Raw genomic sequence first — 142,722 nt, forward strand, 5'->3', positions numbered from 1 at the left:
ATTTGCCTTTATAAGTGATGACACTCTGGTTGTGTAGAAAAATTTGGCTCTTTTACTACTATTAACAGTAGTAGATAGCACTTTTGAAATCAGTACTTGGCATTTTTAGCAAATCACTACAGATCTGTTTTCTCAATCCTGGTCCTGGGGTACCACCATGCTGCACTTTTCTTTTCGCTGCTCCAAATTACTCGATTCAACTCATCAGCTGAATAAATATGAACTAGATTAAACACTGAAATGTGCACGGTGGTGGTACTTCAGGACAAGGATGAGAAACTCTGCTCTTGATTTTAGACAGTAGTTGTAAAGAAATGTACTTATGGCAGGCAGTGGGCACCATCTTCAGAGGGAATGTAGAACTGTTAATGAATAGTGTATTTTCTCCTGCAAAATGTTGAAAGAGTAGAATGAACAAAACAAAAGAAGCTATATAAGAATGAAACCTGGATATGTTTATCAGTGTACAGTTCTGCTCCTGAAATCTGAGACTTAAACCAGTAGGGGATTGTCGAGCGCTGCGACACCTGCAGCAACGCCTCCGTCGGCATGTACATCGTCCTGAGCAGGTGGCCCACACACTCGTTCATCAACACCTCTGTTCCTCTCCTGTATGACAGTTCGATAGGTTAGTGGGATTTCTTGTCTGGCAGTAATGAAAGCCAGTTTTTTCATGATCTATAAGGATCTAAGATCACTTTGATTGACTCTTTGCTTATGGGGGATGTTTTTCCCTTCTCTCAAACATTATTAACAATGTAGCAGCACAGCAAGCATCTTTTTCTGAGAAAATTGTCTTGCATGATTGTTCTGAGTGAAAGCAGCAGATTCCTTTTTTCTTCAGTGTACCTAACATAGGCTTCAAAAACACCCAATTCACTGAGGCACATCTTCAGCCTCAGGTAAACACATACATTTCTGCACCTCAGAATAAATCCCACTCATGGCACTCACCCCATCATACCCTTGGCCTCTGCAGTTTTTATATGGTAGTCCCTTACTTTGTATCAAAAAGTCAACTGAAGCATTGCATCCCCAGCAAGCCCCATAAATGGGTACGAGGTATACATGCTTTGTGACTCAAAAGGCATTGCATACAACTTTGAGTTCCACACAGGCAGGACACTACCAGTCAGTGGAATGTCTGACCTGGGAGCCAGTAGCAACATAGTTCTACAACTGGCATCCATCATACCCCCACATCAGATTTTCAAGCTGTACCATGACAATTGGTTCACAAGCATAATCCTTGAAGTTAAAATGGCAAAGAGAGGGATCTACTGCCTTGGCACAGTGAGAACCAACAGGTTAAAAGGGTGCATGGAACTGACAAGGAAATGAAACTGACAAGGAAATGAAAAGGGCTGGATGAGGCACTTATGATGAGAAGGTAGCCATGTGTGAGGATGTGGAAATAATCGCAAGACAACCGCACTGTCACCCGTCTGAGCACATTCACTGGGGCCTACCCAGCTTCCACTGTGCAATGCTGGGACAGGAGGACAAATCAGATCATCAATGTGAAATGTCCATCCTCTGTGATGATGTATAATAAAAAAAAAGGGAGGTGTTGATCTGATGGACTCCTTGCTTGCATTGTACTGAACAAAGATTCGGTCACGGAAATGGTACATTCATATTTTCTTTCATATCCTGGATGTGACGATGATCCCTGTCCTAAACAAAGCGAGGAACTCAGCCTAAGAGAGTTCAAAAGAGCAGTTGCAGATGTCCTCTGTAGAGAAGACACAGGCAAAGTGAAACATGGCTGACCCAGGTCTGGAGTCTTAGTGTCAAAGAAGAAGCAAAGGGAGAACCCATAACACATACAGAGGTCTGGAAAGATGGCATTGCCCATTGGCTTCACTATGTTGACAAGCAGGGACGCAGCAAAAATGGTGACTGCACCGGTCAAACTCGAGTTATGTGTGGAAAGTGTGGGGTACACCTGTGTTTCACACCCAAAAAGAATTGTCTTGTTGATTTTCATGTGAGGGAAAATGAAATCATTTATTGTAGCACAACATAAAACAGAACTAGAATAGAGTACTATTTTTAAAACTCTAAAACATTGTTACACTACTGTTTTTATTCACTAAGATATTTTTTACATTACTTTCCAGAGAGTGAAATTGCATTTGAATTTTTCTCAAGTTTCAGACAATTTTACATGAGTTCCAACACAGTTATAGTAGCGTAAGATAAAATGAATCGTGAATAAATGGGTTTTGTTTTTTGTGTTTGTTTTTTTTAATGTTTCTGAAACACGAAGAGACTGGCTAATTTCTTTCTAGACCGTGAAAATGCATTCGAATGTGTGACATTTCAGATAACTTAGCAAAAATTATTTACCCAAATGGGACAAAGTCAGTTATAAATGACAATATGCTTAAAAAAAAAAAAAAAAAGGTTAAATGTAGAAAACAAGTTTTGGAAATTGATTTTAGCCTTAATACACTAAAATTATAAGGTAATTAATTTTTTTTAGCTGTGATTTCATGATTAGTTCCATAGAATATTTTTAACGTGCAGGGATCAATCAGCATCTGTTCTTCACAACTCATGTTTGTGGAAGTTTATCATGGCACGAACAAAGGACATTTCTGAAAAAGAGTTGATGCTCATCAGGCTGGAAAATGGTACAAAACCATCTCTAAAGAGTTTGGACTCCACCAATTCACAGTCAGACAGACTGTGTACAAAAGGAGGAAATACAAGACCATTGTTACACTCCCCAGGAGGTGGACCAACTAAGATCACTGCAAGAGTAAGACGTGTAATAGTTTGCCAGGTCACAAGGAACCCAGGGTAACTTCTAAACAAATAAAGGCCTCTCTCACCTTGGCTAATGTTACTGTTTTAATTGATGTTTGATGGTGATACCTCAAAATAATACACCATTTATTTTTGACAGCTTAAACTTAACATCTACTTTCATAATGTTTCTAAATGGTCTCAGTTTTACTAATTATGAGTGTTTTGCAGCTTGTGCATTGTAAAAATGGGTCATATAAACTATATGGCCAAAAGTATGTGAACACTTGCCAATCACACCCACATGTGCTTCTCATTCCAGATTTTGTCCCCCTTTTGCTGTTATAATAACCTTCACTCTTTTGGAAACGCTTTCCACTAGCTGTTGGAATGTGGCTGTAGGGATTTTCTCATTCAGCCACAGGAGCATTAATGAGGTCAGGCAAGGAGGACTGGTACAGTCAGCATTTGAATTCATCCCAAAGGTGTTCAGTGGGGTTGAAATCAGGGTTCTGTGCAGGACAATTGAGTTCTTTCACACCAAAATTGGCACACCATGTCTTTATGGACATTTGTCCACAGGGGCATTGTAATGCTAGAACAGGTTTGAGTCCCTCAGTTCCAGTGAAGGGAAATATGAATGAATGAACAAACAAGATAGATAGATCGATCGATCGATCTTTATTGTCATTGCACAGTACAGGAACTTAGCAACGAAATGCAGTTTAGCATCTACCAGAAATGCAAATAGTAGCATTGTGCTGGTTGGGAATAAAAAATATATATATTGTGCTGTGAATTTCTTGAATTCTTCTGTTTTTGTATATATCTCATACCAAATAGTTTCAGATCTTCAAACGAAATGAAACATAAAACAAAGGCAACCTGAGTAAAGGAACAATAGTGTTTTTTTTTTGTTTGTTTGTTTTTTCTTAATGAAGCTAAAAAAAGTTATCCAAAACCTATCACCATTGTGAAAAACTTAATTGCCCCCTTAAACTTCTTTTTAAAAATCTTTTTGTGACACCTTTAGCAGCAATAACTGCAACCAATGCTTCCAATAACTGGAGATCAGTCTTTCACTTACTTCTAGGACTAGGATTTAATCATATGCTTTGCATTATTGTCTTGCTGAATAATCCAGTTGTGGTTGAGTTTCAGTTTACGGACTGAAGACCGGATATTCTCCTTTAGGATTTTCTGGTAGAGAGAAGAATTCATGTTTCCCTCGATTATTGCAAGTTGCTCAGGCCCTGAAGCAGCAAAGCCTCCCCACACCATCATATTTCCACCACCATGCTTGACTATAGGTATGATGTTTTTTTGTGGAATTCTGTGTTTGCTTTACACCAGATGTAATCATCAAGGTGTGTTTTGGGAAAATTCAGATGAGACCTAATGCTCTTCTGGTAAGCAACTTGCCACTCTTCCATGGATATTATTTTTGCCCAGTGTCTTTCTGATAGAGGAGTCATGAACATTGACCTTTATTGATGGAGGAGAGGCCTGTAGGTCCTTTGATGTTGTCTTGTGCTCCTTTGTGACTTGCTGGATGAGACTGATGTATTTCAATCACTGTCTCTTCCTCATCATTTCTGGAATTTTATTTGCAGTTTTGGCATAGTGTGTTACTGGGTAAGACCTTTTAACCAACTTCATGCTGTTGAAAAAGTTCTATTTAAGTGTTGATTTGATTGAACAGGGTTTGCAGTAATCAGGCCTGCTTATGTCTAATCCAGCGGAACCCCATTATGAATGCAGTTTCATAGATTTGGGGAATTAGTAACTATGGGGGCAAATTAGGGCTGCAACTAACGATTATTTTGCTAATCAATTAATCTGTCGTATTTCTTCGATTGATCGATTAGGTGGATTGAAAGGCCAACTTTTATTTTCTGAATCTCAAAAAAACGTGTTATTTCACATTCTGCCCAATGTTGTCCTTCAAACTGAAGGTTATGGAAAAAGGTATTAAATGTATCCATGTGGGCTATGCTATACAGTGTGCAAAACATGAAGTTGTGGCATATTGTACAAATTTGCATGTGTATATACAACTGTACATAGAACACAACACCAGGCCTATCTTCAGGGTGGGCCAAGGCCAAAATAATAAACAAAAGACCTCTTGGTTTAGAGAGATAGTTTACCTAAAAGAAAAACAAAAATACAAATGAACTTCCCTAATTCCCTAATCCAAAAACAGAGACAAAAGGACCCCACTCCCAACAGAAATGGCAGCTACACCCCTACTGCCAGTAAACTGAGTGAAACATATATACAGTGGTGAACATATGCACATAAACAGGTACAGGGATAACCAAACTCACAGTCCAAACCAGACAAAAGTCAGAACCAGAACAGCAGTCAGAACAAATAATACTATAGCCACAAGGGCAAGCAACATAAACCAAACAAATCTCCTAACACCAAATCACACGTAACTACCTCCAACATCCTCTCCTTGCTCTGCTCCTCTTCCTCTTTAAATATGGTCGCCATTCAGTAATGTCATCATGGGAGGTGGGAGCAAGGCAGGCTAGGGCCGGCTGGAAACTCTGGGAAGGAAGTTCAGACCTGCACACAAAACATGGCACAATACACACAAAAAAAGGCTTCCCATCCCAAAGATTAGCGGGTTGTAACAAGGGAATTCCTCAAGAACATCATCAATAGTAGCAGGGCACCTCTTATGGTGGTGATGTTTTGCAGTACAACACAAGCCACTGTGATGTCACATACCCTCTCTGGGCTGACCCTGAGCCCATGCAGGCACTGAAAAATGGCCTTCAGGATTCCAATAGTTATCTCTATCTTGGCCTGTGTTCTACAATTGGCCAGGTTAAATGGGTCTGTGGGCCAGGCTCAGGGTAGGGTGTGAACAGAGAGGACAGACAGGAGTACCCTCTGTCCCCCAACAAGTAACTATTGATGTTTCCTGTAATGTTGGTTAACACCTATACATTTTTTTTAATGCATTGTGTAAGGCAATACATACCCTGTTCAAATTTATGGCACAACAACGTCTCCTGACATATTCTTGCATTGTGTACAGACCCTGGTTGTTTTGCCTCAATGTTGGTGGTGAGGCGGTATGCATCACATATTACCTACTTAGTGGATACCAGGTGAGAATGGCATTTAATTGCTTAAACTTTAGATTGTTTTACCAATATACTGTTACATGCACATTGATGCTATGGAATGACTTAATATCAACATAGTCTCCTTCACTGACAGAAGGTGCTTTAATAGGAATGTGGGTTCCATCAATGCATCCAATGACATTTGGGAAACCTGAAATTGAAAGATAACATTTAAAGTTATTATTGCTGTGTACATATGTATGGATAGATTAAGTATATGCTATATGCAAATAAAAAGGTCTAATAGAATATCATGGAACAGATGAACCCGCCTCTCTGTGAATTTCCTCTTTAATGAGTCCCAGAGGTTTATGGCCAGGGAACTGCACAAAAGTATGTAGGAACCGTTACAGTGCAAGGCATACTGTACACCGGTGGCCCTACACCGTTGCCTTTCCCACATGCTCTGCATTGCCCATGTTATACAGAAAACTCCCAGTGGCAGAAAAATGAAGGGCAATACATAAAATGTGCTCCCTGTTAAGTGCTGATCCACGATGTGTCACATGCAAATATTCTTCCAGATATAAACCTGTTCTTAATCTGCTTAACCTGTTTTTATGTTCAGCAAGTTGCTATGGCAACTAACATACCCCGAAAGTTAACTCCATTTTTGGAACCAAAAGTTGAGGATATCCTCAACTTTATCCTCAGTTTTTGGAACCAAAAGTTGAGTTTATTCAACTCTGTGTAAACTTACCCAGGTAAGTCACATAACCTGCTTTCTGGAATACCCTCCTGCTTTGTGGAATAACCCCCTGCAGTGCTTGGCACCTAATTATAAGAAGAAGAACCGGAACGAAAATAATAGGTTCCTACACACCTATGGTGCTTGGCCCCTAACAATAAGAAAATCAGTAAAAATACGATACAAAAACACTTTGTGCTTGGACCTCTAATATATTTAGCCACAAGCAGTGATCATCAGGGTCCAAGCAGTATGGCAAAGTGGGGAAAATATCTAAAACATTCCAATTTGAAAGAAATATTTGTGTTGTGTATAGAGCATGAAATTACTTGCTGGGATAAAGTTAGCATGTAGAATAGGCTACAATGAATAAGTTTAAAAGGATATGCTTGGGGGGGGGGGGGTCTGTTTTTTTTTATTGTTAATAATTAGAATCATTATATTAATTACATACAGGTATTTTCATCGTTGTTGTTATGAACCCATGTGTTGGGATCTTTATTGATCATAGCACATGCAGGTGTGTAATAGCAAACGTGGAAGATAACAGCAGAATATGACAGCTATGGATGATAGTAACAATGGTAGACAATTGATGAGTACAAACACAGGTAAGTACACTAAATTGGAGGAGACAATAATCCATGAGGAGGATGAGAAAGGACCACTACAGAAGGGTAGTGCAGTCTGAGCAGTCCTTGTTGAGGCTAAACAAAGACATGAGTGTGAGGTGATTATTTTTGGAGTCCTTGATTAACAGGATAATTGATGGCAGGTTTGCATATTTAGTAGTCCAGAGAGCAGGAGTGGAAAGTGGGAGGAAGCTGAGAGTCTGGTGGAGGTGTGACTAGACTTATATGGGTTATATGAGAATGGTCTCTCTGGTCTCTCTTCCAGCCGTTTCCATGCAGCATGCTCAAAAGTCTCCAAGGAGGCCTCTGGACAGTCCAGGGAGGTGTGGCATGGTGTCAGGGGACACAATTGGAGATGTGGTGGACTGCAGCAGCTTCTGGAGTGCCTGTTAGCTCCTGGCTGCTCCTGCACGAGGGCTTCAAAGCACAACTGCAGCTCATTGCACAGATCAAGAAGCACTTGGTGGATTCGATGGGTGGTGAAGGACTTTATGATCTTGCTGAGTGGGGAGGCTTCCATGGTGGCATCTGAGTCTTCCAGCATCGAGGGTTTCGACACCACTGTAGAACCCCAGTATGAGTAAAAATTTTAGCAGAACTCTTGGATCACTAACTAGGTTCACACACTATGGCATGACTGCATGTGTGTTTGTGCGTGCACACTGCAGGCTTTGTCAAACCAACATACTAGTAAGTTGATTGAAAGAAAAGAATGTTGGCATTGTTGGATAACAGTCATGACAAATTATGCAGGCAATCAGTGTGTTGCTTCCATACACTAAATTAAAATAATAGAAATCAGGTGAAAATAGTTTTGCATTGCTTGATATCTTACTGGGGTGGCCAGAGTGGTGGCCATGCTTCATGATAGGTTGACACCCCTTAGCTACACACCTGATCCTATGGTGTCTCACAGCCACATTCAGCTCTAATGCAAGTTTATAGTCAAAACACATCTGCTCTAAGAAAACATTTTTGATTGTTACAGTTGTTATGGCAAAACCTAACTACACAAACAATACTGGTTTTTCACAAATCCATAGCTATTAACATTAATGAGACGTTGTATGGCAGTGTCGATAGATGCTGTGATGAATACAAGCTAGCCAACTAAAATAACTCTTAACTGACACCGAGTGCTTTGTGTGAGACCCCAACCCATGTCCCTAACCTGATCCACAACGTCCATGTGCAACATTTTTGCGCGTGCATACATTTGATTCTGATTACATTTGATTTGAAATGCACTTGTATGGAATTTCACAACATTAGTATACGTTTCAATTTCAAAACAAATACCATAATTTTGCATGTCAGAATGTATTAGAAAGATGAAAGTTGCAAAAAATATCTTGCAGAGGGAGAGTTTGTCCCATAATGCTGTAACAAGAGTATATGGAGAGACACCTGATACCTGTCTGTGCTTGTCACTGTATATTAACAAGCTTGCGTTAATATTATGGTGCGCTCCTTGTGTTATAAAATTCTTGCAAATTTTATGTCCACTGGAGTTCCTTCCACTCACTGTCTGTGGCAAATTTATGTTTCTCTAACTGTTCATTCTCATTCAGATCACAGCACTGAAGGATATACACTTCTTGAAAATCTATTTTATTTTATTCTAATTTTGATCTATACAAGGTTCCCACTCCAAGTCATATGTTAAATTCCATGACTTTTCCCTGACTTTCCCTGACAAAAATCTTGAATTTCCATGACCCACTGTACGAAGAATGGTACAATGTATTGCCTGGGTACTGAGCAGAAAAAATGACTCATGACTAGTCTTTCCGCCTCATAAACAAAATGGTGCTAACAAAATATATTTTTTTAATGGAAATAAAATCAATTCATTTACAAGGTGCTGTAAGCCATTTTAAGTACATTTTTAACCCATAACACCGTGTCACGTTCAGCAAATGAGCAAACTGTAACTAAAAAAAAAAAATACGATAAGACATTTCTGGTGCTTATTCAGTCTAGTACTTGTGGGGAAACAGAAAGGCTTATCACAGAAGAATAAATTTTGCCTCTACAGAACATCACAACTGAGTATGGGAGAAGGCAGAAATCGAGAATTACATAATTTTTCAAAGAAGCTATAGAAAATGACAAGTTCTTCAGGCTGTCCCAGCTTGTAACTTCTAACCCTTTCTGGAGTTCAGTCCATTGTAATCTATTGGCGATGGAGGGGCTTTTTGCTAATGTATATAGCTCATGGGATGTAATGAGTGACAATCGATTACAATTGACTTAATGTCATTACGAAAGGAGCTACAAGCTGGGACAACCTGATGAAATGGTCATTTTCTACCGCTTCTTTACAGTTATTGAGGTAAATATATTGTCCTTTTTTACGATGCATCTTGGCCCTGTAGAATGCATTTTGTAGCTGTTTTGCCTCGCTGTTGTTTTGCATTTACTCAATACAGGAGACATTTTGATGGTATTTGTTCGAAATTAAATGTTGGATGCTCTAAGATGGAAAAATAGGGCCCAGGTTGAAAAATACTGAAGTTTTCATTTAAGCATAATGATTTTAGAGGTTAAATGATCTGAAGGATTTTCTCCACCCATCCATCCATCTTCCACCGCTTACGCATTTTCAGGGTCACTGGGAACCTGGACCCTATCCCAGGGAGCATCGGGCACAAGGCGGGGTACACCCTGGACAGGGTGCCAGTCCATCACAGGGCACAATCACTCACTCACACACACACACACACACACACACACACACACACACACACACACACACACACACACACACACACACACACACACACACACACACACACACACACACACACACACCCCCCCCATTCATACACTACGGACACTTTAGACACGCCAATCAGCCTACCATGCATGTCTTTGGACTGGGGGAGGAAACCGGACTGAAGGATTTTCTGTTTTTCATCAAGTTCCTTGTTTAGTCTTTTAATTTCTTCACATTTATTTTTTGCAGACTGTCTTAGTCTGTTTGACTTGGCAATGAATCTAAGATTCCCTACATGTTCTGCCTTTAGTACAAATTCACCTGCAGATTGCTCCATGGATGAAGCATCTCTTTGAAGCCACACTCTCTTCTTCTTTAAGTCATCAATCTCATCACAAAGAGGCTTCCTTTTCATGTTTAGTTTTTCTGCCCCTTTCTATGTTCCTCAAGATGAGAGAGGTATTGCTGTCTTGCCGAGGATGCAGACATAAATAAGCACTAGTTAGTACAAAGTTGTCAATGCCCCCTATGGACCTTAAATGGTCACAGACAAGACACTGTGCACTGTATGCGTGTTCCCTCATGTTTTCCACCTCAATTTGTCTATTGACTGAAAAGCCTCTTTCCACAGATGCATTTCCATGTGAGAGCAGTATGAGAAGCGCCAAGGTATTCCGCATATTTTCATAGGCTTTCTCTCCTGCCATCATTTTGTAGAAAAGGGTATCTACCCGTCCTGTGGCAGGATCAAAGTTGATGAAATCAGCCCTTCTCTTTGCTATTAATAATCATCCTGTACTGTTTCAGAATCTCATCAGTCATTCTCATCAACTTGTTTGGTCTCAGTCAGACGTTTGATAATTCTTTTCAATTTTTTAAGGCACAGGTCTGCATTTCCAGCTGCCATACTTCTAGGATCTAAGGATTAAAGGGTGTTTTTAAAACACAAACAAGTAGGCTAACCACAACCACTTTGACAATGTTGCATGGAAACACACGCGCACACACACAAACTTTATATATATATATATATATATATATATATATATCACATTTTAGCTAATACATTTGAAAAATTTACAAACAAAATTCCCTGATAGTCCCTTACTTCAACCCCAAAATGATCAAATTCCCTGACTTTCCATGACTGGAATAGACTTTATTAAAAATTCCATGACATTCCAGAAATTCCATGACCTGTGGGAACCCTGCCTATAGTGACAGAACAAATGTCTTTATTCAGATTTGTTTAGTCAATTAACAAACATACCTTGGTGTTGGTAGCAGTGCGAATATAATTTACAAAGCAAACAGGACCTTTAATTTTATAACAAATAGCATGAAATGGATATCCAGCATGAAAGACTATATACACAGTGGATCTCAAGAAAACAATGATTACAAGCAATGCAGTATTCAATGACATTTGAAGAAAAATATTACATACCAAAACTTTTCTTTTGTTCATGAGCTAAAGCAAATTGGACAGATTAAGTATTTGATGTTCAGTGCTCAAATGGACTTTTGTTTTAAAAATGCATGATTGGTTGATGATGGTTGATGATGAAAAATCATTTCTTATATCTTTGTAAAAATTATTTAATTGAAATAAAACATCTATATACAATAAAATGTTATTTTAGAAAACAATAAAGATATCATTTAGCAGAAGGAGAAGTAGAAGCAACATAGACCTTCCAAAATAATAATGTATGCATTGTCAAAACAGACGGGATTTTCTATTATCCAACACAACCATAAAAAGAGCAAATAGTACTCATGTTAGGATCCCTCTTCTTCAGATGCAACTTGACTGGGTCAAACTGAGGAATAAATTTACAGCTTAAACGTAAACTAAAATAGTGATGTCACTTTGGACTGACTCTGAATATGGCAGATTTGCTGAACAGCACAAAAGTAACAGACATTTCACGGTCAATATCTTTGCTGTATAAATGCAAAGTTCAAGTTCAATTACATTTATAAATTAGATTTACAATCGCAGTGGATTAAGAACTGAGCTCTCAGATCTTTATTTTTTCAGTTTTGACTGTGGAAAGAATTTATTATAATTTTACACATAACATGCGTTTCTTACTTCAAATTGATGTATGAAGTCAGCTTCTCTGAAGGCACAGATTAAAATTTTTCATTTAGTAAACCATTGCTTCAGTCCATTGTAGAGTTATTTTCACTGGATTGTGAACCCACTATTTAATTTCATTAATGAGAAACTATCAATAAGATCTTGTACTTCCAGCCAATTGCCTCAGAGGTATATGAAGTAGGATAAACATGTACAGTAAACTCATTCTTTGTTGTTCAACAAAAGAAAACATTTCAAAGGTAAATAGAACAAATCACAAGCATGTGTTTATTTTATTTGTGACTTTATTTTTCCTTAGTCAAAATGTCTGGACATACAGAAGACATGATAATGATACATTATAATGAGCCAAACAAAATGACTATCGATTATTAACACACAATATTGGACAAGTACTCTCTATGAGAGAAAACAAACATCAAAACCACCTGCTATTTATTCATTTTTTCCTGAATAACACACATTCAGTTGTTGTGATGAAGGAATTATGTTACGAGGATTACATAACTTGGAGTAAGGATTTAATGGGCTCATAGAAAATGGCTTTAAGCACTTGTATCCTTAATACAAGTGCAGCCTACACTTATTTTGTAAATAACTGGAGTACGGTTGTAGCGGTTATTCTGTTGGTAAACACAGGTTTCAATAAATATAGGTACAGCTCTGGCATTCACACTAAGTCTTGAGCATCCCATGCTATCACACTTGGCCTCATAGATGGATTCTTGATTATTTCTACAATGGAAAAATATAATTCAGTAAGACAGAATCTTGGATAGAATCTTACCAAGCCACATGGTAAAAGAGTGAATTCTACTTACTCATATGTCCAAGGAGAAAGAGATAATTTGCCCAAATTACGGTTTAATCTTTTGTATCTGTCCAAGATTTCATTCATTTTGGTTTTGTTGTCAACTTCTATGTGACAGGAGAAGCCATAGGCAGCCACAATCAAAAGCATAACCTAAATAATAAAAAAGATAAATCAAGGACTAAAATACTCCACATTCAATAATTAAAATAAATACAATACTCACTTTTGCTACTACTGTGCAATTTTGTAAAAAATAAATACAAATAAAAAAGTATAGCTCTCATTAACAATATATAATCAGATATCTGTAATAATTTCAATTATGGTTCCAATATAAAACTGTTAAATTTATTTTTAAAAAATAAAATTAAAGGAATAATAGATTTGTTCCATACATAATTTCAAATTAACATGTTTTGGACTTACCAGTATAGCCTGCATGTTTCTCTGGAGTAGCTCTTTCTGTTGTTAAATGTATAGTAGGATACAGTAGCTCTTTCAAATCAAGGCTCAGATATGAAGAATTTTGCTCCCTCTTTTATATATGAGTAAAAGTGTATTTTGATGACACATTGACGTAAGCCACCAACATCTTTCCTAAACAATTTTGCATGCAACAAAGTGCTTGCAGGTAGAATATCTGCTCTGTTTATTTCCATAATGGAACCCAAAGGTAACAAATGAATATTCAATGGCTCTTGACTGCCTTCATCAAGCCACCCCTCTGCTCCAGTGTGACCTTTGCACATTATCAGCAAAAAAAAAAAAAAAAAAAGAAAACAAACACTGTGTACAGCTGTTGTCATGATCCTATGACAAGACCATATTAACACATGGTAGGAAAGTGTGAATACATCAACATTCAAGACCTTTTCGTAAAAAATTACTCTAATTGTTCTGCCTAGCTTATTCGTTTTTTCTTAATTAAAAAATGCTAAAAGAATATTTGTAGGCCACCATTCTTGTAAGCTAAAAGACATAGCAATGAAGAATGAGAAAAGAAACAGGTCACCACTTCTAATCCAAGAGACAGGGGCAAAACTTTCACACTTCACTACCCCTACCATCTCTACCCAAATGTGTGTGTGTGTAAGTATGTATGTGTATATATATATATATATATATATATATATATATATAATATTATATATATATATAATATATATATATATATATATATATAATATTATATATATATATATATATATAATATTATATATATATATAATATATATATATATATAATATTATATATATATATATATAATATATATATATAATATATATATATATATATAATATATATATATATATAATATATATATATATAATATATATATATATAATATATATATATATATAATATATATATATATAAAATATATATATATAATATATATATATATATATATATAAAATATTATATAATATTATATATATATAATATATATATATATATATATATAAAATATTATATAATATTATATATTATATATATATATATATTATATTTTATATATATATATATATATAATATAATATATATATATATATAATATTATATAATATTATATAATATTATATATATATATATATATATATATAATATTATATAATATTATATAATATTATATATATATATATATATATATATATAATATTATATAATATTATATAATATTATATATATATATATATATATATATATATATATATATATATATATATATATAAAATCCCCTCTGAAACCATCGGAGTGGCCAATTCCTTTTTTGTGCTATACACCAAAGACATTTGGGTTTGAGATCGAAAGATGGATATGAGACAGGAGTTTAGGATTTCAGCTTTTATTTCCTGGTATTTATATCTATATTTGTTAATCAACATAAACCATAGCACCTTTTGTATCAAACCACCCAAATTGTGTGCGAGCCAAAATATTGGAACATGTGACTGACAGGTGTTTTGTTACCCAGATGTGTCCTGTTAAATTGATTGTTTAAACAATAAATAGCTCTAAACATGTAATCTTTTTTTATCCCTCAGTTTCACCTGTGAAGACTGCATTTGTTATTAAAAAGCCAACATGAAGATCAGCAAGCTGTCTATGGGAGAAAAGCAAGTCATTTTGAAGCTGAGAAAAGAGGGAAAAATCAATGACACAAACATTGGGCATAGCCAGTACAACAATTTGGAATGTCCTGAAAAAGAAAGAAACAACTGGTGTACTAAGCAACAAAAAACAAATGGGTCAGCCAAGGAAAACAATAGCTATGAGAGCTGTGAAGAAAAACCCAAAAACAACAGTCAGTGACTGCAAACTCCACAGGGCAGGGATGTAGCACAATCTACCATTTGAAGAAGACTTCAAGAGCAGAAATATAGGGGCCATACAACAAGATGCAAACCACTCATCAGCAGTAAGATTCTGAAAGCCTTTCATGGAAGGGTGGCTCTGGAAATGTCCCTTCTCTCCAAAAAGAATATAATAGCATGAATTGGGTTTGCAAAATTGCATCTGAACAAACCACAGAAGTTATAGATCAATATCCTTTGGACAGATGAGACCAAAGTGGAGAACTTTGCTTATCATGAACAGCACCATGTTAGGCAAAACCAAACAACACATCGCCACAAATCCCTCATACCAACTGTCAAGCATGGTGGTGGAGGTTTGATGATTTGGGTTTGTTTTGAATCCACAGCACCTGGGAAACTTGCAGTCACTGAGACAACAATGAACACTTTTACCAGAATATTCTTGAGAGAAATGTGAGGCCATCTGTCCAGCAGCTTACGCTGGACCAAAATTGACTCATGCAACTGGACAGTGATCCAAGCATACTAGCAAATCGACATCTTAATGTCTAAAAAATCAAAGTCTTGGCCAAGTCAAAGACCAGACCGCAACCCCATTGAGATGCTGCGGTTGTGCATAAACTTATGCCCTCAAACATCAAGGAACTGAAGCGATATTGTTAAAAAGAAATAAAGTGTGCCAAAATTTCTGCAAAAAAAATGTGAGGAATGGTAAACTCTCAGTAAACTACAGAGTAGGTTTACTATTTATCATTGGTAAAGGTGGTTCTACATGATGCTGAATGATAGGGTATTTCTGAATGTTGGTTTACTTTCTGGGTAAATTCTTTCTTTCCCATGACTGTATGAATATTTTGAAATTTTCTGATATATCTCAAAACAAAAAAACAAAACAAAAAAACCCAGCATGGTCATTTTGATGCTAATAAAGTTATCAGTTATCATCTCTGTTACTAATAAAGTTTACTATTATTATCTCTGACAGAAAGGTTCCATCACATTTGTTTGAGTGTAGGAGAAAATCCTCTGTGTGAACGGAAATGTTTTATTGCTAGGATCTCCCAACAGCAGGGAATCCCAAGGATGAGTCATTTCTCTTTGCTCTGTTCATCATGGTCTTAACTGTGAGGTATACCAGCACGCAGACAAGCAGCATTTACTTTGTATGGCTTTCCTGAAAAACAATAAACAAAACAGTCTGCAAATAGCCTACAGTAATTTGCCTATCATTACCATTACCACAATATGTATGGTAAGTCACCCATCAATTTTACAATTCGCAACAGAGTCATCACCTTGTATATTGTGGTCTCACAATATGTTTTATTAAAAATAATCTTCATTTCTGAAAGAATATTATGCAAAAACAAAAAACAAAACCCTGTTTCTTAGATTCAGTGCTGTGAAAAAGTATTTAACCTCCCCATGACTCTAGATAGAGGAACTGCTTATTATTACCATTTCAGCACACCCTTTTTTAATACAACAGCAGAAGTGTACATACGTACGTTTAAAAAAAATTTTTTTTATTAATTTGTTATTGTGAGCTATCAACCCATCACAACCTAAATTAACCGTTAATTATATTCTACTTAAGGGGATTACAAACTAACAGTACTTTTAAAATTTGAAAATACTATAGTCAACATAATGTCTCTCATCTCTCACAAACAAAAAACTAGCTACAGTATCTCACAAAAGTGAGTACACCCCTCACATTTTTGTAAATATTTGATATCTTTTCATGTGACAACACTGAAGAAATGACACTTTGCTACAATGTAAAGTAGTGAGTGTACAGCTTGTGTAACAGTGTAAATTTGCTGTCTCCTCAAAATAACTCAAAACATAGCCATTAATGTCTAAACCGCTGGCAACAAAAGTGAGTACACCCCTAAGTGAAAATGTCCTAATTGGGCCCAAAGTGTAAATATTTTGTGTGGCCACCATTATTTTCCAGCATTGCCTTAACCCTCTTGGGCATGGAGTTTACCAGAGCTTCACAGGTTGCCACTGGAGTCCTCTTCCACTCCTCCATGACGACATCACGGAGCTGGTGGATGTTAGATACCTTGTGCTCCTCCACCTTCCGTTTGAGGATGCCCCACAGATGCTCAATAGGGTTTAGGTCTGGAGACATGCTTGGCCAGACCATCACCTTCACCCTCAGCTTCTTTAGCAAGGCAGTGGTCGTCTTGGAGGTGTGTTTGGGGTCGTTATTATGCTGCAGTACATGATGGGATCATGCTCTGCTTTAGTATGTCACAGTACATATTGGCATTCATGGTTCCCTCAATGAACTGTAGCTCCCCAGTGCCAGCAGCACTCATGCAGCCCCAGAGCATGACACTCCCACCACCATGCTTCACTGTAGGCAAGACACACTTGTCTTTGTACTCCTCACCTGGTTGCCGCCACACACGCTTGACACCATCTGAACCAAATAAGTTTATCTCGGTCTCATCAAACCACAGGACATGGTTCCAGTAATCCATGTCCTTAGTCTGCTTGTCTTCAGCAAATTGTTTGCGGGATTTCTTGTGCATCATCTTTAGAAGAGGCTTCCTTCTGCCATGCAGACCAATTTGATGCAGTGTGCGGCGTATGGTCTGAGCACTGACAGGCTGACCCCCCACCCCTTCAACCTCTGCAGCAATGCTGGCAGCACTCATACGTCTATTTACCAAAGACAACCTCTGGATATGACGCTGAGCACGTGCACTCAACTTCTTTGGTCGACCATGTCGAGGCCTGTTCTGAGTTGAACCTGTCCTGTTAAACCGCTGTATGCTCTTGGCCATCGTGCTGCAGCTCAGTGTCAGGGTCTTGGCAATCTTCTTATAGCCTAGGCCATCTTCATGTAGAGCAACAATTCTTTTTTTTTTTTCAGATCTTCAGAGAGTTCTTTGCCATGAGGTGCCATGGTGAACTTCCAGTGACCAGTATGTGGGAGTGTGTGAGCGATGACACAAAATTTAACACACCTACTCCCCATTCGCACATGAGACCTTGTAACACTAACAAGTCACATAACACCGGGGAGGGAAAATGGCTAATTGGGCCCAATTTGGACATTTTCACGTAAGGGTGTACTCACTTTTGTTGCCAGCGGTTTAGACATTAATGGCTGTGTGTTGAGTTATTTTGAAGGGACAGCAAATTTACACTGTTACACAAGCTGTACACTCACTACTTTACATTGTAGCAAAGTGTCATAGCTGTAGCTACCTCTCTGTGTGCGTTAAGTGAATGTAAACAGTTGGGAAAAAATCGGTGGTGTGTCACAATACAGTATATTGCATCTTTGCATTAGGTCTTAAAGTCACTGCAGGCTAATAAACCTGCTGCTGTCTGTGTCAGTAATGTTAATCAAACAACAAAAGACAAAGAGAAAATCACTCACTCATTTAACTGAATAAATTCAGCAAATTTAATAAGAATCACTGTATATGTCATACACTGAAGTCTATTTAATATGACATTTAATTGCTTTATTCAATTTCCCTAGTATTTCTTAATTGAATACTACTGATGGACCTACTTGAGAAAACATATCATTATCATGAAATAAGATTGTAGTCATATCACCCGCCCCTAAATATTAGCATTTGGTAATTCCAGTCTTGAATTTCACGTAAAATGTGAAATGTACTTCTTAATGTAGTAAATATCATAAACCCTGTTAGGGATTTTTAAAATTTATTTTAGGAATTAAAATGAAAAAAGTTATAAGAACAGAGCTGTGTTCAGTAATGAGTTTGTTGACATTCATAGACATTAAAAGCAGTGATAAAGCATGAAGCTTGTTGTTATGACATGCTGCTAAATGTAACTCTACTCTCTCTCTCTCAGCCTATATAACTGTGGGGGAGAAGCATCAAATAATTGAAATGTCAACTCAAACTGGAGGACACCATACAGTGTGATACAATAACAAAACAGGTTAATTTGTATTTTCATACACTTGTAATATAATAAAAGTTCTACATATACCTCTATATTCCTTTTTATCTTTGAAAACATTTTTTGATAGGAAACTAGTTGAGGTGCTGATAACATGAAATAAAAATATTAAATGGCAATGGCAAGATGTAATGGTGGTATTTTTTATTACATTTATATTGCCATTGGTTTGTGAAGGTTAAAATATAAATTTAACAGCTCACTGTTGAGTTTACAATTGCAATTTGAAATCTTTGTTCAATTACCTTCTAGACTCGGCCGGACTCAACTAAGACTCGGCACACACAATTGCTTAAAAACTTGGTCTCGACTTGAACTCGACAAAGGTGGACTCAGACCCAACACTAGGTGAGAGAGTTTGCATATGCAAGATGCAAATGAGAGGGTAAATTCGGAATCTTTAGTATTATATGCCTGTTTAAGACTGTATATCTGTTTGTAACCGAAGATCTAGTGAAAATAGAAGGTAAATATTCAACATTTTGTAGGGTTCATGGGGGGAAATAAACAATCAATATAAAACCTTCAAAGGAAATGCCTCTGATTTTATTGTAATAGGATGTAGTGTTTAAACCTCACAGAATGCAGCTTTAATCTTCCATCAGTTTTTCTACAATATTGCATTAAGCACATCCTTTATCACTTGTTTTAGCATAACAATAATCAGAACCTGTATTTTACTTCAGTTGTTTTTACTATCGTTAGTTAAAATGAATCCAAATCTAAAATGAGAATGAACTTGAAATCTGTTCCTACACATTTTCTCTCTCCAAATAGGTTTTCCCTATGAACTTGTCAGAAGGTATGTCAGAATCTATATTTGTGTACTATTGCCAGGCAGGAGATAAACTAATGAGCTTATTTTTTGCATTTTAAGTTGGTCATGTCCTGCACAATCTGACTGCTTATTTGTGTTTCTGTCTGTCTCCTCACTTTTAGTGTCAGTGTGTCTGTCTGTCAGGCCTAAAAGGGTGTCAATAATTGTTGCACACCTATATTTAACCATTAATTTTTTTTTATATATATAAACCTGTGTTGTGTTTGCAGTTGTTTGATATCCATGAGAGCAGAGTATTTTTGTGAATTTGTTTAACAAAAGATCAAATGGTTAAACAATAGAAACAATTTTTCACAACCTTCTTTGCTCATATTTGGTGCCAATTTAGTGGAGGGCACTGTACTTATTGGAAACATTTTTGTAAAGGGTCTGAATTTGTGAACAGCACTGGTATGAGCAGAGCATAAAACATGATTGCATGGGTGTATATGCAGCTTATGTTTCACAGCTCTATGAATATGAACGTAATGTGATTAAATGACATCCATATAAATCATATAAGGTCAGAAGGACCCGCATTTGTGTATTTGTATTAAATTACATCATCCTTTTCTTTTTTACATCTTTTTTTTCCACTGCACCAAATCACTTGATTCAACTCATAAGCTAATTAAGTATGAGCTAGGCTAAACACTGAAATGTGCAGGGTGGTGGTAGGATAATTTTAGACAATAGTTGAATAGAAATAAACTTATGGCAGGCAGTATTTCGGTTCAGAATGTCTTCCCAGAGTGAGCACCAGCTTCAAAGGGTTATAAGTGTTAATCTTAGGCCTCAGTGAATCTAGTATATTTTCTCCTGCTGAGTGCTGAAAGAGGAATGGACATAAAATAGTATATAGCTATATAGGAATGAAACCTGGATATGTTTATCAGTGTACAGTTCTGCTCCTGAAATGTTGAGACTTAAATCAGTAGGGGATTGTCGAGTGCTGCGACACCTGCAGCAACGCCTCCATCGGCATGTTCTGCGTTCTTCGTCCTGAGCAGGTGGCCCACACACTCATTCATCAACACCTCTGTTCCTCTCCTGTATGAAAGTGAAATAGGTTAGTGGGATTTCTTGTCTGGGAGTAATGAAAGGCAACTGTATTTGTTGAGGTTTCCTCATCCAGTTTTACATCAGGATCTAAGGTCAGTTTAATTCTCTTTTCTTTGTCGATTCTTTCAAAGGTCAGTTTCTCTTGTCTTTTTTTGCCTTCTAGCAAACCACGAAATATTAATTATTAACAATGTAATGTAGCAGCACAACAATCATTAGACAATCTCTTTTTCTGAGAAAATTATTTTGCATGACTGTTTGGACTGAAAGCAGAAGATTCCTCATTTCCTCAGTGTACCTAACGTATGCTCCAAAAACACCCAGTTCACAGAGGCACATCTTCAGTCTCACTGGATCCCCCTTTCGGCAAAGGTAGTTATATGTGGGTCGTGGCTGGATTTTGTCCATCAGGATGTAGGCGCTTCTCTCAGTGCTGTTCAAGCTCTCCAGCACACAGCAGATCTCATTCCCATAAATGTTGTTGCCTGCGAGAAGAGATGTGCAAGGCAAACAGTGTTTGGGTATAAATAAAAACAGTAGTCTAATTATAGAAACCAGGCTTATTCTTATCTTTATGTTTTGGATCTCTTCAATAATAGATTATTAACACTTCAAGAGTGATATAACTATTCTAAAACGTTTTTTTTTTTTTTTTCATTTTTAAAGAAGTGAGCTTTCCTAACTGATCATAACATTTTTGATAAGATAAATTATTCATAGTGCCTCATCAATATTCCTCCATAGACCAGAAATTAGTCATGCTTATCAATAGCAGTGTTATCGTACAGTGTCAATTACCTGTGCATCTGGAAAAATGTAACTTGAATGTAATAGGTTGTGTATCTGAATATATGTAACTTAATATGTAAATAGGGAATGCATAGGGCCAAATCTGTGTGAATTGTTTGACAAACATGATGGATCACTTTAACACAGACTGTGCTGCAACCTCACCATACCCAAATCCCACAGTGAACGTATGCGATTTAGAATAGCAGGTGAAACAGCAGACTGACCATGGAATAATTGGTATCAATGATCTTGGCATGATCCAAGGAGTCTATAAAGCTCAGTCTCATGACAATAGACAAAAATAGTAAAAAGATATTAGCATTTTTAAAATTGTATTATAATTTGAAATTAAATAGCAGTATAATTTCAGAATTATGTTCATAAAAATGTTCAGTGCAAATTCAAGGCTTTGATGCTCACATACAAGACCTTGTCTGGATCAGCACCCCCCTACCTCAACACTCTCCTGGCTTACGTTCCCTCACACAATCGGCAATCGATTAATGACCAGTGCTTAGTCGTGCCTACTCAGCGTGGCTCAAGGTCCCTTTCCAGAACCTTCACACTAACTGTTCCTCAGTGGTGGAATGAACTTCCAACCTCAAACAAAAAACAGCTAAAGACTCAGCTCTTCTGTGAGCATGTAACTAACCCCTAAAACGCCAACCCCACATTACCCTACATTTTTTAAATTATAATTAATTAATTAATTGTTTTTGTTTAAAAACAACTTTACTCTGGCTCTTACACCTCTACTCCATGCACTTTGCTTTTCCAGAACTCAAGTAAAAAATCTTGTATAGTAGCACTACTTGTATTGTTCTCTGCTTGATATATCGCTTTGCTTGTATTTTCTCATTTCTAAGTCGCTTTGGATAAAAGCAGCTGCTAAATAAATATAATGTAAATGTATGTACCCTCAGGTCATGGTTGTGATCACATGTACTAAGATTGGTCTGAATAGGCTAATGGGTTATGGAGCTATAGCCTCACGTCCATTTTGGCATGATTGCCAATGAATTCGTTCAACTGGACACCTTGTATTCATTGATTCATCATATGAAAGAGTGTTTGAAGACAATTTGAGGCCATCTGTCAGAAAGTTGAAGTTGAACTGAAAGTGGACCTTTCAACAGGATAATGAGCCTAAGCACATTAGAAAAGGAATGGCTCAAAAAGAAGAAATGGAGGGTCATAGAATGGCCCGGATTTGAATCCCATTGAAATGTGAAATGAAACAGATAGTACATGCAAGAAATCCCTCAAACACCTTGCAACTGAAAGCATATTGCATGGAAGAGTGGTCAAAAATTCCAGCAGGGCAATGTCAGAGACTGGTGGATAATTATGCAAAACGCCTACAAGATGTTATTTCTGCTAAAAGTGGAAATACTAGCTTCTGAGATCAAGGGTTGTACTTAAGTTTTTCCACAGAAGAATATAACATCTATTGACATTTCTGTTGAATAAATGATTGAAAATTCTTCCTTGTGGTTTTGGTCAAGTATATCAGCTTTATTAATAGGCACTGTTTCAAAGATGATCAAATGTTTGCTTGTCCAAATATATCAAAAAAGCCAACAATTTCCATGGGGTGTACTTATTTTCACATGATGGTATGATGCATCAATAAATATATTAATACAGGTTTGTTTATGTAATATACAGTACATCTGTGTCACCATCTTGGAAGCTCTCTCTATAGTTAATTATGATGCACTGTAGAGTCATTTCAGCATATTGCTATAGATCACTATAGATGAAGTAATGAAGTCCACATGGTGGAATATGGTGTCATATGTACAGCTAAGCCTCACCTCCTCCTTCTCTCTGCGGTTTCAATACATACTGGTCTGGTTTGGCCAAAGCCATAGCCACGTTCTGGTCGCCTTCCTCTCCCTTAAAATGGGGGAAAAGTTGTTTCTATAAGTATTTCAGAAAGCACAGTAATGTACTATAAATGTGTGAATTGGTACTCTACCATGTCTAACGTGTACAAGCCAGCAAAAGTGGCACGAATCTGAGTCACAGTTTCAGGCTCATCAGGAAAGAAGCTCTCAAGGACGCCTGGCCGAGCCAACTCCTGCTGGACCTTCTTAGTGCCAACCAGGTGGGTGCTGATGTCTGGACATTTCACAGCACATGAGCGCTCCATCATCAAGCGAGCCTCCCAGCTCTGTAATACATCACACATATCTTGTATATGTTGATATATGTTATATTGCATATCCTTACAATGCATAAGCTGAAAAGAAAAAAAACCTCTTCTGATTAATAAAACCTGGAAACATTATGAAAGCAAAACTAAAGTCTAAGCTGTTAAAAATAAGTGGTGTACTTGTTCCAATTTGTAATTTTGAGGCATGTATCCATTGCGGAAATAAACAACAGCAATCTCTTGTCCATCTCTGAAAGCAGACAAATGTTTTCAGACAGATTTGTTAAATCAGATAAGAGTTCAGAAGCATTTACTCATTAAGGGAAATAATCCAAACACTCACACAAACAGTCTCTTGTTTTGGTCCAGATATCCACTTCTACTCACATCTTCAAATTGCCTTCTTATTACACGAATATTTCTGTGAATACACAACATAATGTTGTACATTAAGATTTTTCCCCCCGCTAAGCTATCTACAGCTAATTTGTTCATTTGTTTAGAGAAGGCAAAGTTATACTTTAACACTAATACATCAGAAATCTTTGGAAGGTTTTATCAAGCAATTATGAGATTTTAAGATACTGAGCCACATGTTTTGACACTCAAGAGGCCATAGATAATATTTTGCTGTAAAACCTCTTACAAATATTTTGTGACATGTGAACAAAATATTTAAGCAATATTGCACTCGCAAAAGTGCTGTTATACTGCATATTGGCACAGCTGTGATTAGGCTGGTGGCATGAAGCCACAGGTAATCACAGCCATGCCAATATTCAGTATAACAGCACAACTGCAAGTGCGATATTATAACTGTTTTATAAATAAGCAATTAATATCGAGTAACTTATATTTTAGACACAATATGGCCAAATAAGTTGGCTAGCTGGCTAGTTATGATATGAACATTCCTGTTAAAGGTGCATCCTGTGAAATTCTCTGGCCTTCTTCCTTTTCAACTTCATCTGACTGTTGGTAGCTTTGGAGTTTTATTTGGCGAACACAGACAAGCAGAGAGATAAAATGAGACATTTATTCAACATTTATGGAAGGAGTCTCTAGTGTCTGCGATTAGTAACAGTACGTTTTCCAACATGGGAAAGCCTTCAGAACTTTTCATCTTCTGCTTTGTCACAGACAAAGCTATGTTTTTCCGTTTTAAAATCAAGAGAGAAAAAAAGAGCCTGGTGAGGGAATGACGTTTATAGCTGCTATAACAAGTGATGACAGGAACTACCTTGCTTTGCAGACGTTTCACAACATTAAATGTAACTATAAGTGGTTAAAAAGCAAAAACATATTTTATGAATAGAATTTTAAAAAATATATAAATCACTGGCAAATTGCTGTGGTATACAAGGAATAAAACTCTCAGAGAAATGGCATGCTGTTCTTGGAAAACAATCCACTTTGGGGTGTCATGTTTTATTCCTTGCTCAACTTACTTTTGCCAAAAAAGTTCAGACAGACCCTTCTAATTCCAGTGTTTTAAGTTTCTGGCCAAGTCAAGCATGCTGTGGTCAACAACAGAGTTCACCTCAAGTGAGCTCCAGACCAAAGTCAACACATCAAATAAGATTAAACATTAAATAATAAGCCTTACAGACTGTGTTTGTGATGAGACAGAGCATCTTACCTTGCCCAAAGCTCATTCTCCACGTATCGATGGTCATAAATATTCCTCTGGATGTCCTCAACTAGGAACATCACAACTGCCCTGTGATAAGTAAACTATTAAATTTACTATTAAAGTAGACAAGAGAAACATTTATCTTTTATGATCCTTAAGAAAGTTTTGCTGTATCAAATGTTTGTAAGTCATACTATATTTGTCATTCATAGGTTAACAATTAGTATAGGTGAAGCTCTATAGTAATTTAAGGGTCTTAAATGTTAAACTAACCTCTCAGATCCATAAAGCTCCCAGGCCATTGCCAAGCCTTTTGCCAGACCTGCTGCTGGATTGTTATCTAAGATCAGTTTGCTTTCCTCCAACCGGTCTGCAACCTTCAGAACGTGCCTAGGATAAGAACATGTGAAAAACAGAGCTTCCATTCACGTTTAGCCACAGTTAGCATTCTGGCTAGAGCATGGATCTAAATTGTATGCTACTAAACAATCAAGTGAGTGCATACACTCACCGATGAACATTTGGTGTGCGTGAGGAAAGACCCCCAAAACTGGCCGCAATAGTATTCATTTCAATCTGTTTTAAGGCCTCTTTTCCATCAACATGGTTGATCATGTAATCTGAGCGATTCAAGCCCAGCACTATTGCCTTAAATGACAAACAGCACAAGAGCAAATTCAATCCAAAAGTCTGCATACACTTAGGACAGAATAAAGTAGAAATTAGATTCATAGCAAGAGGATATTTAGTGTGTTAGGTCTCATACATTCCCCTATTATCACAAGCAACAAAAATGGTCAAATTTTGTAAATTAATAACAACAAATAAGATTTCAAAGTAAAGAAAAAATCTAAATACTCTCTTTAAAAGTTAAGAGAACACTAGCCAACTAGCCACAAGTCAATGCGCTTGTTTCACATAAACGCTACTATCCAGAGAAGGTGAGGGCTCACGTTTCTATGCAACTGGCATCTTTCTTCAAACTGCTGCTCATGTTACATCACAGGACAGGTGAATACTCAGAGGAAATCACTAAACATTCCTTCTGCATACATTAGCTCATAGACACCCATGATTGTTGTCGCCCTGATTGACAAGGAAGAGTTTACATCCCTCTCATGCAGAAAGCAAGACTAGTTTTGCTCTCTTGGACTAGCCACAGATGTCAAACTTGCAGTCACTCAAAGACAGAGCAACTCCTTCCTGTTGCAGTAGTCAAGAGCCCTTATGAAAGTGATATTTTTTCTAATAATTTATATGCTCACCTATTGCCGTTATAACTGCCTCCAAACTGTTTCATATCCTGTGAACAGCATTTAGTGTTTAGAAGTTGTGAAATTTCACTCCATCATGCACACTTCCCCAGAACCCTTCCATACACATTCTTCCTGACATCTCTGGTCTAACTGCTAGATTGCTTGGCAGATCGTTGTGTACTCGTCTTTACATATCTCGGGTAAATATCCATTCAAAAATGTATGTTTTCCTGTTAATTTAATCTTTTTTTTTGTGGTATGATGTTATCTTGTGTCTTTTTTAAAGCCAACAATTTCCATGGGCTGTACTTATTTTTTTTCACATGACTGTATACTACAATTTGAAATGTCCTGAAAAAGAAAGACCACCACAGCAGCAGCTAATGACAAACATTGTGAGAGCTGTAAATAAAAACCCACTAAACATAAGTCAGTGACGACATCAACAACCTCCACAAGTGCAGAAATATAGAGGACATACCACAAGATGCAAAACACTCTTGGTTTTCTCCTATACACAGCTCTCTGGTGTTCATGTTGGTTTATCCTTTTTAACAACAAATGCAGTATTCACAGGTAAAACCCAGGGCTCAAATCCAGAGTAGACATTCAGTTATTAATTGTTTTTATTTTTTATGTTAAATCTATCTAACAGGGTACATCTGGGCAACAAGAAACACCTGTCAGTCACATGTTCCAATATTTTTGATCACTTTACAAATGGATTGCTTCAAACAAAAACTGCCATGTGCGAAGTTGTTTAAAGGGTCATGAAACCCCCGTCTTTCATCTCAAGTCCACCTCACAATATTTTTGAAAAATGCAACTGGGCGTGGATAGCTGTGAGAAGAAGGGAGGGGAGAGTGTGCGTGGCAAGGCAAGGTAGGGGAGGAAGAAGGGGGCAAGTATGCCGACTCTCACTAAAATTCAGGGGTAAACTGTGAGGAATTGTAAGATTTTTATAGCTGGCAATGTCCAATGAAATACATTGACTACCGTCTGCTTTTTTGCTTTAAAAGTAACTGAATGCCCTGTTGCATATATTAGATAAAACGTAATTTCGTATAATTGTATACATATAAAATGTACATATACAATTATTGTTATTATAAATGTATAAAAATATATATGTTTATATACACACACTATAAATGATGTTTTAAAATGTTTCACGATGGGGGTATACTTCGGGAGTAGCAGTAAGGATAGGTGATCAGATTGACCGAGGTGTGATGACTTTATAAGCTTCAGTCATTAGTGAAGACATGATCCAAAGTATTGTCACCTCTTGTGGGACAGGAGACATTTTGGTAAAAATCTGGTAAGTGCAATCCTTAGGTTGGCATGATTGAAATCGCCAACAGTAATAAAGGCACAATTAACCAGTTTTCGTTAACAGATGCTAACGTTGTCTTTTATGATGTGTGACATGAACACTTCTGTTAAAATCTCAGAAAATGTTTAGCGTTTCCTGGCGCTTTAACAACTTGAGAGTTGACCTGCAGATTAAATCAACTAATTGTATGAAATTATGTTTTGTATCAATTGAAATGATGTATATTATGAAACATAAATGTATTCACTAAAATTCTCTACAAGTAGTTTGCACATACATTAAATAATCCTAGTTATCATCATGTTATATTACCATGTCCTGAGGATCCTGCTGAACTTGTCTGTAAATATTGAAGAGTTTTGCTGTGAAACTGTCGACCTTGATGGTGCTGTTAAGATACACATCACAGTTAATGACCTTCTGAGCATGAACACAGAAAATTTCCCAAACGCACACTCTACATTCACATTCTCCTAAAATTAACTGCAAGGAAAGATAAATGAAAATGACATTTAGGGGAAATCAGAAAACCTTATTTTGTTTAAAAATATATATATTTCTAAAAACGATTGTTACCACGTGAGTAGTACCTTGCAAGAGCCTCTTCAAGGAACCGTGGACTCTGACTGACTCTGTCTATCAGCCGATTAAAATGGGTTGAGATTTCAAGGGCCTGGTGAAAGATTACTGAAGGCACCGGGGAAGGGAAGAGTGTGAATGGTGCATAACTGACCACCTACAAACACACACACACACAGAGCTTGCACATAGCATTTTCACACATAATTTAGTGAATGATCAGTGTCTGGTCATGATGTACTGGGCCGTAATTAACTTTTCAAATGCTGCCATGAGAGAGACTAGATTGCAGATATAACTCTATATTAATCCTGCTTCTGTGAGTCAGTGTTGAGGTTTGAGTTCAGATTTGTTCAGGTTTATGTAATTTAACAAGTGAGACTGTAACAAAAAAAAAGTTAAAATGGTTTACTTCTGAAGAGTTTGGTGATTCTTTAGTGCGCATTAATACACCATGCAACAGTGCAGAATCTTTAGCGACTGCCTCCAGTTCTTTTATTAACTCCTCATTTCTTAAGAGCTCATCTGGAATCCCGTGAGTAGCCATTGACATCAACCTGGAATGAAGAAAGAATATTATGTACAGAACAAAACAACAGGGTGTTTTTTTATTTTATTTTTTATTAAAGAGTAAAAAGTTTATTAAAGTCATACTTTTATGTATTTACATTTAACATTGTGGAATGGCCACAAAATAAGTTAGTTACTGTTGTCACTTGTTACATTTAAGCAATAGTGCATGAGCAGGAGTGCTGTTGTACTGAATATCAGAATGACTGTTACAACCCTAGGCATAGGGCCACAGGTCAAAGGCACGCTTGAGGCCAAAAGTATGTGGACACCTGATCATCCATCCATCCATCTTCAACCGCTTACTTCAGGGTTGCGGGGGAACCAGGAAGCATCGGGCACAAGGCGGGGTTCACCCTGGACAGGGTACCAGTCGATCACAGGGCACAATCACATACACACTCACACAGACCCATTCATACACTACAGACACTTTAGACACACCAATCAGCCAAACATGCATGTCATTGGACTGGGGGAGGAAACCGGATGCAAACATGCAAACTCCGCACACACATGACCCTGGTGGGAATCGAACCCCAGACCCTGGAGGTGTGAGGCAAACGTGCTAACCACTAAGTGGATGCAGGTTTTCATCCCGACCAAGCAGGCGCCACACCTGATTCCACCTGTTTAATCAGTTGATCTTGGCTTTCAATAGACTCAGGTGTGGATTCTGCTTGGTTGGAATGAAAACCTGCACCCACACAGGCTCTTTCCGGATAAGATTGGATACCCCTGGTCTAGAATGTCTTTTGCTACATTTATAACCAAGTCGGAACTGAAAAACAGCTCTCTAACTTGTAATTCCTATTCTGAAAGTCTGAGTTTTCGAAGAGCTCGGACTTCTCAGAGTTGCGATTCTGTAACATCACATTAACATGGCAGCACAATTTTTAAGCACTGTCTTAGTTTCTTTTATATATAGTCCCCCTGAAAGTATTGAAACAGCACGGACATTTTTTTGTTTTTGCTATACACTGAAGACATATGTTTTGAGATCAATTCAATTTAGTTTAGTTTTATTTGTTTAGTGCTTTTAACAATGGACATTGTCCCAAAGCAGCTTTACAGAAATATATCATGTGGATAAGATGACAGACACCAGCTTAATAAAGTTGAGGAATGTTTAAAGGACATTAGACACTCGATGCTTATTAACTTCCTCTTACTTAATTCTGATAAGACAGAAGTACTTGTACTAGGACCACATGCAGCTAGAAGTAAGCTTTCTGATTACATAACTCTGGATGGACTTTCTGTTTCATCATGTGCAGCAGTAAAAGACCTTGGTGTGATTATTGACTCCAGTCTTTCATTTGACGCTTGTGTAGATAATATTACTAGGATAGCCTTCTTTCATCTCAGAAACATTGCTAAGATCAGAAATATGTCAATACATGCAGAAAAATTAGTTCATGCTTTCGTCACCTAGATTATTGTAATGCCTTACTGTCTGGATGTTCCTGTACGTACATAAACAAACTCAAGTTAGTCCAGAATGCAGCTACAAGAGTCCTTACTAGAATCAGATTATGATCACATCGAATGGCATACGTACTGTCACAGTGTGTCAAAATAAAAACTGCACTCCTCAGTAACCACAAGTGACACGCTGATCAGTGAACGTTATCTGTCTTGAAAAGTAGTTAATTTACCCAAAAAGTGAAGATCGCTTATCTAATGAAGGCTGCTTACCGTTCTCAGATTCTAGTGATTTTATGAGTGCAGGTAAGAGTACAACCAGGTGTTTGTGGCAGCTTGGAAGTCAGGAAATGTATTAAACATGCCAGACTAACCCCCTGAAGGTACGTGAAAACAGAAATGATGCAACATTGTTCATTCTACGGGATGATTTCAAAATAAGAGCCTCGTTTTATTCTATGCTACTGCTACTGAAACTGTAGTACATACTGAAACTGGTTAATACAATTGTGGAGAGTAACCCTATTATTACTATTATTTTTTGTCATATAATCAGGACCTAAGCATATATTTTTGAATTTAGTAATTTGGGTTATTATCCACAACTGTGTTCACCCATTTCAAAATGTCTATGCCAGGCGGCAGAGAGGGTGACAGCCCTACTGATAAAACCAGCTAAAGGCAGGTTAGGTTATATACCGTTGCTCCTCTTTTACATTCATATCCTTCCTGTTAAATGCAAATATGCCCTTCCGCCTAGCCAATAATTAACCCATTGTCTCTGTTGTGTCAAGCATGATATATACTCTGCCTGTCTTTGAATAAATCAGAGATCTTGCCATTTGAATTTTGTGTGTCTATGTGGCAACTCTCCCAAAGCCTTGGTATGAGAAGTCCTTATGTGGTGGTTAATGTTGTCTTCTCTGGTGTGAGCATCTTGGCATTCCATAGTCACATGAAGTTAAAATTATTCTTTCAAATATTGGATTTCCCTGTGTTGGGTGAATAAAACCCTGAATTTTGTTATATCACAAACCACTGCCTGCTTCTTTCAGTCATCTACCACACCCCTGGATACTTTGTATGCCCCTTGTGGCCCATGGCTTCATCAACATTAAAAGTAACAGTCAGTATCTGGTGTGGCCACCAGCTGCTTTAAGTACTACAATGCAGCTCATCCTCATGGACTGTACCAGATTTGTCAGTTCTTGCTGTGAGATGTTACACCACTTTTCCACCAAGGCATTTGCAAGTTCTCAATCACGTCTGGGGGACACATGATTACACGTGGTTTGCCACTGCAAGGACAATTAGCTGTACTTCCCATCTCCCTGTAGCACTGTCTTAGGCGTCTTACATTACAGACATTGCAGTTTATTGCTCTGGCCACATCTGCACTATTCATGCCTCCCTGCAGCAGGCCTATGGCATGTTCATGCAGGTGAGCAGGCACCCTAGGCATCTAATAAATTATGCATTGTTTATTAATTCATTGTTGAGTAACACAGACATTTCACATACTATCAGTGCATTTGCTTTATTAAGAATATTATTAACCAAGCTCCAACATCACAGCAGATCCCTAAAGCACAGTGAAGTAATCCAGCTGATCAGTTATCATAAATTGACATTGCTTTGAAATGATGCTTGAGAGCGAGAGGATATTCCATTTTACTTACTTCAATTCTTCTCTCCTCCCATCTCATCCTTGCATCCTAAGGGGATGGACTTAAGACGTGATGAAAGGAAACAAGGATGCACAAATAAGAAATTAAGAAGCACCCTAAGAGTCTATCAGCGTGGCACATCTTGACTTGCCAATATTTTCCTCCTCTTTCTTGCAAAAGCATTTTAGATCCATCAAATTGTACGGGCATTGGTTGTGCACAGCCTGCTTCAAGTCCAAAGATTTTTAGTAAGATTGAGGTCTAGGCTAGGCCATTCAAAAACATTAATCTTCTTTTGGTTAAGCCATTCCTTTGTTGACTTGGATGCATGCTTTAGGTCATTGTCATGCTGAAAGTTTACAAAACTTTTCATCTTACTAGCATTCACCTGAAGGTTTTGCACTAAAATCAGCTGTTATCTGTAGCCACTCATGATTCCCTTCACCTTGATAAAAGCCCCAGTTCAGAGTGAAGAAAATAAGCCCTAAAGCATGAAGCTGCCACCACCATGCTTCAACATGGGTAACATGTTCTTTTGGTGATGTGCTTTTTAAATTTTTTATTTTTACACCAAACAAACCTTTTGGTATTATGGAATTATAACTTTTGTATTTGGTCTAATCAGACCATAACACATTTTGCCACTTCATTTGGGGTAATTTAGTTGAGCATGGATGTTTTTTGTGAGAAACTTTCTATCTAAGCCACCCTACCCCATAACCATGTGAAGAATGAGAGATTGTGACAACATGCATATAGAATATTTACTTGTCAGATATTCCTGCAGCTCCTTTAATGGTGCCAAAGGTGTCTTGGCAGCATCCATGGCAAGCTGTTGTCATCTTCTTTTAATACATTTTGGAGGGGAACCCTGTTTTTTGGTGATGTCACTGTGGTGCTCCATTTTCTTTACTTGTTGTCGATGGCCTTCACAGTGTTCCATTCAGCAGTCAGATGAAAGCAAGATGTGAAGAAAATCCTACAGAAACAGCTAATCTTTGGGGTTAATCAGAATTACTTCATTGATGACAACTGTATGAATTACTTTTGAACAAGAAACTATGTGATTGGTTCTTTCGGAACACGGCCACATCCCCAGTTATGAAAGGGTGTGCACAATCAGTTTGTTCATGTTTCCCTAAAATGCAATTTTAAATTAAAAACAGGTCATGAAACCCCCCTTTCAGCTCAAGTCTACCTCAATCTTTTTGAAAAAAAAAAAAAAAATGCAACTTAAATGGGCATGGATGGCAGCAAGAAGAAGGGAGGGGAGTGGGCGAGGCAGGGGAGGAAGAGCAGGGCGAGCATGCCGCCTCTCACTAAAAATCAGGCTGAACTGTGAGGAATTGTAAGATTTGTATAGCTGGCAAAGTTAAAGTAAAATGAAATACATTGACTAAACTGTTTTTCCCTTTTAAATGTAACTGAATGCCCTGTTACATGTATTACATTAATCATGATTTCATATAATTGTATACATACAAATGTACCTATACAATTATTATAATAAATGTATAAATACATGTTTCTATACACACTGAATGCATGTGAAAATACGTGCAAAAAAAAACAAAACACTTCAGTACGTACATCAACATACCATCGAGTCATCGAAGTACTATAGTACATTGCCATGTCGCTGCCCGTGACATTGACACAAATTACATTTTAAAACACGGATGACAAAAGCAACAAATTAACCAGTTTTCTCCTGCAATTTAAATTTATGGATGCTAACATTGCCTTTTATGATGTGTAACAAACACCTGTTAAAATATCAGAAAATGTAGTTTACTGATTCATGACTGATTTTTTATATGTTGTAATTTCATATTGAGGGTGGAAAAAGTTCTGACATGATTTAGTTTTTTTTTTTTAAAATTTAATGACAAAAATTTGCCATTTTAACAGGGGTGAGACTTTTTATATCCACTGTATAATCATTCAGCGATCCCATAAACAGTAGCAACAAGAGATGCTTCACATAAAGCATAGGTTCAGATTACTCAAATGTATCCAACTAACGTGATGCATCCACTGCTGCAACACCATACACGTGAGGAGACTTAAAAAAATATATAAATAAATAAATAAATAAAAACACAACAAACCAAAACTTTCATTTTTTTCCCCATTTTATTTTACAAAGAAATGGCAGGTGTCCTTTCTTAAACTTATATGTTCCTGCAACAACAACAACAAAAAAGAATGTAATTAGAAACCATGACAATCTCAAGAAGAATTTCATCCCCACTTTCAGTCATTCAAAGAGTTTGGAAGAATAATCAGTGATTATTTTACTAAACAAGTTGAGCAGCCATCTTTGGTGTTAGAGATGAAAGACTGAACTCAATTCCAAGTGAATGAATAGGTGCTTATTCCATTTCACCAATGCTTAAAGTCAAAGTTGAATAAACATTTCTTTACTATAAATACATGCTAACCAATATTCAAAATTTAAGGGAAAAAGTCTGAGATACAAGAACAATTTTATTTGAACTAAATGAATAGAAAACAAAAGAGAGTACACATTTATTTTCAAACTGCTTCCCAAATCTTTTTGGAAACTTTCCCAAAGGAAAGTACTCCAAGTAATACATATGGACATTTACACAAAGTGGTTACTTACTTTGACACAATGGAGTCGTTCTTTGCCAGTCTCAGGAGAGAGTCATCAGCCTCCCCCTGGGAATACATGATAGTTTTAAAATCATGTTTTTGTTACATTTTTCCTGAAACCTGTTGAGAGTGTAAACCACCTTGTGGTTCAAAGCAAACAGCTAAATATTGCCTAATATATGTGCAAGTCTCAAGGGAAAGGTTTCAGGCATATAAGAAATTATAAACTTTCAAGGCATCTAAAAATCTACATTTCAGCCTGGGAGAGTTTGTGATGTCTTATGAGAAAAATTATTATTTTGTGATTCTAAGGCACCGAAAGCTTTTAGTTCATCACCATGAGACAAAAGCATGCACAGTGGAAAACGCCATTAGACAAAAACTTTACTTTATTCATTCTGATTGCGTTCATGTACATGACTTGATGACTAAATGTACACCTTACCATTCTGCGAATAGCACCACAGATGGCATAGGTCTTGAACTGGCCATTGAACCTGCCTGTTACCTTGTCAACCTGAGGAAGTTGGAAGAGAATGAAAAAGAACTGACAGGTCAGCTATGGTCATACAAATGAACTGCAACAGATAGCATCTTTATCTGAATTGAACAGTATTGCCACATTCCATTAGCAGATTTTACTTTTTTTTTTTTAAAGCTGGTGTGTATCCTTTATTTAATTGAGATTAATAAAATACATGTTTTATAACTGTATGAAGCGTATCTTAGTGACAATACACAAGAACACAAGCCAGAAAAGTTCAAAGAATAATGCTGCAATCTACTTGGCTGAGACCAAGGCTGTGTCCGATATCGTGTAATACCCTACTACAAAGTAGGCGAAAAGTAGTACGCCAGAGGGGTACTAGCTCCAAATTCTAAGTAGGCGAGAAATACCCGGATGGCATACTGCTTCCAGTGGTTTGTTTAGGTTACTTACAGAGTTTTTTGCAAAATGCAGGTGGAGGGCAGGAAGTTATTTTCCACAAAGGAAGCACCATCACAAACTCCAAATGCCTACGTTTTGCGTCGTTTATAGTTGCTCAAATCGATCAAACCAGGAAAACACAAGGCGCTTATATTGTATACCAAAAGTCATTGTTCATATGGGTGAAAAATGTAAGAAATTGAATGAGACAGGAAAAAGTGGCTTGTAAACCCGCATCTGCGGTCCGGAGGAGCAGTCGGATAATGCTTGTGTGTGCAGTGGCCATTTTGTCAAAGGCAAGTTAATACTAGGGATGAAGCTGTCACTGGTTTCCCGATAAAATTCCCGATGGTTAGTATTACAGTGTCACATTTGTTATTAAAACCGTGCATGAATATCACAATTTGTAGAACTCGCGAAAAATGCTGTCCACACACACCCAGCATGAGTCTGACATAGATACAGTATGCAACATTGTTTTTTGAGCATGAAAATGGACGCTACAATTAAAAAAATGAACTTGTCTGCCAAATGAGTCAGAGTTGCAGCACAGAGCAGCACAAGTCTGATTTATCACGTGACGAGAGTGAGGCGGAATGGCGGAAGATTTGGTTTAATATAAGTGAGTACATCGTTGTACTGTTTTGTTGTGTTTTTCAATAAGAATAATAATGAACCCACCATTTAAGCTATTATTTGCAACAGAATTCAAAATTAAGAATTGCAACTAATTCAAAAGCGAAAGGGAAATGCGCACAGCAATTCATAAACGATTTAAAAGCGAGAGGAAAAACGAGGCAAAAGCACCCTTTCACAGTAACTTTCTTCTGGCAAGCTCTGCAGACAGAAACTTATATTAAGTTTCCCTCAGCATTTTTGTAAAATCCAAAATATGACCACACATTGAATTTAGTCCTCTTGAAAGGTTGGAAAATTTCCTGGGTGCCGTCGCTGCCTTCTGCCATGTTCTGAACTGAACTAAATGATCATAGCAAGCCTAGTGACAACCATCAATCACTTTATAGTGAAATATAATACCTATTTAAACAATTTCGGTACAATACTTTTTGTACATTTTCAGCACATTTTAACAATACTGTGATAATACTGAATCGTTTTAGTCAGGATAATGATATGAAATTGTCATACTGTTACTTTTCTAGTTAATACAACTTACAGATGTTTATGTAACGTTAGCTGTTTCCATACTTCATAAAGTTAAAGTAATTGTTTTGTGATGATCAATGCCTTTTAGAGGCATTTCGGCAGACCTTTCAGAGTGGTTAACCTAATAATGTAAACAACCGTAACGCTAACATCGAGAAGCACAGCACTGTTGAATGTTTGTTGCTAGGTTAATCCACAGGGGGTAAAAATAAATAAATAAATAATATAAAAAAAAAAATAAGTGCCACTCACCCCGACAAAAACCAAACAATAATCATTGTGGAGCACCTTGGTATGGAGGGTGTTGACCCAACCACTAACAAAAAAGTTGTATGCCTCCACACTTTTGTATGCTTTCATTTGCTTTTTGGAGTAGAAGGATGTCTAGAGGACAAGGTAGTTGCTTATATCTCCTGCCTCAAAGGCAGGCAAGTATTTTAATTCAGTAGAAAAATCACTCCCCTTCATAACACAAGGATCACGTCCAACATGTTATTTTCTGTTTCTACCTCTCTCTTGTAATAGTGTCTAAACCAGGACAGTACGGACTTTCCTCCATCTAGTCCAGTTTGCTTTTCAGTTCCTGCCCTCCATCTGAATTTCACACGTCATCAGAATCACATGACTGCAAAGAAGCTACAGGATAAAAACAGATGTCATATCGGGTGTGATTTTACCTATTTTTTGTGTATGTATGTATGTATGTATGTATGTATGTGTGTATATATATATATATATATATATATATATATATATATATACATATATACATATATATACACACACATACACACACATACACATATACAAACCCTTCATAACTCATACATATCAAAATTTTCACATCGTTATATATGGTACCATGATATCGTTACACCCCTGCCACCCACATTAAATTGTTCATTCAGTTAACTTTCCTGATGCAATTTTGCCATTAATCTAGTGGTCCCTTTAATATCATATGTTTATGACGATGTCACATGACAATACCAACATGGTAGTTGTAATATGTATATAGTATTCATACTACAAACACATACTGATTAGTATGTACTGTTTCAACAGCCATGCAGTAGGTAGTGCATCAACTTTAAAGAGGGTTCATGTGGGGTTGGTGAAGGGGGTTTTATTACTGGGAGGAAAAACTGATTCATGCTGAAAGTTAAGGGTGCTGATTTATAACTAACAATATATTATAACAATATATTTATAACTAACAACAAAAACCATCTCTGGAATAGGAGAATTCACTTACAGCAAAATAAGCAGATAGAAAAAGCAGGTGATAAACTCAAGGGGTGCACATGTGTGTATAACAAATCAGTGCATTTGGTGAAATTTACATTTCACTAAAGACATTACAGCTTGTGTAACAGGACTTCCATGACAAACATGAATGCATGCAACACTTGCACAAGTTTAAATGAGGCAAAGCCAAAACATTATTGGTGTCCATAATGTCATTGGTTTTGAGAAGAAAAGGATAAATGCCATGATCAACTTATTTACCTCAGCAATGTTGATCTGGATGGAGGCATGGTCCTTTGCACCAATAATTCTGTTGCTAGCAGAGCTGCAGATGAAATTTTTCATATTTAAATTACACCCATCTCATTTAAGTTTCAGTGACTAAGATTATTTAAATGCTACATACTGAACAATCAATAACACGTCGTTATTACAAGAACTTTATTTACCATTTACGAGGCACGTACAGGTCCACGAATTCTCCAGCGTCGTTTTGCATGGTGTAGATTTTTAATGGCCGTTAAGGCTTTCTAGACCTGAAAACAGCACATGCAGAAAGTAGACGTTTAATATTCGGTTGGCCATTTCTCTCTCTCTCTCTCTCTCTCTCTCTCTCTCTCTCTCTCACACTCACACACACAACATATCAAGACCGTCAACTAATGTCAACAGAGAAAGTGCTAATCTAATGGTACGGCTGATGGAAACTAGCGTAAAGTACACGGCTAGCAGGTAGGCTAATGCTAATCATTGCTACATGGCATAGGAACGATTGCTCACCGCATTAAATTTATAAAGCCTAAAACATTACTAAAAAGGCTACCCCACCTATATACACAATTTACTCATTACAGTGGCATCACACACAGAATCTAATCAAAAATCTATTAAACATTACAGCGTAAGAACGAACACAAGACAATTTTGTCGAGGAGCACGTTTTCTTCTTACCGCAGATCACCAATGGCTGACAGAAAAGGAAGAAAGCAGCAGTCTCAGGAAGTGACGTTGGGTAGATCGGAAGTGAAGCGTATTTCCAGTCGTAGTCTCAGCGCCCCCTAGTGCCTCTCGGGTGATGCCACTGACAAAATCCAACGTCTACACTTCCTGATTGTCACATTGTGGAAATAACAAACGGAACGAATGGTGGGAGTGCGATACCGTATTGAGTTCTATTTTATCTAGTCCGCAGTATTATGTCCACTTTGGGAAAATTATATTACTGTTAAAACTGATTAAAAAAAAAAAAAAAAAAAATTGTAGCCATGTGGAACTGATGTGTGTACATTTTGTGTCTAATGAACAATGTTTTTTAGTTCTGACACTCAGGCTAGTCTGTTTTGTGCTGTCTGCAGAATGGATTGAAATCATTTAATTGCAAAACTAAATTGAAAAACCATCATTGCACCGACGTCACGGCTTCGTCTCAGCCAATTAGATCTCGGGTCGTTATACTACTTAATTAATATTCATGGGCTTTCCTCGCTATGTCCTCCGATTTGAGAATTGGCCCTCAATCCCCGCCTCATGTTCGGTGTTCTAAATGCTAATTGGCTGACTGTTCACTGTTGTGGAGTACAATCATACCCCTCTATGGAGCGTGTTTTGCCTTGTACCCAGTGTGTAAGGACGTAAGAAAGGATTTCCTGGACGTGCGACTTCTGTGAACGTAGGGTTTAATGAACGTTGTTTTGCATTATTAATGTCAATAAGCTCATTATTTGGACCGGGCAGCTAATTGTGAGTAGTGAGGGAGTGAACGCAGTTCACAAGTTCATTTGGAGGAGCTAGAAAACCAAAACGGCCTTATCTCGCCTTCAAGTGCAAAGTGCAAGTACAGCTGCTTTACTTAAGAGAGAACGGTACTCAATAACTAAATACGCTACTGCAAGCAAGATTTTATACGTTAGATCAGATAGCCTGTGAGTTGCGTTTATTTTGCTAATTTATCACTTAGCCAAAAAAATGCCAACCATTGTCAACGTGCTTTGAATAAGGTAGCTCGAATTAGCTACAGGATTTGTCCTGATACGGAGCTGGCTGTTCTGTAGCTAGTTGTTAGCTTGACTTTTGCTAGCAGATGCAGATTCTGTACACTAAAGTCCCGAAAGCTCAAGATCCATAGATTTGGCTTCTTCGTCAGTAGTGTTTATATGCGGAAGTTGGTAACATAGGGCACGTTTAGCCAGGGGACTCCAGGAAGTTCACCAGCTGCTGCCTACTTCTGTTTTAAGCTTCACTCCACCCCAGGAGTTAGTGTACAAGAGTCAGTGAAAAGGACACAGTGTTGGTTTTTGCACTGATAGTTTAGTTTCCTATCAGCCACGATGCTACCAGATAAAGTTCCCGCGGAAGAGACGCTGCACGCCCCCGAAGAGTTGAAGGAACGAGCTCACGTCTGCAGCTTCGAGAAATACACGGAGCTCTACAACAAATCGGTCGATTCTCCGGAAGGTATTATTAACAATAACTGTAAACAGCAACGTATCGTTTCTAGTTTAAGAAGCTATGCATACAACACAAATGTGGCTTGGCTATGCTAAACCACCCCATGTGTGAGTGAGTGTGTGCATTAGGGCTGCAACTAACCATTATTGTTGATAATCGATTAATCCGTCGAGTATTTCTTTGATTAATCGATTAGTTTGATTAAAAGGCAAATTTTTATTTTCTGTATTATGAAAAAACGTTATTTCACATTTTGACCAATGTTGTCCTTCAAACATTGTGCAAATTAAAGGCTATGAGAGGTTTGTGCAAAGGATTTTATATATATATATATATATATATATATATATATATATATATATATATATATATATATATATATATATATATATATAAATAAACTTTAATATTGTATTTAGAAAACAAATAAAACCACTGATTGTCCACAAGCTTTAAATCAGAAGTTAAATCACTATATTTAAAAATGCTAAAAAAGAACAACAAAAACACAAACTAAGTGTTAACTGGTCCTGCTGTAACACACACATTCACTCATTTGAACACAGTAACATGTTTCTTTATTATGAAAATGTAAACTTTTTACATTTATATACAATTACATGTTTTAACCACATTACAGTTACTGCTCTCATTAAAAAAAACAACAACAACTTTTGTTTCTAAATACAGCATCAAACAGCAATTGGTCAAAATGTATATATAAGTTATTGTGCGCTGTTTGACGTGCATGTGTGGAAATACTGGTGTGAATTTCTAACATTTGCAGATAAGGATATAAACATAAAAATGTAATTTCTGCGCTGAAGAAAACATGTCTGAAACACATTAAACAGCACACGCATCTGTCGCAGCATCTGACATGACAAGCCACGTTAATACACTTACGAGTTTGTTTGAAGTGCTTAATATAAAACATTCTCATGTTTTGCACAACCAGGATCGTACGCTTTTCCCGCAGCAGCTCACTCTGTGACCGCCGCTGTTTTTTTTAGATGTGTTTTATTAATAGAAATGCATTTTTCACCATTGTGAAGTGACGTCACTGACGGGGGTTATCCACAGTGTCGTCACAGACCCAAGTAATCGGTAATGAAATTTATTGACGATTATTTTTATTATCGATTGTTGTTGCAGCCCTAGTGTGCATGGATGCCAATGGTCTACCGTCCGATTCAATGTGTATTCCTGTCTCATTTTTCTTCCCATCACATACACTATATATAAAAAAACAAAAAAGGCTAACCACAAATTTGCCACTTGCTGTGCACACCCTGTCTGATGTGTGTTGTCCTGGCTGTGGCACACATGAAGGATTATCTTGAATCTTAGACGCTTAGATTTGCTTTGTAAAACGGACTTCTGTTTATGTTTAGAGTTTTGGGGAGATATTGCCAAAGATTTTTTCTGGAAGACCAAATATACAGGCAAGTTCCTGGACTACAACTTTGATGTGACCCGGGGCGAAATTTACATCAAGTGCATGGAAGGAGCCACCACAAACATCTGCTACAATGTCCTGGACCGCAATGTCCATGAGAGGAAGCTGGGAGACAAAGTGGCTTTTTACTGGTCAGTCTATGTCATCTGTTTCAACCACAGTCTACACAACTACTCAGTACTGTCACAGGACTGGTGTTTACTGAGAATTTGTTTAGATCTGTCATCTGATTTGCTTATTCAGAATGTCTGTAACTTGCACATTAATTTGAAGATTAGGGGCCCTTCTTTACGGATTGGATTGTTGACAGTTTGGTACAATCCTACATTTTCCATTCTCTGATGCCGCTGTTGAAACTACAGCCAGCACAATTCTCTGAGCTTGTTTAACGTAAACAAGTTTAGATCACAAATTTAGAATTGTTCTCTATAAAATTAAATCTGCTCCAACCATAGTCATTGCAATAGGCACAGTATTAAGTTCGTTTTAAATCACCTAGATTATTTTTCACATTCCTATACAGTACTGAATTGCAATAACTGAATTAACCTCAGATTCACAAATTGACATAGTCTTATCTTGTATATGATTAAAATTAAAATTAGTTAAGAGCACTGATTTGTTGAATTACATAACTGAATCTTTCCACTGTAAAATATTTATAGTTGAAGGGCTGTACAATGCTACAATGTTGTCACTTATGCAAGGATAAATTTATTCTGAATGGCGGGGCGGTGGCGGGGGGATACACAAAAGTCTTTCAAATGGGTCCTATTGGGGTTTTTTGTATGTGAGTGCATGTGGTTTGCATATGAACCAAAGTTCCCACGGGGTTGGTTTGCTTGTTTTTTAGTTGCATAAAGTGGGTTAAGAAGGTTCCATTGGAAATCAAATTCTACATTAGTCAGCGATTAAGATAAAACTACTTTTTGAAAGAGTGTAACTATAATATATATATGTGTGTGTGTGTGTATATGTGTGTGTGTATGTATGTGTGTATATATATATATATATATATATATATATATATATATATATATATATATATATATATATATATATATATATATATAATATGTATGTATGTGTATAATATGTATGTATGTGTATATATATATAAAATAGATATATAATAGATATATAGATTAATTGTACCACTTATAGCAGTCAGCACTAGTAGCATTATTATTGGTAAGTGGGCACAGCATAATTTAAATGAAATTAAATCGGCAATACAATATTATTGTGGGCCACATTTATTAATCTTTTAGTAAAGTTGTGTAAATGTTTGTGTAAACCAAACTAAAATATTCTGCTGGCTTTACAAAAGTTCAAAAACATTTATTTTCTTCATACTTGCGTGCTTATGTTGATCACCTGTAACGTGCACAGTACATTCCTGAAACAGCTCATTTGCATTTAGTGACCCCCACAAACCTCCGTAAAAACTCAAGTGCACGGACAACTGGGAGCACATAGTGAACGATGAAAGTAAAGGCTGAAAGACAGAAGTGGAAGTTATTTTGACCCACTACTGTGCCAGTAAAAATATGTAATAACATATAATATTAATAATAATAATAATAATAATAATAATAATAATAATAAGCAGGCCTGTCCTACATTTATACGGTGACATTTTTTTTTATCATAATTTAATGATTTGTTTTCTTTGTCTTAATTTTTGGGATTGTGTTTCTTTATTTTTTATATTCTTTAATACAAAAACAAAAATAAAACAAAATGTTCTCCATGGTACCCTTAGTCGCTGACCTAGTGAACTAGGATGAGGATTTTTTTAATATAGCGACTCTAAAGCTCTTCTATAAGTTAGAGTAGGATACAAAGTTATTTTTTTTATTTTCTCCAAGTTTTACAAGATTTTTTCAAATACCAAATTTCTTGTGTAAATGTTTGTAATGAGGCCCAATATTTGCTAATAATAATACATATAAATAAATAAAAAATACATTAGAAATTGCCCATTGAGGGACTGTGTTAACCTCATTAATGAATTAACTTCATTAATAGGCACTGTTTCAAAGAGGATCAAATGGTTGCTTGTCTAAATATGTCAAAAAAGCCAACAATTTCCATGGGGTGTACTTTATTTTTTCACATGATTAGATACAATAGTAAAATATAGTACGATTGGTCCAAGTAGTAAATAGTGTAATTGTGTATATAGTATATAAAATACCTTTTTTATTAAATAGATATCTTTTTTGTAATTAAATTTTTTAAAATGGATTTTACTTAGGGAGGGGAATGAGCCAGGAGACGAGAAGACGGTGACCTACAGAGAGCTACTACAGCAAGTCTGCAAGTTTGCCAACGTTCTTAAGTCACAAGGTACATTAAATGAGAACGAGCAGACTTTTTAGATGGTGGTAGAATATTCAGAGAGATTAGGAAAATCAAATGATGTCCTCTGTCCTGAAGGAGTGAGGAAGGGGGATCGCGTCTCCATCTACATGCCTATGGTAGTTGAACTGGTGGTGGCCATGTTGGCTTGCGCCCGAATCGGAGCTGTGCATTCGATTGTGGTATGTTCATCCTGTAGTTTGTTTTTTCGTGATCAGTTTATTGCTTGTTATTCAAATTAACATTTTATTTCTCTTGCAAACAACCATACACAGTATGATGTGTAGTGAAATGCTTTTTATGACTGTCTGTGACATAAAATAGAATTTACATAGACCAGAATTTACTTGTATACAGTTAAAAAAAGGAAAAGTATTTAAAGTATAAAAATATAATTTAAGGATATTAAGGGTGGCAGCAACAATCTGACTGTAGTTGGGATAAATTGCAGATTTGTGCAGTATAATGCTTGCAACATTAAGGTGAAGTAGGTGTATTCAAATTGCCCACATGTATGATAAATATTTATAAATACAGAGTAATACAGGATAAAGTGGTTTCTGAAGATGAATGAATAGAAGATTAAAGGAATGTAGGTGGTGTGCATGAAAGCAAGTACAAGCTCTAGTCCTTGATGTCCTGGTTGTGGGTCTGAATGGCCTGTGGGAAGAAGCTCCTCTTCAATCTCTCGGTGTTGGCCTTCAGGGAGCGGAAGCACTTCCTTGACTGCAACAGAGAGAAGAGTCCATTGTTTGGATGGCTGAGGTCCTTCTTGGCCTTGATCCAGCACTGCTTGCTGTAGATAAACTGCAGGTCAGGGAGCTCAGTGCTGGTGATGCGCCCAGCAGATTGCATCACCTCCTGGAGAGCCTGCCTATCCTGCTTGGTGCTGTTCCCCAACCAGGCTATGTAGGTGTAAAAGTTCCTTAGCACCTTTAAAGCATTTTAAAGTCTCTTAGCATCTTAGGTGGTAAAGACACCTCCGGCCTTCTTCACCAGGGTATTGATGGACCATGACAGGTCCAGCGTGTTGTGAAAACCATGGTACCAGAAACTATCCACTCTCTCCACTGGGGCCTTGTTGATCTTAAGGGGGTGGTAGTTCCTCTCCTGCTTTGTGCTGAAGTCCACTATCAATTCCTTTGTCTTTCTGACATTCAGGAGAAGGTTGTTCTACTGGCACCAGTTCTCCAGGCTTTTAATCTCCTCTAGGTAGACCACCTTATCGTTATCAGAGATCAGGCCCACCACTACCACTTGTGTTCTGTCTGTCAGGATGTTTGAGATCCACTGACACAGGGCCGGGTCATCCAACTTGTTGGGAAGTTTAGAGGGAGTTATAGTGTTAAATGTCAGCAAACAGCATTTTAACCTAATTTCCCTTCCTGATGTCCAGATGGCTCAGGGCTGTGTGTAGGAGGTGTGTAATGGTGTATTCAGTAGAGTGTTTGGGACAGTATGTGAACTGTAATGGGTCCAGGATGTTGGGCAATGAAGAGATGAAGTCTCTGACCAGCTTTTCAAAGCACTTAATCACAACTGAGGTCAAGGTTACTGGGTGATAGTCGGTGGGGCAGGCAGGCTGTTTTTTGGTTGTTTTTTTTTGGACAGTAATAATAATGGAGTGTTTGAAGCATTGGGGATTACTGACTGTGCCAGGGAGAGGTTGAATATCTCCGTGAACACTGGTGCTAGCTGGTCATCGGTGGCTCTAAGGACCCGACCTGAGATGCCGCCTGGTCCTGCTGTCTTCCTGGAGTTCACTTTCCCGAAAGCCTTCCTCACAGTGTGCTCTGAGATGATTAAAGCAGTTTCTGCTCTCACACTCTCGGCATGCATGCTGCCATTAGTGCTATTAGCATTGTAAGCTGCAGGCTTGAAGTGAGCGTAAAAGGTGTTCAGCTCATCTACAAGTCCTCAGTCCCTGCCATTGGCTCCTAGAGCCACCCTGTTGGAACTCGGAACTCTGACTCCTCCACCCATAGTGCTGTTTTGTTCCTGCACTGATCTGCACACATTTGTAAGACACAGCCTTGTACTCGTCTATGTTCCTGGTGGTGAGCCCCGTGTTATAGGTAAACGTACGAGATCTCAAGGCATCCTGGATGGTTTTATGGTTCGGATGGTTAGGAAACGTTGTGATGATGGATTTGTGGACTGTATCGCAGGGCTCTATGGTACAATTTCTTTTATAATTACAAACATTTAGGAGCACAGTCAAAAGTACAGTTGAAGTTGTTTTTTTTTTTATTTAATTTAATTTTTTTTAAAGAGATGGTAACATTAATGTGCAACAATATAATGCACAAGTAGGCATGAGAAAACTTGAGCTTGTCAATTATGACAAAATTTAGGAACATAGTGTGAGCCATGACACATTAATTTTACCTTTTGATTAACTAAATTTAATATTTTCAGTTAATTTTACAGACTGTATGCAAACAATAAAAACTGTTAATCTGTTTCACCTTGTAAACAAATACAATGAACCTCAATGTTCAGTCTTTGAAGTCTGCACCTCGTAAATGTATTTAAAGCTACACTATTAGCCATTTTCCACTGTCCTGGTTGTGGGCTGAAGCCAGTTCTCTAACTACTCTGTGTATATTGTGTAAATAGGCCTATCTGAATAATCTCATATAGGATGTGATTGGGTGAGTTCATTTACCTCAGATGGGAAGTGCTTTAGTTTAATGGTGTTCATTACTGATGTTCCGATCAGGATTTTTACAGCCGATACCGATCCAGATACCAAACTTTTTTTTTTTTTTTGCTTTGGTCAGGAGGTCTGTCATAAACAGTTAAATGTAAGCTCTCTGCTCATGGTCATTGTTAATTGAATTAAAGTAATAACAATGAGAAATTAAATTTTGATCCCTGATTATCAAATATCTATCTGCAAAACACATACATTGTATGCGGAACCTGGAAATCTTGCTCATGGAAGAACAAAACATAAAATGAAATAAACTTTGTTAAATACCAAGTTCATTGACCGGATAGCAATAGGATATTTTTTTTGTCAGTGGTTTGCTCCAGTATTACAACCTAAAAACTGAGCTCCAAAATTAAACCATATTTCTGTACAAAAAATATGGCATTGCGCCATATAGCTAATTGGAGGCATTGCTCCATGCAGCTTCGCCATCCATGCACTGTGCACAGCTGGGCTCTCTGGTATGTTCATTGCATGTTTTTTTTGCCTTTCTTAAATGATTGTTCTTCATCGTTATTAAAATAAAATCTTCTAAAATAAAAACGGGCACAGATACGGATAATGGCATTGCGTTACAATCCTAATACATGTATATGTTGTGCTTTTCATTCATTTCACTCTTTTGGGATACCTCTGGACATGCACATACATCTGGTAACATTTTAAATAGGTTGTGTATTTATTTATTATTTCTTTAAAATGTGTGTCATGCTCCAGTTTGCAGGATTTTCAGCTGAATCACTCTGTGAAAGAATTATGGATTCTCAGTGTTGTCTGCTGATTACATCTGGTAAGAATTGATTTGTTTTAAACTTCATCCTGGTTATCAAAACAAGTTAAATTTACCTACTTAAATGCAACAGTGCCCTTTTAATCAATTATAGGAAGTTATATATTAGAAAAGGTATGGAATTAACTTTCTAAGCTGTACAGCATAAATCCTGGCATTGTACTGGCAATTAGGCTCTTTCTCCAAAGCTGCATTGTGTATTATTATTTTCTGACTGGTCTACAGAAGATAATAAAATCATAAATTGTTGTAATTTTTGGAAAAAGTTAATGCTGTCTGAACATGTCAGAACACACAGCGCATTGCAGCTTGCTGCATATGGGGGTCCGTAGCCACGAACCAGTCAGAGTGCCCATGTTGACCCCTGTCCACCAACGAAAGCACCTACAATGAGCATGTGAGCATCAGAAATGGACAATCGAAGCATTGGAAGAAGGTGGCCTGGTCCAATAAAATCAGATTTGATCCAAAGGGGAGGGTTGGGGACGTAGATTGATCTTTTGGCTCAACTCTCTCTTCACCACAACAGACCGGTACAATGTCTGCATGACTACTGACACTGTCCTGATCCGTCTGTCAATCTCTTGCTCCACTCTCTCCAAATTTCTGAACAAGATCCTGAGATACTTAAGGTCCCCTGTTTGAGGCAGTGTCTTATTCCTAACCTGAAGGTAACAATCCACCCTATTTTGGCTGAGAACCATGGCCTCAGATTTGGCGGTGCTGACCCTCATCCCACTTCTTCACACTCTCCTACAAATGCTCTGCCGGAGGTGAGAGTTGAAGATTTCCCGGGCAGGGGCCTCTGCCAAACACTCCCAGCAAACCCTCACAACACACTTGGGCTTACCAGGTCTGTCTGGCATCTTCCCTCACTATTTTATCCAACTAACCACCAAGTGGTAGCTCTGCTCCTCTCTTCACCCAGCCGTCCAGAACATATGGTTGCAAATACAATGAAACAAGTACATGGTCTATCCTCAAACTGCAGCCTAGGGTGCACTGATACCAAGTATACTTATGAATCCCTTTATGTTTGAACATGGAATTTGTTATGGGTAAACCATGATTAGAACAAAATTCCAAAAATTCCATGCGAAGCCGAAATTCAATGATGTGCATTGAGGTGAGCCCAACTATGTCTAGACTGTATCTCTCCACCTCACGCACTAGCTCCAGCTCCTTTCCCACCAGAGTCCTTAAGCCTGTTTCAGTATGGGGGATCAGTCTGCCACAGCATCTGCCCTCAACTGCCACCCAATCCACAATACACCAGACCCTTGCTACTCCTCCTGTGGGTGGTGAGCCCATAAGAGGATGGTCCCATATAGTTGCTTTGGGCTTTGCCTGGCCAGGGCCCATGGGTAAGGTCCTGTCCACGAGGCACTTGCAGACGAACCCCATACCCAAAGGCCCCTACTCCCCCAAGGCCTGGCACCAGGGTGGGGCATCTGTTTCTCTGTTCCAGGCGAGGTATCTGGGTCCTTAGTTTTTTCTTTCATAAGAATCTATTAATTGCTCTTAGTCTGGACCAGTTTGCTTTGGGAGATTCTACCAGGGGCTATTCACCCCCAACAACACAGCTAGGTAGCTAGATCCTAAGATCAGTGGGGCACAAAATCCCCTCCACCATGATAAGGTGGTGATTCATTGAGGAATTATGCAAAAACCTATATAAAATATGTAGAACTCATATGGAATACATAAATCACTACTGTCCAAGAACTAGATTGCATTAATTTATTCCTGGTAAGTGCAAGCACTCAAATGTATTTGAGGTTGTTATCTTATTTTGTTCCCTTTCTGTGTTGCTTTCTCAGATGGCTTTTACAGAGGTGATAAGCTCATAAATCTTAAGGTTATTGCTGAAGAAGCTCTGCAGAAATGTCGAGACAAGTAAGCTTTACATAAAGCATGCCAAATTTGTAAAGGTCACATCTCTAGCTCACTATGTGAAAGTTGTGCTTGTTGAATACAGTGTGTGTGTGTCTGTGTGTGTGTGTCTGTGTGTGTGTGTCTGTGTGTGTGTGTCTGTGTGTGTGTGTCTGTGTGTGTGTGTGTGTGTGTGTGTGTGTGTTAGGTCTTTTCCTGTAAAGCGGTGCATTGTCCTGAAACACTTATCAAAAGATGAACTGGAGGCCTCTTCACCAGGCTCCATGTCACCCCCAGCAAAACGCTCTTGCCCTGACCTACAGGTGAACTTTGACTATAGGTTTTGTCCATTAACCAATTTGTGTAAGCTGCAATTTTATTCCAATACTGTTGACCCAATAGGTGTTTTTTGACCAAATACAGTCATGTGTCTCTTTTTTGGGCATGATTTTTGATAAATTTTCATGCATTTATAACAGAAATCTGGCAGCACCTGAAGGCTGTTGAATTATACGATGTGCCCATTTGATATTGTTGATATTTATTATGGGTTGATCTTATAAAAAAAAAAAATGCCTGGCCTGAATAAATGCAATTTTTGTTTTAGAAGCTTCATATTTATCCTTCTATACCTTTGTATAAGTGCACCATTTCTGAAATGAAATAATGGTGTAGTGGACTATATGTTCAAATTGCAAGCCATTTGAGATTCATCACAAAGGGAAAAAAACTTAATTATAGAAAGAAGCTAAGTTATCTACCAATAGAAAAAAAAATTAAATCATGAAATTAATAAAAAATGTTTAGAAATAGGCTAAATAATCTTGGATTTGGTTCATGATAATTTAAGTATAAGAAATACTAGCTAAATATGACTATACAGTTCCCTCTGAAATTATTGGAAAGGCATGGCCAATTCATTTGTTTGTGCTGTACACCAAAGACATTTTGGTTTGAGATCAAAAGATGGATATGAGACGAGAGTTTGGGATTTCAGCTTTTATTTCCTGGTATTTACATCAAGTTATGTTAAACAGCATAAAAGATTTTAAGCTTTTTTTTTTTTTATCAGACCACCCAATTTTTAGGCAAGCAAAATTCTAGAAACAGAGAAATCTTGAAGTAGATTAAAGTAAATAACTCTTATTTGGTTGCATATCCCTCACTTGCAATAACTGCATCAAGCCTGTGACTCACTGACATTAGCAAATTGTTGGTTTCTTCTTGTGATGCTTTTCCAGGGTTTTACCGGAGCCTCTTTCTGTCGTTGTTTGTTTCGTGGGGGTTTGTCCCTTCAGTCTCCTCTTCAGGGGGGGAAATTCATGCTCAATGGGGTTAAGGTCTGGTGACTTGGCCAGTCTAAAACCTTCCACTTTTTCCCCCATTACCCCATTTCCTCTGACCTATTATGTGTCTGTTGCTCAGTACACCAGTGGTGTCTTTTTCAGGACATTCCAAATTGTTGTATTGGCTATGCCGAATGCTTATGCAATGCCTCAGATTGATTTTCTCAGCTTCAAAATGGCTTGCTTTTCTCCCATGGACAGCTCTCTGATCTTCATGTTTGCTTATCCTTTTCAACAATAAATGCAGTCTTCCCAGGTGAAACTGAAGGCTAAAACCAAGAGTAAATGTTCAGAGCTAATTATTGTTTAAACAATCAATGTCACAGGACACACCTGGGTAAGAAGAAACACATATCAGTCAAATATTCCAACATTGTTGCTCACCTAAAATTAGGTGGTCCGATACAAAAATGTGCTATGTTCTATGTCATTAAACACATCTACTTATAAATACCGGGGGGGGGGGGGGGGGAGCTGAAATTCCAAATTCTTTTCTCATATTCATCTTTTTATCTCAAATTCTATTGTCTTCATTCTTCAGCAAAAACAACTGAATTGGCCTTGCTGTTCCAATAGTTTTGGAGAGGAGTGTATTCAACATAATGATTTCAAAGATGTGATTTTTTTTGCAGTCTTTAATCTGCAATGCATAGTGTTCAGCATTTGAGGACAGATTGCAGCAAAAGTTGTTTCAAAAATAACTTTTGGTGTTATTTCATCATGCCAAGCTGAGTTCAGTTCCTCACTGGTTGTTGTAATCTACTGGGTATATTTTGAAATAACTGCAGTTGCAAATGTACTTAATATTATGGTTGTTTACGAAACATTCATATTGTTTTCAAAAGTGGTTTTGAGTATTTAGGTACACGTTTGGAAACACAAACGGAAATACAGTCGTGAAAAACAAAATTGTTGGTTTTTTTGACATATTTTGATAAGCAAGCATTCGATCCTCTTTGAAACGGTGCCTATTAATAAAGGTGATTCACTTTATCAATTGAGACACAAAATTGATATTTTGTAGTAATTTTGACAATTTAAATTAACAAAAAAAACTGATCAGTCACCTGGAAAAAGTAAGTACACACGTGTCCAAGAACCCCAAAATTTCAACACAGGATCTGCTAGTAGGTCTTGCAACTGTTGGTGTCAAAGTGCATTCTTCTACAATCAGAAAAAGACTGCACAAATTTGCATAGGAGGCGTGCCAGGAAAAAGCCTGTCTTTAAAAAAAAAAAAAAAAAAAAAAAAAAAAAAAAATTGGAACAAGACTACAATTTGCCAATGAGCATATAGGCAAACACCAGGGCTTTTGGAATAATGTTCTCTGGACAGACGAGTCAAAGAGTTTTTTTGCCACGGTAAAGGCAGACATTTTTGGTGCAGACCAAAGACTGTTTTTCAGGAGAAGCACTTCATACGAACTGTGAAGCACCGTGGTGGAAAAGTTATGGTTCGGGGTTGCTTTACTAGCTCAGGGACTGGACAGCTTGCATTCATTGATTCAACTATGAATTCTGCATCATATCAAAGAGGGCCTGAAGATAATGTGCAGCATTCTGTTCAAAACTTGAAATTGAAATGAAAGTGGACCTTTCAACAGGATAATGATCCTAAGCACACTCGCAAATCCACCAAGGAATGGCTCAAAAAGAAAATGTCATTTCTGCTAAAGAGGGCAATACTAGCTTCTGAGGCCAAGGGTATACTTACTTTTTTCCACAGAAGAATATAATATCTCTTGATATTTCTGTTGAATAAATGATTGAAAAAGCTGATTTTCCTTGTGATTTTGTTCAAGTATATCAACTTTATTAAAAGGCACTATTTTAAAGATTATCAATTGTTTGCTTGTCCAAATATGTGGAAAAAAAATCCAGCAATTTCCATGGGGTGTACTTTATTTTCTCACATGAATGTATTTGACCATGTAAAATTTATTTTATTTAAAACAATAAAAAACAACCACTACATCTTTATGTACCTTTTCTCATTGAACTAAATTTGAACAGAAAAGACACCTTGATAGTCATTGCCGTTGGGTCAGACATCATCATCTCTCAGTACCTTTATTGTCTCTAATACTTTGGTAATCAGATGTCATTGTGTTTTCTGGCAGTATGGAACTAAAGGTCTTCATTTACAGTAAAGTGTTGCCATATTCTTCATATAAATCCTTACTTTCACTTCCTCCCCCACCCTTTTAGCAGAAGAAGCAGAATGAAAAAGTAAGGAATGTCCGTCCCATCCCCAAGGTATTTCAAGCCCTCCCTCTGTTTAACTCTTGTATTTTTTTTTTTTGTTTTGTTGTCCCCCCCCCCCCCCCCCCATGCTTCTTTAACATTTGTTTAGCCCCATTCCCTGGAGACCATAATGTCCCTTGGGAAGGTTCAAGACCTTAATCGGTGTTCACACTCTAACACTGTGTGTCTGTGTAAATGCATTTGCTCATACACATTTGCACACTTTTCAGACATGGTACACATTTGCTGCCTTAAACAAATGGCTGTTAGCTGTAAAATACTGTTTCTGTTGACAAACTCGGTTTGAATGAGTTTAAACTGAATAGGTTAATTTTTGTTGAGTACCAATTCTGAAACCTGATGATTACTTGGTCTGGGGGGGTCCACAACAGCTTGTGTCCCAAACATTAGACTTGAGTTGTTTAGTGTTCTTACTGGAATGACAATACTTTGTGTCACAAACATGAGACCGTATGTCCTGTCAGTGGCTCATAGAACGTTATTTGCTGGGTCTTTCAGACATGGTGACTGTGATGAAATGACTTGAAGCAGCAAGCTGGTTTACAAATTTAACACAAAGCATTGTGTAGTAGAATAAAGAGTATTATTAACTGCAACATGTATGAGTGCTCTTTCAAGTTTCGCAGAGTGTATTATCTCACTAGCAGCGAATTAGCTAGCAAATTATTGCAACATCTCTTTAGTAACTTGTCTTTGTGACACGGGAGTGGAGTGCATAGGTTTGCATCCCCCATGATTTTTAATTCAGGGTCAGGGATATGAAAGAGTTTGCAGGCAGTTATTAAAGTGATGGGTATACAGTTGATTATGGATATGTCTATAACATACAAAATGTCTGAACTGATACCATTTTGGGGTTTTTTTTTCCACTGTTCATTAGGATGATCAAATCTTAACATATCTTTGACAATTTTAGGTGCATCTGTGCGACCTAACAAACTAAAGGTCATATTGCCATAAATTCTTTTTTTTTTTTTTTTTTGTCTTCTTCATTGTCCTAAGGGTATGCAATGTTTTGCACTCTGTGTATACACAACATTTCTGGAAAGTTTTTCTCAGCGACCACTATTTGTTAGATTGAGTTCTAATATATCTAACTTAAAAACACATCACAACATCAGTAATGAGAGAGATGAAATTGTCTAAGTTTTAAAGGCTGGCTAATTGGAGCAGAGTGACTAACTATGGGACGCAGGCAAACTCTTATGAGGATGTGTCTAGTGTTTCAGAATCCTTCCTCTCATTTTAATATCACAGTTAAACAACAATTTGATCAAACCAGTTTAATTGTAAGGGGAAATGGGTCTGGAAACACAGTCACCATAGAACCATTAACATCCCATGGGTTTGTGAGTGTCAAAGTCTTGCAAATTTTTTCCTTGCCTACTGTCTCATGGAACTGATGTTCTCTCTTTTATAAGCTATCTTGCTGTTTAGTTCCTTTGATACTTCATGGGGTAGTTCAGAAATGAGGAGATGGAAGGCAGGCTTGGGTCAACTCAAAACTCAGGGGCTCTTTATTCTCCACACTGTCACTTCCATTTTTCATTGATTTTATTTCACTTCACACACACACTCACACATGCTGCTCTGTGCTGCTTAGCTCTCTCTCATGGCACTTGTCTCTCCTCTCTTTATCCCTGCTGCCGCTCACTGAAACAAGAATACTCAATAAACAAATCATGTACAGGTGTAGCTCCTTACCACACACATTTCCTGGCTCTGTCAATTGACAAACCAGTGCTTGACCATGTCTCGACTTCTGCAGTAGTTCTCCGGTTCTGTGTTTCCTGCTCTCAGTCCCTGATGCGCATGCTGGAATGGAATCAACCATCTTGATGCTTCTGCTCATGTTTCTATAGTCCTATTAAGTTTACTAGCTCTAAAATGGTGTGCATCACTCATTTTACTTGGACTTTTCGCTTTTCTTGTCTGAAAACTCCAGGTTGCATGTACAGTGCTATGAAAAAGTATCCTGATTTCTTCTGTTTTTGTGTATATCTCATACTAAATAGTTTTGTATATTCAAGTGAAATACAACATAAAACAACGGCAACTGGAGTAAACACACAATACAGTTTTTATTTATTTATTTATTTATTTTATTGAAGCAAAAAAAAAAAAATCCAACACTTATCACCAATGTTAAAAACTAATTGCCCCCTTAAACTTAAAATCTGATTGTGCCACCTATTTAGCAGTGATAACTGCAACCATATGCCTCTGATAACTGGAGATCAGTCTTTCACTTACTACTAGGACTTATAATGAGTCTGTCTTTATCACATATACATATGCACAGTGAAATTCTTTTCTTCGCATACCCCAGCATGTCAGGAAGCTGGGGTCAGGGTGCAGGGTCAGCCATGATTGGTTGCAGTGGTTTTTGCCTCACCACTCTTCCATGGATGCCAGTGTCACATACCTGTGTCTTTCTGATGGTGAAGTCATGAACAGTGATCCTTATTGATGCAAGAGAGGCGTGTTGGTTCTTTTGATGTTTTCCTTGGCTCTTTTGTGAGCTGCTGGGTGAGTAGCTGCTGTGTTCTTGGAGGAATTTGGAAGGTCAGTCACTTCTGTGAAGGTTAACTACTGTGCTGAGTTTTTCCATTTGGAGATTATGGCTGTCACTGTGGTCCTTTGGAGTCCCAGAGCCTTTGAAATAGCTTTGTAACCCTTCCCAGACTGATGTTTCCATCACCTTCTTTCTCATCATTTTTGGAATTTCTTTGAATTTTGGCATAGTGTGCTACTGGGTAAGACCTTTTAACCAACTTCATGCTATTGAAAAAGTTCTATTTAAGTGCTGATTTGATTAAACAGGGTTGCAGTAGTCAGGAGTGGTTGCATCTTGTCCAGCTAAACCCCATTATCAATGCAGTTTCATAGAATTATTAACTATGGGGGAATTATTAACTATGGGGGCAAATACATTTTCACACAGGTCCATTTGGTATTGGATAACATTTTTGCTTCAGTATATAACATTATTATTTAAAAACTGTATTTTTGTGTTTACTCAGGTGGCCTTTGTTTTATCTTAGATTTTGTTTTAATTTCTGAAACAATTTAGTATGAGAGAAGAAATCAGGACTGTAGTTGAGTAGAGGTGTGTGGGCCCTTGTATGAGTCACTTGAATTTAAATATGTTGGTGCTGTTCATCCTCGGCACATCTAGAGCAGTTTGGGTTGAAGAATCTTTTCAAACCATATTCAATCAGAAATTCATGGAAACAAAACACTCATCGCATGTTTCTCTGTTTCATGGACTTTGGTTGGCGCAGGTGCCGTGGAACCCAGAGGTGGATGTATGCTGGCACACACTAATGGATGGTGCATCAGATGAGTGTGAGCCAGTGTGGTGTGAATCCGAGGACCCTCTGTTCATCCTTTACACAAGTGGTTCCACTGGCAAGCCAAAGGTATTGTGTCACTAAACTTAGTGCTGTCCCAGTTTTCTGCACTTGCGGCTTTGAACATAACCTCTCAAGGATTCTTACTTGTGGTGTCTCAGGGAGCTTTTCCTTGCCACTGTGGCCTCTGGCTTGCTCATTAGTGAGCTATCAAGAAATCTGCATAAAGATTTCTGTAAAGCTGAATTGTGACATTGTCTATTTTTAAAAGTGTTTATACAAATTAAACTGAATTGAAGTAAAGCTTTTATCAATAGATCTGAGCACCCAGTGGTTTACTTAGGAAATGCTGTCTGATGGTTAAATATATACACTTCTCTTGTTATCAGATTACCTGAAAAGAATGTTAAAGCTGCTGATTAAATTATTTTGCAATTTCACCCTCTGGTTAAAATAATCTATTTCAACATGGGCTATGCGGCACTTTCTACACTGTAAAGGTTAATGAACTAGTCACCTAACATTAGCAAGCTAAATAAAATGGAACTTCTTATGGAAAAGAAAATAATTGCTTCACTGTAATATCACAGCACATTGCTAGTGCTAGATTGTGGGATGAATGAAGAAAATTTGCTCAAGGCTACATGCATTTCAGTCACTGAGAGTAATAAAGATAAGATAATACTTTATTAATACCCAGATGGAGAAATTAGGGTAAAGACACAGAAAGTAAAAAGATTTGTGGATGAATTACACATACAGATGGCAATGTAACAGAGTTTGAAGTACAAAAAAATACACAGAAACATACCAAACATAGCCAAGCAGAGGCTAACTGGGTGTCACATAGCTCTTTAGATAAAACAACTTTAGAACAATACAAAGGATAAACTCATAAAGATTAATTGGCTGACTATCATTAACTCGATTCCCAGCAAAATATAGAACAAATGAACGCCTTAAATTTTCAGAAACATATAAAGTTAAAACCCCAATAGTTTTGAATCCATTTTCTTCTTTTTAATTATAATGGACTAATCGGTTATTCTGTCATTCTCTCACTTTTTTTCCACATACAGCCTGAATTTGGGACATGATGAAGTTTGATGTATCTGAGCTGGTGTAACAGCATCGAATATGAATTAATATTACAGGGCTATGAGGGTGACACAACACTTTGGAAAAAAAATCATATTACAGTGAATTTATTTGTCCCTTTATTCCTTTCTGGTTTCTGTATAATACTACATCATAGCAATATTACACTAAGTATAATGCCAGAAGTCATGGTGTTTGCGATGTCTGAATCTGGTAGTACTATTTTTGTAAACAAAATGGGGGGGGCTCATGTTGTGTTCTGTCTTTGTACTAAAGCAGGGGTGCCCACACATTTTTGACTTGCGAGCTACTTTTAACAGGACCAGTCAAAGAGATCTGCCTACACTAAAAATGCTAAACATTTTATTTATATACACACACAATAATGTTCATGTACCTTGGATAACTGCATGAGCCCTTATGGCACACTACAATTCAGTACATTTTTGGTCATTACCTTACAGTGAATAGAATTAGCCAGGGTTGCATAGTCCGGACAGTAGCTGCTTGTAGCCAGCCTCAAGCAGGCCTCCAAATGATGATCAGTCATTGTGGAACGGTATTTGGACATAATAATCTTCATGTGGGAAAAGGCTGACAAACATAAATAAGTAGAGCCAAATAATGCAGTCAAGGAGGTGGCACATTTCCTCCTGTTTGGGCACTTTTCCCCTGTGAGTAAGTTCCAAAACTGTCCATGAGCCCTGGACCAAAGCTGAATGATACTCTGTAGTTTCAAAATGTCATCCTCCACTTCAGACGAGTTCAGGTGAAACAGCGTTGCAATTTTCGATGTGAGTGAATCAACCTCAGCATTGTCCCAAAATGGGTAGCACATGAATGTAGCAACTGGCTGCAGTAAAGCAAAGTCTTGAAAGCGTCTGTCAAACTCTGACTGAAAGCTATCAATCTGCTCCATGTAGCGTGCAATGTTAAATTGCGCACAAGCCTTCCGCCGCGTCTCCAGATCTGACGCAAGATTTTGGAAGTTCCCAAAATCATGGCACTGCAGCTTTGAGGACAGAAGTTGCTTTTTCTGTTTAAAGGCATTAACTTAGCTGACTATATTGACCACGGTTTTGTCTTTTCCTTGCAGTTCCAAATTAAGCTTATTTAACATGTTGGACAGAATTTAAAATTTCCAAGTCCAGCAGCCACTGATCATCATTGAGTTGGGTGTATTCTGTATGTTTAACAGCAAAAAGAAACTCCCTCTCGAAATCTCTACAGGAATTTACCCCTACTAAGCCATCTCACGTTAGTGTGTAGCAGGAGCTCAGAGTGGTCGCAGACTGCCTTCTCCAGATGTGCACGGAACAGCCGTCTTTGACGTGATCTAGCACGTATACAACAGGCGATCTTTGTTGCCACATCCATGATCTCTTTCATGTTTAGCATTTTTACGCATAAGGCTTGTTGGTGTATTACACAGTGATAGTTAAGGAAGTCAGGGAAAGCATTGTCTTCCCTGCACTTGGCAATGAATCCATTTGCGCTGCCAACCATTGCGGGCGCACCGTCCGTGGTGACTGATATCACTTTGCACACTGGGAGCTGGGTTTTGTCAATGAAGTCTTTAAAAGACTGAAAAATGTCCTCTCCCCACGATTTCGCTCGCTAGCCTTTAGCTCTGGCGCGTTTGATCGCACGCTTGGTGAGAGAAAAGACGAGATCTCAGACTGGCTGCCATGTATGTCAACACTAACATCTATTTTTTTTTTTTTTTTTTTTTTTTTTTTTTTTTTTTTTTTGAATGGCGATCTACCCGCACTTCCTTTGCGATCGACCGGTCGATCGCGATTGACGTTTTGGGCACCCCTGTACTAAAGCATTATACAAATTATTTTAAACAGAGTTTTAGCTTACTGGTATTATTGGATGCTGACTTTTTTTATACTAACCTGAGGATATGTTTTTGAGACTACAAAGACTGTAAGTCACTCTGGATAAGGGCATCCGCTAAATGTTGTAAATATAAATGAAAAATGTTTTCAATTTCCAACTATTTACCTCACGGTACTTCAGAATTTTCTATATTTCTGCATAAATATGACCTAAAACATCATCAGACTTTAACACAAGTCAAAAGGTGACAATGAGAACCCAATTAAGCTAATGAGACAAAACTATTATACTACATCATTTATTTATTGAGGAAAATTACTATTAAAATTACATATGTAAGTGGCAAACGTATGTGAAATTTGAGTGTTTTCAGGTGTTTTTAATCCATGGGATGACAATCGAGTGTGAGTGAGCACCCAGTTTTATTTTAAGAACAGGGATCAAAAGTCTGATCTTCACAACATATCTTTGATGATGTGCATCATGGCATGAACAATGGAAACTTCTGAGGACCTCAGAAAAATAATTTATGATGCTCAAGAATCTCAAGAGAAAGTGGTTTATGCAGCAAGTCAAGGACCCTAAGCACAAAAGTCATTCTACCAAAGAATGGTTATAGAAGAATAAAGTTAATGTTTTGGAATGGCCAAGTCAAAATCCTGGCCTTAATCCAATAGAATTGTTGTGGAAGGACCTGATGCAGGCAGTTCATTGAGGAAACCCACCAATATCCCAGAGTTGAAGCTGTTCTGTACTGAGGAATGGGTTAAATTCCTCCAAGCCGATGTGCAGGACTGATCAACAGTTACCGTAAAATGTTTGGTTGCAATTATTGCTGCACAAGGGGGTCACACCAGATACTGAAGGCAAAGGTTCACATAGTTTTGCCACTTACAGATATGTAATATTGGATCATTTTCCTTAATAAACAAGTGACCAAGTATAACATTTTTGTTTAATTTGGTTCTTGTCTAATTTTAGGACTTCTGATGAAAAGCTGATTGTTTTAGGTTCTATTCATTCAGAAATATGGAAAATTCTAAAGGGTTCACAAACTTTCAAGCAGCACCGTATCTGTAGAAATGTAAGAAATATTAGACATTTCATACAACTTTGTCATTTAGTCTACATGACATAAGTATATGCAGTACTGTGCAAAAAGTCTGTTTCTAGATAAACATACTATAAAGAGCAGTAAACAGTAATAAATTAAGTCAATATTTACAAAATACACTTATTTAAAAAATTCAGTAGATAGTTTTCAGGTTCATCCATTTCATACAGTCCTGATGAATGTTATGCTGTTTTTTTTGTTTTGTGTTTTTTTTCTTTCTTTCCCAGGGTGTGTTGCACACTGTCAGTGGTTACATGCTTTACACTGCTGTAACATTTAAGATGGTGTTTGACTACCACCCTGATGATATTTACTGGTGCACAGCAGACATAGGCTGGATTACAGGTCACTCCTACATCACCTACGGTCCACTGTCTAATGGGGCCACCAGTGTCCTGGTGAGGGAACAACCTAATCACTCTGTATATTTCAGAACAAATGCAGAATATCTGGTGTTGAAGGTACCTGGTACTTTGTTAATTTTATTTAGAAGAGTTTGAAAACAGTTTTATTGAAAAATCTACCTGCTGTACAGAAAGGTGGCAGTGTAATTTATCACTGACTTGGCAAGTTAAAATTAAATGACCTATATTCTTCTTTGCATTGCATGACTAATTTTCAGAATGTTCGTTCTGCTTTCTCAATCTTTGCTGACAGTTTGAAGGCTTGCCCACTTATCCTGATGTTGGCAGAATGTGGGAAATAGTAGACAAATACAATGTCTCCAAGTTTTACACAGCACCTACAGCCATCAGACTTCTCATGAAGTATGGCAGTGAGCCAGTCCACAAGTAAGTTCTTTTGTTATAGCAGCTTTGTTTTCACACCTTAGATACTCTCATAATAATAAGAATATTATGTAAGTTTGCTCAGTCAAGGTGCTATATTTAGCCACACAGTCACTTCATGCATAAATGATCATGTAAGGCAAATTGGAAATGGCATTCTATCAGGGCAGGAAACATAGGCTCAAAAGGTTGTCATGGTGTAATTTTTTTTTTTGTCTGATGTATTTGCTGTACACTGTCATATACCTGTCGGTTTGTTAAAAATGAAAATAGAAGGGGTGTAAGGATAGATGCATTTGGTTGCTATGTCAAGATGTGCATCATGGAAATATGCTATTCATATTGTGGAATTCAGCATTCTATTAATTATGCATCAAATGTAATTGCACTGTCTGAACACCAGAGGCCCCTACCTGCACAACCCATAAAATATACAGATATACAAATGTACCTGTGTGTTTAATTATTTTAATTATTGCCACCTGTTATATATTAGTGCTGTCTTGTTGCAACATTAACATTGTCTGTGTGGCTTCATTCTTGCAAGATTGTATGTAAACACAGCGCCGGTTACGTCATCACGTAACGGCGCACATGTTTATGGAAGTGAATATAAACTGTGGGAGAGACCAGAGAAGGGGTGCGCACATTTGATTTAATCTCCAACGTGGTGGATTATACTCACGATTTGCAGAGGGTAACTCAGCTGAGGAAATACCGGTAGTACTATTTCTTTTTCTATTTCTTTTAAGAGGAGCACTCCTAAAAGAAATTGTTACCGTAGAGCCCTGGCTGCACCTAACCGATCGAGCAGGTCGTAAATGCGAGGCATTGGGTATGCATCAAATTTAGACACCACGTTTCCTAAAGTCCACACAAAAATGGACCTTCCCATTGTTTTTGGGCACCAAAACCACTGGGCTGCTCCAGTCACTGTGGAACTCCTCAATTACTCCCATGTTGAGCGTAGTCTTGAGTTCATCCTGAACCAGGTTTTTTTTTTTTTTTTTTTTTTTTTTTTTTTTTTTTTTTTTGTGTGTGTTTGGGCAGATGAGAGGGGCATCTGCATACCACCACCCCTGGGGTTGTCTCTGAGATTGTGGTGCTGTCTGAGATTAGTGCGACGGGGTAGAGTCCAGAACACGTCGGAAAACTCCGTCTGTAATTTAGCAATGTCTGTGATTTGGGATGGAGAGAGGTGGTCTCCATTTTTACCTCTGGTCCTAGCACCTCCCCTCTCTAGAACAACCGCCAGCAAAGCCACGGGAACTGCCTTTGAGTTCCTGGAGTTTTATTCTCCGATCAAGAATGTATTGAATTTTGCTTTTACTGTAAGAAGGTCCCGCCTCCCAATTTTCCCGAATGAAAATGCATGGTTTATTCATCCCGAATGATCCATGCTGTGAGCCTTCTGCCCATACAGTTACTCAAACAGGCAAAACCCTCTGGAGGCTTGCAGGACCTCTCGTACTGCAAATAATGGGCTCTAGCCACTTATCCCAGTTTTGCACATTGTCGTGAATGAACTTACGAATCATGTTTTAAACCATTTGATTAAATAGTTTGACTAGCCCATCTATTTGTGGATGATAAATGTTGGTGCGAATCAATTTAATCCCCAACAATTTGTAAAGTTTGCATAGTGTTTGGGACACGAAAGATGTGCTCACATCAGTCAAAAAGCGTGTATATTTTGCCAATGGCTCGCAACGTGAATCATGGTTTAACTTGGACCAAAGATGAGGTAAAATGCCTCATTGAAGCACATAAAAACACTGAGGTTTACAAGGTGTTTAGTGAGCATCTAAAAGAGCTGACCCCTAATTGCTCTGTGGAACATATAAATAGATAAATTGTACTAACTGCAGCTAAAAAGAAAGCCACAATAAGCTCGCAGAGCTGCTGTCTGTCCATCTTGACAGATGACCGCTATGAGCGGAACCCCGGAACATAAATAGGTGCACTCTGACCAACCAGAGGACAGTTTACTCACATGTGACTTGCATAAACACATTTTGATACACTACACTTGGTAATATTGTAACAATTTAAGTCCCTGTTTTGGAACAAAGCACAGATCTACAGGTTTGAAAACGCCCTTAAATAGTGTTTACATTTTATATTTCACTCTAAAATTTATATACGTGTGTGTGTGTGTGTGTGTGTGTGTGTGTGTGTGTGTGTGTGTGTGTGTTCTCAGGTACAAGCGGAGCTCTCTGAAGATCTTGGGTACTGTGGGGGAGCCTATTAACCCTGAGGCCTGGCTGTGGTACTACAGTGTAGTTGGGGAGAAGAGATGCCCCATTGTGGACACCTTCTGGCAGACTGAGACAGTAGGTGCCTATTTGTAGTGGTGGTTTCTATGAACTATAGTCATAGTTATCGAATAGAAGTCACTTGAGCATAATCCTAATTACTTTGACTTCCATTAGAGGTTTGTACTGGGCCTGAGATTCCACAGCACACAACAAAAAATTTCCATGAGTAGGCAGTTTTTACTCTCATGTGGGTGGTCAGATATGAAGTTCATTGGACAAAAAAAGTCTATGTAGAGTTACAAGCAAGCATACTAAATGTTGTAGTGCTCAATTTACTGAATTCTTTTATTCATCTCCATTTTATTGTTTACACTTCAGATGTACTTTAAACAGTAAACTACATTTCATCAAACTGTTTCTGTATACACAGTCAGACACATCTCCCTGGCATCAGCTTTCACCTGATGCATAACACCTGAAGATACGCAGGATGTGTAATTAGCTTGTGCACTAGCATGCCTTTGCCTGCCATGTTTACCTATCAACCATTCTGTGTTGCCATGTAAATGTGTTAACTGAGGTATAAATTTTCCTTAACAGCTACTTTAGTAGTTTTTTTAACATTATATTTCTTACTCAAGTAGATATTTAGATTAGAACTTTATTTTTTATTACATTTACACTTTTATCCAAAGCGACTTACAAACTAGGAAATACAAGCAAAGTGATGTATCAAGCAGAGAACAGTACAAGTAGTGCTGCTATACAAGATCTTTAATTGAGTTCTAGAAGAAGCAAAGTGCACAAAGTAGCGGTGTAAGAACAGATTCTGCCGTCCGGATTGAGGTTGTAAGTTCATTCCACCACTGAGGGACAGATAGTGTGGAGGTTCTGGATAGGGGCGCTGAGTAGGCACACTAATTGATCAATCGCACATTGCAAAAATAATTGAGTATTTTTTCTTAGTAACAGTACGTTTACTTTTTTGATGCTTTGTTTTACCACCTCTGACAGTCATAAGTATAAGTTACTATGAAAATGCAAACATTTTTATAATATTGCAAAATTAAAGCCTTCATTTTGTTTTTATTAATGGATTAATTTAATTATCTTGGCTATAACAAAGCAGTCAAATTATTTTAAGTTTTAATAAAGTTATTATAAGCTGAGCTTAAGAATTTGCTAGTTTAATTTCTCTTTCTGGTCTCCATTACACTAAAACAATAATGCTACAAATACTGTACTATTTTTGTTCAAGAAAGCAATACGTTACAAAACAAAAAAATTATATACTGGTCCCGCTACTAATATTGGCACCCTTGGTAAATACGAGCAAAGAAGTCTGTGAAAATTATCTTTGTTTAACCTTCTGAGCTTTTGTTTAAATTCACAAAAATTCTCTGCTCTCATGGATATCAAACAATTGCAAACAAAACACAGGTTTATATATCTAAAATCTTTGTGAAATTTAGGTGTGCAACAATTATTGGCACTTTTTTAAGTCAATAATTTGTGCCACCTCCCTTTGCTAAGATAACAGCATTGAGTCTCCAGCTATAGTCCCTGATGAGGTTGGAGAATACATGGCAAGGGATCTGAGACCATTCCTCCATACAGAATCTCTCCAGATCCTTCAAATTTCGAGATCCACACTGTTGGACTCTCCTCTTCAGTTCACACCACGGGTTTGAACTGTCAGGGGACTGCTATGGCCATGGCAGGACCTTGATTTTGTGATCAGTAAACCATTTTTGTGTTGATCTTGATGTATGTTTTGGATAATTGTCCTACTGGAAGATCCAACCACGGCCCATTTTAAGCTTTTTGTAGTGGCAATCAGGTTTTCATTTACTATCTGTTGATATTTGATAGTCCATGATGCCATGTATCCTAACAATGTCCAGGTCTTCTAGCAGGAAAACAGCCCCAAAACATTAAAGAGCCACCATCATATTTAATCGTGGGCATGAGGTACTTTTCCATATGGCTACCTCTCTGTGTGCCAAAACCACCTCTGGTGTGTATTGCCAAAAAGCTTAATTTTGGTTTCATCTGACCATAGAACCCCATTTGAAGTTCCAGTAGTGTCTGGCAAACTGAAGACACTTCAGATTGTTTTTGGATGAGAGTAGAGGCTTTTTTTCTTGAAACCATTTTTGTTTCAAGAATTGTATTTTTGGAGACTTTCTGACCACAAGACGCAACTTCTGCAATTCTCCAGCTGTGATCCATGGAGATTTTTTGGCCACTCGATCCATCTTCTTCCCATTGAGATAATATAGAGACGCGTCCAGTTCCAGGTTGATTCATAACATTTCCAGTTGACTAGGACTTCTTAATTATTGCCCTGATGGTGGAAATGGGCATTTTCAATGCTTGTGATATTTTCTAATAGCTACTTCCCATTTTGTGAAGCTCAACAACCTTCTGTCGCACATCACGGCTATGTTCCTTGGTCTAACCCATTGTTTTGAATGACTAAGGTAATTTCGTCTATGTGTTACCTCATATTCATATAGCCCTGTAAACAGGAATTCATGGTTGAACAATTTTCTGTTCCTAGTCAACCAGGTGTACTAAAAAAAAGCAAAATATCATTGGCAATATACTTCAAATATATTTTACTCATATGAATTTATAGGGGTGCCAATAATTTTTGCACACCTATATTAAACAAATGATGTTTTTTGGATAAACCTGTATTGTTTGCAATTGTTTGTCCATGAGAGCAGAGTATTTTTGTGAATATTTTGAACAAAAGATCAAAAGGTTAAACAATAAAGAAAATTTCTCACAGCCTTCTTTGCTCATATTTATCAAGGTTGCCAATGTTAGTGGAGGGCACTGTACATTATTAAAAATACAGTAATTGTTGAGTATTTATTTTTCATTAAAAAGTCAGAATTTTAAGATAAAACTATCCCCGTGAAAATTTTGGAGTGGCAAGAGCAGTTAACTTTTTTTTTTTTTTTTTTTTTTTTTTTTTTTTTTGTAGAATAGACATTTGGAGATCAAAAGATAAATATGAGAAAAGAGTTTAGAATTTCAGCTTTCTTTTCCTGTTATTTATATGTAGATATTAAACAACATAGAACATAGCACATTTTGTACCGGACCACCCAATTTGCAGGTGAGCAAAAATATTGGACCGTGACTGACTGGTGTTTCTTGGTACCCAGGTGTGTCCAGTTAGATTGATTGTTTAAACAATGAATAGCTCTGAACATCCGCTCTTGATTTTAGCCTTCAGTTTCATCTGGGAAGACTGCATTTTTTGTTAAAAATGGATCAGGCAACATGAAGATCAGAGAACTGTACATGGGAGAAAAGCAAGCCATTTTGAAGCTGAGGCAGTGGTGGCTTGGCGGTTAAGGCTCTGGGTTACTGATCAGAAGGTGCCAAGCTGCCTTTGTTGGGCCCTTGAGCAAGGCCTTTAACCCTCTCTGCTCCAGGGGTGCCATATCATGCCTGACCCTGTGCTCTGACCTCAGCTTCCTGACATGCGAAGAAAAGAATTTCAATGTGCTGTAATGTATGTGACCTATAAAGACTCATTAGCATTACTCATTAAATGAGGGACAATCAATCAGAGGCATTGCACAAACATTGAGCATACCCAGTACGATAATTTCAAGTATCTTGAAAAAGAAAGAAACCAGTTACTAAACAACAGACACTGAAGGAGTCGGCCAAGGAAAACAACAGCAGCCTATGTCAGAGACCCAAAAACAATAGTCAGTGACATCACCAACAACCTCCACAGGGGGAGCCGTCCACATGCAGGCATGCCAGATTGGAATTTGCATTGAAATACGGAGATGAGCCACAAAAATTTTGGAATCAAGATTAATCTCTACCAAAGTGGTGGAAGTGCCAAAGTGTTGAGAAAGAAAGGATCTGCTCATGATCTAAAACTTATAGTTTCATCTGTGAAACATGGTGGAGGTACTGTCATGGCTTGGTCTTGCAGGGCTGCTTCTGGAACAGGCTCACTAATCTTTATTGATGTAAGTCATGATAGTAGCAGCAGAATGAATTCAGAAGTTTACAGGAACATTTTGTCTGCCAATTTCCAGAGAAATCCTTCTAAATTAATTGGGAAGAACTTTATCATGCAGCAAGACAATGATTCAAAACACACTGCCAACTGAAAGGCAAACAACAACTGAAGGAGGCTGCAGTAAAAGCCTGGAAAACATCACAAAAGAAGAAACAAGCAATTTGGTGATCAATGAGTCGTAGGCTTGATGCAGTTATTTCAAGTAAGGGATATAAAATCAAATATTACATGTTATTTACTTTAATTTATTTCAAGTCTGATCTTTTCCTCTACTTTTGTTCACCTAAAAATTGGGTGGACTGATCAAAAGGATCTGTGTTTTATGCTGTTTAACACATCTAGATTTAAATACCAGGAAATTAAATCTGAAATCTTAAACTCTTCTCAAATCTATTTTTCGATCTCAAGCCCAAATGGCTTTGGTGTATAGTACAATCAAACGAATTGGCCTTGCCGTTCCGATAGTTTCAGAGGGGACTGTATGTTTATATAGCACTTATGTAGCATTTTTCTAGAAAAAAGACCCAAACATTAACAGTTGTCTGTACAAGTAGGTTTTGAGATACCATATAATAGTGACAAAATTATTAAGTGAAGGAAACGGTCAACTAGTCTAATCTGTAAATATAGATATGACTGCTCTACATTCTTTAAAATTTGGATTATGTAGGTATAGACCAATGTGTACCACTATCCAGTTTATACTAGAATTAGATTATCTTTATTTTTGATATTTCTTATGAAACCATAAAATAACTGCAGTGGAAATATTTCACTAGCTTTCATCTTTGACCCAAATCTAGACTTGCCACGATATCATAATTTGCACACCGGTATGATATACCTACAGACTGGTATTACCAGCATTGGTGCTGGTTGGATGCAATGGGTAATTTTCGCTGCACATTATCCTACACAATAACGCAAAGCAGTTTGATTTCAAACTTTGATTTTTAACAAAATATGAAAATTAAACTGAAAAAAGTGTAATCGAATTAAATTGTTCACCAAACTGCTAACAACATGACAAACAGCAAACATAAGCTTTGTACAAATAAACATGCCAAAAAACAAATATATATATGTACACAGTAGTGCTCCTACAAATTCTTCCCCAGGAAAAACTAGCATGTCCACCATTTCAGGCTTGAGCAGTAATCCCTTGGGGGTCACCACATTCCCCGCCAAGCTGAACACTCTTTCTTTAATACACGGTGCTGGTTGTGCAAATGCACAATTTTTTTCCCCCAAGTTTGCCAGCAGCATGAAATTTGGTGTCATCCACTGCTGTGTCAATCCGCCAGATTGTGTAGATCGATGAAGGTTGAAAGCTACATAATTCCTTGAGTTTTGTCACTCCTGTACATAAGATGCTGTTAGAGTGGCTGCATCGGAAAATGACAACGAAGTGTCTCTCCTTTAGCATCTGGAACAGGAGAAGAAGCGATGAGACTGTGACATAATCCTCTCCTGACATAATGTCAGTGAATTCACTGACCGGCTTTAATGCTGCGCTAATAGACTGGGGAACATCTGTGTTTTGCCAAGTTAGAGCAACTTTCTCTCTTTGGTCATCAGCAAGGACATGACACTTAAGCTTTTTTCCATAACCCTCTCCACCATCATGTACTTCCCACCCCAGCGAGTTGCACAATCCTGTTAATATTAATAAATGAAATTAGGCTACTAAATATTTTTGCAAGCAAATCTGTTCTTGCTATAACCACACATATATATTAGTCTAGCTGTTGTGTGCCTTGCATTGCCCACGATGGTGTAACAATGGTGTTTAGTACCTGTTCCGTTCTCTGTTTCTCATCATGGGGTGAGAGGTTTAAATTGTGACCAAAGCAGTTCAGCCATGGCCAGTCCAATTTCCGTATGGCAGCTACTATATTGGCACCATTATCTGTGGTAATTCCAGACAGGTTAGTTACATCCAGATTCCAGTCATTCAGTGCATCTTCAAGTTCATCAGCCAAGTTGTCTGCTGTGTGCCTTTATGTGAGAGAGCTAGTTTGAAGGCATTTGGGCTCAAGTTTCCATTCTTTCGTTAAAAAATGGCAAGTGATGGACATCACCATATTCACACTCGACCAAATGTCTTTTGTGAGCGATAAGTGTCATGCTGTGGAAATCAAATCTTGGACTTCTTGGACAAACATCCGTCACTTCATTGTATTTGGAAGGGATGGCTGACCTGTATGTTCACCCAGCTGGCTTAGAATGAGGGTGGAGAGAGTGTCGCAACATTTTGAAAGATGGCATTTCAACAATGTTAATGGGCAACATCTCTTTGGCAACAAACTTTGTAGCTGCATCTGTGCATTCTCTCCATCGCGGGCTGTCAGTTGGGTATTGTTGTCCAGGCAAAGGCACCACTTATTGTTTGTGTTTTATCACCTTTCAGTTCAGCTGTCTCGGCAGTGTGATGAACGTGAACGTGTGCAAATAAAGTTGATGGTTCTCCTCTAACCAAAACTTTTTTTGTGCAATTTCTGCAGATGGCTTCATTGTGGTTATTAGGTCCTCTGTGTTCATTGGGTATAAAGCTAAAGTATTGCCACATAGATGTCACTACTCTTTTAGGAACCATGCATTCTGTCATTTCAATAATGGTCTCTTTTGTCTTCTAAAGGCGGATAGAGTTCGCTGAGTTGTGTTTAATATTTTACACACATTTGTGCTGATCCTCTGACCTCGCACAGTTGTTCCTGTCCGTTAAATATAATGTCTTCTGTCGGTCCGTGTGCTATGCTCCCTTTGTAGTTTTGATGCGTCTGTAAATAATTTGTCATAATTGAAATCATTTAATTTGAGTCAAATTGATCAAACTCTTCATTAGGCCACTATACGTTAATTAAGGCTGTTTTATTCATTAGGATATTGATATAGGAACTGTCGTTTATAATTCATAACTGATATGACCATATACCATGGCAAGCTTACTCAATCAAGGAGCACATTTTGACATGTGCCATGTTTTATCATAAAACTGGTGTTTATGAAGTCAGAGATTAATAAATGTAATTTCAGTCCCATACCGTTATAAAAGAGTAAAATAATGATTAAGGGTCATGTTGTGTTTTTAAGTGTGTGCTCAGGCATTGGATTCATTACAAGCTGATGTTCAGGCTGCTATAGCCCATTAAGACTATCATATTTGGCTGGATCATCATGTTTGCAGATGTGTTGTACTTTAAATACAAAGGTTAGTATGGGTGACTGTAGAGTGTACGACATAACAGAGAGGATAGTTATTAAGACAAGCCGGTAGACAAGACAAGGACATGATATTTATCAGCGTAGAGGATTGGCTAGGGGAGATGGGTGGGGGGAGTAAATGGGAGGGTGTGCAAAGAGTAGTATTTGGAATGCTGATTGAATTAATTAATATGTAAAACACCAACTTTGGTTTCTGTGAGAGTGTGTGTGTTTGTGAGACAAACCCACCCATCTCGAAAGAGCAGAGCCAAGAAAAGCAAAAGATCAGACACCAACTAGGAAAGACAAAATCAAGTGACCAAAGACCAGTGAGGCAATTGCATGGCAAAGACTGGATATTGGCCTGAGCAGAATATTGGAAAGATCACTACGAGGGTGGTGTGGAGGCTAGGCTCAACCTCTTTGGAGAAATTAGCTACCAGGAATGTGAAGTCAGGTTCAGCGTTATTACCATCAAGAAAACCACTGTGCCAAGACAAAAAGGGAGGCAAGAGAGAGATCAAGCAACTGATGCATTAGTGATGACAACTCTGAAGGAACTGGAGGAAGGCAACGTCAGGCAAGAAAGAATGTCTTAAAGCACTGTGGAAGGACATCTAGCAGAGGCTTGCCAGCCTGTGGAGGTCTGAGCACATCCGAAAGCACAGTAAGGAGACGGAACAAACCAACTTCTACAAGAATCCCTTCAAGCGTGATTGGCAGCTGTTGGAGGAAGTTAGAAACAACCAGGGAGGAGCTGGAAGAGTACATCAGAAGACAGTACAGTGACCTAGCAAGGTATTCAACCATTAGGTTCACCAGGGTACGTGCCTCGTCCAGCCTTAACCGTGTCCCAGTTTCACATCTTCACATCCAAGCTCAGTGAAGTCAGAGAGGTCGTATGAAAGGCCAGATCAACAGTAGCTCCAGGCCCCAGTGGGATACCCTGCAGGTTATATAATGATAATGAGTCGTTTTTAGTCACATTGCATAGTCACATACATTACATCAGAGTGAAATTATTTTCTTCGTATAACCCAGCATGTTAGGAGGTTGGGGTCAGAGCGCAGGGTGAGCCATGATACGGCGCCCCTGGAGCAGAGAGGGTTAAGGCCCAACAGTGGCAGCTTGAACCCTCGATCTTCCGATCACTAACCCAGAGCCTTAGCCACCAAGCCACCACTTCCCCATATAAGAACTGCCCTGCAGTGTTCAGGAGCATCACCTTCAGGAGCATCAGATCTTCTGTTTTGGCATGGAGTATAACCACCATATATACCTCACAGAGAATGGCTATGTTGACGCCAGCTGCCAGATGGCGGGGGTCCCAGGCTTCCCAGGGTGTGTGTAGCACTTATCTGTGATTTGGGAGCAGATCCTATTGGCCAAGTGCGAAAGGAAAGATCTGCTCATTGTTTGGCTTGACCTTGCGGACGCGTATGGATCATTGCTGCTTCACCTAATCTACTAAACTACTGAGTTCTTCCACATTCCTTCCACATGATAAAGTCCTGAGCAGATTGGCCGAGGTGCTTTACCAATAGAGGTCATCTTCCACCAGTGTGAGCACATCCAATTTGTCAGAGAAGGAGGGGGCAACACATGCGCCACGCCAAGAGTTCCATCAAGGAAACCTTTCACTCAGGACTGGAGAATGAGTGTCTCTCTTGGCAGGAAGCTCCAGTTCCCTGGGGAGATCACCAACAAAAGTCTCCATCCTAATATAGTGACGTGGTCCAGTGGTGCCAAGACCATGCTCCTCATCGAGCTAACTGTCCCATGGGAGGAAGGAGTAGAAGCTGCTTTAGAGTGGAAGAGGCTGAAGTTCTCCGATCTCTTGTTGGAACATCAACTGTTTGCTCCAGAGGGATATGGGAGTAAATGGTGCAAACCAGCGGAAGGCCCTGAAAGACCTGGCTGTAGAGGCCAAGAAAAGCAGCTTTTGGCTCTGAGGAGAAAGAAGTGTTGGGGTAGTAACACCTAACCCAAGGTCTACTTGCAGGGGGCGGCAGAAAGATGTCCCTGCCACTCCTCTGCCGCCAGGAGACGTTCCGAAGTTAATGGAGCGAAATGTTTTTGAGCGGTGGTACCCAGCTGACGACCCTGCAGGTGACCTAAGCCATATGGAAGCAGCGACACTGAGCATTCATTAATGGTGCTAGTGGGGCTTGTTACAGCCTTAGTCACTGGCAAGGTCTGTCTGGCTCTGATTGTGTTAGACAAGCATGCTTGAGTGGTATTAGGTGCAGCTGGAGGAAACCATATGGAACCAGTGGCACTGAGCATGCTTTAACGGTGCCAGTGGGGCTTGCACTACAGCCTTAGTCACTGGGGAGGCCTGTATGGTTGCGTTAGGCATGGTGGCAAGGAAGAGCGGTAATTGTATGTGTACCAGAGGAGATGTGACAGGCAGCAATGCCGTTGCAGGCCAACATGTTTTTCAGTATGGTTCAGTACATGGTCTATTCTGGATTATGGCCTGCTTTTGGTTTAATTTAAACCCTGTCTGGGACACTACCTATTACAGCCTTGTACTAAATTTAATTCAGTATTAACTCTGTGTTTGTTTACACCCTGTTTGTGCTTTTCAGGGAGGACATGTATTAACACCTCTTCCAGCTGCCACTCCTATGAAACCAGGATCTGCAGTGAGTAATTCTAGTTTATGATCTTCAGTCATATTCATCTAAAACTGGTACTGAGGCTTTGAATGTGATGTTTTAGGAATGTCCAGATTGCTGTGTTGAGTATTTTATTAATTTATTTTTTACTTCTATTGGCTTTACAGTTCATGATTTTGGCCAAGATTTGTGTTTGATTGTGTCTGTAGACTTTTCCATTTTTTGGAGTCGTTCCTGCCATACTGAATGAGTCAGGAGAGGAACTTGAGGGACCAAATGAAGGTTACCTGGTAAGAGACTTCTGTTTCTACTTATAAGATTTTGAATAATGTTTTATAGATCTCTCAGCTGCTGTTGCTGCTAAATGTAAAGATCAGTAACTTGGCTTATTCAGTAGATCAGTAGCTTATTTTGATAGAAATGTTCACTCTGTCAGTAACAGTAGACAGCTACCATGAATTATATTTCTACTCAATTTATTTACTTGCTCAAAATTTTTGTACAAAAATTGTTCTTTGTTAGATCATATTATTTTCTGTCATACCAAAACTATTTCACTGAGTCCCCTCTGAAAATATTGGAAGGGCAAGGCCATTTTTTTGTTTTTGCTATACAGACATTTTGATTTGAGATTAAAAAAATAAATAAATAAATAAATAAAAAGATGAATATGGGACGATGGATCAGAATTTCAATTTTAATTTTCTGATATTTACATCTAGATATGTTAATAGCTTAGAACAAGACACCTTTGGTGGCAGACCACCCAATTTGTAAGTGAGCAAAATTATTGGAATAGATAGTCTTAAGGTAGTTAACACTTAATTTGTTTGCATATCCTTTGGTGGCAATAAATTCATCAAGCTGGAAACCCACTGACATCACTAAATTGTTGTATTGTTGTTTCCAGGCTTGTAACTGGAAACAACAGTGTTTTGGCGCAGGGGGTTCTCCCTTCAGTCTCCTTCAGGAGCTAAATTGCATGCTCCAATTGGTTTAAGGTCTGGTGATTGACTTGGACAGTCTAAAACCACTTTTCCCCTGATGAAGTCCTTTGTTGTGGCAGCAGTGTGTTTTTAGTCATTGTCTTGCTGCATGATTTGTTTGGATGCAATCTGTAAATTGGCAGAAGACGTTTCTGTAAACTTCTGAGTTCATTCTGCTGCTTCCATTATAAGTTATGTCATTAATAAATATTAATGATCCTGTTCCAGAAGCCGCCATGCAAGGCCATGCCATGACACTATATCTACCATGCTTGACCGATGAGCTTGTATGTTTTGGATCATGAGCAGATCTTTTTTTTTTTACTCCACAATTTGGCCTTTCCATCACTTTGGTAGAGGTAGAGCTCTCACAATGTTCGTCATCTACCGCTGTTGTTTTCCTTGGCCTACCTTTTTTGATGTCTGATTGTTAGTAGACCAGTGGTTTCTTTCTTTTACAGGACATTCCAAATTGTTGTATTGGCTATGCCCAATGCTTGTGCAATGGCTCTGATTGATTTTCCCTCTTTTCTCAGCTTCAGAATGACTTGATTTTATATCAGCTTTGTGATCTTCATGTTGGTTTATCCTTTTTAAGTGCAGTCCTCCCAGGTGAAACCCAGGGCTGCAACAAAGATATTCAGAGCTAATAATTGTTTAAACAATCTAGCAGGGCACACTTGAGCAACAAGAAACATCTGTCACATGTATCAGTGTTTTAAATCACATGAAAAATGGGTGGGTTAAAACAAAAGGTGTCATGTTCGAAGTTGTTTAACTCCTTTAACAAATTTGACATTCTGATCTATCATTTCATATTTATTTTGAAAAACCAGATGTCTTCAGTGTATAACAAAAACAATAAATTTGTCTGCCCCTCCCATTACTTTCAGAGGGGACTGAAGATTTAAAGAAGATAAAAAATAAAATTGTACCAGGCATGGCTGATGCAATTTTATACGGTCATATACTAAGTAAATTTTTTTTATAGATTTGGTAAAACAGGTTTATAATCTTAATTATTGTCACTATCATTGTCACTTACTCAAATTCAAATAAACAACCAAAACAATAATATAAATTTAACTTATTATGTTACTTAAAACAAGTACTGTGGAATTGATGATTATATACAGATAAGAATTATCTGTGGTCATTATGCTCGGGGGCGGGGGACAAAGCTTTGGCAAGTGCACATAGAATGCTTTATTTATTTTTAAAAAAAATTTTATTCAAGTAAAATTTAAAAAACACCCATGCATGGAGAACATGGAGTCTGGGTTTAAATAAATGATAAGAAAATTAGGTACAGTGGATATAAAAAGTTTACACTGCCCTGTTAAAATTATAGGTTTTTGTGATGAAAAAATTAAACCATTTCTATCGTTATAATGACATTATCATACAGGTATTTAAACAGCCCTGGCCTGGAATTATGAGGACTGTGTACAGGAACCACCAGAGATTTGAGACTACCTACTTTAAGAAGTTTCCTGGCTACTATGTAACTGGAGATGGTAATGTGAACACTAGCACTTGTCCAGAACTAACTGGGTGGTTTATTCATTAGTGTGGGTGTCCAACAATTCACTGATTTGACTATGAATATTAGCTTTTCTTGTGGTTGCAATTGTGATCTATATGCCATGCTGAGTGTGGACTACCTGGAGGGATTTATGTCATTACTTATCACTTACTTTGGCCCATCACTTCCAATAATAAGTGTATAGGAATTAGCTGATATAACATTAGACCTACCCCTGTTTCTGTGAAGAGCTTTTGTACTTTCAGGTGTAGTTCCTAACACTATGTGTTTAATCAATTACATATGATTGAGAATGCAGCAGCACACCTTGTTTTCAACCAGCTCAAAAGAACCCATGTCACACCTCTTTTCATCTCCCTCCACTGGCTTCCTGTAGCTGGCCGCATCAAATTCAAGGCCTTGATGCTCACGTGCAAGACCTTGTCTTCCCTACCTCAGCACACTTCTTGAGGTTTATGTTCCGCAATTGGTTAATGACTGAAGCCTGGTAGTGCCTAGTCAGAGAGGCATGAGGCCCCTTTCCAGAAACTTCAAACTGACTGTCCCTCAGTGGTGGAATGAACTTCCAACCTCAATCCAGACACCAGAACAGAATCTGTCACTATCTATAAAAAAAATGGCAAAAGACCCACCTCTTCCATGAACACTCAACTAACCCCTAAATCCCCGCCCTCCCACCATTTAATAAAAAAAAATAACATTCTGCACTTACACTGGCTCTGCTCACTTTGCTTTTTAAGAACTCAATTAAAAATCTTGTATGTTAGCACTTCTTCTATTGTTCTCTGCTTGATATATCACTTGTTTTGCTTGTATTTCCTTATTTGTAAGTTGCTTTAGATAAAAGTGTTTGCTAAATGAATAAATGCAAATGTAATCGAACACCTGATCATCAAATGCTCATGTGAACTCATTAGACATTACAGAATTTTCATGTCCATCTTTTATGTGTTCAGGTTGTCGCAGGGATAAGGATGGGTATTACTGGATCACGGGCAGGATTGATGACATGCTGAATGTTTCCGGTAATAGACAATAAGGAACACATTTCCTTTGCCGCTCTTAATGTTTAGTTTTCCGGTGTATGATAATAGCTTAAGAATCTTTTAACATTTTTCTCAGGTCATTTGCTGAGCACTGCAGAGGTGGAATCTGCTCTGGTGGAGCATGAAGCAGTAGCTGAGGCAGCTGTGGTAGGAACACCACACCCTGTTAAAGGAGAAAGCCTATATTGCTTTGTCACACTCAATGATGGCCTCAATTATACTGCCACCCTGGAGGCTGAGCTCAAGAAGCAAGGTGTGTGTTTGTGTTGGTTTGTGTGGTCTCAGTGTAGGTCTGTATTTCAAAAGAATTTTAATGTTAAAAGACTGGTTTAAATTCTTAGATTAGGCACAGGCCAGGGGCTTAATTACAGTCCTGGTAACCCCCTGGTCTACCCTTAACATAATTGGCATCAGCACTGCAAGGCAGAGGGTCCCTTGGACTGAAATTAAGAACCCTTGGTCATAGATTATAGAATGACTACAGGTAAAACACCAGCAGTGAACAGTCAACTCATGAATTATTGGAGAAAAAAAAATTTAAAGAAAGAAAAATAGCAAAAGTGAAACAAAAGTAAAACTCCCTGAGGTGAAAAGAGGAAGAAACCTTGAGAGACCAGACTCAAAAAGGAACCCATCCTCATCTGAGTGACAAAATTGTATACTATAAAGTTAATGAGCTTTGGGAATGAGCATCATTAAAGTTTTAATTTTAAGTCTTATTGTATCAAACTGAAATGATCAACTGTTCAATGATTCAGATTTGAGTGTAAACTTTTCTTAGCAGTTGGATAGCACTTTAGGCTATCCACAGTCATCTTTAGGGTGTCTGTGTGGTACCATCCACAATAAATCAATGGTGATCTGTAGGCTATCCATGCAGGGTACCACCTCAGCAACAGGGAGTGATTGTCAGGTGAACGAGACTCCAAGCAGAAATGGGGCATCAGGATGGATCAGGCTGGTGCAAAGGGCAGAAGGAGTCAGGATCACTGGTATCTCAGGCGTAACAAAGATTAGAAGTCAACCGATTGATCAGTTTTGCTGATTAATTGGCACGAATAACCAATTGCTGGATCGGTTATCTGCAAAAATCCACACAGATTTTTCCTGGTTGCATCTGTTTCAGTAACGGCTGAGTTAATAGTTAATATATTACTATTTATATTTTTATTTCATTTACAAAAGTACAGTACATTTTCATGGTACAGTCAGTACTGTTTATTACTGTTTTAAGCAATATTTTGCCCAACTTAGTTATCAGTATCAGTAAAATCCACTATCGATCGAACTCTAACAGAGATACCTCCAGATCTGCAACTTCACCTAAGGAAAAAAAGCTATTAACAAAAGGCTTGACCAAACAAATAGGTTTTCAGCCTGTTTTTAGAGATTTCTCTACCTGTCTGGTAGAGAAATCCCTGCCTGCTGCTGTAGCGTTCATTGTTCAAGGTGCACCCTTTGATTGAAGCAGGCATGGTGGATCGTAAAAGACCAAAAGTTCGCTCGGGTATTGTGGCATCAGAACATTCAGTGCTCTATAAGTCAGCAGTAGTATTTTATCAGCAATCCAAAATTTTATTGGGACCCAATGAAGTGTGGATTAGATAGGGGTGATGTGGCATATTTTCTTGCTCTAGTAAGGATTCTTGCTGCTGCATTCTGCACTAACTGAATCTTGTTTATGTACTAACTGGAACATAAAGATAGCAAGGCATTACAATATTCCAACCTAGAGGTCACAAAAGTTATAACTAGTTTTTCTGCATCATGTAGCGATTTTGATCATGGCAGTATTTCTGAGATGACAGATAGCTATCCTAGTAATATTAGCTACATGAGCTTCAAATGAGAGACTGGAGTCAGTAATCACACCAATGTCTTGTACTGCTGCACAGAGCTTAATTTGACGTGTGTGTGTGTGTGTATATATGTATATATATATATATATATATATATATATATATATATATATATATATATATATATATATATATATATATATATATATATATATATATGAGAGAGGGAGATATTAGGGCTGCATGATTATGGCCAAAATGATAATCCCAATTATTTTGATCAATATTGAGATCTCGATTATTTATCACGATTATTATTTGATTTTAATGACAATATTTTTATTACACTTTCACATTTATTAAGTTTTCTCATGACACAATATAACACAAGTAGGCATGAGAAAACTTGAGCTGGTCAATTATGACAGAATTTAGGAACATAGTGTGAGCCATGACAAATTAATTTACCTTTTGATAAACTAAATTTAATATTTTCAGTTAATTTTACAGACTGTATGCAAAAAACAACCGTTAACCTGTTCCACCTTGTAAACAAATACAATAAACCTCAATGTTCAGTCTTATAAGACCTGAGTCAACTCCAACCACATTCTCTAGGCTATCAAGAATAATATTATGATCTATGGTGTCAAAAGGTACACTTTGGTCAAGCAATACAAGTAAGGAGATACAACTCTATTCAGAGGCCAGTAGTAGGTCATTTACCACTTTACCCTGCGCTGTTTTTGTACAATGATGAGGCCTAAATCCTGACTGATATACAGTGCGTCCGGGAAGTATTCACAGCACTTCACGTTTCCCACATTTTGTTATGTTACAGCCTTATTCCAAAATGGATTAAATTCATTATGTTCCTCAAAATTCTACAAACAATATCCCATAATGACAACATGAAAGAAGTTTGTTTGAAATCTTTACAAATTTATTAAAAATAAAAAACAAAAAAAAGCACATTTACATAAGTATTCACAGCCTTTGCTCAATACTTTGTTGAAGCACCAGTCTGAGGTCCAGAGCGCTCTGGAGCAGGTTTTCATCAAGGATGTCTCTGTACATTGCTGCATTCATCTTTTCCTCAATCCTGACTAGTCTCCCAGTTCCTGCCACTGAAAAACATCCCCACAGCATGATGCTGCCACCACCATGCTTCACTGTAGTGATGGTATTGGCCAGGTGATGAGTGGTGCCTGGTTTCCTCCAGACATGACGCTTGCCATTCAGGCCAAAGGGTTTAATCTTTGTTCAATCTTTGGTCTGAGAGTACTTCAGGTGCCTTTTGGCAAACTCTAGGCAGGCTGTTATGTGCCTTTCACTGAGGAGTGGCTTCCATCTGGCCACTCTACCATACAGGCCTGATTGGTGGATGCTGCAGAGATGGGTGTTCTTCTGGAAGGTTCTCCTCTCTCCACAGAGACACACTGGAGCTCTGTCAGAGTGACCATCGGGTTTTTGGTCACCTCCCCGACTAAGGCCCTTCTCCCCCGATCACTCAGTTTGGCCGGGCAGCCAGCTCTAGGAAGAGTCCTGCTGGTTCCAGACTTCTTCCATTTACGGATGATGGAGGCCACTGTGCTCATTGGGACCTTCAATGCTGCAGAAATGTTTCTGCACCCTTCCCCAGATCTGTGCCTCGATACAATCCTATCTCGGAGGTCTCCAGACAATTCCTTGGACTTCATGGTTTGGTATATGCTCTGATATGCATTGTTAACTGTGGAACCTTATATAGACAGGTGTGTGCCTTTCCAAATCATGTACAATCAACTGAATTTACTACAGGTGGACTCCAGTCAAGTTGTAGAAACATCTCAAGGATGATCAGTGGAAACAGGATGCACCTGAGCTCAATTTTGAGGAAGCCACCACTGGCTTCCTGTAGCTGCCCGCATCAAGTTCAAGGCCTTGATGGTCACCTACAAGACCTTGTCAGGAACAGCACGCTCCTACCTCAACTCTCTCCTGAAGGCCTATGGTCCCTCTCGCAATCTGCGATCGATTAGTGACCGACGTTTAGTAGTTCCCACTCAGCGTGGCGCAAGGTCCCTTTCCAGAACCTTCACGCTAACTATTCCTCAGTGGTGGAATGCACTTCCAATCTCAATCCGGACCGCAGAATCTCTCACCATCTTCAAAAAACAGCTAAAGACCCACCTCTTCCGTGAACACCTAACCAACTCATAATAAAAAAATTAATAAATAAATAAATAAATAAATAAATAAATAAAAACACTACTTGCACTTACACCTCTACTCTGTGCACTTTGCTTCCTCTGGAACTCAATTAAGGGATCTTGTATGGTAGCACTACTTGTATTGTTCTCTGCTTGATATATCGCTTTGCTTGTATTTTTCTCATTTGTAAGTCACTTTGGATAAAATCTTCTGCTAAGTGAATAAATGTAAATGTAATTTTGAGTGCCATGGCAAAGGCTGTGAATACTTATGTAAATGTGTGGGGTTTTTTTTTTTGTTTTGTTTTGTTTTTTTAATAAATTTGCAAAGATTTCAAACAAACGTCTTTCCTGTTGTCATTATGGGGTATTGTGTGTAGAATTTTGAGGAAAATAATGAATTTAATCCATTTTGGAATAAGGCTGTAACATAACAAAATGTGGGAAAAGTGAAGCGCTGTGAATACTTTCCGGATGCACTGTATATCATGAATGTTATTCCTATGCAAGTATGAGCATAAATGCTGTGCTACAACGTTTTCTAGGAACATGGAGATAAAGGGGAAGTTTGATTTAGGTCTGTAGTTTGACAGCTGACACAGGTTCAGATAGTAGTTTTGTTTTTGTTTTGTTTTTTTTAATTTATATATATATATTTTTTAATAAGGGTTTTGATAACTACTAGTTTAAAAGGATTTAGGTACATAGCCAGTGCTAAGGGAAGAATTTGTTAAAATGATCATTTTAAAAATTTGATGCACAGAAAATAGTGATAGTAACCTTTTTTTAACAAATAAAGCATTTATTAATTTTCTGGTAGTTTTAGTGATCTTACATTGGGGTAAAACCACTAGTTTTTAATCACAAATAAGCACTTGTAAACATTGAATTTGACCAATTTCAGCAATGTTGACACTGTTGATTAGGTGCTAGTGATGTGAATTTTAGCTTGCATAACTAGGATGACTTCTGTTAAACTCAAGCGACTGTTGTGTTTGAAAATCCCAGGAGACCAGCAGTTTCTGAAATGTTCAAACCAGCCCATCTGGCACCAACACCACTGCCAACTTAGTTACACATTCATTTAAAATTTTTCCATAAAGATGCTACCCCTGTTAGCAAATGAAATTTGTTGTGCATATAGTATTAACATAATAGATTACATATGCCAAAAAATTGCATCCATAGCTGCTTGGCAACATTTGGATTTTATGCTTCTCAAAAATGTAAATTTTGTAAATGTTAACAGTTTTAGCTGCACGTGGCATAATATAAGCTTCATGAAGGAAAATGGAGGTATATATTGTAGGGAGTTTTCTAGTAAAAAAGGATGTCTGTCTTCAGTTTTAATTCTTATAACTAAGAGTATTTGCATTAGTTGGTGTCCATAAAGGCATCAATGCCATCAGAGCCTATTACTATAAATCTCCAGCAAGTTTAAAGTGTGTATCTACAATACTGACCTGTCTGTGATCATCTGAAAAATGCAATAGATCGACACTTTTCATGCGGATATTCCATTTTCAGCCAATTTGAAAGGCCTGTATACATATTACAGAGAATAAAACATATATAATGTTGACATTATCTAGTGTCTCTCTGAATTACCTCAGCTCTGACCAGAGCACAGCTTTGTTGGATCACTGAAATAAAAGGCAACAAATAGTGAAGAAAAATTCTTCAAGAAAACTCCTCCATTATAAAGCTAGTTATACAATATTTTCTGAAGTATCAATATCTGATCAGCAATACTTGGGAATTCTCAGTTTCAAATACCAAGCTTAGCCTAGGTTTAGGGAGTCATTTTGTTTGGGTTTAGGTTTGAAGTAATTTGAAGACCAACATTTTGGAATTTGGTTGAATTGACATGATATGACCTTATTTAATGTTCTGAAAAAACAGTGAGAGAGAAGATTGGTGCCATAGCTACGCCTGACTACATACAGAATGCGCCTGGGCTGCCCAAAACCAGATCAGGTACCAGAAAAACCCTTAAGCTGCATGTGTGTCTGCATGTTTGTGTGTGCGTGTGTCTGTTTATTTACTAACACTTACTGAGTTTTTCATAATGTCCACAGGTAAAATCATGAGGCGTGTGCTACGGAAGATCGCATCTAACCAGCAGGATTTAGGAGATGTGTCCACACTAGCGGACACTTCAGTTATTGAGCAGCTTTTTGAGAACCGCTGTTGTACTGCTGTGTGAACATTAGGAGACACTATTAAAACCATTTCACTTCAGGGTACATGGGTAAAATTAAATGTATAGTAATCTTAGCAGAAGGCCACCAGAGAAAAATATACTGCTGTTTCACAATCTCTAGGAATTGAAAAGAGTTTTTGCTGGACCTATTTGTGTATTTGTTTAGTATTATTTAGTTTAGTAACCTATATTTACTTATGTAGATTTTTTTTTTTTTCTTTTTAAGTAAAATTTGTTCATACATCTCAGATTTTATTTTTCAGATAATTCATGCACATACAGGAATTGAGTACTTTTTATTTAATTTACTCAATCATAGGTAGTATTTATATGACCGAAATAATTTTTATGTGCCAAGGTTGTAAATCACGTGTTTGATCCCAAAAAGACTGAATTTCTTTTTGTACCTTGTGATTTTACATATAACTGAGGAATTTTTAAACAGAGCCAACAGTCTATTTTTATTGCAAGACTAATGTAGCAAATATTAATCTCAGAGCTCTAAGTTCAGCTGTTGGTAGGATTTTAACATGTCTCAAGAAACATCTGTACACACATTGTAATCTCTACTTTAGGTTATGATAATTAGGTACTAAATTCCTATATATGTTGCATGAAAACTGTATGAAAATTTCAGTGATCTATATATGTTCTACCATGAGCTTATAATAAGGACATGGTTCTCCTTAAACTGAACTAAGAAAAGGACAAAAATATTTAATACCAAAATGCTGTGATCTAGTAAATAATCTACTGGATCATTCAGTAGTGATTTGTTTTTGGAATTCTGTACTATACACACTATCCAGCTGTTCCATAATTGTCTTTTGGTACATGAGGAAGGTGCTGTGATATCAATGGAACAATTTGGATAAGATGCCAATTTGTAAATTAGCCAGAATGTTTAATACACCCCAAGTCTAGACAGTGAGGTTATGATGTGACTTGGATACACTGTCAGACACCCTGATCTATAGGTATTTTCAGGGTTCACCCGAAAGTATTACATTTTCAAATAAAAGTCCGTTTTGAATGTTTATCAAGTGTTTTGCTACATTTCACTTAATTGAGATCGGGATTGGTTATTGTGACTAGTTTTAAGGATATTATTCCAGAGTCTCCCCATTAATGGTCTCATTTGGTTCTGTCTCTTACCAGAATAAAACTCTTTAATGTTCTTTTATCTTGTAATTGTCTATTTTCCCTTTTTCTGTTCTCAGTGATATATTTTAATCAACATATTTTGACAGTTAATCAAATTGTGTTTAAAATATATACTGGTGTGAGTGAAATAAAATACCAGTTGAATAACTATTTTGTCTATTTCCCTCTTTCAGTCTTGTTCTGTTCATCTTTCTCTACTTACATTTACTTGTGTATACAGTTGGAATCAAAATTATTCAACCCCCATTGCAAATCAGTTTTATTGTCAAAATTTACAGACTGTTTGAAATAAACAAATCAAACAAACGCAGTTGAAATAGTTCAATATCAGGAATGCTTCAAGTGGTTTCCCCAAATTCAACCGAAAATGCAACTTATAATGGCTTCTCCAGTCTCAAAATTATTCAACAGAACTACAACTATCAATGGTTGCAACCAGATTTCTGAGAAGGCTGGTTGTGGAAAACCATTGAGTGACTGCAAAAGACCCGCAGCAAGACTTGGTGGCAACAGGCACAAGAGGTTTCAGTGAGCACAGTAAAGTACATACTAAACGCAGAAGGTTTCCATGCCAGAACTCTGTCATACACCACTACTGACCCAAAAGCACAAGAAAAGTCGGCTCAAAATCATATAAATAATGATATATAATCATATAAGTTTTGGGATTCTGTTCTGTGAAGCAGTGAAACAAAACTGGAACATTTTGGCTCGATTTGTCAGCGGTATGAATGTAAGAAGAAGAATCAAGAAAGAACACTCTATCCACAGTCAAGCGTGGTGGTGGCTCAGTGGTGCTCTGGGGCTGCTTTGCATCCTCTGGCACTAGAAAACTGGATTCATTGAAGTATCAGGAAATGCTAGGAGAAAATGTCATGCCGTCTGTGAAGAAGTTGAAGCTTGGGCATCATTGGACTTTCCAACAGGACAATTATCCCAAGCATACTTCAGCTTCCACCAAGGCTTGGTTGCAGAAGTCCTGCAAGATTCTACAGGGCCATCACAGTCACCCAACTTGAACCTCATCGAAAATCTCTGGTGGGATTTGAAGAAGGTGGTTGCAGCACACAAACCCTAGAATATTACAGAACTGGAGGCCATTGCTCATGAGAAAGATTCCTCAGGAACGCTGCCAGAAGCCTGTGTCTGGCTATGCATCTCGTTTGCAGCAGGTCATAACAGCAAAAAGGTGCTCTACTAAGTACTAAAGACTCTTGCCATGTAGGGGTTGAATAATTTTGAAACCGGAGAAGTCATTATAAGTTGCATTTTCAGTTGGATTTGGGGAAACCACTTGAAGCATTCATTGTGTTGAACTATTTCCATTGCTTTTGTTTGATTTGTGCATTGCAAACAGCTGATAGTCTCTAAATTTCGACAATAAACCTGATTTGCAATGGGGATTGAATAATTTTGATTGCAACTGTACATTTGTAGCTAAATTACTCTGTGTCCACCTTCAAATTTGTTACAAATGGCAATTTGAATTCCTTCTCAGTCATTCTAATAGTCAGGGATGTCTAGGCAAGTCCCTAGAACAAATTTTTGTAGCTCTTCATTCACACTCTGTTTCCTTATGTATGGAGCTCATGTACTTGCTCACATACTCCTGTCCAGTGCAACACTAGCCATGTCTGTCCCTACCAGGTCACACTTAAGTGATGGTTGGGGGTGGTGCATGCCCACTATCCACCAGATATACTTGCAAAGCAAGGAAACCTCACCCATACAATCCCACAACTGAGGACCCCAACCAACTGTGCACCACACTCAGAAATTTATGGCATTTGGCAGTCACCCTTATCCAAAGCAACTAACCTTTCATTTCCTTTATACATCTGAGCAGTTTAGTGTTAAGAGCCTTGCTGGGGTTTCGAACTCATGACCTTCCAATCAGTAGTCTTAGCCACTGAGCTACCACTGTTGTCCTTTAACACAAAAAAACAAGTGACTCAACAACTTTGACTCCGCAAATTGGAGCTCCCAATTGCTAGGCCTGTGTTGTGTGGGTACACTGGACCGGCGACAAGGGATACAGAGTACCTCACAGCAGGCGTTGTGAGTGGTTCGGGGTTAGGTAGGCCAAGCCGCCAGGAACCCATCTAGGAAAGAAACAACCAACCCAGCACTCCCAAACTAGAGACAACACAAAAAATTGAAAGAAAAATAGTAACGGAAGATATTGAAGCAAATAAAGTCCTTAAGGAAGCAAAGAGATTATACTTATTTTTAACACTTATCAACACAGACTTGCATACACTTATTTTTTCCTACCTTTTACCAATACACTTCCCCAACAAGGTGAAAAGTGGTATCCGCAGGATTTTGCCTACCATTTCAGCCCTCTTCTGATACACAACCGAGCAGTATCCACAGGACTTGGCGTGCTTCCCTATCTCTTTTTATCTGTATATTTTACTGCTATCCATCAAGACCCACTTAATAGCGCAAACATATATTTTGCATGCAATTATTATTTTTTGAGGTCAAAACTAATTTTCTCAATCTGCTTAATTTAATTTGGAGAAGCCTTTAAGAGTGTTTTTACTGCCACTGGCAGGCCCTCAACAAACCACACAACTAGTAATTATAAGCAAAACTGCTTGCCTCAATTTTGGGTGGCCAGTGTACAGTTTGCCTGAGCCAGTCCGCTACGGCTACCTGACTCTCCTAGCTCCTGTCCAGTCACATCAGGGTCACCAAGTTTATGGGGAAGAATCTTCTTCAAAAAACAATTTGAGTCTTGGGGTCTTAATGCCAAAAAATAGACTTTATTATAAAAGCAACAAAGTCTGAGCTAGTCTGCAGATCACCTGACATAAGCGAATTTGATACAGGTTTTTATACCATTCTGAAACACTGATCTCGTATGACAGAGCTTTTCCCTTTTTTTATTTGAACACACTTTGGCCCCATGCCACTATTATTTCCAACTCCTAGTTACCTTCCTGACGTTCTTAAAATGTTGGTGTGGTGCCAGCTCTCTCTCTCTCTTTTTTTTTAATGCATTCCAAAAAGGTTACATATATGCCCAGCACAGACAGGTACCCATTTACTGATAAATAATTGCTTATACTCTTAAACATAAACTTTAAATGATTTCTGTTGTTTTCACTGTATTACTGTATTTTCATCTCTTTTTTTTTACTGTAAATAAGTGTGCAGCATGTTGCTGTTAATTTTGTTGTTGTTTTTTCAGTATTATTGCTGTATTATCTACTCTGGTGTTCTGTAAATTATTTCACAATAACTTCATGTAATTTATTTTCTTCCAATGAGAGCAGGAATAAATAATTACAGTGATCTTACTGTTAATTTGAACATGTAATATTGGCACATACAAACTTCTTACACAGAAGACATTTTGCATATTCCTGGTTATATTTTTGTTGATTCATCCTTGAGATATTACAATAATAATAATGAGGTAATTCATGATGGCATATAGCTAACAACGAGTGATATTTGTTTAGGACTGTCATTGTGTATTTGCAGTTACCAGATTTTGATATCAATAACTCGCCCTTCTCCCACCTTAAAGTTACTTTTTACACAGAAACTTTATAGTAACCTATTATTCAGTGATGTGATCACATTCAGTAATCACATTAGAATACATGTATATTATTATTCACTGCAATAACCAGTAACATCTCTGAAAATAACAGATAGGTAAATAGCACGATAAGACACCTGGAAACAGAACCACACGGTCTGCCAATGCAAGACGTTTTGTCACTCACTGCAGCCTCGGGGGACCAGGCCAGCATCGCGGTCTGTAATCTAAATCCATTGGACAAGGAAGGTAAGCGCAAAAGTCATATTTGACATCTTAAAGTTTAGTATTTATTAGGATTCCTCTGTCAGAAGGAAACCTATTGTTATTGTTAGTATGCTCATTATTATTCAACTTATCTCCCTAAAGTGCGAAATAACTCAAGATCTGAATGGTAAAAAGTTTTAAAATTTAGCACATTTATGATACTACAGTCCACATGTAACAACCACACCAAAAAAATGGCCCACATAAGCCCATAGGTGGCACTATAGGCTACACCCAAATCTATGTGATTTTCCCTCCATCCCATAAGTCCAAAATTTTAGAAAATTGGTATACATGCCTTATTTCTCATAGGGAACAAAAAAGCCATTGGGATCTAAAGTCCACCATGATAGATTTTCCAATACAATGAAAATTTGTCTAAAACTACAAAAATCATCTCCTCATGAACCATACGTCCGATTGACTTGAACTGTGGTAGATATGTGTGGGATACATGTCTTTCTATAGGGTGATAAGCAATAAGGAATCAAATAAAACTGGCTGAACTATTTATATATTGCTCAATTGACAACTGTTGCAAATATTTCTTGTGTCCGTAAATCAATGGAACCATTAACCTATGGACTTGATCTGTGCCACATAGAAAGAGGGCATTACAGTATGTTATCATGTGTGATGGCAACCTCCATCCATCCATCCACCTTCTATACCACTTATCCTTTTTAGGGTCACAGGGAACCTGAAGCCTATCCCAGGGACCATCAGGTACAAGGTGGACAGGGTTCCAATCACATACATACTCACACGTTACGGACACTTTAGACATGCCAATCAGCCTACCATGCATGTCTTTGGACACCGGAGTACCCGGAGGAAACCCCCGCAGCACATGGCGGGAATCAAACCCCCACCCCTGGAGGTGTGAGGCGAACGTGTTAACCACTAAGCCACTGTGCGCCCTTTGATGGCAACCTCATATCTCCAAAAACAATTACATTAAAAGGAATAATAATATCTATTATGTTTTACAATATCTTTATCGTCCTTTAGATGGCGCTGTTTGTCTTGGATTGAGCCAAAGTACACTTTGAAAGACATAACTTTATTTGTAGTGTTTATGCATGTAGTAGCCATTTTAGTTCGGCAACGTGAAGAATACGTATTGAATCATTCTGTCTGTGTAAAGCCTAGAAGAAGCTTTGCATGCGAGTTTGATATTCATCTTTCTAGTTTGTAAACTTTTGCGATTGTATTTGGTGAGTTTTGCTGTTTGTGCTTATTTTGAATGGCTCAATGTGCTTAGTGCACATAGCTTAAAAGATTGCATTGTAAACTGAATTGTATTCACTAACTAATGCATGTTAAATAAGGGTTTTTGTATTTATTTTCAGTTTCACAAGAAATGTAAGAGAAAATTGTCAAGAGAAATTACATGATTGCACCTATGGAAGAAAGTAAAAAGCATCAACCTTACTTTTTGCCTGAGTGGTCATTCAAGCCTCTTGACAAGCTGAAATGTGTTTAGCTATCTGTATATGCTCACTCAGAAACATGTGAGTAGAGAACAGAAATCTACAAAATGAACAAAAAATCTGCCATTCATCAAAATGCATTGAAATGTATCTGTTTGTTTGAACATTGAATGTTTGAATTATAACAACTTTCTGTTTCCTGGCGAAACATTGAAATTTGAGAGACCGTCATGCCCATGCCGTGCAGCGAAAACTCAGAAGCTTCACAATTTAACATCGGCCAGGCCTTTAGATTAGACTGACCGAATATGATGTCGATCCGATGAAATCTCTAGTAGGAGTTCATTAAAGTACAAGGCCTGGAAATGGTTAAAACAGAGCAAAAATTAGAAAAAAATTTTTTTAAATGGCTGACTTCCTGTTGAGTTTAGGTCATGGGTTCAAGAGACTTTTAACTAAGTTATCTACATGCCAATATTCAGTTATAGCACAGGAAGTGGCATGTTTTACACTGATGTATTCCTAGCAACATATAAAAAATATGCCAGCAAATTCTAAACATGCTAGCAACACTTAGCTATGTGTTAAAGCGTGCTATTACTGCTATTAAAAAGGAAGTTGTCATCACTCATCACTCACTCATCACAATGCCTAATCTTCCCAAAACTTCACGTTTGATAAGAATCATGGCCTGAAGACATGTACATGCCAATATTCAGTTATAGTCATATCGCCACCTGCTGGCAACACGAACTGACATGTTTTACACTAACTCAGACATAAATTGTTCAGTCTGCACCAAACTTCACTATTTGATACAAATCGTGACCTGAGGACATATACGTCCTATATAATAAATAAATAGATAAAAATGGAATGGTTTTCCACTGGCAGAGCAGCCCCAACATTCACCCGGGTGCGAGGCCCCGTTTATTGCTACTTGCAGCTTTAATTAGGGCTCAAGCACTGCTGGTGCGAGGCCTTATTTTATCTGCTCCATTTATTAGGGGGTCAAGCATGAATGGCTGAAGCCCTATTGTAATTGCAAGGATTTTTATTATTAGCAGTTCAAGCCTGAAGGCCGAAACACTATTGTAATTGTAATGATTTGTTTATTTATTTATTTATTATTCTGCCCTAAAACTGATCGTGCAGACCAAACCATAAGGCCTAGAGAGCTGAAACTTTGAAGAAGGTAGTACTACAGAGTACTACAGTGCCACAACATTTCGGCCTGATCGGCCAGATGGTGGTGCTCTAGTGAGCATGTTAAGAAAAATGGCCTTGACTTTTGAACCGTTTGTCACAGACTCAAGAGTCTTATATCTATGGAATCCTTGGGACCAGACAAATAAAATGTATATCTCCAATTTCATTTTTGCCAATATAAATTTTCAGCCATCTTGGGTTTTTTGTAAAATATACTTTTGCGAACTAGTCCTAGATTTTTCGTCCGATTGGACCCAAACCAGTGCCAAACGAATCTTTAGACTATCCTTATCAAAAGTTAGCAAAAAAGTTTTAACTTCCAACTTGAGGTAGGTATGGTATGCGAAAACACATGAAGTAGGCGTGGCCACTTTTACATAAATGGCTATAACTCTTGAATGAAATTAGATATCTTCACCCAATTTGGCCTGCTTTTGCTTGAGGACAAGCTATACTGACACAGAAGTGTTGTCGCAATTTTGCCACATGCTGGTGCTATAATAACAAAAAAACATGAAATTTGCTGTAACTATGGAACCGTTGATCCGATTCACTTCAAAATAGGCATACAGTGTCTTTGACTCAGTTGGCATCCCTGTCTATGAGCACATTCACATTTGTTGAAAAACATGGCCACATCGGCCAATCTAATTTCAGTAGCTATTAGACAAGGTTACCAATGGCTGATCGGAACTAAATCTGGCGGGCCTATTTGACTCTTGGTCTAAGATTTTTATGCATAGTTTTAAAGAAATCAGCTTTTGGGTGCACTATCACGATTTTTGTCGGTGTTAACAGTTGTATGTAATGCAGTGTTTTGAACAAACATAACTAATAAATCAGATGATAAACCTTCTCATTCTAAATATATTTGCCTCAGGAACCATTGATGTCTGTCCAACCGTTTGGTAAATATTTCAGATAATGATAAAAGCCTACTCGTGAACTAGTCATAAGTTTTTTGCTCGAAATAAAACTATTGCAGGACAATACTTTGGACTATAATATTAATAATTAATAATAATTAATAATTTATAATATTATTATAATACTTTTTCCAATACTTTGGATCAAAAGTCATAAAAAAAAAAAAAAGTTAAACTTTTGATTTACCCTTGCAAGGCCAAATCAGACGTTTTGAAGTGGGCGTGGCCACTTTTACATAAATGGCTATAACTCTTGAATGGAATAAGACATTTTCACTAAACTTTGGTACATATGTATGGGCTCAATTTGACGTAAAAAAAAAAATACATTACTAAGTTTGACCAGTTGGTGGTGCTATATACAAAACATGAAATTGACACTAAATGTGGAACCATTGGTCCATTAGACTTGATAAATAAATCTTGCAAGAATTGTCTTTGTCCGAGGTCCAATCAGCATATATGAGGACAATTGTGAATCTTGAAAAACATGGTCACTATTGGTCAAGCCTTTGAACTTTCCACTAGAGGTAGCTGTGGTATGCAAAAACATCCGAAGTAGGTGTGGCCAATGTGGCATAAATGGCTATAACTCTAGAATTAAATGAGTTATCTTCACCAAAATTGGCATGCTTATGTAAGAGGTGATTTTTTGGTGTCCCACAAAAGGCATAGTTTTGCTGCATGGTGGTGCTATAATACCAAAAAACCTTGAAATTAACTGTAACTATGAAACCGTTAATCCTATGGAGTTCAAAATGTGCATACTTTGTTTTTCTCTCAGGTGCCATCATATTCTATGAGGCCATTCACATATGTTGAAAAACATGGCCGCCATTGGCCGATAAATTTAAGCAGCTATTAGACAAGGTTACCAATTGCCGATCAGAACGAAACTGGGTGGACCTATTTGACACTTGAGTTACCAGCCTCCCTTATTCCCTGTCCAGGACAGCCATCACAAACGCTATCACATTCACCTTCCTATTGATTGATCACAGTTGGATTCAATCACACTATCACCACCATAGTACTTAAGGACATTCATTCCACCACTACACTGTGAAGTATATGCTCAGTGTTCCTTCGCTGCCAATACAAATATCTCACTGTAGTGTTTTCTGGTTACAATTCCTGCTCTGATTATTTGTTTGATTTCTTTGTCTTTTGCCCTGGTTACTCTGATTGCACATTGCCTGACTACTGCTTGTTTCCTGACTTTGATCTTGCCTTGCATTTTGGATTTGTTTGTCACTGTCTCCACCGCCTTACATTCTACTCTCTCTGGACACAATGTACCAAAAGAACAATCTTGTTCAAAAAATAACTTGGAGAAACTATGATGTTTAAGGATAATTTTGAGCAGGTCAAACAATCAGTCAGTCAAGAATACATGAATATACCGACAACAGAGAACTGGTTACAAATTATTGTCACTGGCTTATATTGCTGGGATGTGTAAAAAGCCACTTTTCACCTGAGTGGAAAAGATTCAATGACTAACATTCTGGAACTGCAAGGAATATAGAGGTTTTGGTTTGAATTATTTGTGCTTACAGGACACATTATAAAAGAGATGAGTGGAGTTGACTAGTCACTTCCATAAATCTGTGTTTAAAAGCCCAAGTGATCAGAAAGCTGCATGTAATATGCTTTATTTATCAAGCTGGATACAAACAAACTTATTTATAAATTGAAGACATTATCTGTGGAGGCATTTGGGAGCAGGAGGGGCACTTGGTCGTGTGGCTGGAATTGCTTGGGCTGGGCCAGCCAGTTGTAGGCCCTTTGTTAGTCTCTTTGGGTGGCCTCCATGTGCTCCCTGATGATCGGCATCACTCTGTCCATCTGCTCCCTTACGATGTTGTTATCTGGTGGCATAGTCCAGGATCACCAGGATGTACTCATGACCCCTCATGTACTCATGTACTCATGGCAGATTTTGGGAGCGGTCCTACCAGATTGATGCCTATGCGCTCGAAGGGGACGCCGATAATGGGCTGGTTTGATAATGAGCTGGTTTCTGGGGCTCGGTGTGCTTGCACTTGGGACACTTTCTGCAAAAGGCATAGACTCCGGCATCCATACCGGGCCAGGAGAACCTGTCCCAAAGTTTTTCCAAGGTGTTCTGAGGCCCCAGGTGTCCGCCCAGTGGACGCGTGTGGGCCAGGTAAATTAGGGCCTTGGTTTGAGAGCAGGGAATCACCAGCAGAACACAGCTCTGGCCCCTGCGCTCTGTTCGATAGTAGATGAGTCCGTTCTCTACAAGGAAGAAGGACACTGGAAGCCGTTGGTCAGGAAACTGGTCAACTCCCTCTGCGTGCTGCACCTGGGCCCAGCAGTGTCTCAGCCATTTGTCCTCCGTCTGCTCACACCAGAGGTTCCCTTCTGGAGCGACCTGATGAAATGAAAGACAGATGAGACAGTGTTAGGAGGAGAAAGTGTCTCATCTGATGTGACATTGGTGTCCCCTCTTCCCTGGGCCATGCAGGCCTGCCGGACCCATGTCTGGGCAGCAGGTGCCTTCCACCGGTGTCTCAGAGCCTTTGTATGGAACCCTGGCCAATCTCACCTGAGCAGTATGGGGACGGGGACTTTGGGCTTGAGTCCAACAAGGACGGGCCACTCCCCATTTGCGGTGGATAGGTGTATTTCGGCCTGAGGGCTCCCCCATGACGGCGGGGCAGGCTAGGGTCACGGTGCTGCCCAAATCCAGGAGGGTGGTGGCTGGGTGGTCGTTCATCTGGACCGGCAGCATGAGTGCATTGGGTGGGGCCATCATGTGGAGGGCACATGCAGCCAGCCAGCCCCAGCCAGCCCCTTAAACCAGCTTTCTCTCCATGTCTGACATGAGGCGTTTAGCAATTCCATCTCCAGTATGTCATGTTTGTACCTTGATACCATGCTCCTGTAGTGCCAGCAGGGATTCCACCAGGATGTTTTCAGTTTTGTTATCTGACCTTTCAGCTCTTCAATCGATATTTCCAGTCTTGTGTGTGACTCTTTGTGCCAATGTAACCCTGTTGATTTTCCTTTTGAAGTTGTTTTAATTCACCAATTCACCAAGTCAGGGCTAGCCTATGTCTGGCTAGGGCTATGAGACTTTTTCCTATTGTCTTTCTCTCTCAAATTGTCATGTTTTGTCCCATATTTAGCATGTCTGTTAGACGGACTCATCTTTAGGATCCAAGATGTAGTTTATTTATCGAGATTAAGTTATTATTTTAGTTGGGTTAACAATAAATTCATGGAGACCATGTTTAAAGCTGCCTATTCATGCGTGATGTCACCAGAAGACCATCTTCATTTATTTTAAGATCAAATGCAATATATTCATGCTAAAATTCATGAAACCCTACTTCAGTCCCTTTCCTAATGCACCTGTGTGGGATGCCCAAATTACCAAGACTCTCAGTACCACAGATAATTGCAGCACAGCCTACACACTACTCATAAATGGAAGTGTAAGTGAGTTCTCAAAGTCCTGGTTAATCACTCCATTCTAGCTCACTTCATATTGCTACTACCTCTTTAATTATTCATTTGTAATAGACCAGCTATTGTATTCACGATCATATTCCTGAGTCCAAAACACTGAACTTTGAGGTGGATGGGATACAACAGTTGAAGTCCACATTGGGTCCCAATCCTGTCAGCTAAGAAAAGGAATCTGAGGCTATCATGGACACAGGCACACCCAAACTGTACAATTGAAGATTAGAAAAAAACACCTGTTCTTTTTCCAGTCTTCAACTGTTCAGTTTAAGTAAGTTTGTGTACATTATAGCCTCAGATTCTTGTTCTTGGCTGTGTATATGCATACATACCTACATGGTAAATATGCAAAGATGGCTATGAAAAATTGTCTTTGTTGTTTAACCTTTTGATCTACTGTTAAAAAAAACTGCTCTCTGGTCTCATGGATATCAAACAATTGCAAACACAACACAGGTTTATAAAAATAAATCAATATAAACCTGTTAAACCTTTGGTAAATATAGGTGTGCACCAATTATTGGCACCTTGTAGAACCAGACACGGTTCTTCTGGAGACTTTGTCTGTTGCACTTGCTTCTTATTTTTGCAGCAAAACCCAGTAGGCTTATTGTGTTTTTTCTCTGAAATGTGGTCTCGTACGTAATATGCTGCTTTCATTTTCTGTAACATTTAATTTTGTGCTAGAAAACTAATGTTTGGAAATCTAAAATGTTTTTGTACTGACATGATAATGTAAAGTCATAAAATAAAAAATCTATAACAAAGTTTGTACTAAAAATATAGAGTGCCTAAAACTTTTGCACAGTACACACACACACACACACACACACACACAGACACACACACACACGCAAACACAAAAATTAATGTATTGTTTATACTCCAAATGACAGTGAATTCATCATATGAATACTACTTATTGCAGTTTATTATAGAATTTCATGAGTACATGGGATTCTCTCCACTACTGTATGCATTCTGTCATGACTACTGTCAGGGCATCACAATTAGCAAACTCAGGTTCTCAGAAGTTTGTTTTTTCCCATAAGGGACAGTGGAGTTGGTCCAGTGCCACTATCCAGCATCACTAGATGAGGCAATCCAGCTGGCAGAGGACCATTTGGCGGTGTATCTGGGTGAAGGTGAGCCCCCCTCTTCTCCCTCCCTCTCTCTCTCTCTAACTCTCTCATTCTCCCCCATTTTCTCCCCACCCTTCCTCTGTCCCTGCACCTTGGAAACGGGGGCCAATTCCCCCGAAACCAGCTCCCCAGTCCCAGAGTTTCTCTTCCCCTCCCTCCTCTTTGATGGACCACTGTCCATCAAAGCCTGATTCAGTGAGGGGCATTGGAAAGTGAACAAGTGGTGAAAACGAGATGTATGCACAGGGATTTTTTTTTATATTCAATTCTGGTGACAAAAGCATAGAGTGAAGGCAGCCTAAAGGCTTAGCCTTAGTCCTAGCCTCACCCATCCACTAATTCTGGGGACAAATTGGCCTGGTTTTCAGACATTACTGAGGGAAATGTGGGTGGATGGGTCCTGCAGTAATGAGGCACAGTGTGGGATGTGTGCAGCATATAAAATATGATTCATAAGTTCGTTCACAATGAATGCACTGAATTGGTATAAGAGGCTTAAGCCCCTGCTATTTGCAATACGAGACGTCCCGCAATTCAAAACGTTTTCCCCATTTGAATTACTGTATGGGCACAAGCCTTGTGGCATCTTGGACATCATTAGAGAAAATTGCGAAGAAGGATCTTCTAAAAGCACGCAATAAAATTCAATACGTCTTTGACCTGAGAGCAAAACTCCATACTTTGGGACAATTAACAGAGGAGAATTTGCTACAGGGACAAGATCATCAATCCTGGCTGCATAACCGGGATACTCAACTATGGGAATTTGCACTTGGATATAAAGTGCTTGATTTGCCACCCATGTCGAGCTCTAAATTACTGGTGAAGTGGCAAGGACCATTTGAGGTCACACAGCGAGTCGGAGAAGTCGACTATGAGGTCAGACAAACAGATAGAGGTGATGCATTTCAAAGATACCACCTCAATTTCTTGAAACTATGGAGAGAGGTAGTTCCTGTGGCTCTGGCAACAGTAGTTCCTGAGAGGAAGGTGCTGGGACTGGAGGTGAGTCTAAACTCAACTGGACTACATCCGACTCCAGCAGACAACGCAGCGTGAGACCTAAATGTCCATATTTGGTATAAGCTAATCTGCTGAATACTAAGTCATAGCATGTTATGTTTACATTTACACCATTTTTAAATTATATTGTTACTCTTTGACACCTATCTTTTGCACTACCTTTTATTTCGGACACTAAAACTGTGTTCTGTTTGGCGCTACATTGTCACTTACTGTGCCTATTGTCCTGTTTTAGTAGTTACTGTACTGTCTTGTGTCACGTTTGCACATGCACTTTATGTAAAAATGTGTAGATCTTATTTAGTTCTGTTTCGTCTCATGTAGTTAGTGTGTTGTTTTATGTAGCACCATGGTCCTGGAGGAACATTGTTTCATTTCACTGTGTACTGTACCAACTGTATATGAACTTGAACTTGAAAGTGCAGCCCAATTCACGCCAGTCCCCTGTGGAGACCACCTTTCACTGTCCCAGAGAGCACAGGTTGCCAAGTTGCAGGATGAATTTTTCAATATGTTCTTGCCTCTTCCCGATTCCACAGACTTCATAGAATACCACATTGAGACTACTCTAGGTGTGGTTGTATGCAGCTGCCCATACTGGTTGCCTGAACAAAAAAAAATGTGGCTCGGGATGAACTCAAGGCTATGCTTGACATAGGAGTAATCAAGGAGTCCCACAGTGACTAGAGCAGCCCAGTGGTTTTGGTGCCCAAAGCCGACGGGTCAGTCCGTTTTTTTTGTGTGGACTTCAGAAAAGTCAAAGCGTGGTGAAAGAAACCAATGAAAGAAAGAAACCAATGAAACTACATCTTAAATGTGTCAGTATTTAGTGTACAATGTTCTCATTAGTTGAATATGTAGATTGAATACATATGTTAGTAACATTTTTAAAAGTCTTTGGATTTGATCAATTTGATTGGCAGATTAATTGATTAATGGCAGATTAGTCTTTGGAAATTCATTGTATTTATATATTATGAATAATAACAATATGTAAGATATTATATTAATATTTTTACATAATGATGCCATGTAGTTCAAGAGTCAGTCATACACTAATGTACTGTTGAAAACAGGGAATGATGTATGATCTCAATGTGTTCTAAATAAAGTCATGTGTAGGGTAGAGGGTAACCACTGACAATTGCTAAGAGTCTTAACTCACTGCACTCAGTTATGCTGGACCATCCATTGGGAGCTCCTTCCATCAGCAGCAATGTATGCTGGGAAATATCAGTTAGAATATCCGGCCACGTTGCTCTCTCCACATAGAAAACAGTTTCCATGGAAACAGACAGAGAGAGGCGTGGAAAGGGAGACTAGAGGGATTGTGCTTTGGTTCAGTAATTCAAGAGGGAAATCCATGGGTGGCAGTGTTGAATTATGAATTAGGTGATCTATTGCTGGCCTTTTCAAAAGAACTGATTTGAATATCATGGAGGGTAGATAATAGCTTTGAATATGACAAAATAAGGTTTTAGCTTACCAATGATTAAGTAAATGTTTGTTTATTAATTCATTAAACCTACATGGGATGACCAAAACTGGTAAGGTGTGTATATTTGGTTTAAAGCAGATCAAATGTCTTCATGACAATAGCAACTTCGCTGATATTTTACTGAACTATATTATTTCATTAAAAAACAGAATTTATTTGAAGATCTAAAAAAGCCTCAAGACTTCAGTGTAAAGGTATGATTAGGTTTAGCTTAATTTAAGGTTAGTAATTACATAGATAAAAATTGCAGTCAATAGGACCTTGGATGAGGGAAATTTTACAGCAGTGTGTAAGGGAGACACAATCACTGAGCTTACAATAGGATTTTTCTCATCCTACACATTTCTGGGCTATACTTTAATTAGTGTATAATAAAAGGAGAAAGATTGCCTGCACAGCTGAATCATTTAGATTCACATTTAGGACGTTAGGGTATTTTCTAGTATTGAGAAACATGTGTGTGTTTGTGTGTGTGTGGTGTGTGTGTGTGTGTGTGTGGACTGCTAATCCTTTATTTTCCTTGCTGTCCCCTACAGGTGATGATGGACAGTGCCAGCTCCAGAGCCTTTGGGTCCGATTCATCTCAGGAGGCAGCTGTATGTTAAACAGCATATTTTAAAAAGTACAGTTAGGTCTACTCAAGTACTTTAATGAGAGTACTTGTAGTTTGCTACCTTTTACTCCTTGTAATAATTAAGAGGACATATCTAACAGGGAACATCTAAAACACACAATTTATGAGACATAACATTTTTTATTTTGATCTTTTATTCTACCACTTGTCAGATCAGGCTACATCATTATAAACTATATGAACATATTAAATCAGGACTTCTCAACCTTTTTTGGAAAGAGCCCACAACTAATGATAGGACTGGGCTTGTTCATCGCACTGCAGCTTATCCAAGTCAAGAGACATAGTTCAAGATTCAAGTTTCAAGATTTATTTGTCACATCCACAGTTATATATAGTATATGACTTGCAGTGAAATGAAAACCTGACCTACTCCTCTTTAGACTGTGCATCAAATACTAAATTAAAAATAGAATCAGAACTAAATGGAAATAAGATAAGAAATATGAAATATATGTATAGGAATGTGCAAAAATGGATGTACAATATTAGCATGGAATGTGTAGAAAATGAATGTACATAATTTGCAGTATGTACGTGTAGTAACAATACAATACAAAGTGCAGTGTGTGGAGTTTCAGTGTAGTGCAACGTAAACTATAGCATCCTCTGGATTCCTAAGGGATCATTATGAAGGACATGTCCGTGTTGAGGAGTTTCATGGCCTGAGGGAAAAAGCTCCTCCTGAGACTGTCAGTTTTAGCCATCAGACTATGGAAGCACTTGCCTGATTGCAGTAGGCCAAACAGACAGTTACTGGGATGGTTGGAGTCTCTGAAGAATTTAGCAGCTCTTGAACTGTATCGCCTAGTGTAGATGTCATGCAGAGAGGGGAGAGCAGACCCGGAGATGTGGCTAAGCACACCACTCTCTGCAGGGATTTGTGGTCCTGGTCCTAGTTAAAAGCATGCATCTGATTTCAGCTTTTATGTCCAACCTAGATCACTATTTTGATTTTATGCATATACTGGCACTGAATTCTGCATCCCATAAATAAGTGCTAGAAATGGTTGGTGTTGTTGGTTAATTTGGAGTTATGTATTGCATTTCATGAAGATATTTGAAGATATCATTGAAGATATCTGCATGTCCTGGAATTCTGTCAGGTCCAGCAGGTTTGTGTTCTTTTACACCTCTCGGGAATCTCCTAATGGCATCTGTGGATAGTTGTAGCACTTGTTCCTCCCTGGGTGTTATGGTCCTGCAGTGTTGCTCTGGGATGTTAGCTTCAAAATGTGCATAGAATGTGTTTAGATCATTTAGCAAGGACGCATCAGCAGTTGGCTATGGGCTGTTTTTGATTTTGTAACCTGTGATTGTTTGTCATTTCAATTGCATTGCACTGCATGCTGGAGTTTTGAAAAAAGATAGATGCAAAGAGAGAGTGAGACGGAAAGAGAAAGTTGGGACGACAGAGTGAGACATAAAGAGAGAAACCTGACATAGAGTATTCTGCAAAGAATAGGAGAGTTGGAAATAATTCAGACCTGGTTTGTATAATGTCAGTAAGGCATCTGGCTAATATCCCTCTGTCTCTGTTTGAGAGTGTTACCTAAACTACATAACTAGTGTAATATAGTCTAAACACCATCCCCTTATATTACCTCATTTTTTAAATTTCTTTTGTCTTATCCTGTCTTTTCAAATCTCCTTTTACTTTGACTTTGTCAAAAGGTAAATAACAAAATTTTATTTCTGACTGTAAATTGTGGATTTCGTGGGGTAAAAACTTTAAACTTAATTTTGCTTTTCATCCTCCACCTTACCCCCACTTTACCCCACAGAAAAACTATTGACCTTTAAGCTTACAAAAAGACTTCTGAATGTGCAGTCTGATTGACTGGTTGATTAGCAATCTGCAGTTGAATCAGGCTTTACATAGCCGAGCCTTCTATTCAGCTGTTAAAAGGCATTCATGTTTAATGCCTCTGACATTAATGCTAATCAGTATGTTAATGTTCTTACTGGGGCTCACAGGAAATGCACACCCTTCCTTTCATTTAAGTGAAGTGATATTTCTTCAGCTGCTGCATTCTTAATGTGGGCTGCTGGATAGGCCATTTCCTTCATTTGTAGTACATCCACTTGCTGGTGTTGGGTTGTATGACTGATATAATCTGCCAGAGTAATTGGGAGTACTATAAATCCCATAACACACACACACACACACACACACACACACACACACATTTTAATTATTTTATTTGCATCACCACAAACGCAAAGTAAAAATATTCCAAATTATTATGTCAGTCTCAGTAATGCATAAAAACAAACAAATTGTTAAATGATTACAGTGCATTAGGCTTGATAAATACTATAGTGTCTATAGAGATATATACTATAGAGACTATGCATAATATACATATAGTGTTTACAAATTCAACCCTTATTGTGCTTGTTGAATGTGCCATTCCAGAATTATCCCCCCCCCCCCCCCCCCATTTGCTGTTATAATTTGTGCCCATTCAAGCATTCAAGTCAAGCCAAGTCAATTGGGTTTTTATTATCATTCCTCTATACAGCTTGTATACGTTGGAACAAAATGATGTTTCTTCAGGACCATGGAGCAACACGGAACAGTGTGCAAGACTACATAAAGTCCAAATACACAACAGTGTGAGATGAGCGCAAAACTATAAATACACAGGACAGTAAATACACAACAATAGATATACAGAACATGGACTGTAAACATGGACTGTAAACTGTAAACATGGACAGTAAACTGTAAGCTATTGTGTAATGTAGCGGAACAAGTATAGCAGCAATACTGGCAGCAAAAATGAGTTCCATAGTATAAAGTGACTGGTGCAGCAATGTAAAGTGCAGTGTGTAGTAGTACTGAGACTTACTGGGTTAGTCCATGTGCAGTAGTAGTGAGTCTTACTGGGTTAGGTGTTCTGCTAGTCCAGGTGAGCGTTGGGAGGCAGCAGAGTGTTGTAACCGGACTGCCTCAGGTAAGAAACTGTTGCAGGGTCTGCTGGTGGTGGCATGGATGCTCCTGTACCTTCTGCCAGATGGCAGGAGGGTGAATAGTCCATAATAAGGGTGAGAGGGGTTGTCCGCTATACTGGTGGCTTTGCAGATGCAGCAGTTGTTGAAGGAGGTGTTGATGGTGGTTAGAAAGACCCTGATGATCTTTTCAGATGTCCTCACAATTCACACAAAAAATGCACAATACATAATACAATTTAGGGTTTTGCTTTCGGACATTCGGCCAGAAGAGCATTAGTGAGGTCAGGTACTGATGTTGGGTGAGGAGGTCTGGGGTGCAGTCAGCGTTCCAGTACATCCCCAAGGAGTTTAGTGGGGTTGAGTTCAGGACTCTGTGCAGGCCACTCAAGTTCTTCCATACCAATCTTGGCAAACCATCTCTTCAGGGACATTGTCATTCTGGAACAAGTTTGGGCCCCTTAGTTCCAGTGAAGGGAAAGTGTCATGCTACAGCATACAAAGACATCCTATACACTTGTGTGCTTCCAGCTTTGTGGCATTAGCTTGGGGAGCCCCACACATAGGTGTGACTGTCAGCTGTCCAAAAACTCTGGGCAATATTGTGTCCTCGTTTAATGCACACTCACACAACTGCTAGACTCTGCACTGATGATTTAGGCCTACTTTACCACGTTACTGCAGCTCTGTCTGAAAAGTGACGTTAGCCTCTTTCTACCATTTATGTATATTTGGCATAGTCCTTTGATGCCTTTTGGCATACTTTTATTATCACTTACAATTTTGTCTTGCCTGTATTTGCCTGAATTTGTATGTTGGTAACTTTGGATTTTGTATTCATTGGAGAAGCTGCGCATGCATCCTTTCTCTCATTCTTATGCATTGTTATGTGTACACACACACACACACACACACACACACACACACACACACACACACACACGCTTGTACATACAGTAAATATGGAGCCCAGAGCAAAGGACACCATAATGTAATATCTATTGTCTATTATGATCCTTTGCATCTGTAAGAGAATAAAAGTCTGTGGCACTTCCTGTGGAATTGTGTTTGCTAGACAGTTTCTCTTCACATATCTGCACTGACCTACTAAAATCAGATTGGGTTTCCTGCAGACATGTTTCTCAGGAGAACACACACATTTATATATTGTTTGGAACAAACTGGAGATCCTACTGACTCAGCAAATATGATTCAATTATGAAAGGGTAGTTTTCTCAATAGTGTTGGATTTAAGTACATACTTGGTGTATATAATGATACTCTCAGACACTTTTTAGATTAAACTTAGGTTTGTCCCCTTGTGTGTGCTCTTTGTGTGTTAAAACACAAATGTATACAGTATTAGGATATTACAGTAGGGTCATTCCATCTCAATTGGTCCAATAATTACAAAGTTGGTTGCTCAATGTTTTCAATTTTCCTAAATATTTTGGAGTGATTACCTCTATGTATTGGCATTACCAAATCACCAGTTATTTATTTATATTATATATTTTTTTTGTATTTTATGTTGGTTAAACTTAGTTAAACTTGGTTTAACTACAACAAACATCTTTGTGTCATGGCACACAACACATTTTTGATTATACAGCTGTTTACATAAACCTACATGTTCCGTCTCAGGTTGGCTGTGGTGTTGTTTCTCCTGTGATAAACACAGTAAGTAACTTCTGAGCTGTAATCACTTACTACTTTTATCACAGGAGAAACAACACCATAGCTCTGTTTAAATGAGGAAAATTAAAAACAGTCAAGCAACCTTGAGATGGAGTGACCCAGTTTGTTTACTTTGGAGTGCAGGGTATTAATACTTTAGTGTACAGCATATATAAGTGATTACTACTTATTAGGTAGTAAGTACTACTGATGATGTAGCACACACACGCATGCACACACACACACACACACACACACACACACACACACACACACACACACACACACACACACACACACGCACACACACACACACACACACACACACACACACGCACGCACGCACACACACACACACACACACACACACACGTTTCTCAATACTAGAAAATACCCTAACCACACACATACCCGCATAGAAGGAAAATGGGGACATATGACATATCTAAGACTTTTGGGGGCACTGCTTTACAGAGCGATAAACAGTGATCTGTGTTATTTGAAAGCCTTAGGAAAACACTATTACTCAGGAGTTTTGATAAAACCATTTTTAAACACCTGAAAATTTTACTTCACTTTGAGGATTCTGGTCACTAATGATGACAAAGTTGAACACAGACATTTCAGGACTTATTGGGGACAATTTCAGAACAAAGAGCCAGCAAGATTTTTGACTGTCATAATATTGATTATAATAATTGTTTTTCTCATTTTCATAGATAAAATTATTATTTTTTTTTTAAATGTGGTTGATTTTTCTATACCAACCTCATATCTGTTAACTACAGTGTTTCAGCTGACAGTTTTACTAAAAAAAAATTGCAATGCTGTGAAAGCAAAGATTTTAACAATTTCTCAGGTTTCATTGAAACTGAATAAAAAGTCTTAATAACTTAAAACAATTGGACAAATACAACTGAGTCCTCAAAGTAGTTTTAATATGATTGATGGTGTTGGTACAAAATCAACAAACTGAGGCATGAGTCATCAACACCTGAAGAATCAGTTACCCTTTTCACTCATCAAATGAAATACTTATCCAGTAATGAAAGTAAAAATGGTTTGATAATTGAACTTAAAATTAGATTCAACAATGACAATCATAATATATTATTGGCCATCCTGAACCTGACATTATTCCATTAGAACATACAATCCATTACATAACATTACATAACTGTAACTTGTTAATTCAAACCTTTGAAATATATAAAGGACAATTTTATTAAGTTCATACAGCACAAGCTGGTTAATTTGATTAATTAGTAAGCAGCACAGACATATAATATTTCTGTTGGCAAAAACACACCATGTTTAAAATAAAATGCAGCTTGGACATGACAAACCGTCAGAAAAGTATAAGGTAACCAAAACTATTTTTTACTATATTGCTTCAGTGTTGGAAATTTACAGATAAAATATCAATAAGAAAAGCTTCTTCTTCTTTCTTTGCACTATATCAAAAATATTCTTTAGCATGAATTGTTTATTTATTACTTCCAATCCATTAATTTGATTTAAAAAAAAAAAAAAAAAAAAAAAAAAGCCCATTCAGTTGAAACAAATAATTAAAATGAAAGGCTGGACACTGCAGTTTACTGACAGTATAGCACCTATTTCTTGATTTAGCATTTAAAATTGTAAAAAATAATGTATAAAATAAATTATTTAAAAAAAAAATCTGGAGATGTCCTTTTTACGTGGTTTGAGTAAACTGAATGAAAAGAGAAAATAAACAGCAAAAGCCACTCTGTCTGAATACTGAGAACTGCCCGACTGCTGCATTTGTACAAAATATTCAAGTAAAATTTACACTGTATATAACAGTATAGCTACTTTATACCAACTAGTCATTAATACTTACAGCTAAATACTAAATGTTTTCTTTCAACATGACTTTACAAGTCATGAATTAAATGAATTTAAAAAAAAATGTTTATGGTTTTATCTTATTTTTAATTGTATTAATTGATTCATTTTATTATTAAAGTTTATCAGCAAATTGCATCAATTGCAAAGCCAGGTCTAATAAAGTAGCACTGTTTGGATCCTAATGATCACTATGTCTAACTATATTTAGTATTATTTTCATATTAGCAAAAAACTAATTTTTAATCACTAGTTGGCTGTAGCTACTCTAATATATTACTGACAATTAATTATTTTCAAGGCCCAGTCCATGTTCTGTGCTTAAGTGCATGTGGTTCAGCTTCAAGGCACAACAGACAGTTTTTCTGACCCGAACACCTCAGTAGGCACACATCGGTCTGTCCTGTTAGAGAACATCTTTGTTTAATCAATCTTGAGTTGATCATAACATGTTTTCCTCAGTATCAGGGCTTTTAACCAAAAGCTCATCTTCCTCTTGCTTCTCAATACTGGACGATGAGGTCTCAGTCACTGTTTCTATTTTTTTCTAATAAAGCAAGCCAATATCAATAACATTATATAACATAAGACATTTATTTTCCCATTTAAATTCAGAGACACAAACATTATAATAAAACCCATCTTCAAGGTTTAATAATAAACCTTAAGGTTAAATAATAACTACAGTCATGTGAAAAAATAAGTACACCCCATGGAAATTATTGGCTTTTTTGATATAAATGTATTGGGGGGGGGCTGGGGGCTTAGTGGTTAGCACATTTGCCTTGCACCACCAGGGTTGAGGGCTCAGTTCCCTCCGCCCCGTGTGCATGGATTTTGTATGTTCTCCCTGTTCTTTAGGGGTTTCCTCCCCTAGTCCAAACATGCTTTGTAGGCTGATTGGTGTCTATAGTGTCCATAGTGTGTGAATGGGTCTGTGATGTGTGATTGTGCCCTGCTATGGGTTGGCACCCTGTTCAGGGTGTCCCCCACCTTGTGTCCAGAGTCCCCTGGACTAGGCTCCAGGATCCCTGCGGCCCTCTGTGGGATAAGTGGCACAGAAAATAAACGGATGGATGGATGACTGTGACTGTGAATCTAATTTATTTTTCATCTTTATCTCTTTTCTCCCCGTCCTGCTTTTGTTCCCATGTTCCAGCAATGATTGGGTTAATTTTGAATGAAATCAGTGTTAGGTCACATCCTGTGATACTCATGCTGATATTTAAACATAAACTAAAAAAAAAAAAAGGGAAAATGAGTCAGAGGGAAAAAATGTCTCATGGAAGAATCACAGATGTTCCCAGGAAGTAAACCCAGCACCAGCACGTGCTCACTCCCTCTCCATGATCTCTCTCTCTCTCGCTCTCTCACTCACACACACACACACACACACACACACACACACACACACACACACACACACACACACACACACACACACACACACACACACACACACTGGCAGCGCTACACAATAATCTTAAACCTATACTCAATTGTTTAATTACTATCTAGTATAAATTGGATGCTTCATCTTATGCTGGCTGGCATGACTTATCTGTGTGAGTGATGCATAGAAATATAGTTTGAGATCAGAGTAAGAGAGCACAATGGACACTGTGTCCTCTTGAACCACACCCAGAGACTACCTCTAGACATTCTTCTTTCTGCCCTAGTTTGCTTTATGTTCATGAATCTAACCTTCCTCTTTTTCCTAGTTCTTTTACTCTCATTCTCTGTCAGCATGTGTTGCATGCTATTTCATCATGTCTGCCTGCATCTGCTCAAATCAGCCACTAGAACAACATCTGGGCCTGGAAGGTAGACAGAGAAATAAGGGTGCTAAATGTATGTCAGTATGTAAATAGGCTTCAAGGCCAAGCAAGATTTTGAGAAACAAAATTACACATACAGTGGTGTCTGAGACAACTACTGAAAATGCTTCTGTTTTTCATTACAAATTACATTACCAGCAATAACTCAGTAAAAAAAATTCTTAGTATTTGGTATGTCCCCCTTCTGCTTTAATGACAGTGTGCACTCAAGCTGACATGTACTCCACAAGTTTGTGTAAAACCTAATGAACCATGTTATATCAAATCCATCAGTGTTATCTGAACTCATGTTTCAGTGGAAGCCATAAGTCTAAGGATTTATGGACAACATCAAGATTTGCTTACATTTGCATGATTATTTTTTTTCTTTGTTATATTTTTATTCTAAAACATTCCAGTTCAATGAAGAAAAAAAAAACAACAACAACAATTTTTCAATGTGGCCTCATACTTATAGACCCCGCTGTATGCACTTATGCTAGTAATAAAATAATTTTTAAAATAATAAAAGAAAAAAACTTGACAGACAAACTGAGACTTTTTTTTGTGACATTTATTTGTGAATTTTAACAACCAGGAAAGATTTATTTGAGGCAACAACCAAGCCAATCTTTCCCCAGACAAAAACAATTTCAGCCAGTTTTATTGTGGCATATTCTCTTACCCAGAATGGAGCTATTTACACAGAAAGGTTCTTATTTTCTTGAAGGAGAGGATATGAGCTCTGAAGGTCAAGCCACTTCAGCGGAGACATTCTGGAGTTTTTCTAGACTAAGATAGAAAGAATATAAATTGCATATGTACAGTATGTTTAAAGTTACAATATTAAAGATTGTTTGACTCAGTAATTTATTTAATAAATGTTTTTTTAAAAAAGGGGAAAAAACGAAATATACAAGCATTCTCAATAATTTAGCAAATGGTATTAAGCTACTATGTCGTTTAAGTATTGCTAGATGTTATGGGAGGTGGATGTGGAATGATAAGGGAAGATGAGTAAGGGCTTGTTTATGAGATGAATCAGGTTCTCCAAGAACCTGGACAATTTGTGTAATTGTTTGGAAGTAATTTACTGAAACTACACTATTGGAACTTGGTCCTTTAGATTTGTAGATAAGGTTTTAAAGCACTTGGCTGGAGTTCCCATGAGCCTATGTGCATTTTTAGGGATCATTTAGAACAAGCTCAACAACATACACAATATACATTGAGGCAAAGAGTACTAAGGCAGCTTTCACACTGGTAGTTTAGTCAGAAACAGAGCACGGTTTGAATGAAAAATTGGTAATGTGAAAGCTGTCATGCGGACCAGGAACCGCACCGCGGTACCAAACCCGAGAATACCTGTAGGAGGTGGCCTGGTTTTGGTTGCACTGGAACTGTGCCACGATTCTCATGAATATGAGCGCAACTCATACTCAGGTTTGCACATGTTCAGGAACTAAGGTAACCTGCATTTTAGCTGATGATGACATCATCAGTTTCCACAACACGCATGTACCATGAGTGACAGGGGAACGCTGTGGGACACAGAAGAGGTCCACTGCTGCGCATAATATCTGCTGTGCATAATAACACCAAAATAATAAATAAATAAATAAATAAAATATTGTGAGTCCAGACTAACGCCGTGGGGGGCACCAGGAACAATCACACTCGGATTCAGACTGCAGCAAACGTGCCCAGTGTGAAAACCACCCAAATGTCAGGTATGAAATTTTCCTCTACGGCAAATGCCAGCCTTAGACAAGTGTGATGCCGAAGTGTCTTGTGGCTGCAATGATTAGTTATGACTAAATGTTCAATGACCAAAATCTGAGTAGTTCACTGCTGGGAATTGTTCGATGCGTCATGGCTGCTACCACAGTAGATTTTGGAGCATATACTGGGCTTTAAGATAAGAATGAAATATGGGCATTTACTGAGTCCCCTGCAAATTTGACCAGTGCTCTCATTGCATGCAGCTCCTCACTGTCTAATACTGAATGCAACATCTTAAATTCTTCTAAATGATAAAAAGGCACACTTGAGACCTTCAAAACAAAAAAGGAACGAATTTGGAGTAGTAAGACTGAACTGCAGAAAAGAGGTAGCAGCGAGAGGTATAACGCAAGAGGTGTCTTGAAGTATTGACAGACTGGTAATGACATTTTATGGCAGATGCTGTGGACAGTACCATATTTAATGGCAATGAAGAAATGTGACTCACTGTTAATGCCCTTTTTATTAAAGAGCTGAGGCAGAAAGTGGCTGACATACAAAGGAGCCTGACCATCATGGCTTGCCATTTAGAGAGGCTCTGTACACTTTGTGTATGTGTGTGTGTATATGTGTGAACAAGTAGTGGGATAGAGCAAAAGTGTGTGGGTGTATAGAAAGCGGTCTGATAGCAGCGAAAAGTCTGCATTTTTTTCAAGGTTATCATTCTACACCCCATACAGTGTTTAATGCTGACTGCATCATCTACCAGTCAACTAGATTAAATATTACATATTAAATATTTTATCACTAGCAATCATACACATTCAGCTAAAGACTGAAATGTCACTGCTCTGCAAATCACATAAAATATGATAAAGATTTTAATTTGTATAGCACCATTCTAATCTTAGGCAGTTATAAATACATAGTTTAAAGTGGGAAAATAGTGTGTCCAATAATTAAAATGTACATCTGCCAATAATAAACTCCTGTCATGGCTTCATAAAAGTTAATGCTGATTGACAAACTCTAAGACTCTAGTCTTGTGAGAAGAAAGGGATGATGGATAGAACAGAGATCTTAATCAATGACATTCTTGGGTAATCACAATGAGGAGGTACATACACAGATTTTCAACTACCCCCGTTTATAAAAATGCCATCTTAGAAAATCCTGGCTAACCTGTGCCTTCCATACTAGTCCGAAATAAACACTAAAACTAACTTGATCATGTGTTCTGAATAAGCATGTTCAGTCTGTCACACATATCATAGTCATTTTACAGTAATATAGCAATAATACAAAATAATGCTTTTAAAGAAGCTCCCCAGTGCAGCATGAATGAGAATGATGAACTGTGAGATTTACACCATGGAACCATTTTTGTTTGTGATTATGGGGATGAAAATAAAACCTGTAGATGTCTGTTTGAGGCCTTAATTACCTAAATCTTTCGAAAGTAAATCTCTAAATCCATCAAATCCAACTGGGATTTGAGCAGTGTAATGCACAAAAAATCACTGTCTTTTTTGTCAGGCAACTTAATTCTACATGTTTTCATTCTACTTGTTACTCTGCAAATCAACCCCTATTATTCACAGAAGAGTGATCCCTCATGTTTGTCCAAAGGCCTGTTCATTAAGATGGCAGAGTTGAGCTGTCCTACTGGTTGGATACAGACTAGTGACCTCAAAACGGAGGTCAGGCTAGCTGAGTGATATTCCTTGGCATCAATCCATTTGCTAATCACTGGTTCTTGGAAATGTCCTGATGTATTCTACTGTGGCTTTGTGTTTGTTTATGTGCAAGTTTATACATGGCAGTGCATTTATGTGGTAGTATGTGTGAGGCAGTATCTGCATGTGTTTGTCTTAAAGCAGTGATAGAAGTCATGCCCTCTTTTCCATCACTCAGTGCTGACATCCAATCTCTCGTCATTTCCCAAGGCAGTCTCCTGTATGCGGTGCTTGCACTGACTGTGGGTGTGCCGAACAGTGGAGCGGGAGGAGCGAGCAAAACAAGAGGTGAGGGACTGTGATTTGCAGTCACAAGATGAATCCTAGGAAGAAATGACTTACTATTAATATGTTAAAACAAACTTATTAACACTGAATTATACTCATCGGCTACTAGAACAAACTTCAAAATTCAGAGTAGGTATGGTATATAAATACATGGTTAACCATTTGAGGAACCAATATATGAACACTAAAGTCACTATTCAGTTATGTTACACCCTGTATATCTACTAACGTTTACTACATTTCCAATAACATTTAGTACAAGTCCTTTAAAAGTTTTAAACAACAGACGCAGGTACCTTGGGTTTGCAGATGAAGCCCATTTTATACCAGAAGCAGCCATGCCATTTTTTGTTTTACACTGTGTACTGCTTTTGCATGAAGCATGTACTGATTATGCTATAGTAAGGCTACAGGCTGAAATATTGATATGGCATTTATAGCTTTGCTATGTGTTTAATATTCTTTGTTTATTATTTCTCCATATCACCTCCGTCAAACACATAGAACCCATGCACCACCACTGACAGGAAATTTGTATTTAATGACACTTGATTACACCTCATTAAAGATGTTTCCTCTCTTATAGCAGTTAACTGAATAATGTTCATTAACTGTTATGAATACTGGAAATAACATTTGACAGAAGGCAGTTAAACAGACTCTAATAAGGAGTTAATACCAAAATTGTGAACATTGCACAGCTGTGTCCAATGTGCAGCTGTGTGTCCATGTAACTGAGTGCCTCAGTTACATGTGATTTTGACCCTGAATGTAGGTACTTATTTTTGGTGTGACATCTACTTTGACCAGGAGTCTTTGTCTGTCAATTTATTGTAATCGAAATATTTATGCAATGTAATGCAATTTATATATATGCACTAAACATTGAGCCTCATTTATCAAGCTGGATACGAATGGATTTATTCAGAAATTGTTCATATGAATACTGAATTCATGAAAATCCAGCAAATTTTCCAGTAAAAACTTGTGCTCCTGAGACTGTGTAAATTTACGTGCAAGAAGATTAACTAACGTAAACCTTGAATTGATCCACTTCAAATAATATAATTTGCATAGACTACTGCACTTTAATATATGGATTACATTGTTGAGTTTAAATTGCTTATTTTTATTAAGTTTCTAGTTCACTAGGTCAGAGATTAAGGGTACTATCTAGAACATTTTGTGAAAAGCAAACATTTTATATTATTGGTATTAATTTAAGAATATTAAAATAAAGAAAGCAACACAAACCCATAAATTAAGACAAAAAAAGCATTAAATTATGACAAAATAAATGCTACTTTGCCATTAAAAATTTTTAATTATTTTTTTTTTTTATAGGGCCCACTGTCTGGCATGCTGATTCCTAAAATAATTTATAAACTACATCAACTTAAACTGAGCTGTAATTGTATTAGTCCCTAGTCAGTTTATCCATTAAAGTGTGGGCATGTTTTTTTTTTTTTTTAGGGGAGAGCAACAATTAACCAAAACAAGGGTACAATAAATTCATTTGAGAATGAATAATAGCAAATGTCATGACCTTGATTTAGTATCTTTTGAGTCTAAATATGGCCCGTAGTATGGCCTTAAACTAGTGATAATATCAATCAAGTGCATTAGTATTGTAAGTAAAATTATCATGGCTTCATGGTCATAATTTCATAGTAGAGTTCAGATTATTTTGGACCTTGTGAAATTCTACTTAATTTGTCAACCCTCACCTCTGGACTACTGGCACTTGAATGAGACTCCTTCTCACTGACTACTGCATCATCCCGCAATGTCTGTCTCATGAACCTCTTATTGACGATCTTAGTGACGCTGTCTGTTCCCATCAGGGCACCAGTGAGACACTCAGGCTTGGGCTCATCTATGGTTGCAGTCTTCTCTCCTGGCAATGTCCGTCCACACACATTTTGAAAGAACTCCTGCACAATGCCGTACTTCTGAGTGCTGGACTCACCAAGGCTAATGCCAACACTGGGGCAAGAGGGCTTGCCTGCAGCTTGCCTTCCAGGGCATGTGTCACCCCTCCAGAGTGACTCCATGCTGGAGGTGTGTTCCACAACACTGAAGAGGCTGGACAGACCATCATTGAGGCCACTGAGTACGGGACTGTCACGGGTCGTGGTGGACCGAGCCCATGCAGATCCGCTCTGGGCGATGCTACGGTTTGGCAGATTCCATATGCTCCGATCTCTTGAGGAGGTAGAAGATGTCTCCAGCTTGGAGGATGAGGATGAAGCAGAGACCCTTCTTGTGAGCTTGGGTGAGCCGTATTTTGGTGAGCAGCAGGGTCGATCGATGCGGCCGTGCACCTTCTCCAGTGACGAGGAGATCTGGCGGGATCGTGCAGAAGTGAGCGAGGTGGATGGGCGTGGAGACCACACCTTACCATGAAATCCTGCCCCTCTGGAGGCTGAGGAGGCTGGACTCTCTGTCTGCAAGCCCACACTGACAAACTTAGCTGTCTGTGTTCCAGTGCTGGTGAAGCCCACAGTCTGACTTCCTGTATCTTTGCTGCATTTCCTCTCAAGAGAGCTGGAACGAATAGCCTGCCGCACACAATTGGTCATCTCCTTCATGTCATCACTCAGATTTGCAGAAATCTCAAGTGTGTGGAGGGCCCCAGAGCTTCCCGTCCTGCCCTCCAGTAGGTCCCTGTGCTGCTGGGATAATGAGCTTAGCCACTGCTCATATGAGGATGACAACTGTGATGATGAAGTTTGTGTTGGTTGAGGCGGTACCGCTTGATCAGAGTTAGTCGCACTGAAAAATCTGAGTCCCAGCTGGGTATCATTTAAGCTCAGATCCTTGACCTTCCTTTCCATCCTCCTGACAGCTGGAGGGCTGTAGTATATTCGGATGCCTGTTTTGTCTGGGGCAGTGTAACTCCTTTGCACATGCTCCACACTCAGTTGTAGCTCTGGAAAGCTCGTGCTGGGGCAGTCCCAGGTTTTAAAGGGCTCAGTCTTCTCCAGAGAAGCTGACTCGCTACTCAGATACTTCCAGTTCTTCTGATTGAGGCCACTCAGATCTTTGCGGGTTACAAGGTCATTAAACTGGTGCTTCCCAGCCTTCCCCTCAGCGATTCCATTGACCTCATTATGTGGAAGGAAAGAAGCGACATCCAGCAAACTCTCGAGGTCTGACAAAGAGGAAATCGGTTTGGTTCTGCAGAGAAGCAGCAGGTTTGAATAGACAGAAGAAACAAATGAAAATCTGACACTGAAAATGACTTTAGAACTCTAATGTATCACAGGGTCACAAATTAGAAATAATGTTACCTCTGCAAAGTTGTTTCATTTGTGGGTGCATCTGTGGATATTCCATTGCAATTAAGAGACTGAAAAGGAACATATTTTGTTTCAGATTTAGCATGATTATTTAGAACAATTTAATTTCTCAGTCATATAGAGATCAGGGTCTTTCTATCTCTCCCTCATGCGGTACTTTCTTATTATACTCATCAGGATGCTGAATAAGTAAATTTGACAAAATGCCATGACATGAAATTCTATGACAAATAGAATGAAGGTGAGAAATTAAATAAAGATGAACTACTACGACTAGTGACATAGGTGTGACCTCTAACCTGTGTGCTCTTGCTCTGGGCATCATGGAGCCTCTGCTCCCACTGGTTTCTCTCCTGATTGAAATGTTCAAGAAGCTCCAGCTTCTCCCGGCTCCAGTTTCTCTCGGTAATCTGTAACTGCTTGGTCAGATCCATCACTGCAGCATATGAGTCTGCCAGCAGGTGCTGGTTTTCCTCGCGCTCCCTCTTCAAAGCTCCCTTCAGATCTGGAGGATCCATGTCATTACCAGCTGCAGACATCTTCCCTGCCTTCCCCTCCAGCTGGAAAGAGTAGGGAGAGACAAATGAGGATTGAATACTTTATGTGCTAATGGGGGAACAGTAACCACGATGACAGCGTGATGGTGGAAAAGTGCTAACCAGAGCATAGTCATCTGTTGACAATAGAACCATCCACTAAATGTACAGACAACAAAACACAACAAATAGAAATATTACTTCAAACCTAATTAAACGCAGATATTCAGAAAACCTAGTCTTTGTTTTTGTCTCTAAACCCTTTTTGTGGTTTCTCCATTACACTGTATCAAGCTGAGGATCAAAGCGTAAGCTGCTACTCACACTTTTTATCTGACCATGTAGGTTACGTTATAAAAACCCAGGCCTTCTGGGAAGATCATTAGTCACACACCCAAATAAACCCCAAAGGAACCTGGCATGAGATGATTACGTGATTAGAGTCAGGTTTGTGTAGAGTTTGCCATATTTCCCCCTTTTCACAATGGCAAACAAAGCCTAATGAGCTTTATTGTGAATAGTTAAATGAAGTTAACAGTGTTTGTGGTTCACTGTTGAGGATAAATTAATTTATTCCAAACCCAAGCCCCTTCTTCCAAAATCTATGTTTTACTCAGAACTATGGGAAAGAGCCAGACGCAGGGTGGAGCAGTAGAGCAGCTGGTGGAACAATGCCACGTTGCCAGTGCTGATGAGATGTTTGGCACTTGCTTTTATAAAGGGCCCAGCTACAAGATGTGCCACACATACACCGTGGCATAGAAATGCTTAACTTACACAGGAGCTTTGTGGAAGGACTTTGAAGGATTTCAGATAGCCAGAAATTTGTCCGTTCATCAATGATACCAGATGTGGGCAGTAGGCAATAAAAATGGCTTTGCGTTGGCAATATCTATATGATCTCAGAATATTACTGAAATTAATGTGCATTAATTTCCTTTAACATATCAATTCAAGATGCTTTATCTCCACTGTAAGATATCACAAGATGGATTACGTGAACAGCTTTGTTATTAGAGTCTGAGAAACCATATACAGTATAGTATCCAAAATTATTCTTAAATATCATCTCTCTTCATGCTTATATTGTCCCGTTTTGTGTTTTTTTTTTGTGCGCACATCACAGAACAAAAGCAGTGTGGAGGATAAGGAGGAGTGACAGGAAGGGAGGGCGGTTGGGGCTGTGGGGGACCAAACAGAGCTCCCTTCAGAGAGCACTCAAATCAGTTAACATTTGCTGCAGTGATTGAGGCACCAAGCATAAGTGTTGGTGAGACACAAAAGGCAGGGACGTTTTAGATATAGTATGATATAGCAATCCGATATGATGTATAAGAATACATGAGCAATAACTTGACCACACCTCCCATTGTTCTTTCCTTCAGCAAGCTCTTTTTTCCTTGCTCTTGTCTGCAGCATTTTCTGTTGTTCCTATCCATCATCACTTTCTAACCTCAACCCTTCCCCCACCCCACCCCACCCCACCACACTGAAATTCTCTCTCTGATACACAAACAATGCATCTATTTCTTCCCTCCGGCTCATCTGGCTTGATAATTAAGTTATTAAGCAGATTGTATTTAACATATTCTTCAATAATATACAATATATATATAACTCTTATGTTAGCATTTCTTAATCTCTCTCTGGTTTACATGAACATTTCAATGTATAATCAATAACTTTGAACCTGAATAAAAGAATGAGTAGCCTCAGTGTGATGAAGACTATAGCAATTACACATTGGAATTATCCAGAGTGTATCTCTGTACTCTTCATGGCTGAAGGAAGTTACTGATGTCTTCTAAGTGTAAGTGTTATATAATAATAACATTTCATAAATCCACCAGAGTTGTAATTTTAAAGCAGCTTTTGCGATTGCAATGAGAACATTGGCAAACCTTCTTTCCTATCCAAAAACCACCCCATCCACTTTCATGAAAACCTGGGGTTTTCTATGACTACAAGCTCACATAAATAAACACACATACAACTGAGAACTGGAAAACATGAGACAGTTTTGGCACAAGACCAGAAAAAAGAGCCCAGGTGAGCAGTTCTGTTCCACCAAAGGTAGAGCTAATTTCAGGGCCAGGGAAAATGTAACAAATACTAAAGACACAGTAGCCTGTTGTATGACCAGACCAATTTTAAAGGGGGCAAGAGTGGCAAAGAATTAAAGAGGGACAATTGTGGCAGATAATTAAAGATGGGCAAGAATTATAGAATATTTACCTGGAAGCCATTGATGAATACTATAATATAGCCTTGACGTTATTGATATTACAAGACAGCATTTACTACCACTCATAATAAGCCATATTGTAAACTGTGCTCAATTCCCTCAGTTTAATTTGTTCAGTCAGTTATGCATTTGTATTAAGATCAGACTGGCAAACTAGTTGGACACAGTTTTAACAGCCAGAAGGTTGTCTCTACCAATGTTCGATGGAATATGACACTGTTTTATGCCAATGCTCTTAGCTCAGTTGAGTAACTTGGAAGGATTTTTGGAATGAACTGCCTGTTTGTGTGTAGCCCAGTTTGGTGTATACTGAAGTGATTATTTAATAAGTTGGTTACAAACAATGATATTATTTAGAATAAAGCATATCTTAGTACAAGTGGACATTTAGGCTTAGCAGTTATATTAGCTGAATGGAAAAGTAACATTAAATAACATTTATTAAGTAACTTAGCCCATCCTTATTTAAGGGTTTATTTAATGTACTAATTTCCCCCATGAATCAAAATGAAACAACATTGACTTACAGGTTTTAAATTTTATCTGATGATGGTGCCATAAACAGGAATGTGTTTTATTCAGCCTTCATTTGGAACATTTTGTGGTTCAGACAGGGTTTGTTGTAATAGTGCGGATTCAAAGCTTGGTGTTAAGTGTCTGGTTTGGAAGGTTTGCAAATGATTGTTGCATTTAGCCATCAGGCTTCATGAAATGGAAGACAGTTAATTCACCATAGCCAAATCAATGTTTGAGGTCTTATTAATGGCATCAGTGACAATTACAAAATGTCTAAGTGGACTCTTAGCCTTAGCTCTGTGGCTAATAACATTTTAAATCTATTAACTTTCAGATTCAGTAGGGGCACACTAGGGGCTAAATCACAGCTCTGTATTGCAGCGAATGAAACAGTAATTAAACCAGCACCTGGGTGATGAGGCTTTTGAGCTCAGTGCGCTCCACCTCCCAGGAGGCCTTAGCTCGGGCAAACTGCTGTGTTAGTTCCTGGGAGCTCTGACGCTCCTCTCGCAGCTCGGTGCTCAGATCTTGCAGAGCCACCTTCAGGTCAGACAAAGTCGCACTCAAACCACTAGCCTGCTGGTAGGGTGGGATAGTGAGGAATATTAGAGATGTTTATCATAAAATTTAATTTACATTCATGGATTCAGGTTGTACTGTATGTGCACCCAGTTGCTCAAACCTGATTAACCTACCTGAAGGTTATTCTCGGGAAGGCTGCAATCTTTGTTTGTGGGACTTGGTGGCTGTTCCTTGGTGGCTGCCATCTTATTGTCTCCATGGAGAGGGGCAAGGCCATCATCCTCCAGAGGGTGGTGAAACTCCTTAATGCTGTTCATCTGAAGAGGCAACATACCTTCATTTCATGTGAACTGGTACTGACTGCATTATCAGTCTGTCTATGTTTTAAAATATTATGGCAAATACAATGTTTAGAGTTAAACAATAGGCTACATCCTGGCTTTTGGACAGTGTTTGATTGCCTGTATAGTCTTTCATTGACAGTGATAGATCCAGAACATTTTGACTGAGGGGCAAAATGGGACCACCAAATGTGTGGGATCAGACTAAATGCCTGTGTATTTCTAACACACGTCATGTTTCAAATAAATCAAATAAATCAATACCAATATTTTGGTCAGAAATATTGTCATGTTTGTATTTTTTTTAAAGTTTTTAAATAATAGTATTCAGTTTAGTTTTTTATTTCTGTTTGAATTTTTAAAATCTCTAAAGCCTATATTTCCTCACATTAGATATAAACATTGGAAATATTTTTAACATGAAATATACAACACAAATTCCAAACTAATGCACAAACTTACTATTAATCACTGCTAATCTATTTGTAAATAAGGTTTCTATAAGGGTCATTCCCATCTCAAGTGGCCCAATGCAGGTTGCTCGACTGTTTTTAATTTTTTAATATTTTAGTGACTACCTCAATGTATTGGCATTGCAAAACCACCAGTTTTTAAATTATTTTCTATTTTATTTTACTTGGTTTAGCTACAGCTGCCATCTTTGTGTCATGGCACACGACAAATTTTGGGTATACAGTTGTTCACAGAAACCTCGATATCTCGGCTCAGGATGGTCATAGCTACTTTAACCGAAAAACTGATCTCTAGAGCACGTTACAAGGTACATGGCCATATGTAAAGGTTTTTCACACAGAGAAATGTATCCCACATACACAACATTTCAACGCATTTGGATCAATGGCAGATTTTTAATTCATTTAGCAGTTTTCTGTTCTCTGCTCATGTGTTTCTGAGTGAGCCTATACAGATAGCTAAACACATTTCAGCTTGTCGAGAGGCTTGAATGACCACTCAGGCGAAAAGTAAAGTTAACTCTTTTTACTTTGTTCCATAAGAGCAATCATGTAATTTCTCTTGACAATTTTCTCTTACATTTCTTGTGAAACTGAAAAGAAATACAAAAACGCTTATTTAAAGCATCATGAAACACTAAACTCCATTTTCTGAGATTTTAACAGAGGCGTTTGTGTCGCACATCATAAAAGACAATCTTAACATCCGTTAATTTTAATTGTAGGAGAAAACCGGTTAATTTTGAGCTTTTTTCCACTATTTTCATCTTCTGGGTTTAAAATCTCTTCCTGTCACATGTCATAGGCAGTGACGTGGCAATGTACTATAGTACTTCGATGACGTGTGAGTGTCTCAATTATTCATGAGCCTGCGTGTTCTTATCCTATGAGAAGATATTGTCTTTTAATTATTCATGACAGCACGTGGTGCTTTCTTACAGATGTAGTAGACGAGAGAGTCGTTCAAATGGGTCGGAGGTGTTTGTTTCAGTGGTGTAAGAGTTCGAGTGCGTTTTCTCGGGAGAGCTATGAGAATTGGAGAGAGTTGGACGTCGGACTTGCTCATGAAAGCAGTTTGCATCTACACAATGATGCGGTACTAAGTCCCGAGGACTTTTCCATCCCTTCAAATGAGGTACGTGTCTAATTTTTAACCATGACAGTTTTACTTGCCTATTAAGCTAACCAAACTGCTTAAAGCTCCACGGGCACCAGCGGGCCATCGCGAGCAAAACTATGCAACGAGAGTCGGTGTTGAAGGGAAGAACCTTCGCCTTTTTATTTGTGAAAAGCTCAACCCTATTAGCTAACTACCATTCCGACACTTCTCCCATCTGTGCTGCCTCCGTTTGTGTTTTGTTTTCATCCATAGTCATGCCGGGGGTTAATGGTTCAAATAGATAGGCAGAGGACCTGCACAACTATCTATTGTGTCTCCATTTAGCCCTGGGGATTCAAGAGGAGAGAAGTCCTCCGCCTCATCAGAGCCCTGTGTACTGCTGCCACTGCAAACTTTTTGTCACTATCGATCTTTATCATGAGTGTTCTGAAGGCTCACCCCCTCTTCCTCCCCTGCCTTTCCCTGCCATGCCCACTCCCCCTCCCTTCATCGCACAGCCATCCACGCCCATTTAAGTTGCATTTTTCAAAAATATTGAGAGGTAGACTTCAGCTGAAAGAGGGAGGTTTCATGACCCTTTAACATACATTATCAGTACATACAATTCAGTGTACAATGCAATCTTAAGCTATACGCACTAAGCACAGTGAGCCGTTCAAATAATCACAAACAGCAAAACTCACCAAATACAATCACAAAAGTTTACAAACTAGAAATATGAATGACAAACTCACAAGCAAAGCTTCTTCCAGGCTTTACACAAACAGAATCATTCAACACGTATTCTTCACTGTGCCTAACTAAAATGGCTACTGGGTGCATAAACACTACAAATAAAAAAGTTTTATTCCTTCAAAGTGTACTTTGGCTCGATCCAAGACAAACAGCGCCATCTAGCAGAGGATAAAGATTTTGTTAAACATAATATAACATTTATGAACACCTAAATATATGCAACAGTTGTCAATTTACCAATATGTAAATAGTTCAGCCAATTTTTATTTGATTCCTTATTGCTTATCACCCTATAGAAAGACATGTATCCCACACATATATACCACAGTTCAAGTCAATTGGACCTATGGTTCATGAGGAGAAGATTTTTGTAATTTTGGGCAAATTTTCAATGTACTGTAAAATCTATCATGGCAGACTTTATGGGTTCCAATGCCTTTTTTGTTTACCATGAGAAATAAGGCATGTATACCAATTTTCAGACATTTTGGATTAGCTCCTTGGACCAAAAACTGATCTCTAGAGCATGTTACACGGTACATGGCCATATATAAAGATGTTGCACATTTGCGTTCCTTAGACTTTGAACTTAAGTCCAATTGTAATGCTCAAGATTGCTCACAGTTCCAATTTTAGGGTCAATTTATAATGGGAACAGTTTGAGTCTGTCTTAAATTTTTTAGAGGGTACCTAGGTAAGTATAGTGTGCATGCAGAACATTTCAGGTTTGAGACTTCTCTTTTTTTATGGGGGAAAGAAAGTTCAATTTTAACATCTAGGATTAGCAGTTAATTTGAAGGTGAAATTAGAGTCAGGTGTTTTCAAACAATGGGCTCTCTAAAGAGTTTGAACTCTACCAATCTACAGTCAGACAGATTGTGTACAAATGGAGGAAATTCAAGACCATTTTTACCCTCCCCAGGAGTAGTTGACCAACAAAGATCACTGCAAGAGCAAAACATTTAACAGTGTGCAAGGTCACAGAGGAACCTAGGGTAACTTCTAGGGAACTAAAGGCCTCTCTCACATTGGCTAATATTAATGTTCATGAGTTCACCATCAGGAGAACAGTGAACAATGGCGTCCATGGCAGGGTTGCAAGGAGAAAGCCACTGCTCTTCAAAAAGAGCCTGCTGCCCTTCTACAGTTTGCTAACAATCGCGTTCTGCCAAGCCAGAAGGCTACTGGAAAAATGTTTTGTGGATGGATAAAATCAAAATAGAATTTTTGGTTTAAATGAAGATTTATGTTTGGAGAAAGGAAAATATTTCATTCCAGCATAAAAACCTTATCCCATCTATGAAACATGGTGGTGGAAGTATCATGGTTTGGGCCTGTTTTGCTGCATCTGGGCCAGGATGGATTCGGGAAGTACCTGAAGCAAGCAGTTCATGTGAGGAAACCCACCAACATCCCAGAGTTGAAGCTGTTCTGTATTGAGGAATGGGCTAAAATTCCTCCAAGCCAATGTGCAGGACTGACTCAACAGTTACAAGAAATGTTTAGTTGCAGTTATTGTTATTATACACAAACTTTCAAGTACCACTCTATGGTATGTGTCAAAGTAACATCCACACGAATGTCAGGACCCAAAGTTTCTCAGTAGAACACTGCCCAGAGCATTACACTGTTCACATCACAGACCATCTGCTGCTAACATCTTGGTGCCACTTACCACAGCACACCTTCAGAGATCTTGTTGGAGTCCATGCCTTGATGGGTCAGATTTTGCCATTGTACTGAGATAATCAATGTTATTCATTTAACAGTAGTTTTAATCTTATGGCTGATAGCTGTATGTGTTTAATATATGTCCTGTTAGCCAATGCACATGATATTTTTTTACTGTGGACACACTATTTTTAATTGGGTTCACTACTCTGCTCTTCTCTTCCAGAAGAGGTTTGCTAGGTAAGTATTCATTTTGGGCAGTTTGTCTTCATTCGAAAACTAGACTACTTATTACCATGAGAAGGCAGCATGTATCTTTCTCATATTTTGATCACCAATTAAGAGTTTCCAGAACTGTCACTCTGACCTTAGACAATTCATTCACTCACTTTCAGTAATCACTTTGTCTTTGTCAGGGTTGCGGAAGATCTGGAGTCTATCCCAAGAACAGAGGGCATGAAGCAGGAATACACCCTAGCTGTGATGCCAGCCAACTGCAGGATACCATGCACACACATTCACACACAAATTCACACCTAGGAGCAATTTATCTTAGCCAGTCCACCTACTGGCATGTTTTGGATGTAGGAGGAACCCAGAGAACCCAGATAAAACCCACACATGCACAGAAGCTCTGACTCAGGATCCTGGAGTTGTCAGGTGGAAACAAATCCCCCTTGCCCTACTTTGTCTCCTACCTTAGGCTATTGTATAAAATGCCTCTTATTACCTGCAACAAGTTCTTGTCCTCTGCGTCAAACTTCTTGCCAAGCCTCCACTGTTTGAGAAGCCACCGTAGCTTGAGGCTGACCAGCAGAAGGATCTGCTTCAACTGCTGGGACTCCTGCACCAAGACATTCCTCTCCTGGCTCCAGAACTTCTGCTGCAGCCGTGTTTGCAGGCTCATGCTCTGCAGCTGGAAATCCTGTCGCACCAAGACCTTCTTGTGCTCTTCCTGCAGCTGAGAATTATCAGACAGGGAAAGCGAGAGTAAGAGAACAAAAAAAGGATGTGGGAAATTAGTGAATACCTGTGAAAATAATTGTACATGAAGATGTATGCTGCAGAGTGATTTATATATGATGTAGTGTGCACTTTCTGGTGCTACCTCTTAATTTTTTCTTACAAATGTTCTTTTTAGCTCGTTATATTTGTTAACAGCCAACGTCAGTCAGATTTCATAATTTACAATTCTGTGTTAGCATACACTGTTTGCTATGTTAGCATTTTCCAAAGTGAAACATTATTGTTTTTTTTTGTTTGTTTGTTTGTTTTTTACAGCAATTGAGTTTTTTTTCCTGCAACTTAATCTGTGAATTGCTCTGTTAATTCCAGTTATAAAATACTTTGTGTTTTTTAAGCATTCCTAGTGATGCTGAGGTGCTTTACAGTGAGGGAAAAAATTTGATCCCCTGCTGATTTTGTACGTTTGCCCACTGACAAAGAAATGATCAGTCTATAATTTTAATGGTAGATTTATTTGAACAGTGAGAGACAGAATAACAACAAAAAAATCCAGAAAAACGCATGTCAAAAATGTTATAAATTGATTTGCATTTTAATGAGGGAAATAAGTATTTGACCCCTCTGCAAAACATGACTTAGTACTTGGTGGCAAAACCCTTGTTGGCAATCACAGAGGTCAGACATTTCTTGTAGTTGGCCACCAGGTTTGCACACATCTCAGGAGGGATTTTGTCCCACTCCTCTTTGCAGATCTTCTCCAAATCATTAAGGTTTCGAGGCTGACGTTTGGAAACTCGAACCTTCAGCTCCCTCCACGGATTTTCAATGGGATTAAGGTCTGGTGACTGGCTAGGCCACTCCAGGACCTTAATGTGGTTCTTCTTGAGCCACTCCTTTGTTGCCTTGGCCGTGTGTTTTGGGTCATTGTCATGCTGGAATACCGATCCACGACCCATTTTCAATGCCCTGGCTGAGGGAAGGAGGTTCTCACCCAAGATTTGACGGTACATGGCCCCGTTCATCGTCCCTTTGATGCGGTGAAGTTGTCCTGTCCCCTTAGCAGAAAAACACCCCCCAAGCATAATGTTTCCTCCTCCATGTTTGACGGTGGGGATGGTGTTCTTGGGGTCATAGGCAGCATTCCTCCTCCTCCAAACACGGCGAGTTGAGTTGATGCCAAAGAGCTCCATTTTGGTCTCATCTGACCACAACACTTTCACCCAGTTGTCCTCTGAATCATTCAGATGTTTACTGGCAAACTTCAATGGGCATGTATATGTGCTTTCTTGAGCAAGGGGACCTTGCGGGCGCTGCAGGATTTCAGTCCTTCACGGCGTAGTGTGTTACCAATTGTTTTCTTGGTGACTATAGTCCCAGCTGCCTTGAGATCATTGAGAAGATCCTCCCGTGTAGTTCTGGGCTGATTCCTCACTGTTCTCATGATCATTGCAACTCCACAAGGTGAGATCTTGCATGGAGCCCCAGGCCGAGGGAGACTGACAGTTCTTTTGTGTTTCTTCCATTTGCGAATAATCGCACCAACTGTTGTCACCTTCTCACCAAGCTGCTTGGCAAAGCCCATTCCAGATTTGTGTAGGTCTACAATCTTGTCCCTGACATCCTTGGAGAGCTCTTTGGTCTTGGCCATGGTGGAGAGTTTGGAATCTGATTGATTGATTGCTTCTGTGGACAGGTGTCTTTTATACAGTTAACAAGATGAGATTAGGAGCACTCCCTTTAAGAGTGTGCTCCTAATCTCAGGTCGTTACCTGTATAAAAGACACCTGGGAGCCAGAAATCTTTCTGATTGAGAGGGGGTCAAATACTTATTTCCCTCATTAAAATGTAAATCAATTTATAACATTTTTGACATGCGTTTTTCTGGATTTTCTTGTTGTTATTCTGTCTCTCACTGTTCAAATAAACCTACCATTAAAATTATAGACTGATCATTTCTTTGTCAGTGGGCAAACGTACAAAATCAGCAGGGGATCAAATACTTCTTTCCCTCACTGTATATGGTAGATTGAGCATTATAATTACCTGAGAGAGTTTCTGGGAGCAGGATTGTGTGTATTCAAGGTGAGCTTGATTTTCCAGTGCCAGTGCCTCCTGAGTTTTCTCAGCCTTCTCCTCTGCCTCACACAGCTGAGCCTGAAGTTCACGAACCTGCTCCAGAAGCTACAGAGGGACACAAAGTCTCTTTAGCACACAAACCCATGACAGTGTAGAAATTCAGTCAGAAGCACTGAACAACTAGTATAGCTCTGAGAGGAACCATAGTCATCCATAGTGATTTGTACTGGTTGCATTGGGGTACTAGTTCTATGCTAGGCCAAATCTAATTTCTGTGCATTCATGACATTTAATTGCACATTATGTTGTTCTCCTACATAAACCTAGACCCAAAATTGGGTTATGCACCAGGACAATGATCCCAAACACACCAGAAAATTACATTCATATAAAAGTGTGCAATTAAACTGTGTTCCTTTTTGTTGTGGGTGGGTTCAGCTTCTACAACATTTGGGAAATTGGCAATGCCTCAAATGTCTTCTTTAAAGCGCACCTATTATGGTTTTGAAACATGCCTAATTTTTAAAATGTTTTAAATGTCTCATACTATAGATTTACATGCATCCAAGGTCAATAAACACTTTAGTGTGCTCATAATTTAAATTGCAGCATTACCTTTTCCCCCCCAGTGTCACAAACGACTCGTTCAATGATCCGTTCTAAAGGATTCATTCTAAACTCCTCCTTTCAGAGAACTTAATCTGCTCTGATTGGTCAGATGTCCCAGTCTGTTGTGACTGGTGTACCACTGTCAGCATGTGTCGAAAAGGAAACGCCCACTACCATATCCAGTTTCATCTCCGTCTGTTCGCGAGCAGCCAATCAAGACCAGAGGTGGGGCTTTTGTTACTAAATTATGTAGGTTAGTACAGGAAGTAAGTCTGGAATTACTAACGACTCGTTTCAGCAGTTCAGAATCGGTTCCTTGATTTGGGTGTCAATAACCCCACTTGTTGTGTGCTTTGATTTTTTAAACTTTGCAGATGTTTTTACATTCACAAACAGCTTTAAAACACACTACATAAAAGGTAATATTTGAAAAACCATAATAGGTGCACTTTAATGTACTTTGTTTAAACTGAGGATAACAGATGTATGCATATGTCCTCTGATCAGGGTTGCCAGATCTGTGCAACAAACCTAAGCCATTTGACAAGCACTGTTAAATGATGTAGTGTCCCTTAATAGTTATTTTATCATTGTCCTGAAATGGTCTCATATTATATTATCTCATATTATTTTGCCAGAAATTAAAAAGATTACAAATATACACATGAATCAAACCTGTGCTGGCAGTGCCCAAAATTTAGGAAATCAGCTGCACATTTTTGGGTCAGCCTCCTACTTTTCACGTGATCCTCCTTAAAATAAATATGTATGAGGGGAAAAGAACACTTTGCATGTTTCCTCATGCATGGTGCTTATATTGCATGTTGAGGCTTATAGACAGGTTTTGTACATAACCAAAAGGGGGTTGTCGCACAGAATGCCATCTAATTATCTCTAAATCGGTTGCAATCAGTTTAAAACAGCTGCAAATACCCAGATTTATGTCAACTAACTACATTAAAAATTGGAAGGTGTGTTGATGAGAATTTGGACAGGGGATGAACTCACCACAATGGATATTTATAATTGAATGATTCAGTTTTTCAGAGAATGTTCTTATATGACTTTCATGCTCCATGATATCTAAATCACTGTGTCTGAACATGTTCCAGCATTGAAGGCTTACATTTTACAATGCTTGTCCTTTTTAATAAAGCTTTCTGCTAAATAGGGTAGTAAACAGCGGTTCAGCAGTCCCAATGAGCTCCTGATAAACTTCTTACAAGCCTCCCACAGAGACACATTACTGATGCTTTAAATCTGTAGAGCATGCAACTCTCCCTCCCTCTCTCTTCTGCTCTGCTTTACAATGCCCTGAGGATATAGTGAGATCACCCGTTTATTCTACACTGTACAGCTGGCATCAGCTGAGGCCCCATATTAATGTCATATCACTGTATATACTGTATGTTAGGCAATCTGTTTTAGTTAGCAGTGAATAGCTGAGACTTGGCTCAGACATTATGATACACAATAATGCATAAATGCATTATGTAAGGAATAAAACCTGATTAGTTGTGCTGTTTTAGGAAAACAATCACAGATGCAGTGGTGATGTTACCACACAAGTTTTTTTTTCCTATAACAGCTTCTCAATTTTTTTTTCTCACTGTCTCAAAGTTAAGGAACAACTTTACCTCAAACTGCTAAAGTTTAATTACACCACATTTGCTTCAATGCATTTCTGATGGCTTACTAATTGTAACAGTAAAAGTTGGACACACCTACTCATATAAAGTTTTCTTTAATCTTACTGACATTTTACTGTAACACTACAGATAGCAAAAGTATAACAAAGCAAATGTGCTTATCAAATCGCATATTTTATATTCTTCATGGCTGTCTTTATGGCAGCTTTGCGTTTAAAATGTTGGTCAAAGCATGATGGTAGCATTGTAAGGGTTTTATTTATTTAACACAGTAAGCAAGGTAAACCATGTATATATGCATAACCATATATACTCTGTGTAACCCCAATCAAAAGACCTCACATATCCACAGAAAAACACACATATGATAATGAACTTTCACCAACAGCATAACAACATAGACATTCCATAAAATTCTTCAATTAGTATGTACACATATCTGATCCCAGTGTTTGATTATTATCAGAAGCCTGTTTCTAAGCACCTACCAGTGCACAGTTGGTCTCCGACAAGTCTGTCACATGGTCTTTGTTGCTGTCGGTATTGCTGTTGCTCTCATCAGCTTCGACATCTTGACCTTTGACATCTGCTTGGTCCCTAATGTTGGGCTGTTGCATGCATGCATGGGCAAGTTAATGAAGGAAACAAAAGCAACAAAAATCAAACAATACAACGGAACAGGAATGGAGTACAGGAAAGAAAGTTAATGAAAGAGAAAGAGACATGGTGAAATGTGGACAGTCAAATACAGGACGTGAGACAGGACAAGGCAAAGAGGAATTTGAATAGAGAGGCAGGTGAGAAATCACCATACATAAAATGATATCATTAAACCAAAATTGAGTCCATAAAAACATGCAGTCTGAAAAAACAACCACTCATAAGAGAAAAAAAAGTATGTAAAGAAACAACAGCTTGATCAATGTAGCAGAAGACAATGTGGCAAATAGAACCAAAATGCCCATGAGAAGAGCCAGTGTCGACTGTGGTGGGAACGAGAGTGGGAAAACCATAACAAAAGAGAGAGGAAGAGGAAGAGAGGGAGTGAAAGCGGTAAAGACAGAAACCACAGGTCATGGTGCCCGTGCAGAGAAAGAAAGGAAGAAGGAAAGAAAGAGTGGTCTGGATTGGGATTTAAAAAATTTTGACCTCTAATGGAGTCTACACATAACACACATCATAATGTATTTATCCTTTTGACCTATTCCACACAAAAATATTACAGCTTCATAACTTTGCTATTAACTGTACATAGAGTCATGTAGGGATTTTTGATACCTGTATCATTATTTTCTGATAAATGATACTGTGACGAGGAGGGAGAAGCCAGGTTGTGAGGATGCACACCTGGCACTGATTTGAATAATCAGTGAGAGAAAGAAGAGAGCATGGCTGGAACCGTGCATGAGAGAGAGAGAGAGTGAGAGAGAGAGAGAGAGAGAGAGAGAGAGAGAGAGAGAGAGAGAGCGAGTGAGCGAGCGAGCGAGAGAGAGCACAAGAGAGATGTTTATGTTACATTTGTGTTTTATATTATGTTTGAGTTATTATTAAACTTATGTTTATGTTCAGCTGGTTCCTGCCTCCTCCTTGCCCGGCTTTTTTAAGTTTGTTATAGATGCATATAAAAATAATGGTTAATGAAATGTTTGAACATGCAGTGTTTAGACAATAGTTTATGTTGTTTATTATGATTGCTAAGATCATAATGAAATTTCAAATATGCAAGCCAAACAGATTTTTTTCATTATGTTTTATATTTTAAATACACTGTTAACCAGTTAATTGGTTCTGTGTTGTTACCAACTTAGGCTCTATGCAATCTGTATTATTTTCCCACATTTTAAGATTAATCAGATTTATTTATTTTTATGTTTAATTTATTAAGATGCAATCTTTCTTGAAGATGCAAATTCTTTTAATTAAATCATATATGTATTTTAACTGTCCTTCAATTAACTAAGCAGCTGTTCAGGGCATAGTAGACAGCAAGGAATATCACACTCAGGGAAAAAAATATTTGATAAATGATTGCACAAGTATAGTTGATTAAGAAAAGGTAGTTATAAAGTAGTTAATATCTTAATTACGCATAACCCCAGCAATCCACCTTGTGCCAAAAAGTGATTTGCATCTGGAGCAAAGAACTGAGTAAGTGAGGAAATAATGTGAAAAATGTAGGTCTAGTTTATCTCGGGTATTTAGTTAGCCACCCAGGAAATAGCCACATCAATATTCGTGTCAATGTAGCAAGCCAAAAATTCTGCCTTAAAAATATCTTTATCAGGAAACCGGTTAAAATAGGAACTTATTGATGAATAATGTGCTTGTCACATATGACAAAATAGGGACACATATGTCCATAGTCAATTTATCAGTGATACCATTATGAAAATAAGCAATACATTTAACCCATGTGCGTCAATTAAAAAAAGTTATACATAGGTCCATGTCCAAAAAATGTCAAAAATATTATATATTAATATTTTTTCCATTTTCACTGATGTCGATTAATTTTTAAAAAATTTTTATTTTTTATTTTTAAAAATTTTTTTTTACCAGCATCAGTTCTAATCATAATTACCAAACATTCATTAATTTTCAGAACTGTAACCTTTTAAATGCTGGTTTGTTTACATAATGCCACAGATTATTTTTTTTATGAGAAAAATAAAAATAGTAATTATTTTCCATATACTAAATGCTAAGCAGATTTTTTTCTTTGAGTATTACAGTCTTTGATACATCATTGATTAACAACAACATTAATTTTTATACATTCATATTTTTTATGCAGTGTCAGATTAAAAAAAAACCAAAAAAACTACAACAACCCTACCACTCAGGTCCATAAAGGACAAAAATGTCCATGTCAAAAAACTGTCATAGAAGTATAATATATATTAGTATTTTGATTATAATATTTTGACTGATTTTTTACCAGCATCAGTTCTGATCATAACTACCAAACATTCATTCATTTTCAGAATTTTAACCCTTTAAACGCTGGTTTCTTTACATAATGCAAAAATCTTTAAAGCTCAGGAACCTTCTTTGACTTATATACATGGGGTGGGATTTGTACAATATAATTTCTTTCTTTCAAACTGTTCAAACACACACAACATTTTCAGTACACACATACAAACCACAACTCTAATATCCATACAAACACACCCATACAATTATAGCTGCATCATTTATTCAGTTGGTCTGCAGTGCTCTATAATACAGCAGAATCAGAAAACAGGAAAACCATATATTTTCCCCATAGACTAAACCTGAGAAAATACTACACATTTCAGATTTTTTTTTTTTTTTTTTAACAATTCAATATTTTGAAACCTTGTCAACAAAATAAATCCCTATTAACACAGAATGCCTGATTTTATGTTTAAACGTCACAGGGATTAAATATTGCAGTTTGAATGGGTTTCAATGGGGACATTTGTGTCCTTAAGGTCCTTAGTGTAACTATTTTGTGTACCTAGTTTAAAATAGATTTATGAAAGCAAATGAGGGTGAAATATTAAAATTCCAATAAAAATAAACACCTTCTGCTAAATTTATGCTGTTTGCATTAACACAGACAAAATGATTAAAAAAACAAAAATGAAAAAGACAAAAATGTCTTTATTCAGTTATTCAGTATGGCGCTATATAGTACTCAAAGTTATAGGCTGCATCTGTTTGAGTGGACTGTGTGTATTCTGCTGTCATTCTGTGAAAACAAATTAACAGGGGCCCAACAATTTATACAGACGTGTTTTGTCTTTTTATAAAAAAAAAAAAAATTGTTTTAAAAAGGATCTTATAACTCCTTCTAAGACTACAAACATACAGTCCCCTCCAAAACTACTGGAAAGGCAAGGCCAATTCATTTGCTTTTGCTGTAGACTGAAGACATTTGGGGTTGACATCAAAAGAGGAACATGAGAAGAGGGTTTAGACTTTCATCTTTAATTCCAGGTATTTATATGTAGATGTGTTAAACGACAAAGAACATAGCGCATTTTGTATCAGACCTCCAAGTTTGTAGGTGAGCAAAAATATTGGGACATGTGACTGACAGGTTTTTCTTGTTACACAGGTGTGTCCTGTTTGATTGTTTAAACAATGATTGTTTGATTGTTTAAACAATAAATAGCTCGAACATCTACTCTTGATTTTAGATCAGTTTCACCCATGAAAACTGAATTTGTTGTTAAAAAGGATTATTTTTAGTCCTTAATCCTAGCCAACATGAAGACTAGGGAGCTGTCTATGGGAGAAAAGCAAGCCACTTTGAAGCTGAGAAAAGAGGGGGGAAAAAGTCAGAGGCATTGCACAAGCATTAGGCATAGCCAGTACAACAATTTGGAATGTCCTGAAAAATAAAGAAACCACTGGTGTACTGAGCCACAGACACTGAATGAGTTGGCCGAAGCCAAGATTAACCTCTACCAAAGTGAGGGAAAGGACAAAGTGTGCAGAAAGAAAGGAGCTGCTCATGATCCAAAACATACAAGCTCAATTTGGGAAACATGGTGGAGGTAGTGTCATGGCTTGGGCTTGCATGGTTGCTTCTGGAACAGGTTCACTAATCTTTATTGATGATGTAACGTGAGGGTAGCAGCAGAATGAATCAAGAAGTTTACAGGAACATTTTCTCTGCCAGTTTACAGAGAAATCCATCCAAATTAATCAGGAGGACAATGCTTAGGCATTTAAACAGCAAGACAATGATCCAAAACACACTGCCAACTCAACAAAGGACTTTATCGGGGGTGGCGGGGGAGTGGATGGTTTTAGACTGGCCAAGTCAATCACCAGACCTTAATCAAACCGAGTATGCATTTCACCTCCTGAATAGGAGACTGAAGGAATAAACCCCCCAAAACAAACAACAAAAAAAAGAGGCTGCAGTAAAAGCCTGGAAAAGGATAAAAAAATTAAATAAAGAATTAAGCAACAATTTGGGAATGAAAGTGAGCTACAGGCTTAACGCAGTTTTTGCAAGCAAGGGGTATGCAACCAAATATTAAGTGTTATTTAGTTTAATTTACTTCAAGACTTACCTGTTCCTATACTTTTGCTCACCTAAAAATTGGGTGGACTAATACAAAGGTTTCAATGTTTTATGTTGTTTAACACATCTAGATGTAAATACCAGGAAATAAAACCTGAACTCCTAAATCCATCTTTTGATCTCAAACCAAAATGTCTTTAGTGTATAGCACAAACAAATGAATTGACCTTGCCGTTCCAATAGTTACAGAGAGGTCAGTATTTGACCCAAGATGAGCAGTGTAACGCTAGCCATAATTTACTCCATTAGAGGCCAAGATGTCTTAAAATAAAACCATGCACATTAGTTGCACTGCCTGGCAGGCTTTATAAATAACATGAATAGAGCTGTGTTAGTAACTTAGCAGTAATATAAAAGGCAAAGCAAAAAAAATTATTCGGTCTCAATAAACAAAGGAGGGATAAAAGAAAACAAAATGAAAACGAGTGTTTAAATGTTTCAAGGCAGTGTTGATGATACAAGGTTCTTACCTTCTGTTGAACTGTGATCTGATTGACCTGAGAATCTATAGGGCAGGGCTCAGCTGACTGAGAGACTAGAGCCACAGATGACAGCTTATTCTCAGGGGATTCTCCCAGGACCTCGATCCTCTGACTGAGAGCCTGCAGCTGGGCCTGCAGAGACTGAAGCCTACTGTGAAGGGCCTCAACTAGAGACAGATTAGAACTCTGAACTTGGTTCTTCTCCAGGAATCCAGCTTCTCCAGGTTCCCTAGCTGTGATTTTATGTAAGATTGTGTCTGATGAGACAGCTAGAAGACAGCTGGAATCAGCAGACATAAGGAGCTGGATTGCTGAGGTAATTAATTGGGCCTGGTCACGGATGGCCAAGAGTTCTTTGATGCTGAGGCACTGATCAGAAAGAGAATGGTTGTTTCCTGTCACCATCTCGCCCTTGTCCTCCAGAGGCTGGTTCTCTTCACCATCCATTGGGTGTTCTGGGCTAGGCACGCACTCAGCTGAGTCCCCTGCCTCTGCATCAGTCTCCAGGGAAGGCCGAATGTCCACATGTCTGGAAGCCAGGTCACAGCGTTGGAGGTTGGACAGCAAAATGCGGTTCTCATACTGGAGCTTCTTTACCTTACTGCTCAGGTCACTGATTTGAAGCCTGGCTGCCAGGAGCTCTTCTTGGGATGCCTCATTTAGAGCCCCTTCTTCAGAAGTTGCCACTCCAGGAGTGATGGATGGAGGAAGGATGGTAGAGGGTGACAAGGACTCAAAATCAGAATCAGTAGGAAGTTCTGACTTGTATCGATTAAGTTCATTCATTAGAAGCTTGTTCTGCTCCTCCATTTCAATCAGTGACCTTCTCAGCAGATCCGCTTCTTCTTCTACAAACTGCAGATGCCGCTGCAGCTCCATAACATTATCAGCTGAAGGTGAAATTAGCAGCTGCCCAACTCCTGTCGCAACTGCAAGACCTCCGGGAGTCTCCTGAATCTTCATGTCATCCATTTCAGCCCGGAGACCACGATTCTCAACCTCTAGCTCCACTATCCGTCGACTCAGCAAGTTAGCTTCCTCCTCAACCAACTTCAAGTGAATTCGGACTTCGGCTTCACGCATGTGGGGCGAGTCAGCCACCTCATCCATGGTCAGTGAGGTATCCATGTCACCATAGAGTGAACGGTATTTGGTCAGTTCCTCCTTCATCACCTCATTGTCTTTCACCATCTTGGTGAGTTTCTTGCACATAAGTGCTGACTCCTCCTTGGCAAAATGGAGCTGGCACTTCAGGTCAGAACTATCCTCTGGAGGCTGATAGCAGAGGTGTCAGACTTGTCATTAATCTGATATCTAAGCTATATCTAAACAAATAAGGCTCTCTGCATTAATGTATGTAAAAATAAATGTTAATATAGCCTACAGTGGTGCTTGAAAGATTGTGAAACCATTTTTCTATATACAGAATCTGCATAAATGTGAACTAAAACATCAATAGATTTTCACACAAGTCCTAAAAGTAGACAAAGAGAACCCAATTAAAGAGATGAGGCAAAAATATTATACTTCATCATGGAAAATGATCGAATATTACATATCTGTGAGTTGCAAAAGCATGTGAACCTCTAGGATTAGCAGTTAATTTGAAGGTGAAATTAGAGTTCGGTGTTTTCATTTAATGGGATGACAATCAGGTATGAGTGAACACCCTGTTTAATTTTAAGAACAGGGATCTATTAAAGTTTGATTTTCACAACACATGTTTGTGGAAGTGTATCATGGCATGATCAAAGGAGATTTCTGAGGATCTCAGAAAAGAGTTGTTCATAGTCATCAGACTGGAATAGGTTACCAGACCATCTCTAAAGAGTTTGGACTTTACCAATCCACAGCAAAACAGATTGTGTACAAATGGAAGAAATTCAAGACCATTGTTACCCTCCTCAGGAGTGGCCTACCAACAAAGATCACTTCAAGAGCAAGACATGTAATAGTGTGCGAGGTCACAAAGAAACCCAGGGTAACTTCTAAGCAACTAAAGGCCTCTCTCACATTGGCTAATGTTAATGTTCGTAAGTCCAGCATCAGGAGAACACTGAACAACAATGGTGTCCATGGCAGGGTTGCAAGGAGAAAGCCACTGCTCTCCAAAACGAACATTGCTGCCCTTCTGCAGTTTGCTTAAGATCACATGGACAAGCTAATGGAAAAATGTTTCTTGGATGGATGAGACCAAAATAGAATTTTTTGCTTTAAGTGAGAAGCGTTATGTTTGGAGAAAACCCCTGCACAAGAACCTCATCCCATCTATGAAACATAGTGGTGGTAGTATCGTGGTTTGGGCCTGTTTTGCTAGTATCTGGGCCTGGACGGCTTGCCATCATTGATGGAACCATGAATTCTGAATTATACCAGCGAATTCTAAAGGAAAATATCAGGACATCTGTTTATGAACTGAATCTCAAGAGAAAGTGGGGCATGTAGCAAGTCAATGACCCTAAGCACACAAATCGTTCTACCAAAGAATGGTTAAAGAAGAATAATGTTAATGTTTTGGGATGGCCAAGTCAAAGTCCTGACTTTAATCCTATAGAAATGTTGTGGAAGGACCTGAAGCAAGCAGTTCATTGAGGAAACCCACCAACATCCCAGAGCTGAAGCTGTTCTATACTGAGGATTGGGCTAAAATTTCTCCAAGGACTGATCAACAGTTACTGGAAAGGATTAGTTGCAGTTATTGCTGCACAACGGGGTCACACAGATACTGAAAGCAAAGGTTCACATACTTTTGCCACTCATAGATTTGTAATATTGGATAATCTTCCTCAATTAATAAATGAACAAGTATAATATTTTTGTCTTATTTGAGTTCTCTTGAGGATCTATGTGCAAATCTGATTATGCTTTAGGTCATATTTATGCAGAAATGTAGGAAATTCTAAAGGGTTCAAAAACTTTCCAGTACCACTTGATACACACTAATCTAATCTCAAAAGTCTCATCTAGAACTCTCTTGGTCCTTTTGGCACTCTTAAAGGTTCAAAGTAGAACCCCATGACAAAACATTTTCCTATTTCTATGAGTATTTCAGGGGGACTATGCAAAAAATGTTTACTATATTGACTATAATCAATAATATACTGTGCAAAAATGTATGAAATAATTACAGATGCTATTGCTAATGTGCACTCTACCTGTGGTGACATCTTCTTCTCAGGTTTGTTGTTTGGCCTTGCACCTCGCTTTTTAAGAGAATTCTAGGAAAAGAACACAAGACAGAGCAATTAATTATTAACTGTAAGATCATGGAATAACTACAAAAAAGCCCCCTCCATACCACTCCAAGCATTTATCAAAGCAGCAATAGGGGCACAAAAGTACATCTAGCTATAGAGCTAAATTAATGCAAACAATGGAACAGAGAGAGAAAATAGGTGTGAATTATGGTTATAGTAGTAAACACTGTCTAGCACTGTAATGAACAGCACATGGAGAGGGGAGTACACACACCCAAGCTTGCTGCAGTATAAGATCTATGGTTTCCATAGAAACTACCAACCCTCATTTCACTGCAGATAGAAAGGGAATGCACTATCATCATAACAGTCAGAGTAGACAAAACAAATCAGATTTCCTGGACCTTATAAGAACATTAGATACTGTATGTTATTCAAGTATGACACATATTTTTATATAACAATAAGGTGAGGGGGAAACAGCTAGAGGGGTTTTAAAGCATTCGGCTCACAGTAAAAGTGCATCATCAAATCCATTTGCTATCCCTATTTGCTGACAGAGTGCCACAGTAAAGCTTTTAAATTGCACTAAACGTTATTTTTTAAATCTATGTTTAGTCTGAATGATAACAGAAGCATCAACTTAATAGTGGATCTCTTTCACCACTGTGGTGTCTAATGAGATTACAGAGAGCTAACTCCATTAGTTATACAGCTCCCATAGGCCTCTTGAGGCCGATTTTATACTTCTCCATGCAAGTCTGTACATACAAGCTAGTGTTTAAATCTACAATTCTATCAATCACTGATTGACAAATTATGTATTTTTTTATTTTTACTTTATGCTGTGTTTTATATCACCTACAATGTGTGTTTATTGGGAGTCCATTCTTATTTTTATAGTGCCTTGCGAAAGTATTAACCCTCTTGGCATTTTTCCTATTTTGTTGCCTTACGACCGGGAATTAAAATGGATTTTTGGGGAGTTTGTATCATTTGATTTACACAACATGCCTTCTACTTTGAAGATGCAAAATATTTTTTATTGTGAAAGAATCAAGAAATAAGACAAAAAAAACCCAGAAAATTATTACAGAACTATTCACACCCCCAAAGTCCATACTCTGTAGAGCCACCTTTTGCAGCAATTACAGCTACAATTCTCTTGGGGTATGTCTCTATAAGCTTGGCACATCTAGCCTCAGGGATTTTTGCAAAACATACCACAGATTAAACCACTCGAGTGTTGCTTTAGCAATATGCTTAGGGTCACGGCCATGCTGGAAAGTGAACCTCCGTCCCAGTCTCAAATCTCTGAAAGATTGAAACAGGGTTCCCTCAAGAATTTCCCTGTTTTTAGTGCCATCCACCATTCCTTCAATTCTGACCGGTTTCCCAGTCCCTGCCGATGAAAAACATCCCTACAGCATGATGCTGTGTTCTCAGTGGATAGTGTTCTCAGAAGTGATGAGAGGTGTTGGGTTTGTGCCAAACATAGCGTTTTCCTTGATGGCCAAAAAGCTCAATTTTAGTCTCATATGACCTTCTTCCATATGTTTGGGGAGTCTCAAACATGCCTTTTGACAAACAGCAAACACGTTTGCTCATTTTGTTTCTTTAAGTAATGGCTTTTTTCTGGCCACTCTTCCATAAAGCCCAGCTCTGTGGAGTGTACGGCTTAAAGTGGTCCTGTGGACAGATACGCCAATCTCCGCAGTGGAGCTATGCAGCTCCTTGAATCTTATCCGTGCTCCGTGGGATGTTCAAAGTTTCGGATATACTTTCGCGATGCGAAAGTCTTGCTTGGTGGTGCTGCAGACTCTGGGGCCTTTCAGAACAGATGTATATATACTGAGATCATGTGACAGATCATGTGACACTTAGGTGGCGTCACATTAGACGTCTGATGGTAATTGGTTGCACCAGATCTTGTTTAGGGGCTTCATAGAAGGCTTCATTTTCCATTTAAATTTTTTAATTTTTTAAAATAATTTATTTTTTTCATTTCACTTCACCAATTTGTGATAATTTTGTGTAGGTCCATTACATTTAATCCAAACACAAATCCATTTAACTTATAGGTTGTAATGCAACAAAATAGGAAAAATGCCAAGGGAGTGAATACTTTTGCAAGGCATTGTAAGTGTTCAGAGATTTATATTTTAAAATTCAGGTTTTCAAAAAAAAAAAAAAAATCAAGTAACTATATTTAAATATACTTTTTCAACATTCACAAATTCAGATTAAATCAATCAGTTTTCAAATATTCAGAAACCTGTATGGATTTCAGTGCTCAAATTCAACCAGTCAAATTCAGGCTACAAAATTCAACACAAAAAAAGTTTAACATCTAGGCTACTCGGGGGTAGGCATAGGCAATCGTGCCTGGAGCATGTTGTGCCAATTTGCATGCGCCTATCTCACTATATCAACAGAACAGTCAGAAGGCAATCATGGATTTAAATCAGATTAATAAAGAAATATGTCTTATTACTATTGTGTTATTGCTTTAGCCGGAGTCTGCAATGGCACAAAATGCAAAACGGCACACCATGCTCCAGGCATGACTGCCTTTTCCTACCCCCGAGTAGCCCAGATGTTAAACTTGAATTTCTTTTTTCATGTTGAATTTTGCAGCCTGAATTTGACTGGTTGAGTTTGAGCATTGATTAATTGGGTTTTTTTTGTTGTTGTTGTAAACCTTGATTTTAAAATATGAATCTCTGAACACTGAGAAAGATGACAAAACAACCTCCAATTTCAAAGAATATAATAAATATCAAAATAAATAAATACAGACGTATGGTTTTCAACCATATATGTTTCATTTTATGAATGTCATGGTCTTTAATTTTTGATATTAAGTTTTCAATGACTTAAAATTAAAATCTTTTTTTTTTTTTAATTCAAATCTTTGTCACTTTATTACTTCCATATGAAAGTGCCTCCTAGAGGACATCCTTACATTACGTGCATAAAAAGCATGCGAGCATCTACGCACGACATCCTAACTTGCATGCAGAGACACGCACACAATAGTATGAAATCACCTCCAACTTCATCAGCCAATGTGTGCATCACCCCAGGACAAGGTCATGTACATACACATGCATGCATGTGTCAGCACAGTAACTGCCAGCAAAGTGCCAAAGTAACACGCAAATGATCAATGGCCCAAAAATGCTACTGGCCATGTATAACTCCATAGTTCATATAAGGTAAAATAACTAGTGCTGTTGCACATAACATTTTAATTTATTGCAATTAATTATAGAAAAAATAACATGCTAAAACAATTAATGCATTTAACCCCCCCCCCCCCGCCCTGTCCCTTCCCCGAACATAAAATCTTACATTGCATGCAGTTGCTTAGCATGATGCAAGGCGACGACCAAACTCTCCTTGCCCCTCTGATTGGGATTTGTCTGCCTGTCTCTCCAATAAAAAGCTTAAACAGCACTCGCATCCATCTCTACCCACCGAATATGAAGTGGTGATATTCATTCATATGTAAACAAACACACATGTAAACAAAATGGGCATTATTGAGGTCAGCAAAAAATTTTGAGGTCATGTCCATAGATCGTACGTTAAGTCGATAAAGTAATTATTGTGACAGGCCTACATGACTCTACGTTTTTTTTTTTGTCATCTGACTCCCACACTCTCTGGGTTTCATCACCATGAAATTTAATAAGGCATCCGAAACCTGACACAGACATTCATTTGTTCAGCTCAATCCTGTTCTTGTGCTTGTCACTGCTTGATAGAGCTGATGAAATGTAACTCTTGCACAAAGGTTTAGGATTAATTAACAAGAGGTCACATCTCAAAGTCATCATCTCTATTTAGACAACCAAACTGGAAAGAGCATTATCCTACATTTACACTAGCAAGTGATTTAGCAATGGGCAACTATTATTTTTCACAATTTCAGAGAAAGCTGCAAGCAATGCCAAGCAACATTTGAACTGATATTTTCTCAATTCTATACAAATTGGGTATGACAATGGACTCAAATGATTCTTTGGACCAATTCTGTGGTGCATCTTGTGACAATTTTTGAATTCCCCACTCAAACCTTTGATTCTTATCTGCAATTTGTTCGTGTTTTTATGTGCAAAATAATTTCAATAAAAATGATAACCGTGCTTTCATCTCATTCTATCATATATGACATTTCATAAAATGTGTGTAGACATAGTATGAAGAAAATAAAGCTTGGAAGAATATATTAAAGCACGTTAGCCTCACACCTCCAGGGTCCGGGGTTCGATTCCAGCTGGGGCCATGTGCGTGCGGAGTTTGCATGTTCTCCCCGTGCTTTCCTCCGGGTACTCCGGTTTCCTCCCCCAGTCCAAAGACATGCATGGTAGGCTGATTGGCGTGTCTAAAGTGTCCGTAGTGTATGAATGGGTGTGTGTGAGTGTGTATGTGATTGTGCCCTATGATGGACTGGCACCCTGTCCAGGGTGTACCCCGCCTTGTGCCCGATGCTTCCTGGGATTGGCTCCAGGTTCCCCCGCGACCCTCAAGAAGGAGTAAGCGGTAGAAGATGGATGGATGGATGGATCTCTGGTGCCTCTGGACAGTATCTGTAGCATGTACAGTTAGCTTGTTTTAAGTTTTAAAAATACTTCTTCAATTTTTCATCATAACTAAAAAAAAAAAAAGAAAAAAAATGTTGGGCAATGCACGCTGACAAACAACAGTAGCAGTCGCTCCACACCCACAAGAGACAACCTTTGGTCCTGTTAGTCATGTGAAAAAGGGGCTTGAGAGGCACAGAGCATTGAGTGTTGTGTTGGAAGAGCACAGCTGCACTGACACTCTTTTTCATCAGAGAGAGAAAGCAGCCAAACCAGACAGATGGAATGAAAAAGTGTGATTGCGCTGCATTGACAGCGTTCTGAGCAGACTAGCATTTCAGATAGACCCTAATCTCTGGTAGGCCAAAGTTCAGAATGATCTCTGCTCTACTCATGTAGGAAGAGTGATTCATGAATTCACTGAGGTTTTCTCTAGAATGTTTAGC

The 142,722-nt window shown here is 38.2% G+C and overlaps 4 protein-coding genes and 1 long non-coding RNA gene across 11 annotated transcripts in view; 2 read left to right on the forward strand and 3 right to left on the reverse strand.

Moving 5' to 3' along the window:
• The first annotated feature begins 6,574 nt into the window (after positions 1-6,574).
• LOC124628989 (uncharacterized) lies at positions 6,575-8,719 on the forward strand. The gene is made up of 2 exons (XR_006983823.1): positions 6,575-6,604; positions 7,486-8,719. It is a non-coding gene; the product is annotated as an uncharacterized LOC124628989 (long non-coding RNA).
• A 9,862-nt stretch (positions 8,720-18,581) lies between these two features.
• Positions 18,582-31,197, reverse strand: gss (glutathione synthetase). Of its 2 annotated transcripts, XM_053686162.1 has the most exons (14): positions 31,044-31,170; positions 29,618-29,702; positions 29,188-29,332; positions 28,787-28,932; positions 28,509-28,584; positions 26,116-26,252; positions 25,878-25,994; positions 25,611-25,691; positions 24,315-24,392; positions 24,152-24,221; positions 23,795-23,989; positions 23,631-23,712; positions 21,320-21,506; positions 18,582-21,009 (listed from the first exon to the last, which is right to left on the reverse strand). In XM_053686162.1, the coding sequence occupies exons 2-14, from the start codon at positions 29,635-29,637 to the stop codon at positions 20,886-20,888; spliced, it is 1,458 nt and encodes a 485-aa protein (XP_053542137.1). In that variant the 5' UTR covers positions 29,638-29,702; positions 31,044-31,170; the 3' UTR covers positions 18,582-20,885. The 2 variants fall into 2 exon arrangements, with proteins under 2 accessions (XP_053542137.1, XP_017342234.1); XM_017486745.2 differs by lacking the exon at positions 29,618-29,702 and having other exon boundaries at positions 31,044-31,197.
• A 3,357-nt stretch (positions 31,198-34,554) lies between these two features.
• On the reverse strand, positions 34,555-39,448 carry rps21 (ribosomal protein S21). 3 transcript variants are annotated; one of them, NM_001200291.1, is made up of 6 exons: positions 39,351-39,360; positions 38,849-38,935; positions 38,661-38,724; positions 35,502-35,573; positions 35,067-35,122; positions 34,555-34,621 (listed from the first exon to the last, which is right to left on the reverse strand). In NM_001200291.1, the coding sequence occupies exons 2-6, from the start codon at positions 38,896-38,898 to the stop codon at positions 34,612-34,614; spliced, it is 252 nt and encodes an 83-aa protein (NP_001187220.1). In that variant the 5' UTR covers positions 38,899-38,935; positions 39,351-39,360; the 3' UTR covers positions 34,555-34,611. The 3 variants fall into 3 exon arrangements, with proteins under 3 accessions (NP_001187220.1, XP_017341772.1, XP_017341773.1); XM_017486283.2 differs by lacking the exon at positions 39,351-39,360 and adding an exon at positions 39,298-39,320; XM_017486284.3 differs by lacking the exon at positions 34,555-34,621 and having other exon boundaries at positions 35,063-35,122; positions 39,351-39,448.
• Positions 39,449-39,963: 515 nt separating this feature from the next.
• Positions 39,964-85,083, forward strand: acss2 (acyl-CoA synthetase short chain family member 2). Of its 3 annotated transcripts, none has more exons than XM_017486747.3 (19): positions 39,964-40,853; positions 42,242-42,437; positions 44,567-44,658; positions 44,749-44,852; positions 48,104-48,176; positions 49,997-50,072; positions 50,257-50,371; positions 53,605-53,649; positions 56,943-57,080; positions 61,296-61,466; positions 61,726-61,859; positions 64,057-64,189; positions 73,970-74,026; positions 74,209-74,289; positions 76,394-76,502; positions 77,488-77,556; positions 77,654-77,830; positions 83,471-83,545; positions 83,647-85,083. In XM_017486747.3, exons 1-19 carry the CDS (start codon positions 40,727-40,729, stop codon positions 83,772-83,774), a joined length of 2,100 nt encoding a protein of 699 aa, XP_017342236.1. In that variant the 5' UTR covers positions 39,964-40,726; the 3' UTR covers positions 83,775-85,083. The 3 variants fall into 3 exon arrangements, with proteins under 3 accessions (XP_017342236.1, XP_017342235.1, XP_017342237.1); XM_017486746.3 differs by having other exon boundaries at positions 39,965-40,853; positions 53,602-53,649; XM_017486748.3 differs by lacking the exon at positions 53,605-53,649 and having other exon boundaries at positions 39,965-40,853.
• A 23,906-nt stretch (positions 85,084-108,989) lies between these two features.
• soga1 (suppressor of glucose, autophagy associated 1) overlaps positions 108,990-142,722 on the reverse strand; it is a 69,815-nt gene continuing 36,082 nt past the window's right edge. Inside the window, exons 4-14 of one of the 2 annotated variants that reach the window (XM_053686168.1) lie at positions 137,646-137,708; positions 134,479-135,765; positions 129,432-129,551; positions 126,653-126,790; positions 124,374-124,604; positions 119,477-119,620; positions 119,190-119,357; positions 115,784-116,044; positions 115,476-115,534; positions 113,910-115,362; positions 108,990-112,217 (exon numbers count right to left, since the gene is read on the reverse strand). In XM_053686168.1, the coding sequence (XP_053542143.1) occupies positions 112,065-112,217; positions 113,910-115,362; positions 115,476-115,534; positions 115,784-116,044; positions 119,190-119,357; positions 119,477-119,620; positions 124,374-124,604; positions 126,653-126,790; positions 129,432-129,551; positions 134,479-135,765; positions 137,646-137,708 (4,077 nt within the window). In that variant the 3' untranslated portion in view covers positions 108,990-112,064. Of the gene's footprint in view, positions 112,218-113,909; positions 115,363-115,475; positions 115,535-115,783; positions 116,045-119,189; positions 119,361-119,476; positions 119,621-124,373; positions 124,605-126,652; positions 126,791-129,431; positions 129,552-134,478; positions 135,766-137,645; positions 137,709-142,722 lie in introns of both variants that reach the window. The other variant, XM_053686167.1, reaches the window with a different exon arrangement.

The sequence above is a fragment of the Ictalurus punctatus genome, chromosome 15, assembly GCF_001660625.3.
Source record: "Ictalurus punctatus breed USDA103 chromosome 15, Coco_2.0, whole genome shotgun sequence".
Taxonomy (NCBI): Eukaryota; Metazoa; Chordata; class Actinopteri; order Siluriformes; family Ictaluridae; genus Ictalurus; species Ictalurus punctatus.

What these genes read in the sequence shown, in the direction of transcription:
- rps21 (NM_001200291.1), bottom strand. Translation starts at nt 38,898, where the DNA reads ATGCAAAACGACGCTGGAGAATTCGTGGACCTGTACGTGCCTCGTAAA. An exon ending in CTGTACGTGCCTCGTAAATG is followed by an intron (nt 38,725 to 38,848) that starts GTAAATAAAGTT and finishes TTTCATCTGCAG; the next exon opens with CTCTGCTAGCAACAGAATTA. An exon ending in GTGGTGCTATTCGCAGAATG is followed by an intron (nt 35,123 to 35,501) that starts GTAAGGTGTACA and finishes ATGTATTCCCAG; the next exon opens with GGGGAGGCTGATGACTCTCT.
- acss2 (XM_017486746.3), top strand. Translation starts at nt 40,727, where the DNA reads ATGCTACCAGATAAAGTTCCCGCGGAAGAGACGCTGCACGCCCCCGAA. An exon ending in GAGCTGTGCATTCGATTGTG is followed by an intron (nt 44,853 to 48,103) that starts GTATGTTCATCC and finishes GTCATGCTCCAG; the next exon opens with TTTGCAGGATTTTCAGCTGA. An exon ending in GGCAGTGAGCCAGTCCACAA is followed by an intron (nt 61,860 to 64,056) that starts GTAAGTTCTTTT and finishes GTGTGTTCTCAG; the next exon opens with GTACAAGCGGAGCTCTCTGA.
- gss (XM_053686162.1), bottom strand. Translation starts at nt 29,637, where the DNA reads ATGGATGGATGGATGATCAG. An exon ending in CAAAACAAGAGACTGTTTGT is followed by an intron (nt 24,222 to 24,314) that starts GTGAGTGTTTGG and finishes GTCTGCTTTCAG; the next exon opens with AGATGGACAAGAGATTGCTG. An exon ending in GTTTTTGGAGCATACGTTAG is followed by an intron (nt 21,010 to 21,319) that starts GTACACTGAGGA and finishes ACTTTCATACAG; the next exon opens with GAGAGGAACAGAGGTGTTGA.